Source organism: Manihot esculenta, chromosome 5 (assembly GCF_001659605.2).
Source record: "Manihot esculenta cultivar AM560-2 chromosome 5, M.esculenta_v8, whole genome shotgun sequence".
NCBI lineage: Eukaryota > Viridiplantae > Streptophyta > Magnoliopsida > Malpighiales > Euphorbiaceae > Manihot > Manihot esculenta.
Genome location: NC_035165.2, coordinates 25,087,311 through 25,230,650, shown reverse-complemented (window position 1 = coordinate 25,230,650; position 143,340 = coordinate 25,087,311). Strand labels below are relative to the sequence as shown.

The 143,340-nt window shown below is 35.2% G+C and overlaps 11 protein-coding genes and 1 pseudogene across 14 annotated transcripts; 7 read left to right on the top strand and 5 right to left on the bottom strand.

The window, feature by feature from the left end:
* Nucleotides 1-3,772: 3,772 nt before the first annotated feature.
* LOC110614444 (ATP sulfurylase 2) lies at nucleotides 3,773-7,365 on the bottom strand. Its single transcript, XM_021755977.2, has 5 exons — nucleotides 6,496-7,365; nucleotides 5,628-6,033; nucleotides 5,257-5,517; nucleotides 4,361-4,447; nucleotides 3,773-4,142 (listed from the first exon to the last, which is right to left on the bottom strand). The coding sequence occupies exons 1-5, from the start codon at nucleotides 7,056-7,058 to the stop codon at nucleotides 4,005-4,007; spliced, it is 1,455 nt and encodes a 484-aa protein (XP_021611669.1). The 5' UTR covers nucleotides 7,059-7,365; the 3' UTR covers nucleotides 3,773-4,004.
* Nucleotides 7,366-15,457: 8,092 nt separating this feature from the next.
* Nucleotides 15,458-25,582, top strand: LOC110614829 (5'-3' exoribonuclease 3). Of its 2 annotated transcripts, none has more exons than XM_021756505.2 (23): nucleotides 15,458-15,801; nucleotides 16,091-16,193; nucleotides 16,295-16,371; nucleotides 17,035-17,226; nucleotides 17,426-17,545; nucleotides 17,652-17,714; nucleotides 17,988-18,137; nucleotides 18,219-18,383; nucleotides 19,386-19,463; nucleotides 19,572-19,658; nucleotides 20,369-20,626; nucleotides 20,859-20,960; nucleotides 21,529-21,624; nucleotides 21,713-21,783; nucleotides 22,042-22,170; nucleotides 22,257-22,333; nucleotides 22,416-22,456; nucleotides 22,570-22,644; nucleotides 22,772-22,929; nucleotides 23,386-23,502; nucleotides 23,660-23,735; nucleotides 24,199-24,278; nucleotides 24,439-25,582. In XM_021756505.2, exons 1-23 carry the CDS (start codon nucleotides 15,598-15,600, stop codon nucleotides 25,319-25,321), a joined length of 3,402 nt encoding a protein of 1,133 aa, XP_021612197.1. In that variant the 5' UTR covers nucleotides 15,458-15,597; the 3' UTR covers nucleotides 25,322-25,582. The 2 variants fall into 2 exon arrangements, with proteins under 2 accessions (XP_021612197.1, XP_021612199.1); XM_021756507.2 differs by having other exon boundaries at nucleotides 15,459-15,801; nucleotides 23,398-23,502.
* A 28,048-nt stretch (nucleotides 25,583-53,630) lies between these two features.
* On the top strand, nucleotides 53,631-55,546 carry LOC110615052 (cytokinin riboside 5'-monophosphate phosphoribohydrolase LOG1). The gene is made up of 7 exons (XM_021756756.2): nucleotides 53,631-53,909; nucleotides 54,199-54,296; nucleotides 54,378-54,408; nucleotides 54,492-54,591; nucleotides 54,724-54,794; nucleotides 54,886-55,029; nucleotides 55,176-55,546. Exons 1-7 carry the CDS (start codon nucleotides 53,790-53,792, stop codon nucleotides 55,269-55,271), a joined length of 660 nt encoding a protein of 219 aa, XP_021612448.1. The 5' UTR covers nucleotides 53,631-53,789; the 3' UTR covers nucleotides 55,272-55,546.
* Nucleotides 55,547-58,022: 2,476 nt separating this feature from the next.
* Nucleotides 58,023-63,558, bottom strand: LOC110615980 (endoglucanase 10). The gene is made up of 6 exons (XM_021758257.2): nucleotides 63,036-63,558; nucleotides 62,633-62,916; nucleotides 61,948-62,385; nucleotides 60,835-60,973; nucleotides 58,676-58,842; nucleotides 58,023-58,568 (listed from the first exon to the last, which is right to left on the bottom strand). The coding sequence occupies exons 1-6, from the start codon at nucleotides 63,244-63,246 to the stop codon at nucleotides 58,236-58,238; spliced, it is 1,572 nt and encodes a 523-aa protein (XP_021613949.1). The 5' UTR covers nucleotides 63,247-63,558; the 3' UTR covers nucleotides 58,023-58,235.
* A 2,557-nt stretch (nucleotides 63,559-66,115) lies between these two features.
* On the top strand, nucleotides 66,116-67,091 carry LOC110615406 (annotated as a pseudogene).
* Nucleotides 67,092-68,984: 1,893 nt separating this feature from the next.
* LOC110616237 (probable diphthine methyl ester synthase) lies at nucleotides 68,985-72,152 on the bottom strand. Its single transcript, XM_021758597.2, has 6 exons — nucleotides 71,773-72,152; nucleotides 71,546-71,670; nucleotides 71,178-71,407; nucleotides 71,050-71,089; nucleotides 70,848-70,939; nucleotides 68,985-69,735 (listed from the first exon to the last, which is right to left on the bottom strand). Exons 1-6 carry the CDS (start codon nucleotides 71,920-71,922, stop codon nucleotides 69,515-69,517), a joined length of 858 nt encoding a protein of 285 aa, XP_021614289.1. The 5' UTR covers nucleotides 71,923-72,152; the 3' UTR covers nucleotides 68,985-69,514.
* Nucleotides 72,153-78,868: 6,716 nt separating this feature from the next.
* LOC122723660 (putative HVA22-like protein g) lies at nucleotides 78,869-81,096 on the top strand. Its single transcript, XM_043956579.1, has 7 exons — nucleotides 78,869-78,886; nucleotides 79,212-79,252; nucleotides 79,345-79,443; nucleotides 79,528-79,584; nucleotides 79,672-79,735; nucleotides 79,826-80,035; nucleotides 80,499-81,096. Exons 2-7 carry the CDS (start codon nucleotides 79,221-79,223, stop codon nucleotides 80,832-80,834), a joined length of 798 nt encoding a protein of 265 aa, XP_043812514.1. The 5' UTR covers nucleotides 78,869-78,886; nucleotides 79,212-79,220; the 3' UTR covers nucleotides 80,835-81,096.
* Nucleotides 81,097-82,354: 1,258 nt separating this feature from the next.
* Nucleotides 82,355-84,844, top strand: LOC122723703. The gene is made up of 4 exons (XM_043956806.1): nucleotides 82,355-82,550; nucleotides 82,638-82,768; nucleotides 82,925-83,608; nucleotides 83,699-84,844. Exons 1-4 carry the CDS (start codon nucleotides 82,355-82,357, stop codon nucleotides 84,842-84,844), a joined length of 2,157 nt encoding a protein of 718 aa, XP_043812741.1.
* Nucleotides 84,845-86,879: 2,035 nt separating this feature from the next.
* On the bottom strand, nucleotides 86,880-102,627 carry LOC110608389. Its single transcript, XM_043956805.1, has 3 exons — nucleotides 102,058-102,627; nucleotides 87,381-88,519; nucleotides 86,880-87,219 (listed from the first exon to the last, which is right to left on the bottom strand). Exons 1-3 carry the CDS (start codon nucleotides 102,625-102,627, stop codon nucleotides 86,880-86,882), a joined length of 2,049 nt encoding a protein of 682 aa, XP_043812740.1.
* Nucleotides 102,628-112,220: 9,593 nt separating this feature from the next.
* Nucleotides 112,221-115,599, top strand: LOC110616226 (putative HVA22-like protein g). 2 transcript variants are annotated; one of them, XR_002488171.2, is made up of 8 exons: nucleotides 112,221-112,539; nucleotides 113,583-113,623; nucleotides 113,710-113,808; nucleotides 113,892-113,948; nucleotides 114,035-114,098; nucleotides 114,184-114,384; nucleotides 114,743-115,236; nucleotides 115,346-115,599. XR_002488171.2 is itself a non-coding variant. In XM_021758576.2 (7 exons), exons 2-7 carry the CDS (start codon nucleotides 113,592-113,594, stop codon nucleotides 115,181-115,183), a joined length of 894 nt encoding a protein of 297 aa, XP_021614268.1. In that variant the 5' UTR covers nucleotides 112,221-112,539; nucleotides 113,583-113,591; the 3' UTR covers nucleotides 115,184-115,599. The 2 variants fall into 2 exon arrangements, 1 of the variants encoding a protein (XP_021614268.1); XM_021758576.2 differs by having other exon boundaries at nucleotides 114,743-115,599.
* Nucleotides 115,600-116,807: 1,208 nt separating this feature from the next.
* LOC110614464 (tRNA (adenine(58)-N(1))-methyltransferase non-catalytic subunit trm6) lies at nucleotides 116,808-131,700 on the bottom strand. Of its 2 annotated transcripts, none has more exons than XM_021756001.2 (13): nucleotides 131,369-131,700; nucleotides 131,142-131,269; nucleotides 130,818-130,938; nucleotides 130,489-130,570; nucleotides 130,334-130,404; nucleotides 129,982-130,023; nucleotides 119,163-119,287; nucleotides 118,746-118,839; nucleotides 118,274-118,370; nucleotides 118,020-118,195; nucleotides 117,814-117,919; nucleotides 117,403-117,489; nucleotides 116,808-117,291 (listed from the first exon to the last, which is right to left on the bottom strand). In XM_021756001.2, exons 1-13 carry the CDS (start codon nucleotides 131,491-131,493, stop codon nucleotides 117,235-117,237), a joined length of 1,311 nt encoding a protein of 436 aa, XP_021611693.1. In that variant the 5' UTR covers nucleotides 131,494-131,700; the 3' UTR covers nucleotides 116,808-117,234. The 2 variants fall into 2 exon arrangements, with proteins under 2 accessions (XP_021611693.1, XP_021611692.1); XM_021756000.2 differs by having other exon boundaries at nucleotides 116,808-117,271; nucleotides 131,369-131,698.
* A 4,180-nt stretch (nucleotides 131,701-135,880) lies between these two features.
* Nucleotides 135,881-137,912, top strand: LOC110614530. Its single transcript, XM_021756086.2, has 3 exons — nucleotides 135,881-136,513; nucleotides 136,609-136,709; nucleotides 137,179-137,912. Exons 1-3 carry the CDS (start codon nucleotides 136,047-136,049, stop codon nucleotides 137,814-137,816), a joined length of 1,206 nt encoding a protein of 401 aa, XP_021611778.1. The 5' UTR covers nucleotides 135,881-136,046; the 3' UTR covers nucleotides 137,817-137,912.
* Nucleotides 137,913-143,340: the final 5,428 nt, after the last annotated feature.

Genomic DNA, 143,340 nt, shown 5'->3' with positions numbered 1-143,340 from the left:
ATGTCATAACATTCCAATGTGCCAGGGACGTAGAATGGGTCTTCCTGGACTTCCGTACCGTATCATCATCATATTATATCATACCATACGAGGGCTAATGGATCATTTAATGTTCATCCACATCAACAACATAATATGCAATGCAACATATTCGTGAATTCTAATGCAAATTAACAATCTAATATATCTCATGGCATTCATGATGCGTGAATCATGCTAAAACTTTCATTATTTGCTTTGAAACATAAAGGGTCATTCTACTCACCTCAGGCTAGCTGTGAAAAACACTGAAGCAGCTGTCTCACTGTTGGGGTCCTGGGTTCCTCGGGTCTGAACCTACACAGGTGGACTCAAATGAGGGACCAAACATACATGAACATGACTCTAAAATACTCCCCAAAAACCCCCTAAAACACCTTAAAACAATCATAGAAATCATGCAAAGGAAGGCTGAACAGGGCACTTTCGGCGGCAGGTTCGGCGGCCGAAAGTCCCTCCAGAGCCGAAAGTCATGCACCTTCGGCGGCACTTTCGGCGGCCGAAGGTTCATTCCAGATCCGAAACTCGTGCATGTTCGGCGGCACCTTCGGCGGCCGAAACTCCCTTCCAGAGTCGAAAGTCCAACTTTTGGGGGCAGGGTTCGGCAGCCGAAAGCTTACCTCCACAGGCAGGTTCGGCGGCCGAAAGTCCTTCGGCTGCCGAACCTGAGTTCTTCCAAAGGGCAGAACTCAGCCTCCTCATGCACATTTTGCCTCCCAAACCATTCAAACATGCATTTAGCTATTCTATAACATGCATACACAAGCAAATAAGCATATAGGGGTCTCAAACTAACCTAAACCCCAACACAAACACAAATATCAACTCAAACAACACACATTGTCCATAAACTCAACATTAACCTAAACATACATTTCTACCCCATAACCCCTCAAAACTTGCTTAAAACATACAAAAAGGGTAGGATCTAAGCTTATCTCTTGAAAATCGAGAGGAGAGACGATCCTAACTTGGAGATGGGAGAAATCTAGCTCATTGGGTCTCCAAGCTCCAAAACTCTGTTTTTAACTCAAAACTCTTCAAAATAAGATGAAAGCTTGTCAAAACTTAAAAGATTTAAAGGAAATCATTGAAACTAACCATGGGAGGGCATGGACTCACCGTTGGCCGAAAATAGGGGAAAAAGCTCGCCCATTTTCGGCCATGGGGCCTTTTATAGTGGCTGGCCAGGCCACCTTCGGAAGCCGAAGATGCCTCCAAATCTCATGCATGTTCGGCAGCCGAACCTGGATTTCCCTCTATGGTCTTTTTCATTCAAAACTCAATTTCTTTCTTACTTAAAACCTTAAAATATATTAAAATATTTTATGAAAACATGATTTTACCCTTCTAGAGGTTTCCGACATCCGAGATTCCACCGGACGGTAGGAATTCTGATACCGGAGTCTAGCCGGGTATTATAGAGTTCTCAGGATTCTTATGGTTTTTTGGGCTTCTTTAGCCTTGATTCTACTTTTGAGCATTTTCGCTCTTATGCTTTTCCCGGGCTCCTAGCTCTGACTCTTCTTTTGAGCATTTTTTTGCTCTTATGCGTCTTCTGGGTTCCCAGCCCTAATTCCACTTTCGAGCATTTTTGTTCTCACGCTTCTTCCGAGCTTTTTGTCTTTAAACGTCTTCCAAGTTCTTAGCCTTGATTCTTTTTTCATGATTTCAACTCTCTGATCGGTTTCTAGGCTCTTAGCCCTGATTCTTTTTTCGAGAATTTAGGCTCGTGGTCTTACTGGTTATTTCAAGATTCAGGCCCATGGCCTTACTGTCAATTTCGAGATTCAGGCTCGTAGCCTTACTGGCGATTTCAAGATTCAGGCTCTTAGCCTTACTAGCAATTTTAAGATTATGGCTCATGGTCTTGATTTTTTTTTAAGCATTTTTTTCCTCTTAAATGCCTTCTAGGTTCTTAAACTTGAGTTTTTTATCCGAGCACTTTTGCTCTTATCGTTTTTTGGGCACTTAACCTTGATTCTTTAACCGAGCTCTTTTGTCCTCATCGTTTTCTGGGCTCTTAGCCCTAATTCTTTATTCGAGCACTTTTGCTCTTATCGTTTTTCAGGCTCTTAGCCCTGAGTCTCCATCCGAGCACTTTACTTTAAGCATCATCCGGGCTTTTTACCCTGAACCTTAGTCTGAGCATTTTGCCCTTAAGCATCTTTCAGGCTCTTAGCCTCGAATTTGCTTTTGAGCATTTTTGTTCTCGCACTTCTTCCGAGCTCCTAGCCCTAATTCTACTTCCGAGCATTTTGCTCTTTAAGCATCTTCCGGGCTCGTAGCCTGAGCTTTAGTTAGAGCACTTTTAGCTTTATGTATTCTTCCGGGCTCTTTTAGCCCTGAATCCGCATGTCTTTTAACTATGTAGCCGTGGGTTCGATTCCCAAAGATGTTGCCAATTGATGAACTGAGATCCAGCAGGGGTGGCCAAATGCGACACCTAGACAATGGCTCTATTCAATGAGTTGATTGTTGATCAATGATTGATTTCGTATAGGTCCCTCCATACTTGATCTTGAAGAAGGGGGCTTGCAAAATATGAGAGGATGACGGTCAGGAGTCTACTGGGGACGCCCCGGTGGTGACCCTCCAATACTCAAGTCAGATCTAGAGTTATTTGAGAGATGCGTTAATACGAAGAGAAAATAAAATGATAATAATGGAGCATTACAAAGAAAGAAGGAATTCCAGAGGGCATGTATGAGAGTGAGAGAAGAGAGAGTCCGAGAGAGAGAAATTAACCTCTCGTTTTGGGTTGGTTTTGAGGGTATATATATCTTGATCATTCTAATGACCTCCAACACCAAAGTCCCATCAGATTGGATATGGACACCTTTTAGCAGATGTGTCAGGCAGCTCATAAATGGCTGACAGTCGATTAGCTCATATCATATCCATCGTATACGTCACGTCAGTCAGTTTTACCGTACGCACATTTATGACTCGGCAATGTACCGTGGAGACGACCATCGTGTTGTTGGCCAACACTTTACCATGGTTTCATCATATCATGTCCAACTCATCCGACCTATATAGAGATGGATTTCTTTTGGTCACTGAGGTCGGTCGCGCTCGTATTCAATACCGAGATTTGAAGAGATTTACCTATCTGCTCCAGGTTTTGGCAGAGTCAAGGGTATTAGTAGTCTAATCCTCGTATCTTATAGGTCGAACCTTTTTCTGCCTGGTTGGACTAAATTGAAAAGTTCGCACGACCCTTCCAAATCCCCAAATACACATGTCACGATCTTAACAGACTCTATTTTTTATATGTTATAAATACCTATTAGGTTTGAGTCTTTAATCCTCTCTGTGAGAAAAAAAAATCAACAGTTAAATCTAGCTTTTTAATTTTATTTGAATAATTTAAAAAAAAAAAATAGATACACAACGTTGTCACATGAATCAACTTAAATTGAACAATTTAAAAACAAAATTGAAATTGCCTCATCAAAATCACCATTATCGGGAAGTGATTGATGAACTCATCCAAATTTAATTTGTTTTTCTTTTTCATGTTTTGAAGTTGTGACCAAATTTATGTAATAAAAAGGTTTACAATACAACCATTATATGTCATATGACCACAAAAGCCCAAGAGTCTAAGCTCGGCCTAGATTTCGTCTGTAGTCAAAATCTTACTTTTTACCTCCACAAAAGGGAGTTGGTAAATGAAAATATTTATCCAAAAAAAAAAAAAAAATTCCTACGACAATAAACAACTCCATTTGGTACAAAAACGGCACCGTAAGCTTATAAAAATAATTGTCTAAATGAATAAAAAATAAATTAATATCTTACTTCCATATCAGACAACCTAAGTTAAAATGAAACCCAACTCCCCAGGGTCAAAACAAAACTCTTCCTTTTTGCTATAACCAATTCTAACTGTGTTCCACTCAATCCCTACAGTACAACTCTTTCTTCTGTTTGAGTGAAATTCAGGTAATAAATCATATTTAAGTGGATAAAACTGTTGGCTTTTTTGGTGCCTCTTCTACCTGCAAGCTCTCGTAGTATTTCACAAGCACCTTCCACCCACCAGGACACATAAAACCATCTGGAGGATTTTCCCCAGTTCTTGCGTAGGTCCTCATCTGCAACAAATCAATTATTCAGGTGGTTTTTAGGCCTTAGCCAAAATTATAACCAGGAACTTTGTGGCCCAAACGGCTCCATTGATGGAGATAAAGTTTTGTTTATGCAAGAAATTTCAACAATTCATCAATTCAAGGACATGATGTTGCCTAATGATCCCACATTCAGAACCAACTGTGGAGATTGAGATAACTGAGGAATCAGATTTTGTGCATACCTTAGTTCCAGAGATGAAGAGGAAGTCCTGAGAACGAGATGGGTCAAAAAATGCCATCTTCTTTGCCACAGTGTCATATGCTGCCACCTATACAACACAAAGAAGAAAGATTATTCCATGAACCGAAAGGGAAAACATTGAAAGGAGAACTGTATTAATCCTGTATTTAAAACGTCATAGGTCCATCTATTATGCTACAACCTGATAAAACACAATACAAATTTCCAGAACAAAGATATAATCCCTTATCAATGTGGAGCATGAGTAATAAAATGGCATCACAAGTACTATATCTAGCATGTAAACTCATGCTGTAATGGCATATTCGTCATGCTCTTTTGTGTTTGGGAATCAATTGTTTTCAATTTTTTGTCCTTGAAATATTTGATTCCTTACCCTCTTTTGCCTAGTTCAAACTTCAAAACTCCAAATTATCAATAGTTCTACAGATTTTAATCAAGCTTATCAATGGTGTCCTACATTAGATTTATGAGATTTTATACTTCTTCCAATATTCAAACATGCAAAAAGAAGATAAAAACAAATTCCCACTCTCATTAATCTCAAGACTCAAGAGAGGTCATCGGTGTTCCTATTTCATATAATGACTGGTCATCTAGGAAAAGCTATTCATTACTAAGGAACATATGTGGAAAGCATCAGTTACCCAGTAAATAACCAATGTAACTAAAAAACAAATGTAGATTATCTCTAACTAGATGTTTCTTTGCCTTTTTTGCCTATCCAGAATACGTTGTAGAGCAGCTAATGCACTATAAAACTATAATAAGATTTTATTTTAATTTGCAGCCTTTGTAAAACAATTAAGTATAAAAAAGAGAATTAGGAGAGAAAAAGAGCTTCAACAGTTGAGGCAAGGAACTCGTAATACCCACCCTAAATGGCAAGATATTTAACTTCTCCAACCCAGGAGCCATGCTTAGCACCTTCTTTCCATGATCAGGGTCATATAAATCTCTCTTCTCTGTTGGATGACCCATACCAGCAGGGTCACGACCTACAATGTAAAAATTAGCACCTGCATTTATACGTGCCTTGGCATGCCATTGTACTTCAGTTGGACCAGCATAGTGCATAGGTGATGGGAATATAGAAACAATGGTAGTCTTAGGGTCAAGAACACCATCTTCTAGGACCTGTCCGAAAATGGATACGTAAACACCCATGAAATAGAATCGTATAAAAGAAATTAGAAACAAAAGGGATGATATCATTTTTCATAGGGTGTCAAAACATTTATTCACACCTTGCTATGTTGTTCCATTCGAACATCCAAAGGCACGTCATCAGCCTTTGTGAAACCTCCCAAAGGATGAAGCAGTAGAATTGGATTTTTGTAACCCATTTCTAAAAGTCTCCTTCGTGTGTCATTCATTAACAAGGCATGCCCGTTATGTACAGGATTCCTCAACTGAAATGCAAAAACAGCATCAGCTTGACGGTTATCAAATTCCTTTCGAAGTTGTTGGGCAGATAGCCTATAATGATCAAGCCCATCATTGTATTTGATAGGTTTTAGTACTTCTAAATCTCCACCTATGAGCCAATTTCCAGCAGAAGTAATGCACTCCTCAACATATGGCAATCCTGGGGCAGTTGTACCCCAAGTTCTTGCTATTCTTTCCTCTTTGTTATGCTTGTATATCTCTATACTGTAATAAGATGCAAATTTAGGATTTATCAATTGGCTAAGGAAAGAGAATCATGTACTTTGATAGAATTAAGCCAGCTAACTACATAAGGAAAAGCAACTAACTTTCGTAATTCATCTGGCTAGTCACATGCCTAAACCAATTCAGAGTTCATCATGATTCATTGCTTGGTTACTCATTAGGAGATTAGACCTACTGATTTCAAGAGCAACTTTTGTTTTTTTCAGCTCAAAAACGCAGAATGTGTTATTTGCAAACTGCTGCCAAAACTATAAATATGCATTTGACTTCAAGAGAATTATTTTAATTAACAAATGAAATCCGCTACTGACTGTCCCTTCATGTCCTATTAGACAAATATATATTACAGTAGTTAGTGATTTGTTTATATTATGTTGTTTTTAAATAATACAAATACAGCACAGCTATTAATGTGAGAGATTGAGAGATTAAGAGAGAAACCTTCGAAGAATGCCAATTAAATCTCCATCAGAAGCGACCAAACCAACATTCTTTGACGACCCAATTCTCTCCTTGGTCTCATCATCAATCGCCAAAACAATGGGTAGCGACATGTTAACCACTGTCCCATCCGCCATTCTCAAAGAATTGAAATGCAGACTCTGCAAGTACTCGTTTTCTCTCATGAACCCTGTCAACGGACTCGCCCATCCCTCGCTAATCACGTGCACCCACTCCACATCGATCTTGGTTAGCCTCACCTTAGGCATTGACTCCGCCTCTAAAGCTCTCGCTCCTCTCTCGCTCTCTGGCACTACCAGATCCACCAGAGCACCACCGTCCGGCTCGATAAGCGAGCTTTTGATTGAAGGAATAGAAGATTCAACTGGGTTAGAAGAATCTAGCATTTTGGGTTTATCATACACGAAATGAATCAATGAGTTGGAGTGGTAAATGGGTTTTGGTCGAATTCTGGTGCTGAAACTTGAAATTTTCGTCTTGTTGATATCAGAGAGATTGAGGGTCTTGTAGGGAGCGATGTGTAGTCTGATTGTTAGAGACATGATTGCGGAAATTTCTGGAAGTGGGTTCTGCAGGCAGTGTGATGAGATCCGTTCAATTTGGAGAGGTCTAATTTAGCGTCTAAAATTGGACGAAACATTTTGGTAGGCATTGAAGAAGAGCAGAGACATCCACACGTTTGCTTTTCTCTTCAGAGCTTGTGGTCGGAAGTTGGGTGCTTGTCTGCATATTTGCTGGGGACCAACACTCTTGGAAGGAATGGGCCAAAATAGACCAAAGCGACTGGCCAATCTCTTCACCAGTTTTTGCCCAACCGCCACTGGACTGGATGCTTCGGCTCTGCCATTTTGTGTGAGAAAAATTATCAATTTATATGCTAAAAAATATTTTGAATTGCATTTTTAAAGTAAAACTTTTAGTAGTTTTATTTCTATGTTCATTAAAGGGCTTGTTGGGACATTCAGGGTTTGTAGTGAAATCTGAACTATTGGTGGTAGACAGATTTCCCACTCGTACAATGGATGGTACTGGATTCAAGGTAGACTTTTTGCTATAAATGGATTCCACTTGAATCCAACAAATCTGTGTTTTTAGAGTGTGACATTTTCAGACACTACCTCAAGTGACACGAAAAATAAATAATTTAGAATTTGTGTCAAAATCATATTCATCCATTTATAATACTATAATAATTGTGATGTGTTATTTGTCGACTCTTTAATTTAATTTGATAAATTTTGGACATTTTATTATTCATATTACATATTAATTCATAATTCATTAATTTATTTGACTGACGAATTTAAAATTTTTCATTTTATTATGAAATTGATTTTTAATAATATTTATTATAAAAAAGCTCTTTTTATTATAATTGTGACATGCAAATTTATAAAAAAAATAATAATAGTGTCAGAGTAACATAACAGTTTAATATAATATTTATTATAAAATTTATTATTTTTTTAAATTATATTATCTAATCCATTGGCTATAAAAATAATATTTACTTTTAATTTTTTCTTAATTTAAATAATTTAACATATTATCTATAAAAATAATATTTGATTTATATTTAAGTATTTTGAAATTTAAATTATCTAACTTATTACATATTAAATTTATATTTTTTTAAAATTAAATTATTTTTTAAATTGAAATAGTCCATAAAACTCATTTATTAATAAAATATTACTCATAAATACTTTTATTTATAAAAATTTAAAATTTATTTCTTTATATTTAAATAATTTAACAAATAATTTCAACAAATAATTAAATAAAATAATTACTTTTTAATAATAAAAATAGCATATAAAATTAAATTAAATAATTACTTTTTAATAATAAAAAAGCGTATAAAATTAAATTACGCAATGAATAATTTAAAAAATTATGTATTAGAGTTGAAATTTTAAAAATGAAAAATAATTTTTTTTTGGATTGAAAAAAATAGAGAATGAGAGGTACAAAATAAAATGAATAACTAAAATTAAATGAACTAAATAGTATTAAAGACGATAAGGATTTATTTGATAAAAAAATAAGAATTTAATTTTATAAACTATAAAATATTTTAATCAAGTAATTTTAGAATAAAGACTAAGTAATAAATTTTTTAAATATATATAGATCTAATAGTAATTTTTTCTACTATATGTAAAATTATATAAATATTTCTACATAGTTTAAAAATTTTCAGGGAGTTATATCATATATTTATTATTTGATAGTTAGTTTCCATTTTATTTATGTACTTATATAATAAGTTAAGCTTTTGTGTCAATTCATATTAAATTAATCATGTTGTGACATTTTAACCCTTTAAAAGTTAAATTAATTGTATTATAATGGGTAATAAGCATTCTTGCTCCTCTAGAATCTAGGTTCTGTTTGATTTTTTTTCTTATTTTTATTGATATTTGTGTTGCATGCAGTTGTGTTTTCAAAGATTTTGGTTATTGCTACATGCTTGAGAAAGGAAATCCGTCTTGATGTTAGGAGACTCTCTTTCTCAATTGATCCTCTCTCCCTATTAAGACCTCTGAGATTGCAGTATCGATTTTTTCTTATTGTGGGCAGGATATTCTAAAGACACGAAGATTGATAGTGAGCTCTTTCGACATCCTCCTCCTCTAAAGACACGAAGACTGCTAGTGAGCTCTCTCAGCATCTTCCTCCTCGGTCCAGACGAAGGCTGGACTTTTATGCTTGTTTGGTTGGCTTTTTTGTTCTATGGTATTCAGGAGCTTTCTCTCTTGCTTTCGGTAACTTGGACATCTCTTTTTCCCTCTCTTTTCAATAGCTGTAGAGATCACTTCAAGTAATCCTTGCTTCCAATGGCGATGGCTTCCAGAAGTATAAGCTAGGTTTTTTTTTTGGTTGGACCACATGTAGGCCATGGGCCCATGGGCTCTTAGATTTATTGCTCTTTAGTTTGCTTTGTTGAGCTTTGAAACCTTCTTTAGAAATACCAAAATTTGTTTTGGGGCTTTTAATTAGGCCTGTTTAATGAAGATTTTACATTTGACAAAAAGAAAATTATATAATAGTGGGTTTATTCATATCAAATCATATTAAATTAATCATATTATATCATTTTAATCCATTACAAGTTAAATTAATCAATTGTATTATATCAAGTAATAAGCATCTATATTCACCAAAATATATGATGGGAGAGCATTTCACAAAATTAAGCATCTTGCAAATTAAGCAAAATTCACCCATACAAACAATTTGAAGCCTTTCTTCCTATTTCTCTATGCAAAATCCTAAATTGAAGTCCATTCCAAGACCTCAATCTCTTTTAATAGCCATCTACATTATTGTCATCCATTAACGTTGCGTCATTATCACACCCTCTCTTTTCATCTTCAAGATTGAACCTAAATGTAAGATACTTGAATATCTAAGCTACATCTCTTCTAGAAAAAGATAAGGTCTCTTAACAAAGAAAAAAAGATAATGTTTATATCTCCCCTCTCCAAGCAATGTAGTACAATGGCCATTTGATGTTTTGACATGAATTCTCTACAGATATTTTTTTGTCAAATATAAAATTCATCCATAAGATAAGTTTAGAAGCCGCTATAACGAAAGTCCAAAATAATACCATCCAAAAGTTTTTTTTAAAAAAAAAGAGCAACCTAACACTAAAAACACAAATTAACCTAAACAAAAGGCCACCATATAAAACCCTAACAACTCGAATTCATGACTTGATTGAGACATCTCCATCCCAAGTGCAACAAACACCCAAAGAAGGAAAAAGATGTCAGATATAGGTAAAGGGTTCCACATATGAAGCACTGATGGATGCCTTAAAGCTTAACAATTTCCATCAACCGAAAAGAAAAAAACATGTGGTCGAGATTATAATTATAAAGCAAGCTAAAACGTCAAAGGTAAAAAATAAAGACGGATTGATCTTGAACTAAGGTAGAACAAGAAAGTAGAGTGCCAACAAGTTGTATCATTTAGCGGCATGTATGCATTAAGATTGTTTGAAAGTAAGGAAAGATGCAGAGATAGTCGTCTCACTCTTTTATAGCTTTGAAGGACTGAGAGTAGCAAGTTTATCTCTGTTAATATTACCTCTATTCCTATCGAAACTATAAACTCTAAAAGTGAGCTATAACTGTGCATGTAAGAGATAAAATACAAATATAGAAAAAAAAACCACTGAGTTTAAAGTAAGACTAAGAATGAAACAATATAGGACTAGAACAATACTCTTTTCCATGAAAGAATTGCCAGCTAAATATAAAAGCTTATAAATATCTACCTACTCCAAAGATAGGGAAGGGAACCCATATCCAAAACTAGGAGAGGAGACTGTCCCTTGTCTAGAAGGACATATGAAAGCTCTAGAAGCCTGGAATGAATAAAAAGAAAAAGAATAGTTTTTTCTTTCTCTTTATAGAGAGCATAGAGAAAGATGAATCCAAAGCTTCTTCTACTTTAGGGGTCTAAGTGTTAGGTTTCAATCGGATTGAATGTAATGGAAGGAAAAAAAAAAAGAATTGCCAGCTAAATATAAAAGCTTACAAATATCTACAACCTACTCCAAAGATAAGGAAGGGAACCCATATCCAAAACTAGGAGAGGAGACTGTCCCTTGTCTAGAAGGGCATATGAAAGCTCTAGAAGCCTAGAATGAATAAGAAGAAAAAGAAGAGTTTTTTTCTTTCTCTTTATAGAGAGCATAGAGAAAGATGAATCCAAGGCTTCTTCTACTTTAGGGGTCTAAGTGTTAGGTTTCAATCAGATTGAATGTAATGGAAGAAAAAGAAAAAGAAAACTTTTTACCAACATGGATCATGTTTAATCGAAGAAAGCAATAATAATTAAAGAGAAAATAAATACCTCTTATTTTCTTTGCAGCAAAACACAAGATCGTTTGTCTTGATTGAGTTGTCACAAACCATAAATCATCTAAGTGTCCGATCTCTAATGATATCCACACAGAATAGCAATCGAAAAACCTTAGAATAGTGATAAGGGATTGAGAAGAGGAGAGATTTTGAGTGCTAACTCTCTGTCTTTCCTATGAATTTCGGACGCTATCAAAAAGTTTTTTCACCAGAGTGTGCACAAGTTCTCATAACATGCCTTTTTATACTTAAATCCTAGAATTTCAGTATGATAGTATTTATTTATTTATTTAACTAATTAAAATAATAAATTATAACTATGATCCATAATTTTAATAAACAAGCCATATAAATCTTAGGCAATTTTAATTAAGTCTCTATTTAATTAATTATATCAAAATCTTAATTCTTTCAAATTATAATTTTATCCCAATATTAATTTATATACAATTAAATCATATTTGATTTAACTTCTCATTTTATATTCTCTTGCAATTATTTATGTGTGTGATTCATTAGATTCTAAATATATTGGCAATAAATATAATTAATTAATTTGAAGGTTAAGAATATTGTCTGGTAACATGTCAAGACCATCCAAATATTTAGAATGTCAAAAATAATTTGATTTAATCTTTCAGAGTGTTTGTCATTGTAATTAATATCCTTTCATTTCATATCAAATATTCTGATTTAATATTTGATGCATGGATCGTATGTCTATAATGTTAAATCATATTAGTTCTCATTTATTAGTCATTGACCTATTGGATGAAATTTCAAATCTCATTTGTTAACTTCATTTCACCTTGCGCAAAGATTTCATGATCGATGCTAGCAGAGAATAAATGAGTCATTCCCTAATTTAACCTAAGGTGATGAATAATATCTTAATCACATAAATACATTCATACAATTTCTAATATATCTAATTCGTCTCCATTTGTTACTCATAAATCAAGTAATGTGTAAGATGAATCAAAATATAAAAATCCCTTTTATTGATCTAAAGTCAAAGGATTACTTACACAACCATCACTTGAGTAATCCATATAGATTTCTTAGGCGGGTCAGTTCAGTGCACTTATTCATAAAATAAGCACCTACATATTAGTTCTAGATAGCTCATATATTTCTCATATATCTCAACCTATGAAATCAGTTGCTTACTCTAAAAGAAAAGAACATAATATGTACTAGTATCAACAGCTCTAAATTATCAGAAACATTACTTAAATGCAATTGAAATCTCATAATTATAATCACATTATAATTTTCTTTGTATAATAATATAGTCTCATACACTTTATCTTTACTCATGTTTCAATTAACACTAAAAATAAATAATAAATAATAGCTTTTATGTAAAGTATTTAAATACTTAAAATATATGAAGAATAATATCCAATTACAACTAACAAATTAATGGTAGAACATATTATTAACATCAAGTTACAACGAGAGCATTCAAAAAACTAAAAGTTGAAGAGCATTTGAAATTGATTTTTTGAAATTTACGGATTTTTACTGGTTGATTGAAAAATTATTCAAAATTTATGTCTAAAAATTTTGGATTGAGAATTTGTTTAAAATTTTGTATTTAGATTAGGAATTTATTTTATCTGCATTCACCTTTGGAACTATTGAAATATTGAGGATAGAGGAGGATAATAATATAAAGGAGGAAGAGAAAGAGAGTGAGGATGAAGAAGGATAATTTAATAATTATAAAATTTTATCTTACTTTGAACAATTAATTGGAAAATAAAGGAGAAGGAAAGTAAACTGAGAAAAATAAAACTTGATTGATATCTTCTCTTATTTGGAAATGGAGGAAAAATAAAAAGAGGAAAGAAAATAAACTTTAGGAGGGAAAGTATATTTTATATCAAAATTATAAAATTGCATTTTAAAGTCATTTATTTTATTTTTAATATATAGAATAGAATTATAAATTAACTATAATTTTCTATTTTTCTTTCATTTTTCTATCTTCTCAAATAAAATAAAATAATTTTATTTTTAATTTTTAATTATTTATTTTTCCTTCTATTCAAATAAAAGCAAAGAGAATAGTAAAAATATACTTTTTGTTTTTCTTTTTTCCTCCCTAATTTTTTCTTGGAACATAGTGTAATCTATATGAAGTAAGAGTATATAGTTTTTAAAATTGAAAGTCGATTCCTTCATTTTTTTCGAAATTAAAATCATAACTAAATTTTATTTTGATATAATTTCGATATAATTACATGTATTTTCGATTTTGATTTAGTTTTAATATTGATTCTTTTTCGGTTCTAGTATCGGTTATAATTTTGGTATAATCTTCAATTTTTATAATATAATTTAAATTTAAACAAAATAGTTAAATAGTACTAATATTATTTATGTCAAACTAACGAATCTTAAATTTTAACTTTAAAATAATATCAAATATCCACAATATTATATAATATTTTCATTTAAAATGTATCAACACACTAAATAATCAAATATAATATTTTTATTATAATTTTCAAACTTTAAAAGAAAAAAATTTCAATTCAACTTTCAAAAACTTTATTGAAATATTTTCTTAAAAAATAAATTTAAATTAAATGAGTTTTTATCATTTTCTCTGATATGTTATAGATGTATTTATTTTTTATAATAAAAATATACAATTTTAGATAAAAATACGTAATATCTAAAATTATATAATTTAGCTTAATAGTATTTTTTTAAATAGTCATAATTATTTTAATTGAATTTATTTCTAATTTTATTAAATTATATTTTATTAATATATAATTTAGTTAATAATTATATATATAAAGATAATAATAATAATTACAAATATATATATATGTAATTAATTAGTATAAAATTCTATTAATATATAAATAATGTATTATATAATCTATTTAAATAGAATCGAGTACAATTAACAAATTAAATTAATTGAATTATATTTTTATAAATCTGTAATAATTGATTAATGACTAAAATATATAATAATTATATATATATATACTAATAACAATTATAAATATATATATACACATATATCAATCTATATGTAATTATTTTAGTAATTTTTATTTTATCAGTATAATTTTATTAATATTGTAGTAGTGTATATACATCATCTATTTAAATAGCAGAAATTTTAATTAATTAATTAAATTAGTTAAATTATACTGTTATAAATATTTAATAATTAATTAATAATTAAAATATATAATAATTTTATATTGTTATTATATATACAGATAATAAACCATTATAAGTATATATATAATCATTTTAATAATTTATATTCTAATAATATGATTATATTAATATATATATATTATATATATGTATTCTATTTAAATATAATACATTATAATCAATCAATTAAATTAATTAAATAAAATTATAAAAAATATTTAATAATTAAATAATATTATAATTATATATATAATTTTATTAAAATTGTATAATATATAAAATATATTATATAAATTATAATATTCCTGTAAATTATTTAAAATATATATATAAATTAATTTTTCGATATTGTTTCAGTTCGATTTTAATATAATTTTTAATAAAAAATTAAAATTAAAACTAAATAATTAAATAAATTCATTTTGATATAATTCAATTTCTATACTATTAATTTTTTTTATTTTAATTTAATTTAATATAAATTTTTTAATTCAATTTAGAACTCTAAAAATCATAGCCAGCCTTAATACGGAACAACCATTAGTCTTCATAATAATAAAATTGGCAGATTAAATAGTTTTATTTTCAAAAAATAAAGATTAAATCGTTATTTATAATAATATTGAGGGACTAAAAAGTAAATTCTCTTAAATATTAAATATCTGTCCTTTACCTGTAGCCCCGCCCCCCAAGGATAAAGTCCCAGCTAACCAACTTGAAGATTTTTAACCTCGCGTAAAGACGTAAATACCCATTATTTCTCCCATAAATATCATATTCCTAAACTTGAGCTCTTCAATCAATCAGGGGCATCACTGTCCAAAAAATTGTCCGCTGCCCTAATCCCTAATCCTAGTATAAGCACGCACGAAACCTTATGCTCGGGTTTCTTTTCCGCATGCATTCTCTTTTTAGGGGGTAGGCTTTGCTTGTATGCTTTGAATCCTCTTTTTGATTCGATTTTCGTTTGAGGAAGATAGATCCGCGAGGCTGCGAGCTCGAGTGATTAGCAATGGGAGTTCCGGCGTTCTATCGGTGGTTAGCTGAAAAGTATCCGTTGGTGGTGGTGGATGTAATCGAGGAAGAGCCAGTGGTTATCGATGGAGTTAAGATTCCGGTGGATACGAGTAGACCTAACCCTAACAACATCGAATACGATAATTTGTATCTCGACATGAACGGGATTATTCACCCTTGCTTCCACCCTGAAGACAGAGTACGAACCCTTTTGGATTACTTGAGCTTGTTCCACTCTTTGTATCAACTTAAGTAGGATTTTACGTTTTATTGCAATTCGATGATGGAACTATGAGTTTTGCTTTATTAATTATGCATTTAGCTCGATGATTTTCTGGAACTGAGTGGAGATAATTTTTTTTTTCTCTTTTTAACATATTAGAATATTGCTCTTGCTGGATTTCCAGACTCTATAGATTAAAATCTTTGTGCCTGTGGACAATTTGCTGCTGTTTATAGGCATTAATTGTGCAATTTATCCTCTGCAGCCTTCCCCAACCTCTTTCGACGAGGTATTCCAGTGCATGTTTGACTACATTGATAGATTGTTTGTGATGGTGAGACCTCGAAAGTTGTTATATATGGCAATTGGTAAGCATTATATTTCAGATCATTCTTTGATGGTGAAAAGCATATGTAAATGACATTTCATGCCGTATATGTGGCACTTATTGTCTGAAAATAATTGGTAGATGGCGTTGCTCCTCGGGCTAAAATGAATCAGCAACGATCTAGGCGATTTAGAGCAGCTAAAGATGCAGCGGATGCGGTATGTGTATTTGTGAATTCTGGGTCGGTCCTCCATGTGTAGACACAGGGAGGGTTAATGTGCAATTATTAGTTATGTTTAGTAAAATTTTTGCTCGAGTTTTGTTTTTTTCTAAATGCTCTTATGAATTCCAAACACCGTGATGGCTCTAATCTGTTAAAATTAGAAGTGATAATATTTCAGATATTTATGCATATAGAGGATGACCGAGTCAAATACAAGAGGGGTTTTACTGTTTGCATTTTGTGATTAAATGAGAAATCATCAAGTTTTCTGCTCAAAATATAAACGTTTATGTTAGTATGTTGTTTCTCTTCCAACGCTCTGGTCCTTAATAGCGTGAGTGCTTTGTGGATTATTTAATATTTAGGGAGAGGTCATGTTCTAAGCGTCAATAAAATCTTAGTGATCCTGTAACCTTCAAGTTTATGTTAGTAAACATAGATTTGGCTGCTACATGGAACAGATGTTATTGTTATTTTCATGTATTTTTTCTGATAAAAAAATCACCTAAAGACCTTAAAGGTCACATATCTTCAGGATGTTTTCAATTCTGTGGTTCATTGTTGGTTTCTTCCTATTATTGTAAAGAAAAAAACATATACACATGGCAAGAAAAAAAACGGTGTTATGGTAATGGATTTTTCTCGGTTACTTTTGTAGGCAGCTGAAGAAGAGAGGCTAAGGGAGGAGTTTGAGAGGGAGGGCAGAAAGCTACCCCCTAAAGAGGGCTCACAGGTTTTTGATTCCAATGTTATCACTCCAGGAACTGAATTTATGGCTGTTCTGTCAATTGCACTGCAGTACTACATTCATCTTAGACTAAATTATGATCCTGGCTGGAAAAAAATTAAGGTATACTCATTTTGTAGTCCCTTTCTTTTCCCATAGATGGTAGTTTGGTTTTTCATGCATTCATAATGCTGTGTTTACCATCTGCTGGTGTGCGTGTGTGTGTCTGTAATATATGTATACATGTATAAAACAAAATGTGGCATGTATGGTGATGTCGAGAGAATAACTTTTGAGTTGTTTCTACATCTTTCTTGTGAAGGTTATCCTTTCTGATGCAAATGTTCCTGGTGAAGGGGAACACAAGATTATGTCATATATTCGTCTTCAGAGGAATCTTCCTGGTTATAATCCAAATACTCGCCATTGCCTGTATGGTTTGGTATATCTCTTCTTTCATTTGTACTCTCCTTGTTATTGTTACCATTATTTTGGAATTTACCACCTAAACTGATATGGACTATTCTGTTCACTGGTGATACTCATAGGACGCAGATCTGATTATGTTGGCTTTGGCTACCCATGAAGTTCATTTTTCAATTCTTAGAGAGGTTTGAATCTATATGAGGAACTTCTGTAAACATCATTCCACTTTCAAAATTCATGTCCTTTTTTCCCCCAATTTTTTATTATCATTAAACATTTAAAGCAATGGTGTTATTACTTTATGTGAATGAAATAGTTTAGTTTGGTGTAGACATGTGTATCAACTATCAAGTTGAATGCATGGTATTTATTATTTTGTTAATATTGGCATTGACATCTGCAGAAATTTCACCCTTTTTCTCTTAAACATATATGTTTTCTCAAAATCGTTTGTCCAGATTGTTTTCACTCCTGGCCAACAAGACAAGTGCTTCCTATGTGGTCAAATGGGTCATTTAGCAGCAGATTGTGAAGGAAAGGCAAAGAGGAAGGCAGGGGAATTTGATGAGAAAGGTGATGAGAATGTTGTGGTAAAAAAGCCCTACCAGGTGGGTTTCCATGCTTGTGAATATCTTCCATAGATGTGAGACTATATATTTGACCCCTTTTACACCTTTCTCTTGATGCAGTTTCTCAATATTTGGACTCTTAGAGAGTATCTGGAATATGAAATGAGAATTCCTAATCCTCCGTTTGAGATTGATTTTGAATGCATTGTGGATGATTTTATATTCATGTGCTTCTTCGTTGGCAATGACTTTTTGCCACATATGCCCACATTGGAGATTCGTGAGGTTTGCAAATATTTAGTCTTCTATTTTGAATTTGTGAGATGATGGTTATTATAGAAATTGAATATATTGATGAAGGATTGCCATGAACCATTAGAAAGCTAAATGTTTTTGCACTAAAGAAAGTATATACTAAATAGGTGACTTGGATAACATTTTAATTATCCTTTAATTGGGTATAATAACATTTTAATATTCTTTAATTGGTTATAGTAACACTTTAATATTCTTTAATTGATTATTATAACATTTTAATTGGTTATAATAACATTTTAATTATTCTTTAGTTGGATTTGGTTATATCTTCATCTAAATTTTGATAATTTGTGGTGAGTTTTCAAAATGTTATTCAACAATGAAAGATCAAGGCTTATATCTGGGTCCATAAACAATTTTGCAAATGGTTCTACCTGCAATTTTTTTTTCATATCGAGTATGTGTTTGCATTTTGCATCCTTGCAGTTTTGGATAGTATGTGAACTGTGAAGCAAAGTGTCTAGGTGAAGATATTCTCAGAAAAAAAGTGTGTAGGTGAAGAAAGAGTCCGCCTGGCACTAAAGTTTGGTAGATATATATCTGTAATAAAAGACATAATGATGTCCTTAGACTTTTAATTAACATCATTAAACTATAGCTAGATGAGAGTCCTTGGTAGAGTTGATTATGGTTATGGGCCTCAACATCAAGGGAATTTGGGATGTAAGCTGGAATCAGCTATGCAGAGTAGAAGTTCACTTTGGTGAAATGTTGACATGGTCATATTGTCTTATATCACCTTTTAAGTAATTTTTCATTTATATGATTATATCTGACATTTATTGAACTGCTCTTTTGAAATTATATGAGTTGCTGCTTGTCAGGCAGCTGCCTTTGTGATTTTTCTTTCTTCACTCTGCCTTCCTTCAGTAATTTAGTGCTGTGTAAAATTTGAAAATTTTTCTCTTAAAATGGTAAAAACATGTAGGGTAAAATGCCTTTGTTTTCCATTGTTAATTTGTTTTCCAGGGTGCAATCAACTTGCTTATAGCAGTATACAAGAAGGAACTTAGGACAATGGATGGGTATCTGACAAATGCTAGCAAGGTATACATACTAAGATTTTTAAAAGCACCTTATTGTGGGTTCTATTGCTGAGCTGTTTCTTTTTGGAAAATTATTCTTATGTTTGTTATTTGTTGTTTCTTTTCTCAGCCTAATTTGAGCAGGGTGGAGCATTTTATTCAAGCAGTGGGATCATATGAAGACAAAATATTCATGAAAAGAGCGCGCTTGCACCAGGTTAAATACATGGCTGTCCTTCACATGATGGATGTTTGCTGCTTTATCTATGATTATATAAAGTACAGGAATAATACTATTTATAGGATGTGATTGAATGTTCAGGATAAACCAAGTTTTTCCAATAAAATTGTCTGGTTTAGTTATGTGTATATGTGTGTGTGTGTATATATATAAAAGATTATGTAAATCACAGGAATAATACCATTTATAGGATGTGATTAGTTGTTCAAGATAAACCAAGTTATCCAAGTGAAATTGTTGCAGGAGGGTAATAGAACAGTGGAAGTGCTTTATGCCGTAAAATTTCTACTCCTAGGAAGGAACAGCTGGATGCATATATAATTTTATTGCCAACTTTGACTCTCTGTGGGAGTATGTTCTGCATTTTTGGAGAGTATCATGGTCATCTAGAGGTTAAAGAAGATCAAAAGTTTACCATGCTACAAAATAAAACGAGAATTAATATTGCATAAGCTATGAATAATATATTCAGATTCTGTGATTCTTGCATGTGTGCAAGTGAAAAGAGAGGGAAAAACCTTGGGTGCTTTCATGAGGAGCGTAAAATATTTATCTTAAGTGGAAGGCCAAAATCGTTAAAATGGACACCCTAGTGCTTAACAAATTGTTGGGGTACAACTTGTTGTTGCATTTGCGAGTGGTTCTTACTTTTTATAAAGTAACTTTATTCTGTTCATATACTGCAGAGGCAATCAGAAAGAATCAAGCGGGAAAAGGCACAGGCAAGAAGGGGAGATGATGTTGCACCTCAAGTTCAACCTGAGTCCTTGGTTCCAGTTGCTCGATTTCGTGGTTCTCGTCTTGCTTCTGCTCCTTCACCTTCGCCATTTCAGCAGAGTTTAGGACGCACTGCAGATGTTCAGGCCCGTAAAGTTGCCCGTTTGTCTTCATCAGCCAATGTTGGTGCTGCTATTGTTGAAGCAGAGAATAGTCTGGAAATAGAAGTATGTTTCCTGCTTCTGGAGAGGCACTTTAATGTAATTCTGACTCCTCCAGCCATTCTATAGGACTCATATTCCATGGGCTAGCCTTTGATTTGGTATGAGCCTATCTGGCGAGGAGTTAAGAGTTCAATTATTTACACTCTTTACTATTTTATACATGCAAACTTTGCTTGACTGTTGCATTCTACAATGAAAATTTATTTGGTTGATTCTATTATCCCCTCACTTTCAGATATGTGAAAATGAAAATAAAGAAGAATTAAAAGCTAAGCTTAAGGAGATACTTCGCGAGAAGAATGACATCTTCAACTCAAAAAATCAAGAAGAAGACAAGGTTTGATTTGCTCTCAAGTCCGTTATTAAAGTACTGTGAGAAATGTTCCATTTGTGCCTTCTTTTAGCTCCCCTTTGTTTTCTGTCAATGTTTTGAGCATTACAATAAGCAATAGTCAGGTGAACGGGTCAGCTCTGAACTTTTATATTTGGTCTTTTTGTTTTATTTCTTTCATTCTTTTTTGAGTTTGATTAATTGTGAAAATTCATATAGGTGCATGTTATGGTGGATTGACCTGCAATATTTTTTGGCATTTATGATTGTTTTTTATTTATTTTGGCTGTATGTACTATGTAGTACTGATTATAGTTGATATGAGTTTTCAAATTAATGATTTTTCAGTTCAGTGCCATGTCATTAGTTGTTTGATATATGCATTATAATAAAATTAGATGGGATCAGATAGTGTTGTGTTGGCAAGTTTAATAATTTCATGTCACCTTATATTGTTGCACCTCTTAAAGTGTTCACATGTGCATGTTTGGTCTACCAAATATTTTTCCTCTCTCATCTCTTGGGCTATGGCCAATTATCTAGGATGTTTATATTTGCAATGTTCTATTATTAGATAAAATTGGGAGAACCAGGATGGAAGGAAAGGTATTATGAAGAGAAGTTTTATGCAAAAACTCCTGAGGAAATTGAGAACATACGAAAGGATGTTGTAAGTTAAATGAACTCATTTTATTGTTGATTTTGAATGTCTCTGTTGTCATCAAAGGATCATCTTTATATGCCCATCAATTGAATAGGTTTTGAGGTACACTGAAGGGCTATGTTGGGTCATGCATTATTACTATGAAGGAGTTTGTTCTTGGCAGTGGTGAGTTTAAGATTTTCTTGCTTTTTATAGCAATTAAGAGTTACAACAATTCACTGTTTCTGCACTTATGTTTGTACGAAAATTTTCCACTCTTGACTCACAAGATTACTTAATAGTCTAGCCCTCCAAAACCCATACCGAGAAAAGGTGCCTCTGGCTAGTGGCTAGTATGAAGTCGCAGATTGCAATGTTACATTTCTTAGAAACCCACTCTAATGTGGATCAATAATTCACTAATTCACAAGTTCTCTCTTTCAGGTTTTATCCTTATCATTATGCACCCTTTGCTTCTGACCTCAAAGATCTAGATCAGATGAAGATTGAGTTTGAACTGGGCTCCCCATTCAAACCATTTGATCAGCTTATGGGAGTTTTCCCTGCTGCGAGGTATCATAGCTATTTACTTCCCTTCTATCTATGTTTCCCATCAAAGAAGAAACTAAATCTATATGTGTGTATATATTCTCTTGCAGTGCCCATGCTCTTCCTGTGCATTATAGAAAATTGATGACTGATCCAAATTCTCCTATTATTGATTTTTACCCTACTGGTATGCATTTTTACTAAACAATGATGCTTGTTACGTAGTTTCCCCTATAACCTTTCATAATTCTTGAACTTAAATGTATCAGATTTTGAAGTGGACATGAATGGAAAGCGGTATGCATGGCAGGTGAGCATATTTTTCTAGTTTGAATCACTTGGCCTCACAAACAAGATCTTTTGTCAGAGGTGATTTCTTATTCCAGTGGATTTTGTTGATGTTTTCTGTTTTCTTATTCCAAGGGTATTGCAAAGTTGCCCTTCATTGATGAAGCTCGCCTTCTTGCGGAGGTCAAAAAGATTGAACACACGCTAACGGTATAGTTCGAGAATCTAAGTCAATATGTGATGTGTGCTTTGCTCTTGTGCATGTGCATGCACCAGAGTATGAGTTGGGTGGCTGTGCTTCTTCCAGAGGTGACATTAATGTGGCAATATTTTGTAGGAGGAGGAAGCAAGGAGAAACAGTATGATGTTTGACATGCTTTTTGTGTTATCATCTCATTCTCTTGCTGAGAGTATATATTTACTTGATAATCACTGTAAACAATTTACGGACAAAGAACGAGTTGAAGTCCAAGAACGTATTAATCCTGAGTTGAGGTGTGTATTTGCAACACTTCAATTATGTTTCTGTCTCTGTGAATTTTGAAATGCATGGGATTCTAATGTTCTGCTGGTTCCATTTTAAGAAATTAACTTCATTGAGTTTGGTGTGAAATTGTTGGTACAAATCTTGATTAACTTGACATTATTATATGATTTAATGATTCCTACCAACCTCCATCTGGCTTTGTATGTGTGGTGGTGGTGTCTTTTCTTTTTCTTTTTCTTTTTTTTTAGAACTGCACCTCAGGCTTTATGTATTAATTTTTGATTTCTTGCTAAACTCGGATGTTCGTAGAATTTCTGTCTTTGTTATAATTCAACAATGAACATAGTTGGCTTGACAGTGTCTTAGTCAAAAAGCTGATTCAATAAGTTTTTTCTTCAAATATCTGAGGGGCTTTCATGCTCCCACAGTTCATATGATTTGGACTACTTTCTGATTCAATTTAGGGCTGCGTGCAGTGATGGGATGAATGGCTATATATCCCCTTGTTCTGGAGATACTCAACCTCCTATATTCAGGTCTCCGGTTGCAGGGATGGAGGACATTTTGGACAATGAAGTCATGTAAGCTTCTAAGCATTGGTTTTATTTGTTTGTTTGATTTTATATGTTATTCAATTTAGATTATATATTAAAATCTGTTTGAACTCTTGGACATGATCAAGTGCCTATGTGTTATAATTTCATTAATGTTTAGAATCTTTTTTCTTTTGCTTCTCAGATGTGCTATATACAGGCTTCCTGACCTACATAAACATATAACACGACCACCTGCTGGTGTCATATTCCCTAAGAAGGTATAATTAGTGAAGTCGTTTTGCTTCTCAATGAGTCTGCTTCCCATTACGTTGTTTTTCCATTTGTTTTCTTTGCATATGAAGTGACAGCTTTTATGTAACATGGGTTTCACATAATCTCATCTATTTATCTTCTATCATCTAAAACTTGTGTGTGATTGTATCATGTGCGCCTGCTCATCTATCCAATCTCTTTGTCAAGGAAATCCTTTTGGTTTCTTGAGTAGTGTGATGATTCATTAGATAATGTTGCACTAGTTTATGCACTCGTAGCTTTTTATGCCAAGATGATTAACTCTGATCAGTTTAGGTTAGGATTAGGTTTAAGTAATCCATCCTGACAAGTGATTCTCATCTTTTTTGGTCTTGCTTCGATGCTTTTAATATGGCATTCAATGATCAAATGTTCAGATAGTTTGGGATCTCGCCGATTGAGCTTTGATGGTCGGTGCTTTTCTTGCAGATTGTAAATGCAGGGGATCTGAAACCTGCACCTGTTTTGTGGCATGAAGATTCTGGCAGGAGGCCTTGGGAAAGTGAAAGGTGGGTTTTACATTTTCTTCACTGAAATTGGGATGCCAATGATGATCTACTCTATTTTCATGTTATCTGTTTTGAGTGTGCACTTCTACTGCAAATGTCTGTTGAGAATTAATTGTTCTGTTTTTCATTTGAGAATTGGGTCTGACCTTTTGCTTTTCAGGCATAACCCCCCTGGAACTATCTCTGGCCGCCACCTTGGGGAAGCATCACATCGACTTGTCGTTAATAGTTTACAAGTAAAGGTGGATCGCAATGGTTATGCCCATCATTTGCATGCCCCCCCACCGTCTTATGCTGCGGCTCCTCATGTCCCACCACATTATTCCCATTCAAATGGATTTCATGATCCAGGAAGACATGGCATTGTGCATCCGAGAAGGGATTATTCTCATGCTGGTCAACATAGGTTTTCAAACCCTCACTATAACCGTGGTTATGGTCAGCCCTATGCTTCATCAGGTGGCAACCACCATTATGATGGGTCTAATCCTCAATATGAAAGAGATAACCGATCAGGGGGACCGCATTCAAGGCAGGTACATAACACACCAGAATTTCATCAGAATGGTGGACCACGACACCTGCATGGGTCCATTACACAAACATCACCTGGGGTCACTGCCTATGGTTATCAAGGTGCTTATGATAACTATCAGAGGCATCAATCGCTTGGAGTTGGTGGTCAGCAGTGGGGTGATGGTTTCCCTCCACTGGCTGATCAGAATGTTCCCAGAGGTTATAATCACCACCAACAAAGGGGTAACAGATATTCTGCGTTAGATGCGAGAGGAAGTAGGGTGCCTCCGTCTGGTGCTGTTGGGCCAAGTAGGGTGCCTCCGTCTGGTGCTGGTGGGCCTAGTAGGACGCCACCACACCATTTGCCTCATGGTGGGCAAAGTAGACGGCCAATGCAGCCACCACCTGGTGGAGCTGGTGGGTTTCACCAACCAGCACCACCTAGTAATGGAAATAGGGGGCCTAGGCCTCCACCACTTGGTGGAGCTAATAAGAGGCCATCCCCAGCTGGGTATGGGCACCGATAGAATTATTTCTCATCACGGGAAGCATACCTTCAAAGCTGTAAAATAGTTGGCCTTCATTTGCCATTTGTTTCTTTTTAGGTTTTACTATTTTTTTTTCTTGATGTGTTGTATTCTGATTAGTGGCACTGGCCATTTCTTCATGATAGACAGTGGAGAGATTATTTGTACTTCCTAACATAAGCCTCCTTTACAAATTCTGGAGCTAATTGATTTGTTGGATAAAAATTTTCCTTGTGAGGCAAATTTTCCTCCTTAGACAAATTCTGGCTGCTGAAGTTTGTGTGGCCTGTGGTATCTTTTAACTGCAGGAAAGTACAAACAGATTGCCCCTATCTCCGCCATTAAATTTTATTTTTGTTACCATGCTTGGCTGTTTATTTTTGGACTGTCCTACAACTTTAGTTTTGTAAAAATGAATAAATAAATGAGCAAGTAAACGTCAGATTTTTTTTTGAACGTGGAAAAAGACGCGGTCGTAAGAAAATGCAGTTGGATCTAATCTACCGCACGTGTGCAATCAGAACTTAGATTGGTCGGTTGGTTTGGTGGGATAAACCGAGGGGATCTCTCTTTTAGGGATGAGATGGCTGGCGAGCGGGTTTTTACAGGTACTCGATTCGTTGAAACCGTATTAGGACAGTCTCTCTCTCCCTCTCCCTCCATACGCGGTTTTTCCAATATTATCTCATATTCTACTTTGCAAAATCTGCTATTTAATTTTATCAATTTAATATCTTTGGTAAGCTATATGTTTTATTTTTGTCATTATTTATGAGGGAGATTCAATTCTTTTGAACATTGGCATGCATGAATTTAGCTGTAGGCTCTAAAACAAAAATAGTAACATTAACGATAAGATTATGCTTTTTTTTTTTTTTTTTATATATATAAATTTCCTCCAGCTCCTTTTCTTCTCTCTGCTCCCACTTTTTCTTCTCTTAATATTGAGATTTAATTCTCTTTATTTTTAGGCTCTATTTAAATAAGAATGAAAAAGAGACAAATAACTTATGTACCCTTAAATTAGGAGGTGCTGAGTTGATGAAATGTAAGGGTAAAGAGGAGTAAGCCATACTTTTTCTTACTTTTCAAATCTCACATTTCTCTAAGGAAATTGAAGATAAGTTGTTTTATTACACCTCTTTATCCTTCTTTCACATTTCTCATGCTTTAGTATGGGCTGTTGATTCTTTGTCAGATTCAAATGGAAGGAGTTGTAATCTGCCTCCATTCATCGTTGATATACTTGTTCATGGTGTTTCTAAAACTATTTAATAATAAAATAAATTACATGCATACATACTTATTGGTGAGTTTATATATCAATAGCAACAACAACACAATTTTTTTTATGAAATGTTCACTATATCATTATTTATTAATAAACAGTAATAATTATTTGTTATCAGTTATGAGTTATATTTATTAATTAAACTAAATTATATTTGATACATAAATTCAATTAATTAAAAAAATGTATGGTGTATTGGCTGTTTCAGAAAATGATATATTTCTTGATAAAGAAACAAACATTAATGTCAAGAAAAGTGCAAAGCGAAAGAGTAGAAGATAAAGGCAATGGTCGGTCTACCACAAATCTCAAAAAACATTCTGTGTTTTTTAAAGGCTAAAATAATATGTAAAAAACCTTAATAATTAAAGTGAATAGCAAGAGTATCCTCATGACCTAAAATTAGACTATTTTATTGATGTCTACTTAAGTAGATAAAAGATTAGATTTCCTTTTTTAATCCTATATTTGTTTTTATATAAATACATATGGATTAGAGTATCCCATCTACCCTTCCTTAATAATAACAATAATAATATATTTACATTCTTGAATTTTATTTATTAAAAATAGTCTCATAACACCTTGTATTTTAAAAACATATTAGAATATATCTAAATTATTTAAAAATAAAATTAAAATAACTTTACAATTTTAATCCCTAATTATCATTAATCTTTTGAAATATTTTCAAATCAAATTAAATATAAAGAAAATTATTTGAATATAAATAATATAGAGTGAATTTTAATTTACAACTTATACCTTATGCATGATTATTATTATTAAGTAATTAATTCTAGATATAAATAATAATTTAAAATTAAGTATGGTGGTAAGTGCATATAAAAAAATCTGAAAAATTTCAGATTTTAATAAACAATCTTAAGTTCTCATTTCAAAAAAAATTAAATAATAATTTAAAATTTATTAGTAAATATAATTCATTTATTGTTTACATTATCTTATATTAAAATTGTAAGATTATTTTAATTTTATTCAAGAAAATTTTTTAAAATTTAAAGATTTGAAAGGTCAAAAATATATTTTGACATATTAATAATAATATTAATAATATAATATTTATTATTATTGTTATTATTATGCGGCATAACTTTGGGACATGATGGAAATGGAGGTCATCTATGACGTGTAATGTTATTTAATTGGTCAATCTCGAGTGTTTAGCACTTACATGCTGATCCTACCTTGATTCCTAAGATATCAATGACGGTGGTAATATAATTTTTTTTTTTTATATAAAATGCAAACAATATAAAAAAAAAATTATATTAGCCAATTTACCTATTAAAAAACTATCAAGTGTTTGTGACTGATATTCATCATAATTGATAAAATATATTTTTTTATAGTAATACTTTATTATGTGGCAAAAGCCTTATTAATCAATAGTTCTTTAACCTTTTTTTAGTCTAAATAGTTTTTTCTAACTATTAAAATAGATTACTTAATTTTTTTTAAAAAATAAATATGTCCTATATATATATATATACCCTTTAAATTTTAAATTGAAATAATTAAATTCTTCAATTTTTTAAAATAAATAAAAGCAAGAATACTTACATATGAAAATGTTTATACTGCATCAGTTTATCATCAATTATTTTATGTACTCGGTATATAATATTATGGTGATAATTTTAATATAATATAGTATAAATAGATAATTTACTATTTATTAAATAATTTTAAATTTTTTTTTATGAATTTATTATGTTTCTCATAATTATCATCACTAATTTAATATGATTTAATGAAATAATATATTAGTTATTCTGTTAAGTTATTAATAGACTATATATAAAAGTTAACGGACATCACTTAATGATATTAGTTACAAAATAATACAATAAATTATGAAAAAAAATTTTGAATTAGAATTAAGAATTTATTTGATATATTTTAAGAATTTGAAGGTTTTATTTAATTTTTTTTTAGAATTTTGAAGGCTTATATTTGATTCATCATTAAAATTTTATTATTTTATTTGATTTATTTTAATATTTGAGAGGGTTTTTTTGGATTTTTAAAGAAATTATTTTTCCTTATTATATTGTAATTTTTTTTAAAATTGAAAAATATTTTTATCAAATATGTTAATTATTATTTTATTTTGAGTTAATAGTAAAAAAAGTATGTAATTTTAATTTTGTTATAATTATACCGTTTACTTTTCTTTTTTACCAATTAAAACTTGGTGTGATCTAGCAATTTTATTAGTTTTTTAATAGCAGAAATAATAGTAGAATATAATTGAAATAATTTTAAAATATCAAATTTTAATTAAAAAAAATATAAAGTATAATTGCAACAAAATCAAAAGTATAGATTTTTTTTATCCGTAACTCTTTTATTTTTTATAAAAAAAATTATAAATGTATTTTTTTTTATGCAAAGGAAGGGGATAACCAATAGAAAACCTAGCTAGTTAATGAATAAATCTAGGGGTAGACAGACCCTGACAATCTGAAAGAGAGGTAGAACATCACCAGGAGGATGTGAGAGAAGGTAGAGTCCCCATTTAATATCCATAGCCTTATTTGCCAGCCAATTCGCAATCTGGTTGGCTTCCTGAAAATAGTGCCCTAGAAAGACTTACTAATCACGATCGAACTAGCTTTAAATGAGCTTCCACATATGAGGAGAGAAGTCGAAGAATTGAAAGTGAATCCAGCTCAACTACTAATTTTTAACAACCACTATTCTAGGCGATATGTAAACCATGCAATAAGGCACAAAGTTTAGCTTCCATGGAAGTGTAAATTTCCAAACGTATGAAGAAACCCTATAACCACCTGCCATGATTGTTACGGACTCCACCACCTCCACCATGGATCGGGTTTCTCTTGCACGCTCCATCAGTGTTAAGCTTCCACCATCCAGATTGAGGTGGTTGCCACGATACAGCAACAACAGTATGCTTACCTATCAAACTAGGGTCTAAATAGTTCTTCCAAATCTAGAGTTAGTGTATACTTGTTGTTTGATACTAGCCATGTAAGAATTGTCGTTATGAGTTATCCCTCTGAAAATTCAATCATTTTGCCACTTCCGTAAACACCAAGTCGTAAGTTAAAGTATGGAGGAAGAAGGTCCTTCCAAGAATAAATTCTACCCAAGTGTCACCATGAACCACCCAATCAACATAGGACATGTGAAAAAACTTTAGAGAAGAGGCTCGGTTCCATACAGCAGTCCAAACACATCTAGCAAAGTGACAGTCTTGTAGCACATGCAAAACTGTTTCACAAGCATGGCCACAACACAGACAAGAGCCCTCAGACATGAACCTCCGCTTGAGTCGCTCCTGATTAGTCATAAGGCGCCCATTAATTACTAACTAAGCGAATACCTGAACACACTGAGGTACCTGTAACCTCCATAAAGTACTCCATAAAGCATTCGGTTGAGAGCCCATGTCCTTAAGAGTAAGTTGATAGGAAGATTTTACTGAAAATCCTCCACAATATTTCCATGCAAATCTATTCACAGCCATGGAATTAGAGGATAAGAGAATGGCTTTTAGACCTAGTAACATAGAGTCAGGCAATAATTCTTGTAATAGCTCCCATTTCCACCCCTGACCATTCCAAAAGTGCACTACAAATAGTGGCCTCCGGGATGGCCACAATAACTGTTTCACTCAATGGTCTATCAATAAGCCAAACATCATGCTAAAAGCTTGTAAAATGACCATTGTATACATCCTTATAGATCTCTTTTCACAGAAATGGTAAATTATGGATAGTACCTTGCCAGATTAAAAAGGAACCGGATCGCATCACTAAGTCATTGAGGTTAGCCTGCCCATGATAATATTTAGGTTTCAAGATTTGTACCCATAAGGCATCCTCCTTTGTTAAAAACCTCTAGCCTAGTTTCATTAGGAAGGCAATATTCATCCCTTGGCAAGTGCGAAGACCCAGCCCTCCTCGGATAACTGGGAGTGTTACCCGCTTCCACTTCACTAGATGAACCTTTTTATTCTCTCTTTGATCTCCCCAGAAAAAATTCCTAATATTTTTATCATATGCATTGCAAACTGATTTAGGAAGATACATAGTTGCATTACATGATTGGGAAGGGCCATAAGAACAAATGTTGCCAGAGTAATGTGACCAGCAAAGGATATCATATGAGTCTTCCAATTGGCTAAATGAGCATCCATTCGCGATAATAACTGTGCAAACAGCCTCTTATTCAGTCGACCATAGACCAGTGGAACAACCAACTAAGATCTCAAATCATCCATCATTTGCATCCCAGCTAAATCACAGATGGTAGAGCGCACAACAAAATATACATTATGAGAGAAAAAAATTTTAGATTTGGCAACATTTATTTTCTGACCTGAATACACCCCAAACCTCTGTAAGCAGCACATAATTTCACTGATTTGTTTAATGGAAGCCTCCGCAAATAGCAACAAGTCATCCGTAAAAACATATGCGATTATTGCAGGCACCGTTGAGATAACGAAATGGGATGCTAAACATTCGCATACACCAATTGTTGGATAATATGATTTTTGGATAATATGATTCAATCTTTCCATAGCTAGGACAAACAAATAGGGGAAATGGGATCTATTACACACTAACAGACACTGTGAAATAATTGAAATCCACCTCGACAGAAATCCAGCACATCGAAATGAATCTAAAATGCAATTTCATTGCAACCAATCATACGCCTTTTCAAGATTAATTTTAAGTACCATCCATCTGACTTGCCCTGAATGATTCCACATTGAATGAATAATCTCCTATAAAACTACAACATTATCATTTAACTGTCTTCCAGGAATAAAACTACTTTGCATAGACGATACTAACTTTGGCAAAACCATCTTCATTCTATTCACTAAGACTTTGGTGATGATTTTAAAAGTCACGTTACATAAACTGATAGGGCGGAATTAAGAAATTTGTTCAGGAGCAACTATCTTATGCAACAAGGTTATTAAAATGTCACATATACCCTCAGGAATTTCACCACCACTAAGGAAGGCAAGGAGAGAAGAAGAAACCTGAGGCCCAACTATGTCCCACGCCCTCTAATAAAATACAGCTTGGAAACCATTAGGCCCCGATGCTTTAAATGGTGCCATAAGGAACAGGGCCTTGCGTACTTTATCCGTAGAGAAAGGTGTGTCCAAGAAGTGAAATTCCTCTTCTGATAAAGGTGCGAACAGATTCAGCATAGAAGGGAGAAAGCTAGCACCACCCTCATCCGAGTACAGCTGACGGTAAAAGGATAATGCCATATTCGACAATTTTTTCTGATCGGAATACTAATCCCCATTCTTCAGCCGTAAACCTCCAATGTATCATTTTCCCCCATGAATAACAACACAAGCATGATTGTAACGACCCGAAAATCGGACCGCTAACAGCGCTAGGATTCAGATCGACTTAAGATCGCCGGAACCCGTAGCAAGCCTAACATACATCCTGTACATCTGATAAAATCCCATACATGATCATACTTTTGCATAAAAATTTTAAACTTTTTATACATCAAGCTTGACTTGTGCATGCACCATAACTGTAAACATAAAACCCCATACTAGAGCCCTCATCAAATGCTCTAGTTGGGTCCACATTTTATATATCAAGCTTGGTTCATCAGATAACATCATTAAAAACACTACATAAAGATCATGTACCAAAAGGGATTAACCATACATTAGGGCCAAGCACAATACTAATCCTCATTACATTGCTTTACATTACATTATATGTCCACTACTACTCTATTACATAGACTATACCATAACCTTGCTGACTTTTCCATAGCTACCTGTGCTCCTGCAAACCTGGGGGTTAGGGGAGAGGGGAGAGGGGTGAGCTACAAAAGCCCAGTGAGCAGAACAGTGAAAACAATTTAATAAACATATGCTTTCATGGAATGCATCACAACACAAACAATTCACATCACGGATGGACTGACCCAAAAATCCCTCAACTCTGTGCCCGGCCCTCGGTGGAGCTCCTCAGGATTTCTATTACATAACATAAGCTGTGTGCCAGGGGCGTAGTGTAGGCTACACCTGGTCTTTCCTGTACTCTGTGCCAGGGGCGTAGAATGGCAGCCCTGGTATTTCATTACATACATAATATCTAGGGGGCTAATGGGTCGTCCTATTGTCCATCCACATCAACAACCAATTATGCAATGCGGCATATTCGTGAGGTCTAATGCAACCAACCTATTATATATACATGATGCATGAACATGCTTAAAACATTTGATTTCTCGAAATAAAAGATTAGTTTAGTTATACTCACCTCTGGCTGACTCTGAACTAACTCTAAAGCAGTTATCTCACTACTGATCACCTCGGTTCCTCAGGTCCGATCCTACACAGGTGGACTCAAATGAGGGACCAAACATACTTTATAAGGACTCTAAACATCTCCCCAAAAACCCTCTAAAATATCATCAAACATGCATAGAAAACTAATAAAGGAAGGCTGGACAGAGGACTTTCGGCAGCAGGTTCGGCGGTCAAAGGTCCCTACAGATCCGAAAGTCAGGCACTTTCGGGGGCAGGTTCGGCGGCCGAAACTTCCTCCAGATCCGAAAGTCCAAACCTTCGGGGGCAGGTTCGGCGGCCGAAACTCCCTTCTAGAGCCGAAAGTCCAAACTTTCGGGGGCGAGCTTAGGCGGCCAAAACTGCCTCCTCTAGCAGGTTCGGCGGCCGAACCTGGATCCTCCTGGGCGGCAGAACCCGATTCTGCCATCCCACATTCAGCCATCCAAACTTCCCAACACACATTCATCTATTCTAAAACATGCATAAACACATTTTCAAACATATAGGGGCATAAAACTAGCCTATACCCCAACAAACATCACATTTAACATCACATTTATCATTAAACTCACATAACCCTAACATTTTACATCTACTCTATACATGCATCAAAACCCTTAATCCCTTCTTAAAACTTACTTAAAACATCATAAAAGGCGTGGATCTACACTTACCTCTTAAAGATCGAGGGTAGGCGTGACCCAAACTTGGAGATGGGGAGAAATCGAGCTCCGGGGGTCTCCAAGCTTCAAAACTTTGATCTTAGCTTAAAAATCTTCAAAACAAAGTAAAAACTCATCAAAACTCGAAGGGATTGAAGGAAAACACAAAATTGACCATGGGAGGGCGGAATCTCACCTATGCCCGAAAATAGAGAGAGAAGACTCGCTCATTTTCAGACAAGGGGCTCTTTATAGGTGGCTAGCCAGACCACCTTCGGGGGCCAAAAGAGCTTCCGCAAGCTCCCCATGTTCGGCGGCCGAACCTGAGTTTTTCCTCCATGGCTTTTTCTTTCAAAACTCAATTTTCTTTCTTCATTAAAACTATAAAAACATGTAAAAATATTTTATAAAAACATATTTTACCTTTCTAGAGGGTTCCGACATCCGAGAAATTTCAGATTCCAACGGAGATTTCGCCGGAAGGTGGGAATTCCGATGCCGAGATCTAGCCGGGTATTACAATGATAGTAAACATTATTACATTCACCTTTTAGAATCCACTGTTCTCTAGATTTCTAAAATCATAAAAGTTCCTCCTGCACAAGTACATCATCCAATTCACGTTGAAGCTTTTGCTTCAACCAAATTAACCCAGAGTGTCTAGTAATCCCCCACCTCTTCTAAATACCCTGAAATCGTGCCATTAGTCTCTTTTTTTTCTTATAAATATTACCAAACACATCCCTATTCTAGTCAGTAAGAGATTTGCTTAAATCAGCTAATGAAGCAGCTAACACCCCAGGCTTCCAATTTTCACGCACAAAAGGAAAAAATTGTGAATGTTTAAGCCAAGCTGCTTAAAATTTAAACTCATGGCTCATGACACTAGCTATTATACCATTCAATCAGATCATAAGTGGATAGTGATCTGATGCTACTCATGCTAAATGTACTATATCAACAGTAGGAAAAGCCAAATGCCACTCAACAAAACAAAGAGCACAGTCCAGTCATGCAGCACGCCCACAACCACCAGAAAGACCCCCGCCACCAAGTGAATTTAGACCCATAGAATCCCAAATCAAGGAGGTATAGTAAATTCTACCAATCTTTAAAATTTTGACATCGTTGAGACATATAACTTTCAGAACTTATAGTCTCATCTTCGTCCAAAAAAGTATTAAAATCACCCGCCAACAGCCACGGGTGAGCCACCCATTTTCTCAGTTCAAGCATTCTGGAGAAGAAAAGGTTCCTATATTGTTCACGTGGACTGGTATAAACTGCTATAAACTCCCATGTCGGCGAAGAAGCTCCTGTGACAACACAATGCACAAACTGCAAATTTGTATGAGCAATAGTAAGTGTACCTAATTTTGATTGCCAAAAAACCCAAATACCACCACTTAGACCTATAGCTTCCACCTGGACCCACTCATTAAAATCTAGACCAAGGGAAATACTTTTTGCTTGAGGGCCCGACACCTTTGGTTCTACCAGTGCCAAAATTAAAGGTTTATATTGATGACAATAATCTTTAAGGACACGTAAGCTACGCTTAGCTGCATCACTTTGAATATTCCAGATCAATAGAGACATAAAAAAGGAGAGAGCAGAGATAGATAAATAACCCAACAAAAGAAAATAGGGCCTCATGCAAGCCATGCAGACGTCAAAAAATAGCTAATTAACACATAGGATCCTCTGGATCCAAATTTTCCTTACCAGAGTCATATCCAGAAGAAGAGCCATCCACCATAATCGATAAGGAGACAGGTAAAACTCTATCTGGATCAGGAGGTAGAGGATGACGCATGGTATTCGTGGATGAGTGGGATGCACTTTCTAGGACAATAGTATCATCGACCATAGATCTATTAATAATGCCAAGCTTTGCACGACTTGTAATCACCATATGTTGACCAACTGTTGCAGCCACATTACTCTTTCCTTTAGGTTGTACATGCGACACAGCAAAACCCGAAATAGTAGACAGATGAGCCTTGGAGGAAGAAATCTCTGATACCGAAATATGCCTAGACACCAAAGTCAATTCACCAATCTATGGATTCAACTGATTAATAGCATCATGAGCAAGTGGATCCAAACTAGAAGACCGATCATGAACAATAGTGGACCTAGTTAATTGATCAGGAGCAGGAGAGATAACCACACCTGTCCCAACATCAGAGCATCAGAAGTTGTAGTCCTAGCTTCTCCCTCTGCCTTTAGCAGAATAGAAAATCAAGAGCCAAAAAGAGGGATGTTATTCTTATCTACGGAGGTGTGTTTATCCACATTAATACCACCAGGCTGGATCTTTACCCGTTGTCCAGATTTCCATTGTGGCTTTTTGGCCAACATCCACAGGCCATATCATTCAGTCACCTCAGCTGCTACAGTTTCCAGCAAAGTGGCAGGATAACTATTGCCATTCAATTATTGCTTTTTCGAAAACACACTTTGTTTATCTTTCTCCGTAGGATGCACACCACCCATAGGAGCAACAACAATGTCTCCCACAGAAGAGCAGTTGTCAACCGTATAACCATAACAATCACAGGAGGAACAAACCTAATGAATCCCTTCATATTCAATTCGTCTTATCTGACAATGCAGGCGATATTTTGACAATTGTGGTTGTGATAAGTCAATCTCCACAGACATCCTTGCATTTTTACCCTTGGTAGTTTGTAGAGTAGACTCATCCAACTTTATTAGGGAATCAATTTTTGTAGCTAAACGAAGAAGAAAACTGCGAGCATAATACTCATTAGGGAGCCAGAAAGACGAATCCAAACTAAAGCTCTATCAATGCATGCTATAACTGGATCAAAATTGGGCTGCCATTGTTGCACATGAAGGTAATGATCTACCACCATTCATGGCCCTCCATGTAACACATGGTTGTACTCCTGGATATTATCAAACCTAATCATAAAGAAATCATTAACCAGGTCAATCATAGTCACAAGAAATTTCAAGCCCTAAATCTATTTCAAGCGATGTTTTAAAAAATTGAAATTGATTGATTGTTCCAAAAATTTGATGATAAGCGTGTGGTGCCACAGCTCACGCAAACTAACCTTTTTAGCCTTAGTAACATAAATCGTGGGACATTCAATGTAACAGCCCGGACGTGAACCCCGGCACTGTTACCGTTCACGGCCCAGGGCTATCCCTCGCCTGGCCTCTTGCCACCTCGGGCTTTCCACTGGCGTCGTGAACAGCTCTTAACATCCCTTCACCCTCACGGGTTCCGGGCAGGATTTGTCCCCTTGGGTTCTCGACGTCGCATCCTTCCCCAAGTGGATTTGGCCCAAATTTCCCTTTGGAAATTAGGTCGCCTCCCCCACAACTCGAACCCTTGACCTCCCACCCGAGGTGGCAAGAGGCCAGGCGAGGGATAGCCCTGGGCCGTGAACGGTAACAGTGCCGGGGTTCACGTCCGGGCTGTTACATTCAAGGTCATCTTCCTCACCCAACTCTCCCTCAGACTCATCATTTGAGAGATCGTAACCCTCAACATAGACACCAAGCTCAACCTCATGTTGACATGCATTACTCATAATCGCATCACCCATGACAGTATTTCGAAAGCAAATTTTGCAGCGTTGCTCATCAGAAATACTCACAGGATAGGTAACTCGAGAACTATTTCCAAGTAAACCTTTTTCTTCACCATCGTGTATCTTCACCTTTTTATTGCTCCGAACAAGCTAGTCAGATTCCTCAGCTATTACTGAGGCGGCGGATGAAGAATAAAGCATCATAACCCCTTAATTATAAGTGTGTTTAATTATTGCTTTGTATAGTTTTACATTTTGGTCTTAACCTATACTTGAAAATCATATGTGGCACGGATGTTGACAAGAACATCATTAAATCTTAAGTCAAACAAATTAGGTGTGGATACATCTTTATCATTTATCTTTACAAATAATAACTTTTGATTTTAGGAATTCATTTTAATTCACACAAAATTGAAATAATTCGGGTCCAAATGATTTATAAGTTAAATCATATTATTCGATCTATTTGATTAATCTAATTAAATTATTTTTAATATAAAAATAAATTATAATTAAAAATAATTTATAATTTTAATTAAAACATGTAACCAAAAAGACATAAAACAAATAATCCACAATATTCACTCTCTTAACATTAGTTTAAGTTTGTGAATGTGTCTTTCTTCCACTATTTTCAAATAAAATTATCAATTACGATTTCAAAATTATATACCTTTGGCCCAATTACACTAAAAAATCTCAAAAATAAATGTATAATTAATGTTTTTTATTTTCTTATACAATCCGATATATTTACTATTTCAATTATATTATACACAAAAAGTAGTATTTAATACTTGTTAGCCTCTCACTTCAATTCTAATAAAAAATTTAACTAAATTTAAGAATAACATTATAATATCCAACTAAATTAAGAATAACATTATAATAAAATTTCACTTAATATAAAAAATAATGATATAAACCTATTAAAAAATATTCTTCCACTTTTGTCCTTCCAAAATCTAGAAGAAGAAATTTTTACTTGAACTCAGTCCATTAAATCTAAAACACATATAAGTCAGATGCACTGGATGTAGGTAAGTTTTTCGCATTACATAATATGAATTAACTTATAATATAAAATAATATAACCCTTTCCATTTTACCTCTTTACTATTTTTTTGAAAAGTTATTTTTTATTTCTGAGATATAAAATAATTAACGAATTCATTTCCTTATTTTTAAAATCCAACACTTTAATCTTTAAAATTTAATTTTATTAAAATTAGAGGTTTCTCTATAAAAAATACCGCGACCCATAAAAAAAATAATTCAACTATCTTTTTTTAAAACTCAACATTTTAATCCTAAAATTTAATTGCCGTAAATGTATAGGTTCATTTCTCAAAGAATCGAATCGCAAAATTCTATTTATAAATCAAAATAACAAAATGAAAATTTCAAATTTAATCCAAAAAAATAAAATTTTCAATAAATTCAAATTTTAAATTCAATAAATATAATAAAAATAAAAAAATATAATTTTCTTTTTTGAGATATAATATAATTAACAGATTTGTTGTCTTATTTTTCAAACTAATGTTTTAGAACCTGAAATTTAATTTTATCAAAATTTTTTTTAAAAAAATTTCAAATTCAATCTCCACAAACAAATAAAAATTTCAATAAATTTAAGATTCAAACTCAACAAATATAATAAAAATCAAAATATATAAAATTGTCTTCTTCTTTGAAATGATGGAAAAACAAGTTCTTTGTCCTCTGTCATTGTACTTTGGGGGGTTTTGGGTGCCTTTAGACTAGCTGGCACTATTGGGTAGAGCTGAAGAAATATGGGGTCTGCTCGAAGAGAGAGGAAGACGAGGCTTTGGCTTCCCTTATGGTGTTAGAAAACCCAGAGATTACTGCAACCAAACACGCAGCGGAAAAATTAAAAATCTCTGATTTCCTTACTGGGATCCGTGTGCTTCGTTTAATTCAAAAGGATAAGCTGCTAATCTGTTAGACTCGACGAGAAGATACAATCCTGGACTCAAGGTGCTGCTTTTTCAACGAACACCCGCTATGGTATCCACACGAATGTCTTTTATCCTTCTAGAGTGCTAGCTCTCTCTAATGGATAAGGTATGTGCTTTTTCAATCTGCAGCTCAAAAAACGAATTCTCTAAAAACCGTTCCTCCCCACAATTCATAGCAGGAGTTATATACGTTTTAAGTCTTTCAATTTTCCAACACTTCTTTTCATAAAAGAGTTGTGTGCATAATCTACTATCACAATCTCACAGATACTCTAATACCTTACGTGATAGTTTATTTTGATAAGGAAAATCGAAGAATCTTTTGTCTGTAACAGTTACAGATAGACTACAGATCTTTTAAATATTATTATCTCATAATGATAATTAATATTAATAATAATAACATCTTTATTAGTATTAATTATACTAATGGGCTTTTAGCTCCTGAATTTTTAAATTAATTCAATTCGGTCAATTTTTTTGATTTAAACTAAATACTGATCACCCTAATAATAATAAAAGAAAAAATTTTAAATTAAATTAAAATTAAAATTAAAATAAAATCTACAAAATCTTAGAGCGTAGTTATAAAACCAAACCCTTTAAATGCGAAAAATTGAATCGAATCTGTGTACATGCCTCTCTCAGTGCACCAAGTAATAGCCTGTAATTTTCTTTCCTCTCCAACTCAACCACGTGGGAGCTCAAGCTTGAAAAGGAAAATCAACCCTTTCTTTGATTTATGCTAAAAAATTTTAAAATAATAATAATAAATAATTTATTCAATATAAAAATAATATCCAAAATGTCTCTCAACTATTTATATTTTAACATATATATATATATATATATATATATATATATATATATATATATATATTAAACTATAAAAATTAATTAATATATCTTAAACTAACCATATAAATATATTTATATTCTATAATTAAATTTGATCATTAATTTTAATGAAAATATCACGTTATTATTCTAATCAGTAAAAAAAATTAATATTTTAATATAACTAATAATTATTAAAAAAATATAAATTTTATAATTTCAACAATTATACACTATTTTTTTAATAAATGCTCCAAATCAATATTTCAATTTTATTTGATTTTTAATTTTAATTCGGATGATATATTTTTGAGATTTGACAATTCATTTTTTATTTTTTATTTTTTATATCGATAAGAAAATTTTTTACATAATTATAAATTAAAAGTATTATGATAATATTAAATTTAATAAGTAAAAAATCAGGTGATATTTTTTATATTCATTTTAATTAAATTGAAAGTCAATGATCAATTTAATAAATTTAAAATGGATAAATTCATTCTATAAGATATAAAATATAATTATAAATTAAATTTATTTTGTTATTTTCTATTAATTAGATTAATTGTTAACTTTTAATTTTATTAAAATAGAGATAATAAGTATAATTAACTTTTAGATTGTGAGAATTATGATTTTTATTTACTATTAGTATTATTAGTACAACACTTATAATTGATAATTACGCAAAAAATTACATTTATCAATGTAAAAAAAGATAAAAAAGAATGAGTTATTGACTCTTAAAAATATCCCATTCAAAATTAAAAGTAAATCAAATTAAAATTAAAAGTCAAATAAATAAAAAAAATTGATAGGTTATATTTGTTAAAAAAAATTAAGAGTATAATTATTAAAATTGATAAAGTTTAGAGTTTTTTAAAAATTACATATTTAGATTATATTAAAATATTAATTTTTGGTATTTACTAGGATGATTTCGTAATATTTTCATTAAATTTAACGGTAGAGTATTAATGTAGTTGAGATTTAAACTGATGATGTAATCAGATTGAAACTGTGTCGCGATTAGCTAGGTTCTGCAAGGGAAACAACACGAGGATAAAAAAGTTTTTAAACTTTTAAAGGTCTCTACGCATTCTTTTCTCACTCGAACTTGCATTTGCCTTTTAAGACCTTAAAGAACGGGAGGTGTCTTCTTGCTGAATAGAATATGAATCGACTCAGAGTGGTGATTCACCCATTTAGCTTTTGTATCTTGTTGATGGTCTTGGGTGCTTCCATGTTTTGGATAGTGATGATCTTTTCTGGCTTTGTTTCTATGCCTCTTTTTGATATGATATATTCTAGGAATTTTTCAGCATTTACCCCAAAGGTGTACTTTTTCGAGTTCAGCTTTATTCTTGCCTTGTCCAGGACATCAAAAACTCTCCGGATAACCTCTGGATGTTCTTCTAATGACGATGTACACTTTGATAGTAGCCCCCACCATGTCCTTAAAGATTGTCGACACCAATTTTTGGTATGTAGCTCCAGCGTTTTTGAACCCAAAAGGCATTACCATGTAGCAGAAAACTTCCTCGGCTATTATGAATGCAGACTTTTCTGCGTTCTCGGTATCCATCATGATTTGGTGATACCCCAATATGGCATCGAGAAAAGAGACCACAGCGTAGCCTGAGGTTGAGTCTACCAATTTGTCGATGGATGACAAAGGGTAATAATCTTTTGGACACATTTTATTCAGATCAGTGAAGTCTACGCACACTCTCCACTTTCCATTAGCTTTTTTTTACCAAAACCGCATTGGCCAGCCATGTGGGATACTGTACTTCCTTTATTAATCCTGCGCTCAAAAGTTTATCAATCTCTTCTTTGATCACCTATTACCTTTCTGGTGCGAACTTTTTTTTCTCATGTTGGATTGGTTTGACGTTCTGGTTGAAAGATAGCTTGTGAGTGAGAAGAGTCGGGTCTATACTTAATATATCTTTTGGGAACTAAGCGAAAGTCTACACCTAACTTTTCAACAATTCTACCAGATGAGACCTTGCTTTAACGGTTAACGCTGTGTCGAATCGTACTTTTCGCTCCTTTCCTATCTGGACCTCCTCTATCGGATCTGCCGCTTCTGACTTTATATGAGATTTTAATTTTTTTCAGCAAGTCAATGGGTATAGTTTCTTTCTTAAGACTTTCCATTGGGGTCCGTAACCTTCTTTGACTAACCTTAGATGACCTTGGACTACTGCTATGCCACCTAGAGCTGGAAACTTAAGACATATAACACCCATGTTAATAACGATACTATAGTAGTTTAAGACTGGATGGTTGAGTATCACATTGTATGCAAATATAATATCTACCACCACAAACTCTGCGTATAACTCTCGCTATATCTCTCATCACCCAATACTAGGGGAAGGTTGATAGTGTCTAATGCTGTCACGGTCTTGTCTCCTAATCCTATTAAAGGATAGAAAACTCTAATAAGACTATTTTTATTTAAGTCCAACTTGTTGAAAATATTTAAGATGAAAAAATTAACAGAACTAATTGTATCCATAAACACCCACCTTACCTCATAACAATTCAGCAGGATCCTGACGATCAGGGGATCATTTTGAAAGAAACTTACCGTTTTATCAGCAGGATCGAACCTTATCTCCTGTTTGACTAATGGCTCTTGATGGACAGAGAGGACATCCCCTGTCTCGCACTTATTGTTCTCATTGCCCTTATCAGTCTCTTCAGTAATGACATATACCACTCTAGACATTTGGAGAGATCAGAGAAGAGAAAATTCCTCTTTTTTTCTTTAAAAAGAGAAAGGAATAAAAGACCGGCTTCAATCCAATGAACAAACAGAGTTCAATGGATCTCCCGACAGCGAAATCAAATGATGTAGCTGAGATTTAAACTGATGACGTGGTCGAAATGAAACTGTGCCACTATTGGTCAGGTCCTGCAAGGGAAACAACTTGAGGAGGTAGTGGGTGCCCATGATAGCCACTCTGATACTCAAGTTAGTAACTGAATGAGAGAACGTGTAATGAAATGTTTATAGTTTGAGTGTTCAAGAATAACATACCTTTGTCTTTGTGATTCTTATCATTTTATACTGTACGAGATTAGAATGAATATGGTATTTCTCTTATAATCCGACAGTAATTCAACCGTCAGCTTAATACGGGATATCGCTAGCTATTTAAGTGGAAATTTTACGATTATAGGTATAATGAAGATATGTCATGTCGTATTTGATAATGGTAATTTCGCGCCGAGAATCACCTCGTTGAGAGAGCGATAAGTCTTTTAATGATAATTCGAGTGGTAAAGTATTCAAAACTTTCTTATTTCGAGATGGACCATGTCTTCGATTCACCAAACTATTACCACATGAACCTATCTCGTGATAATAATCTATAGTTGACTTTTGATATAAATAAATTTAGATATAGTTAGTTTAATATCTATTAATTAACTTTTATAATTTATAATATATTTATTAAAATATGAATAATTCATTTTTTTTTTCATTATCCCTTTAATATACGAGGTATATTCTTTCATTTCCAATTTTTCATATGACAAATGAATACATCACAATCAATCAATAGTTGCTGGTCCATTAAATTTTGGTATATCATCCAAAGATACTAATTAAATAATATCATCAAATAACTTATACACATAACTTGTGAATGTAAATACTTGGAATTAATTAATTATTAATTAATTTATTGACATAATAATTTATTTTTTAGCAGTAATTAAAACACTATAAAATTCTGTCAAGCTATTCCACTGCTCTTATCCAATGCAGATAATGGTGGCCATTGGCCTGGTTGGAAATTGCCTGTTCTGATTTAAAATTTAAAGGGTTTTTTAATTTTAGATAAAAAATCTCTCTTTTAATTTTATTGTAATTATAATAAATTTTTAAATTAATTTTAATCAGATTTAAATTAACTCACGTAATACAGAGTATCATTATTTTTATTATATGAGTAATTTAATTAACTTAATTAAATTTTGATTAAAACCTTAAGTCTTAATTACTTAAAATTTTTAATTAAAATTATTATTTAAATAACAGATAATTAAGCATTTCAGTTATATAATTTAAAATTTTATATAATTAAAATTTTAAAATTTTAATTAAAGTTTAATTTTAGATAATCAAATTATTTATTTGGTAAAAATAATCAAATGTAGCATGTCAGGTAGGTTAATTTAAATTTGATTAAAATTAATTTAAAAAATTACTATAATTATAATAAATTTAAAAGTGGAGTTTTTTAATTTAAAATTAAAAATTTTAGTTATAAATGTAAAAAACTGTTTTTATCTAAATATACTAAATTTAAAAGTATGAAATTAGATTGTAGGGTCATTTTCGATTTATATTATAGTTTGGGTTCAAATGTAAGTAAAAAATTTTATAATTTTACCTCCATAAAAGTCAAAAATAAATTTGTTTTCTTACAATTTTACCTCTATAAAAGTCAAAAATAAAATTTTTTTTCTTAACGTATGGTTTTGAGTTTAAATTTTAAATATGTAACACGTTCAAAATTTGAACCGCACATCACCTCCTCTCTTATTGGGACTTGTCAACGAAAATTTGAATTAGTCAGCCAATATGCTCCATATACCAAACTAAAATTAGCCTGTTGATTAACATTTAAAGATTAAGAGAGCTAATTATTATGATTTTAGTTAAAATATAGGTCAAACTTAATGACCAATCCCAATCCAATTCAAATCCACATTTTAACATAATATCAACACAGAACAAGTTAATAATTTTTCTGATCAAGGCTATCCCACTGGAAAAGGGGATTTGAATCTTTTTGACCAGAAAACTTTTATTTATAATAAAATAATTGACAACGGATATTTAATTATATGGTATCTTATACTGTTTGATTTAATTTAGTGTGGTTTAGAAAAGAACACATCTCCAAAAGAGGGTTGATCTTTTGGAAGGTTGAAGAAGAAAAAACCTAACCCTCCTCTACTTAAAGAATTTGTTTTTATTTGAGAATTATTCATTTGGATTCTTTTGGGAAAAGAAAGCGAGAGGAAATGATGAACTAAATGACAAGATTTTTTTTATCTAATTATTAGATTTCTCAAATATCTAACATAATCGATGACTGTCAGACCTTTTATATTTGGAGTAAGATAAGATCCTAACAAGAAAAACAAGCACAAAACCCACTAAACCTTTTTTGAAATGAATCAGTTCAGATTGCGCGTCTTAGTCCAACCAGAAAATCAGACCAGACAGATCTTACACGCAGGCCACTTCCGAAAAAAGTTCAGTCTGGTAATGTGATCAAAGGAAAGAGACCAGACTCAGTTACTTCGCAATCCTGTCTACATCCACACTAGAGGAATTAAATGGCCGCCTAGTATGGAGAGAGATTCTAATACGTTCATACGTATGGACCTGAGTGAGGTGACACTGTAACAGAGAGGCGGTTAAACGTTACTGACAAATAAAAAGAAAAGAGATAAAAGGAACGTTTTTCTCTCCACCTAAACTTACACAACCACTATAAACTCTATTTTCTGAATCTCAAAACATCAATAACAGTGGTTATTTTAAATTTTATATAACTAAATTTATATTAAATTGCAGCACATGTGAAACTTCATTTACTAACAATTATTTTCATAAAAAAATATAAATTAATATTTAAATCTTTATAAATTAACACATACCTTACATACATATCAATGTAAAACTTTATTATTGTACAAACTTTGCTGTTATAATTAATTTGTAAAACACAAAATAGTGATTAGTTAAAATATAAGCAGACTTGGTGAATCAAAATCTTAATTGGATAATTATTTTTTTAATGATCAAAGTTTTAAATATAATTAATTAATTGACATCACCAAGATTTGGGTTGGGGGTGGAATCTTCTACCTATTTTATATATATACACACATACCTCACTCTCCACATTATTGTGGTTTGATTTAATTTTCTTATCTACCCGTCTCTCTTCGCACCGCAAATGCTAACTAAAGAGAGATAGCTATTACTGGATTTAGTATGAATTTAACTATATTTAGTTGAATTTTGGACGGTTGCAAATTAAATATCATAATCCTTCATTTTAAATTTTTTTTTAATTCTTAAGATATAATCTAATTAATAAATTTATCTCTATATTTTTAGAATTCAACACTTTAGAATTAATTTAGTAAAAATTTAAGATTCTTCTCTCAAAAATTTATGTTAAGTAATGATTTATATTTGATCAAAGGAAAAAAAATAAATACAATCTCAAAAATATTCTTATCAATAATAAAATAAAAAAATTACTATTTACTTCTTATAATATGGAGAAACTTGCTAGTTAATCCCTCAATTTTGAAAAATATCTTAAAATATCTCTGATATTTTAAAAAATCTACTAGTTAGTCCCTCTGTTAATTTTGTCGTTAAGCATTTACTATTTAATTCCTATAATTTTAAAAAACTTATTTAGTTGGTTCCTTAAATTATTAAAAAATTTACTAATTAGTCCCTCCGTATTAAGAATATTTTATATTTTTTTATAATATTTAATAATCAAAATTAATAAAAGGACTAATTAGTAAATTTTTTAAAATATTAGAAACATTTTAATGCATTTTACAAGTGGTAAGCAATGATCGTCAGCCACCGGTATCACAAAAGTAACTTTTATTGAATTTTAATTTTTTATTTTTTAATAATTTATTCGGTTAAATTTTTAATTTTAATTATTTCGATTCAATTCGATTTTGATCAGAAAAAAATTAAAAAAAGCAAACTGAACTTATTAGTGATAATAATATATTATTATCAATAATATCGACAGATTAGATTATATTAAAATTAAAATATTTTAATTAAATTTTAAAATATTTAAAATAAAGTGTAAAAAATAAAAAAATTATTAAAAATTTAAATTGATTAAACCAAATCGAATCGAACTGAATTAGACCAATTTGATTTGATTTCTAATCAAAATTAATTCGATTTAATGTTTATAAATACTAAAATTTTACCATGAATTTTTCTGGTCAAATAAGGATAAAATTTTGAATTAATTCAATGCAAAAACTGCTTCCCATTGTAATAAATTACTACAAAAACAAAAGTAATTGTTGTGGTCCTGATGGATGACCATCATAAATTTGAATACAAATAGGATATTTATGGTCCAAGCATATAAATATATTATTTTACATTTTTAAAAACAATTCTAATAATATAACCGTGTAATTAAGAATATTATCTTAGTGTTATCAGAAAAAAAAATATTTATTCTACAAAACTGAAGACACGTAGGTTCCTTATTTTTATTAAAATCTCCTCCTAATTTTTTTATTATATAGTTTTACAAAAAATTTTATTATACATTTAGGTGTATAAAATAATTTGTACATTCAATTAATAAAAAATTAAAATTTTAGATTAATATATAAGTCTCATAATATTTTAAATATATATATATATTTTATTTTAAATTATATGTCATGTTTCCATTATCCGCCGGAATGCATTTTAAAATTTTTTCTATTTTTATTCGATGATTAATTAATTGGATCTTGACCAAATTAATATTTACGGATTCTTTGAAATGGTTTTTTTTAAGGCTCATTTATATAAAAGATGCAATTTTTTTTATTTAGTTATAAGAAAAAAGTGGTGTACATTCCATTTATCCTATGACGATAAAATGTAAAAATAAAAATATTTATTTGAATACAAGTGCAATAAATAAAATAAAAAAATAATATATATAAATTTATGTGGTTGGACATAAATTTATATCCACGAATAAAAGGAGGATAAATTTTACTTAGAAAAGTACAAGAACAAAAGGAAATAATTAATCACTCTTAAATCCAAATGGAATAAGTGTGTTCATAATGTCATAAAAGTCTCTTTTACATTCAGAAGTGTAATTGAATCGAATTGAGTCGAACTGAATTTTATAAAGATCAGTCTCGTTTATTAAAAGTTTTTGAAAGTTTAAACTCGAACTTTAATATTTAGTTCAAGTTCGGCTCGAAAATTAAATACTATAATCAAACTCGATTAGAGCTCGGCGAAAAACTCATTTAGTATAATAATGAGTCTAATTCAAAGTCGAACTCGAAAAGTTCGATTAAAAAACTCGTTAATAAAGTTTGAATTTGAAAATCTCGATTAAGAAACTCATTAAAAAAGTTCAAGATCGAGCTTGAAAAGTGCGATCTCGAGTTTAACCTTGAATTAATAATTAAAAATTATTATCTATATACTTTAATTAGTTATTAATCATTATTAATATAAATAATATTAAAAAAAGATAAAAACGTTAAAAAATTTAATATAACACAATTCATAACAAAAATAATATAAATAAATGCAAATTCAACAACATAATACAAATAAAACGAATAAAGTTGATTATAATTTTCGACAGTTGAAACAAGCTATATAATTTAATAATTTTCATCTTTACTTAACTAGTCAACTTGAATTTCAATTTTAATATTCATATAACCTTCAAAATAATACAAAAAATAATTTTATTAGCAACATAAAACAGTGTCATTATCAAATTAGTATTATAAATTAAAAGTAAAAAAGTAATAATTAATTTATACTTTAAAAATAGTTATAACAATATAATTAAACGTTAAGATCTAACTAAAGTAGCATTACCTCTTGAATATTTTTAGTATTATTTAATAAAAAAATTAATTATATATTATTATTTGAAAATAAAAATAAATAATAATATGTTATTGAACTTAATTTCTTTTTTTCTTTTGATATTATAAAAATTTGCAACCAATCAATTTCACGAGTTAAAATTTAAACAGTTTTTGCTTTCAATAATATTTTATATGAATCGATAATTCTACTTATAGCACAAAAACAGATTATGAAATAACAGTTTTCTCACGGGTGATTGGCGAAATGCACGATACGGTGATGGTGCTGACGTGATTTCAAATGGTCAACAGGTCTTTAGGCGATGTCGATGATGAGCGATGGGCGATGCTACAGCAGGCGTGATTTGGGATTGGGAGGAATCTGAATTGGCAAATACTATTTGCTAAATTATTATTAGGGAGATTTACAATTTAATTTTTTGATATTGCTATTATTAACAAGTCAATCTCTGCATTTTCAGAAACATATTAAAACGTTTTTATCTTTTCTATTCGTCAATAAAATAGTCATTCTGTCTATTTCTGCTGTTAAAAATATAGTAAAAGACCAAATTACTCCTCTTCTCTTCCTCCTCCTCCTCCTCCTCCTCCTTCATTGGTTCTTCCTCTTCTTCTTCTTCTTCTTTGTTTCTACTTCGATTTTTCTTTTTATTTTTCTTTTTTAAAGAGGATGAGGTGATTTTTCTTTTTCTTCATCATCATCTTCTTCTTCTTCTTCTCCTTCTTCTTTTTCTTCTTCTTCATTTTTTCTTCTTTTTTTTCTTCTTCTTTTTTTTTCTTTTTCTTCTTCTTCATCATCATCATCATCTTCTTCTTTTTCTTCTTCTTTTTTTCTTATTTTTTGAGGAGGAGGAAGAGGAGGAGGAGGAGGAGGATAAGGAAAAGGAGGAATAGGAGGAGGAGGAGGATGGACTATTTTGTTGACGGAAAGAAACGATAAGGACGTTTTAATAGATGTAAAAAAAACATAGGGATTATTTCGTTGACGGAAAGAAACAATAAGGACGTTTTAATAAATATGAAAAAAGATAAGGACGTTTTAATAAATTTTTGAAAATATAGGGAGCGACTATTTGGTTGAGGAAAAAAATGATGAGGAGAGACTATTTTGTTGACGGAAATAAACGATAAAGACGTTTTAATAGATATGAGAAAAGATAGGGACTATTTCATTGATAAAGACGTTTTAATAGATATGAGAAAAGATAGGGACTATTTCATTGATAAAAAGAAACGCTAAGAATGTTTTAATAGATATGAGAAAAGATAAGAATATTTTAATAGATTTCTGAAAATATAGGACTGACTTGTTAATAATAGCAATATTCAAGGACTAAATAAAAAGTTTTATTTGAGGGCAAAATTGAATTTTAAAAATTTACTATCTCATACTTTATATATTTTTAATGGAAAAAATGACAGAAAAACTATTTTGTTAATGGAAAGAAAAGTTAAGGACGTTTTAATAGGTTTCTGAAAATACAGGGACTGACTTATTAATAATGGTAATACTCAAATACTAAATTATAAATCTCTTTTATTATTAATAACATTAAAACTACGATAATTTTCATTGTAATTTTAATAGAAGACGTATTCTTTTATAATTAAATAATTTTATTAATAGGTTATAAAAGTTTTTTTTATATAATTTGCCGATTTCAATGAAAATTATATTATTTTAATTAAAATTATGAAATTAAATAATTATACAAATATATTAACAATGATTAATTAAATATTTACAGCAGTATTTAATTTAAAAATTTTTTTATAATTATACTTTAACTTTAAAAATATTTAGTTTCACAATTCAATTTATCATATAATACTATTTAAATAATAATATTAAGGATTACTTATTCCAATTGTTTTTATTAATAATAATAATAATATTAAGGATTACTTATTCCAATTGTTTTTATTAATTATTTATGATTTCTAAGAATATAATTTTCAATTATTTATAGTATTTTATATTTTATAATTTTATAATTATCTTTATTTTAATTGTCTAATAATATTAATTTTTTAGAATAATTTATTAGATGTTTACACAAATATTAGTTTAATTTTGTATTTTATATTACTTATTTATATTTTAATATTTCTTATTATGAATATATATACCATCAAAAATTAAACTATAATTATAAAACTCTTTATAAATATAATACTCAATTAATCATTGGCAATATACTTTTATAATTATTATTATCTTTTATATTGTGTGCTTAGTTATCAATAATTATATAAAAAAAATTTATAATTATATTTTAATTTTAAAAAATATCTAATTTTTGCAACTCAATTTATCATATAATATTACTTAAATAATGATATTAAAAAATATTTATTATAATAGTTTATATTAATTATTTGTGATTTTCAATAGTGTGATTTTCAATTATTTATATTACTTTAAATTTAATAATTTTATAGTTAAATTTATTTTTTTAATAATATATGAATTTGTTCATAAGTTTACGTAATTAGCTTGTTAATAAAATAAAGAGTATGTTTATAAATTTACATAATAATTATATTCATAAGCTACTCAATGAACTAGTTCACAAGTTTGTTTAAACGAATTTGCTCACGAGCTTATTTAATGAGTCCGCTTGCGAGTCTACTCAATGAGCCAGCTTGTGAGCCTACTCAATGAGTTAGTTCGCGAGCTTGTTTACGAATATGAGAATGAGTCAACTCGCGAGTTTTAATAAATCGAATACTATTGAGTTCAAACTCAACTCATTTAAGTGATGAGTCTCACAATTGAGTTCGAACTTAGCTTGTTTGAAAAACAAATCAAGTTCAGTCAAACTTTTATCGAGTCGAATCTCGAGCAGCTCACAAATACTTTGGTTCGTTTATACCTCTATTTATGTATCACTCTTTATAGTAACTCCATCACAAAAAATCTATTTATAATAATACATGGAGGAAATAGAGAAAAAACTTGTTCATGAAGAACTCTAATGTGATTAGCTACTCAAAACTTGTTAAATAAGTTAATTAAGTTTTATGGTTAAATTGTATTTAATGAAACTTCAAATTTGTCAACTAAATTCTATTTAATAAAGTTTAATGAAGAAATTTTATACGAAAGGTACTTTAGAAGGTGTACCATAAAAAATTCTAAGTGAACACAATATATACAATCAATAACATTTGAAGTAGACCCATATGACAAAACGTAATTTTATTTTATGGGTCCATGACTCTGCACCACAATGTTCAACATGATGAAGTAGGTGGTTAAAGGAATTTTTGTGGGTGCATGGAATGAAAGTAAATCTACAAGGATGATTCATAATTAAATCAAACCGAACAGTCTAAAAATCAAATTGAGTGACTTTACATAATTTTGATCCAATTGAGATGGCCACGGAGGAATGAATCATGATTAATAGGGCTAAACTATATCATGAACCGATTCAAATTAAGTTACATTAAATGAAAATTGATATTTTTTATTTGAGATGCGATGATTTTTATTATTTTTTTAAATTTTTAATTGGTAAAAAAATGAATTTAATCAAAATCAAACTGAAATTTAAAAAGAAACTAAAATTAGTTTTCATCCCTAAATTTGAAATCTGAACTGCCTGTTTAGGTCCATATCAACCCAAAACCAACGGCTGGCCACCATTAAATGAGAGGGTCTGCAATTTAAAAGTAAGGATCACTAATACTTTAGAATTAAAATCAATAGTGTCAATATACAGTTGAGCTATCAAAATTTCTAGAGGTAAAGGTGGGATTAGGATTGGCCTAAAAAGCTTTTAGGCCTCTCGATGTGTAGGGCTATGGACCCTTTTGAGTCCTTCACCCAAATTTGCCTATCTAGCTGCAACCAACATTTAAAGGAAAAAAATATAAATAAACATAAATTAATATTAATTTTTTAAATCGTCAATAAACATAAATTTTACAGTCGAATTAAGTAATTTTTATATTATTTTTTTTATACTGTAATTATAGGACTATGTATGACTATAGATCTATATATTTGTCCTAATAGAATATTATAAAAAAAAAAGGTCCAATTGCTTGAAAATGATCCAAGTTTAGTGAGCCATCTTCGTAAAGAATCTTCCAGGCATGCTCCATTCATTAATTTCTGAGTTCATCTGGCAACTAGCTTATTTAGCCAATACAGAAACTTATCATGCTTTGGTGGAAGGGCAATGTGCCCACGACTCCCTCCCTCTTCCTCATTTCATCTATTAATTGCTCAGATAATTATTATTATTATAAAGCTGCCACTTGATTCTTTTTGTTTTCTCTCTCACTGCCTGGATTGGGGAAGTGATTTCCAGAGCAAACCAAGTGGGATTTTTCATTTTTATTTCTTATTATTTTCTTTTGATGGGAATTTACAAATAAGGAAGAAAAGAAATATAAATGTAGCTTATGAAAAGCCAAGTGAGTTTAAAGAAAGCCCCAGTAGTCTACATCTGGAGTAGCCTTTGGACAATCGCAACCACCGTTTACAGCTGTTATGTAATAACATCTTCATCATCGTCTCCTCGTAGGTCCAACTCTTATGTACTATAAGATGTTTTGTCTTAATAGAGGATGTGCATGCTTGTTGAGAATTTCTAATTGAATTTAAAAAAAAAAAAAACTTATTTTATTTATTTTTAAGACAATGATAATTTATTACATTTCTTATTCAACTCATAATTCATAAATATAATTTAGAACTATGATATAAAATAGTTTGTTTTTCTGGTTAATCTTTAATCTCAGGAGTGTGAATTCTAAACTTTTGATTTTTTTTATTAAGGGAAAAAGATTTGTAACATGTCATAAGAGTTAAAATTGGAATTCTGTAAAGGGAATCAAGAAATATGAAAAATAGAATGTGAACTTGAGATTGACGATTGGAGAAGAAGAGTGGTACGTGGCAGCGATTTGATATAAAAAAGGGACCTATCACTCTCCATTTGTCATTCCCACACTTTTGGCCTCCTTTTCAAGCGATAAGAGTATACACCACTTCCCTCAAACACAACAATCACTTTCTCCTTCTCTTTCTCTATTTCTCCCTGATCCCATTTTCAACCATTAACACTTTCTTTTCAATCTTTCCTCTTATGGAAAATCATCAGCCTTCCTACAATTCCAGATTCCGACGTGTCTGTGTCTTCTGCGGTAGCAGCCCTGGAAAGAATCCTAGCTACCAGCTTGCTGCTATCCAACTTGGTCAGCAACTGGTACGTATCTTTCTTCTTCTTCTTCTCCTCCGCAAAGGTTATGATTTTGCCTCTTTGTTCTTTCGTTAGAAGGGCTGATTGATCATTGGTATTCTTCAAGTTTGATCTTTTGTGTTAAAATTCAAAAGGGTATGGCAGAGCAGAAAACAGAGATCCTGCAATCCTCTGTTCTGCAGCATCCTCTTTTTTTTCTTTGCATTCAATTATCTGGAACTGGGGTAGTTTTATTTGTTAATTAAACAAGTTTGACACGTCTCTTCGTAGAAAATAATAATAAAAATAATTGCAGGTGGAGAGGAACATTGACTTGGTTTATGGAGGAGGAAGCATTGGTCTGATGGGTCTGGTCTCTCAAGCTGTTTACGATGGTGGTCGCCACGTGTTAGGGTAAATCTCTCTTTCTCTCTCTCTCTATCTCTCTTTCTCACATATAATAATCTGAATCTTCTCTTCTTTCTTCTGCTGCAGAGTGATTCCAAAGACTCTCATGCCAAGAGAGGTAACCAAAATTGAACTTTTTTCACAGCCAGAAAGTTTCCCAATATGGAGAAAAGTACTGAATAATCTGCAATATTATGTCAGATAACAGGGGAAACAGTAGGCGAAGTAAGAGCAGTATCAGGCATGCATCAGCGCAAAGCAGAAATGGCTCGTCAAGCTGATGCATTTATAGCCTTACCAGGTAAATGAATCATCTGATATAAATTCCATCTTATAAAATATTTATATCGAGATTTGTGCATAAACCCATTAAAAATTTAGTATTATTAAATTTGGGAATCTCAAAATAACTGTAGATGGAATCATATGACAGGTGGTTATGGAACCTTGGAAGAACTGTTGGAGGTCATAACATGGGCTCAGCTTGGAATCCATGATAAACCGGTAGGGTTTGTAAATGTTCATGAAGAAGAAGAAGAAGAAGATGAAAGAAAAAGTAGTCGATGGAAGTTTAATTTTTTGGGTTGATTTTCAGGTTGGGCTATTGAACGTTGATGGCTACTACAACTCACTGTTATCATTCATTGACAAAGCTGTTGATGAAGGTTTCATTGCTCCAGCTGCCCGTCACATTATTGTTTCTGCCCAATCTGCCCATGAACTCATGTGCAAGCTCGAGGTATCAGCTTAATGCTTCCTCCATTTCTTTTTCTCCTCCTCTTTCATCTTCTCAGCACCTCCATTTTATTTAGAAATCGAGTCCATTAATCTAATCATTTATTAGTTTATATCTGAGCAGAGTGTAATGAAATCTGAATTGAACAGGAATATGAAGCTAGGCACAATGGGGTGGCCTCTAAGCTAAGTTGGGAGATGGAGCAACAATTAGGCTACAAATTAAAGTCAGACATTGCTAGTTGAGATTCTCGTTTTTATATGTTAAATTAAGGATTAGTTAGTTGATTTTCTAAAATTTAATATACACAAAGCTAAATATATAGATGAGATAATAAAAAAAAAAGAAAAAAAAAAAGAGGGAATTATGCCACAGTTCTTTTAATCAGCTGTGGATCATGCTTTTATTTTATTTTTCTTTTGGCAGAATAATTATTAGAATTTTTTTTTTATGTAATTTTGTTAATTAGTGTCTGTCTGTCTTGGATAAACAATATTAATTGTATAATTATGTATTTTAATTTGCTATTACATATCAAATTGATTGCGTTTGTTATAAATTTTCTTTAAAAGAAGAATGGTGATAAAACTAAATAACTAATTATATAAGATTCCGAATTTGAGTTTCAATTGAAATCAAAGGTTTATTTATTTTTTTAAATTTTTTTCAAGAAAATATATTTTACGTTTTTTAATATTTGAAGTAAAATAATCTTTAAATAAAATAAATTTCTCTTTTAAAAAAATAATAAATATTATATTGTAAGAATAGGTAAAATCATAAATATTAAATAGTTTTATTTAATTTAATATCCTGAAATCCAAATAATAAGATTTGTATGTGAATGTAAATTTAAATGGAGAGAAAAATTTTTTTTTTCTTTTGATTCTTTTCTTTTTATCCGCTAGTGTCACATGTCTCTATTACTCAGATCCGTATATACGGACGTGTCATACTTCTTTCCAGATTAAGCAGCTATTTAATTTTTTTTAGCGTGCATGAAGGCAGAGTTGCGAAATAACTGAATTTGCTATCTTTCCACACATCATATAACCATATTGTATTACTTCTCACTGAAATTAGACTCAGTCAATTCGATCTGTCCCGTGTATTTAGATCAAGGTTTAGAATATTGAATTAGGGTTTCATAAGTTTTGGATCTGCATTATTGTTTTTAAATTCGATCTCGCTGAGTGTAGATAAGACAACTATCATCACAATTTAAATATAATTAGATAAATTAAATAAGTAAAGAAATTGATTTTATAAAATAAAGACCAATCAGGAGTTGTGAGGGTAAGAAGGAGACGAGGGACGATGGTGGTTGGCGGAAATAATTGAGGGTACAAGGAACACTTGTCCTTGATCGTACCAGAAAGGGCCAAGTGCCCTTGAGACAATGGAAGAGACTTGTGTGCAAATGGGACACAAATTATAAACTTATGGTGTCCTTGGTGGGGGGTGCATCATCATGGATGTTGGTCTTTTTTTGTAAAATTAAGTACTTATTTACTCTAAATTGTCATTCATTCAAAATCTAAATCAATTAAACTTTGGACTTCAAACCATTCATTCATTTCACTTTGGTCTAAAGTTTATAATACTGTTTTTAGATACAAATACTTAAAGTTAAGAATTAAATTTTTACATAATTGAATTCTCTTTCTAATTTTTAGAGATAAGATTTTCCTTTTTTTTCTTTGATTTTTTTTAAAGGTGTTGTCCTCTTTGCATCTGTCGTTCATCAATCATCAATCGTCTCTGTCTTTTACTCTCCTCATTGGTCACCATATATTGTCGAGCTTTGTGTTTGTTATCGTCCTACTTTTACTGTGGAAACGAAAGACAATGATCTGTCATCTTGTCAAGTGCCTGGTTTCCTCCTCCCAGACGACGAGCTTCGAGACACAGCGGCGGCGAGTTGTTCTCTTTCTATAGGTTAGGATTCTGTTATGCATGGCCGTGGTGATTGGAATTTTTTTAAAGCCCCAACCTATTATATGGTGATTGGAATTTTTCCATAGTTATTGGGCTTTTAACCTTGTTTATCAATGAAACCTTTTTATGTTCTACCAAAAAACATTTAATATAGATTAGTAATCAATTGTAAATTATAAATTGCAATATTTTTATATAATAAGAGCTTTTTAAAGTGAATTTAAAATAAAATATTTTATAAGTAATTTCAAATTCACATCTAAATAAAATTCATTTTATGAAAAAAAAATCCTTTTATATTTATAAACTTAATACATATTTATCACTCTAATTAATTAAAATAAATATATATTTTTATCAAGTTCAAATCTCATATTTCAAACTCCTTCATAAAAACAAGAGGTAAGATTTTTTTTTTTTTACGTCTTAAATGACTAGATTATTTATTTCTTTACTTACATTCCATCTAATTTTTAATTTTTTATAACCAAATCTTTTTTTCCTTACATTTTTTTTAAAAAAAATGTAAATGAGGTTGTTTGAAGGTGATACAAAGTAAAAGCAGTATGAGATAAATTTTGGAAAAATTAATTTTTCTTTTCTTCAAAATTTCAATAAGAAATTGTAATAGTTTGATACCAAATTCCTTGCTTATTTCCACTCGTCCACAATTGTAAAGGCCAATACCCTCCGGACATTTTAAGAATTTTTGGTAATTATGTCTATAGATAATTGTTTTTGGTTTAAATATTAAAATATATAAATCTCTGTTTAGTAATAATAATTTTATAAAAATTTAATTCAATTAATTTTTTTTCTAATAATTCATTATTTAAAAACTTTATTTTTAAAAATTAAAAAAATTCATATTAAAAAAATTAAAATCTCAAAAGATTTTGAAAAAAATTCATTCAAATTCTTTTTTTATAAAATAAACCATATTAAATGAATGGAAAAGTTTGCGGTTGCCAAATTTGCTTCCAAATAGTTTATGTTGATCTTGGTTCAATTACAGAGTAAGTGATGCCGAGCTGTAAGTCCAATTCTCAAGCAATTACTTGAAGAACAAGAACAAGCATTCGTATTTAGAGTTATTCCTCCAAGTACAAAAAAAGAGAAGAAAATTGCTCCTTGCACAAGAACCCTAGCTCAGGTTTCACAAATATAAAACAAACTATTTTAGAACACCATATATAGGGAAACAAATAACCTAACAAGTAAAGCTACATATAATACAAACAAAGTGGGACTAGATATGTACCCAGGTTGATTTAAGTGAAGGATTGAACTACTGAAGAGGTGGTGACGAGACCAGAGAGAAGCCCAACGATTACTGCACTGTTATATGTGCTTGGTTCCCCTTGCATTGTGTTGTTCCGAGAATCATCATATGTTTCATTTCGGAAAGGCCCACCCACAAGCCCTCCAACGGCTATGTTGGGATTGGGCTCTTCTGAATCAAGCCATTTCCAGCCATCCTTGCAGCCAGTTGTTGCATCAACTGGGATTGAAGCTCCCCTATGGTGCACGTATTGTGGAAACTTGTCACCATATCCAACAAGAAAGCTCATTTTCAGAGCATTGTTGCCCAAGACATAATCAGCCTGGATGAAGATACAGAATATTATCAGGTCTGAAAGGAGTGCCTTCTAGACAAATTAATTTAGCATTCTTTAAACTACAGAATATGTGTGAATACTAGCTGCTGTACCTGGGACCTGGCAAATTTCCGAAGATCTGATGGTTTGTATGATTTTCCATTGCATGATAGCTTTGCAGTCCTTGAAGTAAGCATGTAGTCACTATAAAGAGTAGCTAAAAATGCAGAAGCAACAGGATGTTGCAGACCATTCCAATCACTGACCAATACAAGGCCACCTGCATCAAACAAGCTATACATTTTAAATACAAGAGACCTGACAATTGCAATTGAGAAGAAAACCGAGTAATTCTACCATACAAAGATTCTATCAGAAACTGGCTAAAATATTCCGATATCTCAGCATGAAACTTTTAGTCTGCTAAAATGTGAAGCATATCATGGTAATCTTACTCTGTAAAGATTTCCGCTTAGCCTTCCAAAGCTTTTTAACCATCTTTACTGGAAATAAAAGCAGTAGCCCGCTTAAGGGTGGATATATGACTAATAGTCAATTTCCTTATAAAGCAGCAAGACATTAGTTACTAGTAGGGCTGTGTATGATTTTGGGTCCCGAACTGAACCGAAGAACCGTACTCGAACTGTACTAGAATTGAGAAAGAATCGAAACAAACTTATTTTACTATTTGGTTCTAATTCTAGTTTTTTGTCAAGAATCATATCGAAGAACTGAATTTATATATATATATAATGATTTTAGTAATATTATGATTCTATTATATAGTTACAATAATATGTTTTTATATTTTATATAGTTCAAATATAATTTTATAAATTATATTATTAAAAATATATACTTCTATTTAAAAAATTCAAATCTTAATTTTATAAATTTTTAAACAACATATAGTAGAAAACTATAAATATGTCAGAATATAGATACGCTAGTTATTTTTGAATTATTTGAAATTTAACTTAATAAAAGTTTAGTTTATGTGAGTGTATATATCTCTTTGATTATTTTTATATTTAATATTATCTAACTATTTTATAAATTAAATTATTCATATAATTTATATGTAACTCTCTCTTTTAATTATTAAATAGTTATTAACAATATTATAAAATAATTATATGTTCTAATTAGTTATTAAAAATTTCTAACAATATGATTTAAATAATTGAATTTGTTAAGTATTGTTTATTCTACCTAAATAGATTATATCCGTGTGTGTGTTTGTGTGTGTATGTATTTATTATTTCAGCCATAAATGTATTAGTTATTTTATGATTTTTAATTATATGAGTGAATCATATTAATAATATAATATATCTTTATATATTAATTACACAAATACATTTTAATTAAAATTATGTAATTAATAACTAAATATAAAATACCATAACACTCTTATCAAGAACGTACACAATATATATTCATATTAATGTTAATATTGTTTAAATGCTATGTATTATTATTTTTATTATTATTTCGATGTTAATTATGTACTATTTAAAAATAAATGTAAGAATATTATATTTTTATTTGCAAAAATCAATATTTTAACTAAAATTGAAATTAAAATTAAAGTTAAAAAGAATCAAAATCAGAAACGGAACTGAACTGAAATTGTTTAGAACTGTATCGGAACAATATTGAAATTTGGTTCCAAGTAAGATTCCCAAAAATCGAAGAACCGGAGGCTTTGTTCCGGTTCTTTTTCTTAGCAAGAACCATATTAGAACTGGAACCGAACAACCCTAGTTACTAGATTGATCAAGACAAAAGCACCCATCACTCATTTTTGTCAATAATTTTCACAATACAAGCAGCACTCCATTTATCTATTTCCTTGTATAAACTATAATGGACCGAAAATAACAAAATATCATAAGTTTCCTCAGCAAAACGACGAAATATAGAAAGGGAAGAGAAGCAAAGCCGCCATTCCCTGAAGAGATGTGTGGAATAGTTTGATAAGGGTCACTTGGACCTAACTGACTGTTTAGTATACAAGGAGCTGTATCTTTATAAACACTTGATGCATCAAGGTCAGTCTGCACCGGTTGGATGTAAATCATAATAAAAGCATTGTATGTACAAATCATAAGTCATAACAGACCATGGGAACTTGATCAAAACATGGACTTGGAAAATATAGCATCTAACTGGTTATCCTACTTGTATAGGGTATAGCACCTAGTCATATCTAACTGGTGTATCCTACTCATATAGCACCTAGTCATATATTATTAAGGAAGAATATTACCGACAGTTCTACTAGTTGTGGCAGTTGGAGAATTCGGTATAAGGCCACACATCACAGCTTCAGCTGTTGTCCTGTACATTTGAAGACCTGAGTTTGAAGAATCTTGCTCACCAAAGAAGGTTAATCTGGACAGTAGAACCTGCACCGAAATAAATTGTTTTTAATGTAATAAGCAGAATTGGACTTTTCAAAGAAAAATGGTAAAATGAAGATCCAAACAGACTCCAAAAAGGAAGAGGATCTTGACCTAAAAAACTCTGTTTAAAATAATATTTTCTGAAAGAAGACGCTAAAAATTTTCAATGTATGCCTGCCCGGATGTTATGCACTGGGACTATAGATTCAACCACAAAATGTTAACTTACTAAGGGCATGCACTTCTGTCATGCTCTATAACTTATATGGAACAAGAGAATGAACAACCAGACAGAAAGTCTGGTTTAATCATACCGCATATCACTTTATTTTTCGATTCAGTCCAAAAATATGAAGGTAAATTTTTGGGCATAAATTTCAACATTTATGTAGCTAATTTGATGGTCCTTTTCTCAGCCTAATCAATTATGGTTTAACTGCATCTGCGAGTGAAATTTCCAATATTCATGTATGCCAAATTCATTTTTCTCAGTATTGTTTGATGAGAAGTTAATTAGCACCATATAATGCTGAAAGCAAAATTCTCTTCATCATTTAGTATAAAAGGTTCTAAAAGTATTTGAAACAGAAAAAATAAACAGTGTTAAAAAACCTACAGACCCAACATGCATTGACATTTGTGCATTTAGGTTCACTGGTAGTAACAAAGAGCACACATTGACATAAACAACTTCCATTCCCTGATTTTAGAGTTCACCAGAACATGCCATAACTACAAGAACAGAACACATAAGGAAGCTAACATTAACATAAGCTAAACCCAGATGCATAGAATGCAGGATCCATAGCAAACAGACATCATATGACTAATATCCATCTAAATTTTGGCATGCTTACAAGAAAACACACTAAACCGTTCAGTGAATGGTTGCCCTATAATGAAGTAAACAAGTCTAGAAATTTTAGATATTGTTGCAGGAGAAAAGAAAGAATACGGGTTTTTATAGATCTATATACCTGGGTTCCTGCTAGTTTATTGTCCCAGCAAAACCAGGTTGGACTTCCCCAGTTTGCAAAGGATTTTCCATTTTGCCCAGTCACATATTGAAGATATGATTTATCCCCTGTAGCATGGTAGAGCCAGCTAGCTGCCCACAGGAGCTCATCACCATATCCTGTTGAATTGTAATAGTTCTGAACGTCAGGGATGCTCTCGCTGTAGGAGCCTCTATGTTTATCAGCAAAACTAAATAATTCTTCAGCATGCTTAAGCAGCGTGCTTGAATATGTGGGGTCACTTTTCTTGAACACCAGTGATGCTGAAGCCATAGCTGCTGCAGTTTCAGCTGCAACCTCTGTTCCTGGAAAAGATGTATTCACCTGAATGAGAGGCCTCTTCTCAGTCATGACCTCAGGCCTGTCCCAACAACCATGGTCTGTCTTAGGGTCACCAACCTGTCCCAAAGAACAAACCCATATTTTGAGCTGGATTTATAATAACAAGTAGATTCTCCAGTTCTTGATGTACCAAGTGGAAAGATAGATTCCCAACTCATTTCCAATTATAGGATTCATGACATATCTAGAAACAACTTGAACAACTCTACTACGTTCCTTCAATCTTTTCTAACATGAGGACGAACCATGAAAATAACATAAATTTTTTTTGCGAAGTCAAATACTTCCAAGGTTATAAAAATACCTGAATATAGAGCACATTTTCCGCAGCATGAGCATTGATGAGGTAGTCAGTGATCCACTTGAGCGAATCTTGAGCGGGTTCCAACTGATTAACAGCATCCATCTGATCCCCATACTCAAGGATGGCCCAGGATAACACTGTGGCAGTAAAAGCCATTGGGAAACCAAACTTCATATGATCTCCTGCATCATACATTCCTTTCGAAAGGTCCAATTTCGCTTCACTCCCATCTTTAAGAGCCGAATTCCCTCTCCAAGATATCTTGTTATCCTCCAACTTACCAGCTGCATTAATGGAGTAGCATTTCAACAAACACTTGAGGAACTAAACTAGCAACAAAAAGGGGGAAAAAAAAGACTACGCAATTAAAAAAGAAAATGACGAATTAATGTATAGTACGTACACTTTTGCACATCGAAGAATTGCATAGCAACTTTAAGAGCATCAGCGTACTTCTTATCGACGGCGCCAGGAGGCCCTGGAACAGGAGAAGCGTCATCGGATTTACCAGTTTTCTTTTTAACAGTGTAAACGACGGCAACCACAACCAATGCCAATACTACAGCCACAATAAACCATCCACAGAACCCCCTGGACTTCGATTTCTCTCCCATTTTAGGCAATGCGAGCTTCGTATCAACAGCTGATCACTCAACACCTACAGAGAACAATCTTCAAGGTCCAGATCTACCATATACAGAAAGAGAAAGTAATTCTAGGATTCAGGAGACTGTACGAGTGCTCTCATAAAGAAGAAATCTATGGAGTTTGAGTGGATTTTACAAAATGTAGCAAAGCAAATGCTCGTTTAAGCTGGATCTGAGCTCATCGGATCGGAAGTGTGTCCGATTTTGTTGGTAATAAGGTGGTTACTTTGGTCACCGACAAGTGGAATAATATCATCTCCTTTCCCGGTATTTTAAGTTTTCGCAGTTTTTTGCTTGGCCTGAAATGACAGATATGTCCCTGGATTTAAGAATGTAGAGCCGAGATCTGCGCAGTGACCAGCCGTCAAAATAAACGGAGAGAAGACTGTTGTCTTCCGTTATTTACTTGAGTGGGACCAGTCGTATCTGATATGGAACGTTCAGCTGCATCACCGACAATTGGTAAAATGATAAGGACCGCTCATCTCATCTCCGAAGAATTTGTGACCTTCGTTTGGTGGTGATTTGGGATTTTAAGCAAACTCTGTAAGCAGTGAGTGGCTAGTGGGTACTGCTTAATGGTGAAATTGATGGTCCAGTTATGATGTCCGTTTCCACAATAGGCCCATAGAAATAAGGACCACCTTTAATTGAATTTGGTAAGTGGACCTCGGATAGTTATGCTCTTTTATGCATGCAGGTCCAGGCCAGCCAAATCGTTTTTTTTTTTTAAATAAAAAAAAAAAACTACCCATTTAATTATTTCACAATTCTACCTGCACATATTTTATTATTTAAATTCTATTTTTTAAAATATTATACCAAATAGGCTCGTTCTTACTCACCGACCTACTTTTACTAATCCTCTTTGCTATCAATTTTTATGTATATTCATTTCCTTCAAACTTTCTCTCAATTCAATTCAAAATATTTACAATATGAAAATTTAAAAGTGCAATAAATACATTTTAGGTGTAATAGCGAGTCCATTACACTTTCAAATGTGAGAATTTAAGTTTGATTTTTAAAAATAATATTATTGAAAGGGCAATTACGAATTCCGAAAGATTAATTTTTAATGCAAAAAAATATCTAGAAGGGCATTATGAAAAGCTCTTAGGTGAAGTTCTTCTTTCTTTCCTTTTTCTCCTTCAATGGTATCTGCTATTCCAAATCAAAAACCCATTTTTGTTTTTATTTCACATATATACGTCCATGTTTCTCAACCACACTATCTTTTTTTGGGTGGAAGTTCCCTCTTTTGGAAAGTAAAGGACAAGTCCTCATATATCTTCTTAAATTATGTCCACATCTTTAAAAATGCAGATCATCTTCTTATTAAATTCAGCCCACACCTAACTAAGTTGGGCGGGTTATTATCGTGAAATTATAAAAAATGGATTGATAAAATTGTTCTACAGGAAATTAAATTTAATTTAATTTATAAAATGACTAAACTCTTACAAAATAAAAAATTATACGATATAATTATTATTTTATATACGAGAAATATATAAAATGACAAACGCAAATGGAGAAGGTTTGGCTTGAAAATCTTGTCAACTATATCCACAAAACATATCTATGGACCAATTGCATCAATTAACAATTGCATTAAAAAATTTCAAAGACACCCTCTAAAAGAAATAATCAAACCAAAACACTGTAATCTCCCAGCCAATCAGAGGGGAAGAGGAAACCAAATTTCTTTACTAGAAAATGCCTTTTTTTTATTTAACTCGGAGAGGTAGAGAAATACACGTGGAGGGCATGAACTAGAATATTCTCTCTAACAATTTGTCCATCTTCAGACCCTTTCCCTTTCCGAGTAGCTTTCTTAGTTTTTTTTTATTTCTTTTTCTAAAAAACTATTTGAAACGTAAATTTAAATTGTAAAAATAGGAGATAGAAATCATTTTGTGCATTTTTATTAAAAAGAAACGCTAAGAAATTTGAGTAGTTGATAATTCCGAAGTTTGGCACCCACACTAATGCATTATTATTATTATTATTAATGTAAATTATATTTCATTTTTAAATTTAAAATAATTTACTAATAAATTTTTATATTTTTAAAATTAAATTTTTCTATAATCATTATATTTTTAAAATTATATACTTAAATTTCTCTTTAATCAATCTATACTCATTCATTATAATTTAAATATTTTAATCTTTCTTTTTTATTTAAAAAAATATTTAAAATTTTCATTAATTTTTATCGACTTTTTTTTATAATATTTCATTTAATTAATTTTTAATATTTTTTATTCTTTAATTTTCATTCATTAAAATATTTTAATACTTATAATTTTTAAACTTTTAAATTTTTAAAAACTACTTACAATTTCAACTATTATTTATTTCTCTTCTCCTCCTATACGTTATCACTATTATTATTGGGATAGTTATAGTTCATAGTCTAAAGAAAAGTAAACACAAACTTAGCTGTGAAATTACATTCAGAAAGCTCCATAATATAAATGATTATGGTAAGATTGAAGATATCATAAGCATGTCATTTTTGTTGGGATAAATTATAATTATCATATGCTGTTGATTTCCTTATTCCTATGATACTAGAGGTTCTGAGGCATAAACCCAGTAACATTTGAAACTGTATCAAATACTATTACATTATTTGCCCAATACACTTTGCTGTCATTTTCATATTAATTTGGAGTCTAGAAATTGTTGTTTATAAAAAATACGATACCATGAGATACTACTTTAACATAAAATTGAACCACACGAAGTGAAAAACCGATGAAACCACAAAATATTTTTTTATTTCCAATATATATATATATATATATAACTCAGCACTCTGTTGTAGATGGATAGTGAAACTGGTAATCAACAGAAGCATGAACGATTAAGAACAAGATGGACACACATTCAAATTGGAAATAGACCAAATAATGTTTTTGACAAGAAAACTTGGAATCACATACGTGATGAGTTCAATATGCAGACAGATCTAAATTTCAATAAGAATCAATTGAGAAAACACCTAGATGTACTGCGGACACGCTTCCATAATTTGAAGTCAGCTTTTGTTCAAAATGATTTTGCTATGGATGATTCTTGCTGCATTGGATTTGACCTGTGGGAAGACATCGGGGTTTGTTCTTCTTTTTCCCTTTTTTTTTCACTCTTTTCTACTGAAGCTTACATTTTATTCTTTATTGACCTTATTACTATGTATTCTGATAGTCTGCACTTACAGGCACAAGCTAGGCATGAGACGGTTAAAGTCAAGGACTGTCCCATATATGAGCAATTATGCACAATATTTACAGACACATCAGCTGATGGAAAATATCACAATCAAGTCATTTTGAAGGATTGGAAATGATGGTGCAGGCTTAAGTTCAAATCCTGTTGGGGAGTCCTCTCATCCTGAAAATCCATCTTCATCAAGGCCAGTGCAAGGAAATTCCTTGCCAGCAGATAAGATGATTAAGAATATATCAAACAAAAAGAGAAAATGGCCTTCTGGGACACAGCCTTCTGATCAGAATAAGAAAGATCAAGAAATAATTGAAGCTATGGCAGAGGCCTTGTTTGATATGGTGGCTGCTTCAAGGTGGAGAAAGGCTGCTCTAAAGCAAAATAATGAAAGATTTACCATAACTAGTTGCATTAGAGCACTGGATGAAATGGGAGACATTGATCAACAGCTGTACTTTGCAGCTTTGGACCTGTTTGAGGAGCCTAGCTTGAGAGAGACATTTATATCTTTGGAAGGTGATCAGATTCGGTTGTCTTGGATGCAGGGGAAGTATGGTAAATCCACCATTTTCTTATAGGTCAAGGGAGACCTTTTGCCCTTTTTTAATCCCCAGAGGTGTAAACATCATCTTTAGTTGGGCTTTTTACCTTTTCATGTTGAAAAAAAAAAAAAAATCTAAAATCTGGGTCTAGAAAAAAAAAATTTTCCAAGGTAAAAGCCGACTCTACCGACTTTAAATGTGCTATAAAACTTATCGTAGAATGCATTAAGAAATAATAATTTAAAAAAAAGCACTTTTACAAGTGCAGTGCGGTAATGTACTGGCACAATTTAAAATGCGGAATTCCAAATTTTAAAATTTAATTTTTATTTAATTAATTATTATATTATATTTTATTAATTTAATTTATTTAATTATATATTAAATTTATATGAATATAATTATAAAAATTATATTAATATTATTATAAATATTAATTATTTGAAATTATTTATAATATAATATTATATTTATTTTATTAATTATATATTAAATTTAAATAAATATAATTATAAAAATTATATTAATATTAATATTAATTATTTTAAATTATTTATAATATAATATTATATTTATTTTATTAATTATATATTAAATTTATATAAATAGTTATAAAATTATATTACTATTATTATAAATATTAATTATTTTAATTTATTTATAATATTACTTTTTTTTAACGGGTTTATAATATAACATTATATTTTTTATATTTATTATTCTGTATTTTAAAATTTAATTTTTATTTAATTAATTATATTATATTTTATTAATTTAATTATATATTAAATTTATATAAATATAATTATAAAAGATATATTAATATTAATTATTTTAAATTATTTATAAAATAATATAATATTTATTTTATTAATTATATATTAAATTTATATAAATATAGTTACAAAATTATATTAATATTATTATAAATATTAATTATTTTATTTATAAATTATTTTAATTTATTTATAATATAACATTATATCATTAATATTTATTATTTTATTTTATTGTTTTTATTACAATTAATTTATAAATATTTAATTTTTGAAACAATAACAGCTTTTAAATTTTTTTTTTTTAAATTTTAAAATAGTAAAAAGTCCAAATTTTTTTTAGGTATTGTTAGTTATATAATTTTTTAAAAATTTTATAATAATAAAAATAATAAAATAAAATGATAAATATGAAAATATAATGTTATATTATAAATAAAATAATATAATTAATATTTATAATAATATTAATATAATTTTTATAATTATATTCATATAAATTTAATATATAATTAAATAAATTAAATTAATATAATATAATATAATAATTAATTAAATAAAAATTAAATTTTAAAATGCGGAGTTCCAATTTTAAATTATGAAAAATGCGGTAATGTAATTTTTTTTTAAATTATTCTTTCTTACCGCATATCGCGGTAGAGTCCGCTTTCACCCTGATTTAGAAAAAAAGTTTTTCTAGATCCGGATTTTAAAAATTTTTGTTTTTTTCAACATGAAAAAGTAAAATGCCCTCTTTAGTTACCATGATCTTATCTTTAGCAAACAAGGCCTTTTAAATCAGGGTGTTTAATAATCCAGCAGGTTCGCAATACCACAAACTGGGTCTATACGAGCATGCAAATTGTGATTACGCATAGGCAATCAAAGTTTATAGTTGAAGTGATTTAAAACCTCATAACATTCATGATGCAGAGGTAAATTTGGACATTTCCTCGTAATTTTATGAACAAATTAAGTTGGGGTTCCCTTGATGTCAAATATGAACTATCTAAAAGCAATTAAATCAAGCACCCTTTTCTCTTTCTTATTAATTTATATTTTTTAATGTCCCAGTGAATCATGATCATCTCTCTCCGAAGCTTTTGAACCCCCAAGTCTTAACAAATCAGTATGGGAAGGAATTTCGATCGGAGACAGGCCAACAGTATCTCAAAGATTTCTTAATTAAAGTCTAAGCCACCTTTGAAAGAGTAAAGATAATGAATGTATTACAAACCCAACAAGATCTGATCCCTCATCCCAAGTGTCGCTACTCACTACCAGAAAAAACAGAGATAAGCCATACAAATAAATCTTTCAAGGTACAGTAGCTTCGATTGACAAGCATACCGACGTACAGACTCTCTCCAGCTATAAATTTTGAGGATAAATATATTTTTTTTTCTAAGTGCACATAGGATATTGAGTGAACGTTGCATTACGCCTGGAGTGGAGGAGTTGGCTTGGCTCCTCATGCAAGCGAAAAATGGATCTCCTCTTCCTGCACCAACTTTTCAACAGTAGTGGCCAAGTAGAAAATGCAAATGAGGTACTTAATCCTCTCTCCACCAACAAGTTGTAAATGCACCATGCACATTAAACACTAAGCTGAATTCCCGGGAAAATTTTCTTCTTCAACAAGACAAAAAATCAGACATAAAACATATTTCTCTTAGAGAAACATTATACACTTCCATCATCTTTTTGGTGTGGACTCCCTCCTTCGAGTTTGTAAACATCCAGCATTTCTTCTTCTAGGGGATGGGTCTTCCCCACAATTACAAGACAATGCAAGGGTGCTCCAAAATCAACTGCCAGCAGTTGCTTCATTGTTCCAGTAACTATCATTTGATCCTCACTTCCCAACCGAGCAAAGCCAACACATCTAGTATCTTCATTGTATGCTGCAAGGGAAGAATTGCAAACATGCCGTGGTTAGAAACTTATTTGCACGTCTTCATTTGGGGAAACAAATTGCTTTTAATTAAGAAGCTTAAAAGCCAAAATGTAGCACCTAAAGAAGGTTCAAAAGTTTAGCATCATCACAAAGTCTATCAGGGATAAGGAAAGTAGGCAGCCCTCTACGTGCATTTGATGCCTGGCAGAGTACAGGGACCTAAGATCTAAATGAAGAGCCTACCCATGTAAAACACTCTAATTGCATACTTCCCACCAGAAAGTAACTAATTTAGCAGAGCACGACATCCATAAACAAAGAATTATGAGATTCTATTATTCTTGATCCTCTATTATTTGAACAAAGGAATGTAATTCAAAAATGGATAGCTTTTATCATGCCAAAGTTGGTAGATACACAGATACGGAAAGCTCATTTCTATTTAAAGATTTGAGTCAATAGCCAAAAACACGCAAGAAAGAGTTGCTCAAAGGTTAAAAAGCATAAGTTGAGGCTAGGAAGATAGTATAATAGCCTAATAGGTTATAGAGAACAATATAATAGCTAACATCGAACATACTTTTTGTTGGAGGATAGCAAGTGCAGTCATTATATATCAGGTCACGATCAATCCCACAAACCCTCTTCCGTAAGATTACCTTTCATTTTATAGTGGTTGATTATACAGCTGCAACCAACTCAATTGATACGACAATTTAGTGGACACTATAAAAGTAGAAGTGGTAAACATCAATCTATTTTAGTAAGATGGTTTTTCCCCTTTTCCCCTTTATCTGCAAGGCATGGGGTTGTTTCTAACGGTCACAGCTAATTGAATTTAATTGTTCCATAAACTGATGCCTCATATATAGACAAAACTGCCACAGCTTCTGCAACACTAAAAAATAGAAATAAGAACAGAAATAGGATCAGCAAGCTTAGGGGAAAGGAAAAAAGAAAGAAGGTCACAATTGTCAAATAAAGAGCTAAAGATTTAGCTTATTTAAAACAAAACACGTGGAGGTTACAGATTGTTGTTCCATGCAAAAATAGAAAGAATGCACAAAATACGTTGCAACATGAATGTGTAAAGATAGCAAAACACTTGTTGAGTCTCACCAGATTCCCCACGTCTTTCCTCAATCTCCAAGAGTTGCTCAATTGCAGTGTTTATAGTCATGTATCTAGGGGGTTCATACTTCTTCCTTCCTCTAAAAACAATTTGAAAGTGATGAGTTCATCAATAGTTATCTGTAATGGAGAAAAAATTTATCTCCAAGGTAAAACTTAAAGGCTTTGATCAATAACCTTTAACACACACCTGGACAAGGATTCCCAAGAAGGTTCCTTTACTCTTATATCTGTAATGGAGAAAAGCAGATATTTGATCACTAAGATATCACACAAAATAGGCAACAGCAAAGTAAATTCGTTAAATAACAGGCTCACCCAATAAACAAAGTGTATGCAATCCTAGTTCACGATTTCTTTTGATCTTTTCATAAAAGCTATCAGGTCTCCATGTATCAGTAAAAAAAGGGATGGAAACAGTCTCTCCATAGCGATATAACTGTAATCCACAAATCCCTACAGCATTCATCACAGAAGCATTGTGTACCACTTTGAAATCAATACCCAATTCCTTTGCTCGAACAACAAGATCTGTATGTGTTGTAGCTCTGCATTCCAAATCAAATTATCCAGAGAAGAACAACTTCAAAATCAGAGCACGTACAAATATTAAAAACTGCAGTCAAATTATGCAATCAAAACGGAACAGCAAACAAAAATATAGTAAAATTCAAGAGATTACATACCCAAAAGGATCTCCAACAACAAGGAAAGCCACATCAGATGTACGAGCTGATGACAATATATCGTCAGCCTTCTCTTCTACCATCTCTCTATCAGCAAAGGTAATTGGTTTCCCATATAAATTTTCCTTAAAAATCAAATTCAAAATCCACAAAGTAAATTTAGATATCAAAGGCATGAAACAATTATTAGATTATAAAAATAGAAACAGAGAGGTTCAAACAAGTACCAGAGTGGAAAGTCCATCAGTGGAGAGACCAAAAGAGAGGAGAGAAGTGTAAGCTTCCATGTACACCTTCTCACATTTCTTCACAGCTTCTAGGCCTCTTAATGTGATGTCCTTCTCATCTCCCAATCCTAGACCTATTATGTACAGCATCTCTTGCCTATCTGCTAAACCCTAGATACTCTGCAACAACGCCGAGAGCACAATATCTTCACTTCTCAGTTAAACTTGCCGCCGAATTCTTCCAAGCGTAAAATAGCTGAAACGCAATCGCTCAAACTGTTGTTTTGTTTCTTTCCCTCGGTAGCCGGTAGTTGACAACTACGTCACCGTTTCTGTATTTCTTCAAATCAAAAACCCTAATTTGCATATAAAGGCGACCTTCTTATTGGGCTTGTGAACGGATAATGCCATTGTTGAAAAATGGGCTATAATGGGCTGAAAGACTTGGACCGACCTCCAATGCTTTGCTCGCCTATCACCAAACCATCAAGGCAAGTCATAAGACGCAGGAAGAAAGCAAGGCCTTTCAGGGAAGTAGCCAAGTACAGTACATTGCAAGAATTAGAGGAAGCCTAGGAGACCTACACGAGGAAGTTTACATAATTACGTGAATCTTTCTCACTAACAGTTGTGTGGTCAGATGATCCACGTGAAATAGTATGGTGTCTTTGGTCCACATGATTACAGTAAAAGAGCTCAAACAAAATTCAAAATATGGTTTCGCAACCATTATCCATAACTAACAAGATGGGTTCTGGCAAGAGCTATCTGGATACAATTTTAATTATTTTTAAGCAATTACCTGAAAAATTCATAACCGTCAAATTTAGATTCAGATGAGAATTAAGAATCGAATTATAAAATTCGTGCGTCTCATTTTACTTACTCACACATATTATTAAGAAATACAATTTTTTTATTAATTTTTAATTATATTTATTTTAAATATATTAAATTTTATTAAATATTAAAAGGTTTTTAAAAAAAATTTAAAAATAAAATAAAATAAAATAAAATTATAATAATCAATTTATATATTATTATAATTTAAAAAAAATATTACTATAATTTAGAAAAATATCAATGATTTTGGGACAATTAAAATAAATAAATGAATAAAAATTATAAAATAAATAGAATATATATTTTAAAAAAATATATATTATAATTACATATTTTGATAAATATAAAATTATCATTTATCTAATTAGAAATATTTTTCAAATAACATATATGTATTATATTATAAATTATGAACTTTTAAAATTATATACAATCGGCCGCTCCTAATGCAGTGTTTACTGACTGATTTTAAATTAAATTGAATACCAGAGCAGGAAATTTAATTAATAATTATTGAAAGGATGAAAGGTTTTTTATATATAAATTCATGAGAATTCATCAATAATATAATTACTTAAATAAAATAACTAAAAAAATAGAAAAAAATAGCTCGTAAAAGAAAAATAACTAAAAAGATGTTATATATGCCTTTTATAGTAAAAATAAATAAAATTTTAAAATTTGAAAATATTAGATTTAATAAATTCTTTATAAATAATGAATGGAATGAAAATTTACTTATTTATATAAATTCACCAAATTTAGATTAAATTACAATTTATATACTTTATATATCCGAATCGCTAGAATGTAAAATTAAATAAAAAAAATTATAAATTTTAAATTAAGAATCATAATATTCGAATCAATAATATTAAAATTTAATTACATTTAAAATTTAATATTAAAATATTAAAAAATAAATTCAAATGGTAAGATTCTAAGAGTGGAAAAATTTATTACCAACACTGCGTTTAAAAAGACCCTCATGCTTGACAGACCAGCGGATATCGTCTTCAATTCTCATGCTTAAGCTTTTTAATTCCATCGGATTAAACAATAACTAACGAACAGAAAAAAAAAAAAAAAAAAAAAAAAAAAAAAAAAAAGCTTGATTTGATAATCATTTTCAACCAGATTTTTCATTAGTCATAGAAAATGACAAGCTAGCAGCTGGGCACATAGTTTTGATTTCACGCATGTAATAATGCCTACTATATCAACCGTTACTCCATCTTGAAAACTTATCCATAAATCAAATTGCACCGTTGAATTTTTTAATTTTTATTTTTTTAACAAAATCTCATAACTTTATGCAAAATTACTTAATTAACATCATTAATTTCGTAACTTGCTTAGAGCATTTCTTTTATTAAAAAACTTAACATTTTTGTATATAGTGAAATTAAGGTTGTGTTGTAAAATTTTTATTTTTTTAAAATTAAATACAGTTTTTTATTTTTATTATTTACTTTTTAAAAAATATTTGTATAAAAATTAAGTTTATAAATATATTTTTATATAAATAGTTGATAAATATATTTTTTTAAATATGATATTTAATAATAAAATAAAAATAAAATTTTTTTATAAATTGTAGCGCACAAAATGAATAATATATTATTTTTATAAAGTATATGAAATTATAATTTAAAAAACTATTAAAAACTTAAAAATTCAATCATTTCATTAATTTTAATCTAATTATTGAGAAAATTTTAACGTATCTTTAATTTTTGACTAATTAATTTATATTTTAATAAAATTAAGAGATTAATTGATAAATTTTTTATATTATAAAAATTAAATAGTAAAAACATTTAATATTTAAAATTAACAAATGATTAATTTATAAATTTTTTTAATATATTAGGAATATTTTAATATATTTTTTAAAATTAAAAAATTAATCAATAAATTTTCTTATATTATAAAAATTAAATAATAAATTATTTATTTATTTATATAGAGTATTTTAAAAACTAAAATTTATCATTATTTTACATAAATAAACATTAAACTTGTACATCATACAATAGTCATTAATGTCATGATTAAATAAAAAAGAAATATTTTTCTAAATTAAGTAGATTGAAATTGAAAAATATTTTATTAAAATACTTGTTAAGTGAATTAGGTTTAATAAATTAAACATTAAGAAAACATAAAATTACACCAATATCTTATAAATAGAAAAGGTTAAAAATTAGAATAAAAATTTAATTTTCTAATAAATAAAATTTTATTAATATTTTCTTATGATAATTATGAAATTTTATTTATAAACTATAAATTATAAAATTTTAGGTTGATTATATATATATATATTATTTTCACTTAAATGGAGTTAAAATTTTATTAGCTCTATCTTTTATTTTTAATCAATTTTTATGTAAATTAATTTAAAACGGAAAAAAGGTTTTTTAATATTTTTTTTAAATTAATTTCATCTCACATACTAAAAACATTAATTTTAATTTTTTTCAGTTTTATAAGTCGAAAATAGCTTTTTTATTTTAAAATTAATTTTTATACAAATCAATTTAAAAAGAAAAGAACTTTGGATTTTTTAAATTAAGGTCACATCACATCACATATCAAATCATTATTTTAATTTTTCAGTTCTATAACGCAAATATATTTTTTACTTTAAATGTTTTATAACAAAATAAACACTTAATTAAAATAATGCAAATGCAAAAGATTAAAAATAATACAAAAATATAATACATAATTTAGCTAATCTTTTATTATCCTCTCGATTATAAATAAAGTTAAAATAAAAATCATAAAAAATATAATTTAAAATATATTGAGTTTCATTATTAATGTTTTATAATATTATCATCTGTTTATAAAAAAATATAAATATATAATTGATTTACTTTATTTTTATATAAATTGAATTTTTTATAAAGGTCACATATCTTAAATTTTCGTACTCTTTTAATTACTTTAATAAATTTCATACTCCTGTAATTATTTTTATAAAATTTTAATTTGAATTAAATTCTAATATAAGTAGGACTTCTAATTGTTTTGTAAATTCGTATCCATAGAGATTCATGACAATTTCAACAAATAATGGGTTACAAATCAATGAGTAGTTTGATTGATGGAAAATTATTACATGAATTTCGGTGAACAATTTAATTTATATATTTACCCAATTGAAACTTAGAATGTAGAGAAAAAGAGAGAATGACAGCGGGAGAAAGAAGGGGCACGATCGGTGAAGAATTTGATTCATTTACTTTAGTTTTCTACTTAGGATTCGTCTCGCTTTGTGGCCGTGGGTTTGAAGTTTTTTCTTTTGGATTTTTTAGTTTAGGTTCTCCTGCCTTTGAGCAGGGGAGGTTTCTTCTTATTTCTTCATTTTTTTATTTTTTTATTTTTATTTTAATTTTAAATCATTAATTTTTTTATTTTCTATCATCAAAAAAGACTTATTTTATAGTTTTTATTTCTATTGTTTGATTATTTTTTTTGTTTTAAATTTCAGTGTTAGAGTCGGTGAGAGAGCTTTTACTAAACGTGTTCAGAGGAATTCAGCTTTCGTTCTTAGTGAGAATGATCTACTCTTGTATGATGTCGATAACTCAGGGCCGCACTATTACGTTCGTTAGCTTTTACTTTCGTCGATCTTTTTTTACTAAACTCTACGATGTCTCTTCTTTCGGTTTGCCGATTGTACTTTCACCTTTAATCACTTTTCTCTTTGCATATTTATTTATGTGCTTATTTTATATGTCTTTACTCTTCATCTTCAATCTCGAATTTATGTTTTGCTCGTCGTCAGTACCTATAATGAATGGCGATACTGTGTGAGGAGCGGTAGTAACAATGTGATTCTCTTTAATTTTTAGTATTTGATTTTTCCTATTTAATTATGATGTTTTGTTTGTTTGACACTATCAATTTGATTGATTTTTGTTATTCTGATTCGATTTTTCTTGATTTGGTTGGATTTACTTTCATCTTGATTTGTTTTATATCTTATTGAGTTTCGTATCTTGGGACTTTGACGTTTTTATGTAGCCTTTCTCTATATTTATGCTCATTTAAATCTTAATAATGCAAGTTTACTGTATGGTAAAAGAAAAATTAAATATTAGAATAATATATTAATTATGATAATATATTAATATAATCATACTGTATTTTTGTCTACCTCCACCTTTATAAGTGGTATTGAATTTTGAGTATTATTCTTTATTTATTGAGAGATTTATTTTTGTTTGAAATTTAAAGTTTCACGAAAATTAAATTTAATTCATTTATTTTCAAACATTAATTTTATTGTTTGAACTCAATTTTGGTTTTTATTATTGTCTGATTTGCTTCTAGTTTTAATTCGAATTTCAATTTACAGTTTTAAATCAATTTCAATTTTCTATTTAAAATTTAATTTTTAATTTTAGTTAAACCTGATTTTAATTTTAATTTTAACTTTAACTTTAATTTTTTTTTAAAAAAATGATTTAACTCGATTCCACTTCCCACCCTAAAATCCCTATTATATACTTTATTACATTATCCTTTGCATAAATATATATTAAAAGAAAAAGGATAAGTGAGAAAAAGAAGGTTATGCTGTTTAGCATTTTCCACGTGTGACTCAAAAGCAAAATAATACAAATTATTAAAATAATTAAAATAAATTAATTGTGTCTAACTTTGAAAAAAAAAAAATAGTCATGTCTAATTATAGGTGGCATTATTTAATGGGACACAGAGCTAGTAAGTTCTAAAATGATAATTAATATTGTAGAAATTTCATTTGACGGTTTAGAAAAAAATTATATTTGAAAAAAAAATTTCCTATAAAATATTTTCTAAATAATATTTTATTTTTTAATTTTAATTTAAATATAAAATATATTAATAAATTTATATAAAAGTACTAATATAATTTTCAAAATATAAAAAATACTTTAGAAGAAATTTCTTTCCTTAAATAATTTAGGGTGTGTTTACTTCTTGAAAATATTTTTATATTGTATATTTTTTAAGAAAATTATAACTTTTAATTTTATAAAATAAGAAAAAATATGAGAAATATCATGTTAATAATAAAAAATCGTTTTCAAATTTAAAATAATAAAAATACTAATAATTTTCATAATTAAAAAGTAAATTATTTAACTTATTTTAAAAGTTAATTAGTTTTATTTTTACATTTTTTATATGTACTCATAATTTATTTTCTAATAATATAACTAATTTTAAATAATTTTAAAATAATTATTTAATTTTAACTATAAAAAATTATAATTTTTTTATGAAAGAGTTATTGTTTTCTGTTTTGAAAATAACAAGAAAACAAATTTTTTATTATAAAGAAAAATTATGGAAAATATTTTAAAATTGTTTTATAAACCATAGTTAAATATTGGAAAACTGGCTAGTTTTTCAATTTTTTTTAAAATTTAACATGTGAATACAAAACTCTGTTTTCCAATTTCGTTGAAATTTTTTTATAAAATTGCTCTAGTTTTCTATAAGTGAACAAGCCCTTAATATTTGTTTTTATCATAAAAATTAATTTTTATTAATTAATTTTTTTGATTGTTTTAAATATCAGTAAATATAAAAAATAATTTTTTGAAAATATCTAAATTTCCTCTTAAAATAATAAATTATTTTTTTTAAATAATTTAATTTTTTTATAAAATAAACATTTTTTATTAACTAATTTTTTATATATATTTTAAATACTAAAAAATATAAAAATATTTTTCTAAAAATATTTTCATGAATTACATTCTTCTTATTTATGTTATTTATGATAAATTATTAAATAATTAAAATATATTAGTGGTGCCTTATTAGAGGTGGCACCATCTAAATGAAACAAAATAAATTCAAATTAAAAATAAAATTTAATTAATTTTATTGAAATAAAATAATTCCATTATAAAATCAAAAACCAATCAAATTTAAACTGAGATAAAATTATATTTAGTCGCTGATTGATTAATTTTAAGTTAAAATTAAAATTTATTTTTCTTTTTTTAAATAAAGTTTTAAAATATTTTTATTAGAAATCTGATCATAATCAAATCAATCTTATACCATGTTTATTTCGATTCCATTTTTTATAATTTTTGAAATTTAATTGAATTTCATGTTTTATATAATTGATTAATTATTAGAATTCTATATAATAATCACCATCAGGTGCTAATGCGTCTCATTTTTCTGTATTTATCTTTTCTATACTGAAATTGATTGGAACCTTGCGTAGTGTTCAAAATTTTTCCGCTATTAGGTAGTTCATGGCATTCTTATTCTTCTACTTGACAGTAATTAGTTCTGTTTTTGTTATTTTAGACCTAATTGTTAAGGTTTTGATGTGGTAGTTTGTTTATTTAGTTTAATTTGTGTTTGATTAAATGCGACAATGATCAAGTGTGGTTTTAGATTCTTGTAGCAGTTTGCTAGATTATTGGCCTTTTTGTTCCTTTAATGTCATTTGTGTTTGATTAAATGCGTCAGTGCTCGAGTGTGGTTTGCTAGATTATTCAGCCTGGTTTCAGCTGGGGTGAGTTTTTAAAAGATTTGGTGGTTATTAACATCAACTTTTTCTTTTTTAGGTATACAAAATGATTGGATCATTTTTTACAAGAGGACTTGTGTATGTTAACAATGACCCAGTTCTATCTTTCATTTGAATTTAAAGATTTTTTTTTTTTGGGTCTAAATTAAAGTTATGCTGATTATTGGCAGGATGGTTTTTGGCTATGCTTATCCTGCTTATGAATGCTACAAGACGATTGAAAAGAATAAGCCACAAATTGAGCATCTTCGATTTTGGTGCCAATACTGGTGAATTTTATGTCATTTGTTCCTGTTGAAATGTGCTGTAAGTTTTGGTGCTAGAATCGTTTTTTAAAATTATTTGGGTTGCAGGATTTTGGTGGCCGTGTTGACGGTTTGCGAGAGAATTGCAGATGTTTTTATTTCATGGTAAGGAATCTTAGTTAGGAATGCAGATGAAATATTTGTGAGAGGTTCTATATGAACATTCTGTTTTCTTATATTGCTTTCTTGAAGGCTTCCATTTTACAATGAAGCTAAGCTGGCTTTTTTCATCTACTTGTGGTACCCTAAGACTCAGGTATATATTTTACTGGGGAGCTAATAAAGCTGAATGTTATGTAGTTGGGTGATCTTCGTTGTGATTAATCCTGTTCTTTCATTTTTCCAGGGAACTACGTATGTGTATGATTCCTACTTTAGACCGTGTATTGCAAAGTATGAGAATGACATTGATCGCCTGTTGTTGGAACTAAGAACTAGACCTGGAGATATGGCAATTTTATACTGGCGATGGGCTGCAAGTTATGGTCAGACAAGAGTTTTGGAGATTTTCCAGCATGTTTCTTCACACTCAACTCCCAGTTCTCGTTCTGCTCAGGTAGTATAACAAAAATACTACTATTATTTTGTTATTATTTATTAAAAAAGCACCTAAGCTAAGCAAAATGGACCTGCCTTGCATTTTCATCGTCACACTCTCTTAAGCTGAAAATTTGATTCTTCACTTTTACATATCATATTCTGGTCGGAGATTCAATCGCTTCCCCTCCCCTTCATCTGTAGGATGTAGTTGTTAGACGAGTTATATCTTTTACCATTTGCATCATAAAATTGAATTTTTACATTTATTGGTTTGATTACTTCTCTTTGAAGTTTGACATTAAGCCCTGTATCACTTGATGAATTTTTTCCTTGCATGGTTTATCATACTACTGGTAACAAATGTGGAATTGAATTCAAATACTAATAATCCTTTAGAATCTGTAATGGTGGCTGTGAAGGTGCAATTCACATGATGCTACCATATTTGTTTTTAATTCCTGCGACTATTGAAATTACAGCTGCAGCGCCGAGATGCAAGGACCCACCAACCAGTTGCTGCTCCAAATCGTCAACCTTCTAAAATTAGCCGTCAATCAGCTGCAACACAACCAGAGAGTGAAGGACCTCTATCCCCCACTTCTAGCTCATCTTCGAGCCAATCCCAAATGGAGGTAGCAGAAGATGTGGCTCCTTCACAAGTACGAGAAGCAACTCCTCTTGCAACGAATGACGATACAAACTCTCCCACAAACGAGGCTGACGTGGATGAAGCCATCCTGGTTACTCCTGCCAAGTTGAGGAAAAGTTTAAAAGACCAGTTTGAAACCTCTTCCACTTTTAGCTTACAGAACTAGACGTTAATCGGGGCGTGGGGGAGAATATCCGATCATTGTTGTTGACGTTCATGTAAATTTGTCGTCTTCCTGTTTTCTCATTTCATATGTTGCTTTATTTTTCAAAACTGAATTGGCAGATGAAGTTGATAAATGATAAAAGTGAAGATATTGAAATATAAAGCTCGAAGGGTGCTTTTGGTGTTGGGAGCTACTTGGTGTTTGAATATATCAAATTTGTAATGCGGCTAGAAGATGAATTCAACTGTTATCTTCTACTTGCATTGTGTATTAGCAATAAATACTGAAAAAGGTTTCACAAAAATATTATTAATTATTTTACAAAAGTTATTTATAAGAAAAAAATTAATAATATGAGATCCAGAAAATAAAGGTTTACAAAGGGTTTGTAAGTTTAGTCCGAGAGGAGAATGTTGCTCCTCTTTTATCCTTTTCTTTTGTCTGCTAGTGACGCATAATGGCCTTACCCCTATTGGGCCACCTGTCTCTGTCACACAGATATAGACGTACGAAAGCGTCAGACGTCTGCGCCACGCTAAACGGCCATTTAATCCCTCTCGGACGCGCGTGTGAACAGATCACGCTGGACGGATGGATTGGTTATCCCTCTCCTACTTGGCCTCAGGACTGGACTAGATGTGGAAGGGTTGAGGCCCATGGGAGGCCCGATTTCGAGGCCGGATGGTCTAGGCCGGCTCACTGAATAGGCTTCTCGACCTTTGGTCTGGGACTGTCATCGTGGGCCTGGCCTCATATGGGGGAGATGAAGCCTAGTGGTCATCAATTGCCCCTTTACTTTCTCATCAGTTATTACATGAATGATGAGGGAGTAAATTTCGAGATTCATTATGACCGCGCCGCCCAAGGACAGTTTTTCTTAAAATACCTCCTCTTCGCATTACTGTTTCAAATTTCGAATTCTCTCAGTCTTCTCAAAACTTTCACTCTTCTCTGCTCTCTGCGCGCATTGCTAGCTCCGTCCTTCTGCCCTCTTCGTTTTCAAGGTACGCTCTTCATTCCTCCATGGATAGCCCCAAGCTCTCTAATGTCATTAACCTAGAGTCTGTCATCATCTCTTCCACTCTAAAAAATTTCTTTTCCTGGGAGTATTTAGATACCCCTCTTTTCCATATCCGAGCTCCCTATCGGAATGAGAGGATCGTTCTTCCCGATCCTCCCCCTTCTGGTTTGATCGATCCTCAAAAGGACCGTAGCTTGGTCTTTTTCGTCAAGCAGCGAGAATATGATCTAACCTTCCCTTTTTCTCCCTTTTTCATTGAGGTCTTCCGGTATTTCGGGATAACCTCTCGGATGTTAGCTCCTAATTCCATTTTGTTTATGTGCTCCTTCGAGTCTGTCTGCCTGAGCTAGGGGTTCACACCCACAGCGCGTCTGTTTATCACTTTCTTCCGGTTAGTTAGGCGAGTCAGAGCTTTTATTATTTCGCCCCTCGTGGGAGGTTGTCTATTTTCTCGGGTCACAAGGACTCGATAAAAGGCTGGGTAGAGGGATTCGCGATGATGGAGTTAAAGAAGGACTCCGGGTTATCCTGGGAGGTGGAGCTCTCCTGGGAGGATGTTCCTCTGGGCTGCAACGATCTGCCCCAGTTGAGCCTTTCCGAACAGGTCGGCTTTCTTCGACCGACTTTTGTTGATCGGAAGTATGACGTCAAAAAGTGTATGTTTGTGTCCAGTCTTCAGGACTGCCGGGAAGCGGGTATTTTGCTTCCTTTAGCTGTTTTGTTTTTCTTTGTGATTTCCTTGAGTGTCTTTCTAATTCGTTTTGGTTTTGGGTTTTTTGCAGCTTCTGAAACTCCCATGGACCATATCAAACCGCCGAAGAACTTTACCCTATCTCGGGAGAGCATGAATGTTGCTCTGGATGCCTTCCGAGCTGGGCGATCAGTGGTTGATGCTACCCAGGAGGTTGCCCAGGTCATTTCTTCTAGGACGGCCGGCCGATCTGCTGCCCCAGCTCTGCTTCCTTCTCGGGCTTTTAGACCGAGCTCACGGGGTGTTAGGACCTCTAAGCCTTCCAGCCGTAGCAAGTCTAGCTCACACTCTCAATATTCCCAGGTCCCCAGGTCCTAGCGGGCTGCTGTTGTAAGGACGGAAGTTGCCTCAAGGGATACTGGCAAGCCAGCTGAGGGCTCCGAGCTCGTGAGGGCAGATGCTGCCTCGTCTTTAGGGGATGCCCCTGAGGAGAGGTTTAAGGCCTCTTCAGCTGATAGGAGGGCCCTCGAGGGTGAGATCGAGGTCATCTCGGCCAGTGAAGGTGTCCGAGGAGCTGCTGTAGAGGTCGCCTCTGTTGTCGAGGACATCCCTAGAGAGGAGGGCGAGTCCAGGCCGGTTGATGTCATTCCTCCCCAAGGGAAGACCTCAGACGCCCCTGAGGGTGCTACTAAAAGTGTCGCGGGCAAGCGTTCTCTTCCCTCTAATGTTCCTGCCCCAGCTCCTGCTCCCAAGAGGTCTCGGGCCTCCAGACGTCCAGCCCCAGCTCTCCCTCCCCTCGAGAAGGAGAAGACTCCCGTGGTGCCCCTACTCTCTGCCCCCGATAATGAGATTCTTAACGCTGAGGACATCACCCATCAATCTTCTGCGAGCGTGGTCGCGGAGGTACTTCGAGAGCAGATGTTTGGTGGGGATACTGAGGCTTCAGACCCTCGTCTCCTGGCTCTTATCGGGCTCTTGGCGAGCTTTACCAGGGAGCAGGTGGCGTTCCACTCTCGTACTCGAGAGCAGCTCGGTGATACTGTCAGGGAGATGCTCCTGATGGTAATTTATGCTTGTCCCTTTTCTGTTTTTAATTTATTCCTATCTTTCTTCATCTTCTGACTGACTTCACTGATTTCTCCCTTTTGCCAGGCGATGGGCGTTTTCATGGAGATTGACGCCCGAGATCGTTCTCTCAGGGACTCCGTGGACCGCCGGATTGAAGAGGCTCACCTCGAGGAGAATCTGGTGGTCACGAGTGACGCTCGGGGTCATCTGGCCGCAGCCCAGGAGCATCTGAAGACTCTTCGGGAGGAACTGTCTTACACCCTGGACGCTTTGAAGAGGGCTGATGAGAGGGCAGCTGCAGCGGAGGTTCGCCGGGACGAGGCGTTAGGGCAGCTGTCCTCCTTGGAAGAAGCCCGTCGGGAGAGAGATGAGGTCGTGAGCCAGAAGAATGAGGTCTGGCGTCAACATGAGGCACTGAAGACAGATTACGAGGGAGCTCGGACTCGTTATGATGTCGTGCTGGCTCAGAGGGACGAAGCCCTAGCTCGGAGAGTTGTGCTCGAGCAGGAGCTGAGCAAGCGTGCTAATAATGTCACAGACCTGACTCTGGCAGTAGAGGCATCCAAACTTCAAAACCAATATCTTTGCCAGAAGGTCGAAGCTCTGAAAAAGAGGTGCTCAGCCCTGCTCGAGGATGCCAAGCGTGCTGAAGACAAAGTCCAGTTGGCGTGTGAGGAGCGCCTGCAGGAGTATAGGGAGTCTGCCGAGTTGAAGGCAAAGATAGAGGAGGCCTGTAAGGCAAGGCTTGCGAAGTTTAAGGCCTCTGATGAGCTAAAAAATGAGATCTGGCACAGGGATTTCCGTATGTTTGCCTTTGGGTATAATCGAGGCCTAAGAGAAGCCAGGGCGGCTCCCTCCACCCCATTAGGTCAACTCCGAGCCCCAGAAGTGGATTCAGACGGCGAGGAGGTGATCTATGGGGAGGATGATAACCCTCTTCCTAAAGGGACTTCTCGCGCTGCCACTGAACCTTTGGAAGAGGATGCCAAGCTAGGGGAGGAAGACGAGCAAGAAGGCAGCCAGTCCATAGAAGATGATGCTAGGCCTCAGGGGGAAGATGCTGGGCCCCAAGGAGGGGAGGTAGTGCCCTTCGTGGGCACCGGGGAATTAGAGCAGGAGGGCGTTGGGCTCCCCAAAGATAGTAGTGTAGGCAATAGCGTAGGCAATAGCGTAGGCAATAATGTAAGTCCTTTACGGATAATTTTCCCTCCCATAGTTATAGATGATTAGATTAGGTTGTAATCTTTTTTCTTTTTATTTAATGAAATCTTATTTTTATTTGTGTTCATACTTGAACTGTCTCTTCTCTTGTTTATTTTTCTGGTTTTACCCAGTTGCTTAATTTGTTAAAGGCCTGATTTGCTTAATCTGTTAATAAAAACTCTTAAACCAGATGTTTATTTTGTAATTTTCCAAAGAAATCGGCCACACTGAACTGACCAGCCTGGTTACCAATTTTCTCGCCTTTGGGTTAATCCGGGTTAAAACTCTAACAATTAGTTGAACTTCTAACTTATGAATTTTTCTAATCTTTCATCGATTTATCAATGGTGCAAGCTCATACGCATAGCTTTCACATAACCAAAGTAGGTTAAGTAATGTACCTTTTTAGAATGATCCTGTCTCCCTGGATTTGTTTTCCATTCTGTGTTGAGTGGAATTGAGGTTGTGGCATTGCTCATCCATTCGCGCCTTTGATTTGCCCCTTGGTTTAGAGGAAACTTGTAACTTTTATTTTGCTGTTGGGCTTCCTGAGCGTGGCTCACTTTTCGTTTGATTTCTCCGAGCTCGGATTTGTGTATCCTAGCTTGGGATTCAGCCTTTATCATCTTAGGCCAAATTTGAGCACTTTTGGCCTCATTGTTGCTTCATCATCTCAGCCGGTTTTGTGGTGCCAGGGGCGCTTGGGGAGCCCGGTCACCTACCTTGCTGAGGTCTTGAACGAGATTCAGGCTCTATGGCCTTACTGTCGCTTCATCATCTCAGCCAGTTTTATGGTGCCGGGGGCGCTTGGGGAGCCCGGTCACCTACCTCGCTGAGGTCTTGAACGAGATTCAGGCTCTATGACCTTACTGTCGCTTCATCATCTCAGCCGGTTTTATGGTGCTGGGGGCACTTGGGGAGCCCGATCACCTACCTCGCTGAGGTCTTGAACGAGATTTAGGCTCTATGGCCTTACTGTCGCTTCATCATCTCAACTGGTTTTATGGTGCCGGGGGCGCTTGGGGAGCCCAGTCACCTACCTCGCTGAGGTCTTGAACGAGATTCAGGCTTTATGGCCTTACTGTCGCTTCATCATCTCAGCCGGTTTTATGGTGTCGGGGGCGCTTGGGGAGCCCGGTCACCTACCTCGCTGAGGTCTTGAACGAGATTCAGGCTCTATGGCCTTACTGTCGCTTTATCATCTCAGCCGGTTTTATGGTGCCGGGGGCGCTTGAGGAGCCCGATCACCTACCTCGCTGAGGTCTTGAACGAGATTCAGGCTCTACGGCCTTACTATCGCTTCATCATCTCAGCCGGTTTTGTGGTGCCGAGGGCGCTTGGGGAGCCTGGTCACCTACCTCGCTGAGGTCTTGAACGAGATTCAGACTCTATAGCCTTACTGTCGCTTCATCATCTCAGCCGGTTTTATGGTGCCGGGGGCGCTTGGGGAGCCCGGTCACCTACCTCGCTGAGGTCTTGAATGAGATTCAAGCTCTATGGCCTTACTGTCGCTTCATCATCTCAGCCGGTTTTGTGGTGCCGGGGGCGCTTGGGGAGCCCGGTCACCTACCTCACTGAGGTCTTCTAGCATCTATTCTTTCTTTTTCGAAGAAACTAAGACGCATAATAATAGGAATAACATTGCTTATTAAGAACGATGTTATTCATTTCATTCATATTTTCAAAGTACAAGAGTTTTCATCATGTTACAAACATTTTAAGGGAAGTACCTCTTCATATGCTAGATATTCCAAGCGTGGGGTTTCGGATTTCCCTGCAGGTCTTCAATTCGATATACGCCCGGTTTGACGACTTTGGTTATCCTGAAGGGGCCTTCCCAAGTTGGTGCTAGCTTTCCAACTGCATCCTTTTTTCCAATGGCTTCCAGGTTTCTTAGTGCCAGGTCTCCCACCTTTAGGCTCCTTTCTCTGACTCGCTGGTTGTAGTAATGAGCTGCCCTCTATTGATATGCAGCCGTGCGGACTTGAGCTTCTTCTCTAACTTCTTCCAAGGCGTCTAAGTTACTTCTCAACTTATCGTCGTTGGTGCTCTTGCTATTGAATTAGACTCGATGAGTAGGGACTTGCAGCTCAATTGGGACTACAGCTTCGGTGCCAAACGCGAGTGCACAAGGTGTCGCTTTGGTGGATGCCCTAGGGGTGGTTCGGAGTGCCCACAGGATACTATTGAGTTCATCTGCCCAATTTGCCTTTGCTCCATCCAGTCGCTTCTTCAGTCCCTGGAGGATAGCTTTGTTAGTGACCTCTGTTTGGCCGTTGGTTTGAGGGTGGGCCACCGAGGAGAATTTATGCCATATGCCCATGTTTTCTGTGAATTCCTTAAAGGTCTTGCAGTCAAACTGTCTACCATTATCCGATATGAACACTCTTGGTATCTCAAACCTGCATATAATGTTGCCCCAGACAAAATCTATAATCTTTCTAGCCGTAATTGTGGGGATTGCCTCTACCTCTAGCCATTTTGAGAAGTACTCCACAGCCACTACTATAAACTTCTTCTGTCCCGAGGTCTTGGGAAAAGGTCCCAGAATATCCATGCCCACTGTGAGAACGGCCATGGGCTGGATATACTGGACTGAGGGGTGGCTGGAACATTGATGGCATTGGCAAACCTCTGGTATACATCGCATCTTCGGACAAAATCCTCCGCCTCTTTTTTAACAGTGGGCCAGTAGTATCCTTGTCTGAATATTTTGTTTGCTAGTGTCCCAGCTCCTTCATGAGCTCTGCACACTCCTTGGTGTACTTCTTCCATCACCCTTATAGCTTCCTCCGGACTTACACACCGGAGCCACGGACTGGACTTCCCTCTTCGGTATAAAGTTCTCCTCATTGCCTGGTAGTTGGCAGCCCGAGCTGCAATTTTCTTGGCTTCAACTTTATCTTCGGGAAGTTTTCCTCTTTCCAAATAGTCGAGGTATGGGGTCATCCAATTCCGCCCTTCTTCTACTTCCATTATAGCGTTCCCTTTGTCAAAGGCAGGAGCGCTGACATGTTGTATATATACCTCATCCGGGAGATGTTCTACCTCCTCTTTAGACAATCGACTGAGCAGGTCTGCCTCTTCATTTTCTTCCCAAGGTATTCTCTGGTATCTTATCGCGATCTCCCGACCTCGTAACTCAGCTTCTATTGCCTTGACCTTCGCCAAGTAGCTCTGCATGGTTAGGTCTTTTGCCTGATATGCCCCCGTTACCTGACCGATTACCAACTGGGAATCGCTATTTACCTCGAGATCAATTGCCCCTACTTCCGCTGCGATCATCATCCTGTTCATTAGGGCTTCATATTCTGCTACATTGTTAGTGGCGCTGAACTCCAGGCGTAGAGCATAGCAGACTTTGAACCCTTCAGGGCCCTTCAGCATTATCCCCGCACCGCTGCCCCCAGCTCCGGATGCTCCGTCTACATACAGCTTCCAGTTGAATTCCCGAGAGGGCTGCCTCTCTCTCTCACCCTCTATATTTTCTGAGGATGTCTTACCCAATTCTGCTTGTTTTTCGTTGAAAGAGCACTCTGTTATGAAGTCCGCAAGAGCTTGAGATTTTATAGTGGTGCGAGGTTGGTATTCTAAACAGTAAGGACTAATCTCGATGGACCATGCGAGTATTCGACCTGAAGTTTCTGGTCTATGTAGGATTTTCTTCAACGGCTGGTCTGTCATCACTACTCCTTGATGGCTCTCCAGATTGTTATAAGTTATAGAAAGTAAATATGTTAAGATAGGAAGTAAATATTGATAGATGGGTCAGTTGCTTAATTTTAGGGATTGTATAATCATAGACTTGATTTTCCTTCCTATTTAGATACCCTCTCTCATGTATAAATAGATTGTAATCTCTATTATGAAATACAACAAACATTATCATTCTACATGGTATCAGAGCCTTTCTCGTAGAGATTTAATTTTTCTCTCCCGTCAAAGTTTTTTTAAGAAAAAAAAAAAAAATTTTTTTGGAGACTTAGGGCTCTGTTTATTTGGGTTACCCATAACGGGTAATATTTGGATCTCACCATCGCTGGAGCCGCCACATCGTTCCCTTGTCAGATCTGAGGTTTATTTGCCGTTCGGGTTTTGGGGGAGGTGTTTTTATCGGTACTGTTCATCGGAACTGTTCACGGGTACTGTTCATCGGTACTGTTCACGGGTACTGTTCATGTAACAGCCCGGAAACCGAACTGCCACCGGCACTAGGATCCAGATCGACTTAAGGTCGCCGGGACCCGTAGTAAGCCTGCTATCCTGTCTGTCGACCTGTACAATCCCATACATGATCATACATTTGCTGTAAAAACATAAAACTTTTCTTCATTCCAAGGCTTAACCTGTGCATGCACTCTCTCTGTGCTCTACCAATCCCTACTAGAGCTCCTCATGGCTCTAGGCGGATCAATCTCATAATGTTAAGCCTGGTTTTGCTCATAAACATACAACAATAAAGAAACATACATAAACTGATCATGTGGCTCCAAGGGATTACAAGTCTTATAAATCAAGCACCATTCTATACACTATACATATACATTATCTCTATACATTTACATGTCCATACTAGCTATTACACCACTCTGTACTCTTCCTGTACCCTGCTGAGTTCTCTCTGACCTCTGAACCTGCACAACTGAAGTTAGGGGAGAGGGATGAGCTACGATAGCCCAGTGAGTAGAATAGTCAAATAACAGGTGATAAAACATGCTCTCATGGAATGCAACACATAATCACATAACCTCGGCCGGACGGATCAAAACTCCCTCTATCTCATCTGGGGTACCTAAGTACCATGTGCCTGGTCCCCATAGGGCTGTTCCAGGTCTTTCTGTGTGTGCCTGGTCCCCGTAGGGCTGTTCCAGGTCTTTCCTCTGAGGGCTAATGAATCCTCACGAAGTCCGTGCCGTCTCACATAAGCAATGTACAAGGAGCAGTGCCAAGTACAAGGATAAATGCAATGCATCATCTTCGTGTACACTAATGCACTCACCCTATAGCATATTCATGATGCATGAAGCATGAGAAAATATTCAGTTCTCATATTAAAACATTAAGTTAAATTCCACTCACCTGTAGTTCTCTCTGAACTGACTCTGCAGGTTCTGACTCTGGACTCACTGCTGATGTCCCTGATTCCTCTGGTCCGTACCTACACAGGTGGACTCAAATGAGGGACTAAACTCACTCAAGAACATCTCTAAGAAACTCCCCAAAACCCCTCTAAACAATCCTCAAACCATCACATAAAACATGCAAAAGAAAGCTGGACAGGGCACTTTCGGCGACAGGTTCGGCGGCCGAAACCCCACTCCAGAGACGAAACTCATGCATGTTCGGCGGCACCTTCGGCGGCCGAAGGTCTCGTCCAGAGACGAAACTCACACACTTTCGGCGGCCGAACGCCCTCTTTCGGCGGCCGAAAGTCCCTTTCTAAACCGAAAGCCTAGCTTTCGGGGGCAACCTTTGGCAGCCGAACTGCCTCCACAAAGGGTTCGGCGGCCGAACCTTCCTTCGGCGGCCGAACCTGGTTTTGCCCGAAGGGCAGAACCCTGCTCTGTTTCATACAAACTTTGCCCAAAAACCTACAAACATGCACATCAACTACTCCCAACTAGCATATACACATATATATGCACAAAGGGGTCTAAAACTACTCTAAAACCCCAAACAAACATAACACACAACACTTAATCATGCTGGAACACCACAAATCACCAAAAACCTCACCTAAACCTAAACATGCATACTACCCATACAAACTTCAGAAAACCTTTCAAAATCATCAAAGAAGCTCAGGATCTTCACTTACCTCTTAACAAACTTGAGGATGAAGGATCCCAACGTGGAGATATGAAGAAAAGCTCTTCCAACGCTCCAAGCTTCAAAACTTGGTTCTTTTGCTCAAAACCTTCATAAATCACCAAAACTCTTAAAACTCTTGAAAGATTTGATGAAAATCATGGAAAACATGAAAGTCAACGTAGGAGAGGCTGAAACTCACCTCTGGCTGCAAGTGGAGGAGAAATAACCTCCTTCCACCGACCCTTGGCCCTTTTATAGGTGGCTGGCCAGACCACCTTCGGCAGCCGAACGTGAAGCCGCAACCATGCAATGTTCGGCGGCCGAAAGTGACCTTCGGCGGCCGAACCTTTGCATTTCTCCCTTGTTGCTTTTCTTTCAAAACTCAAGTCTTTTAACCCTTCAAAACATGAAAACCAGTGAAAATACCTTAAAAAACATATATATTACCCTTCTCGAGGGTTCCGACACCCGAGATTCCACCGGACTCTAGGAATTCCGATGCCGGACTCGAGCCGGGTATTACATTCTCCCCCCCTTAAGAACATTCGTCCCCGAATGTCCCTAACACAACAGAAACACATAGAAAAGGGGAAAAACTAACCTTAAAACAGATATGGGTATTGCTAGAGCATGGACTCCCGAGTCTCCCAAGTGCACTCTTCTAGGTTGTGGTGGTTCCACAAAACTTTCACCATTGGTATCTCCTTGTTTCTCAGCTTTCTGATCTGGGTGTCAAGGATCCGCACTGGCTGCTCTACATAGGTGAGATCACTTAAGATTTCCACCTCAGGTTCACTAAGAACCTTCTCTGGATCTGACACAAATTTTCTCAACATAGAAACATGGAATACCGGGTGAATTCGTTCCATAGAAGCCGGTAAATCTAGCTTATACGAAACAGGCCCGATCTTCTGTAAGATCTCAAAGGGACCAATGTACCGTGGGGCCAGTTTACCCTTCTTTCCAAACCTAACCACTCCCTTCATCGGAGACACCTTAAGCAATACCATATCCCCCTCCTGGAACTCTATCTGCTTCCTACGGATGTCTGCATAACTTTTCTGTCTGCTTACAGCTGTTCTGATCCTCTCTCTGATGATAAGCACTAACTTGCTGGTTATCTCAACTAACTCTGGCCCTGCAAGAGTTTTCTCTCCTACCTCTTCCCAGCAAACAGGTGTTCGACACTTCCTCCCATACAAAGCTTCATAAGGAGCCATCCCTATGCTAGCATGATGGCTGTTGTTGTAGGCAAACTCCACCAGAGGTAGATGCTGCCTCCAAGAACCGCCAAAGTCTAACACACACATTCTCAGCATATCTTCAATGGTCTGGATGGTCCTCTCTGACTGACCGTCTGTCTGTGGATGGAAAGCAGTGCTGAAATCCAACCTTGTGCCCATTTCATTTTGCAGACTCCGCCAAAACCTGGAGGTGAACTGAGGTCCTCGATCTGATACTATCGACACTGGAACTCCATGCAACCTTACTATCTCGTCTACATACACCTGCGCCAACTTGTCCACAGAGTAGTTACTCCTGACTGGAATGAAGTGAGCAGATTTAGTGAGTCTATCCACAATCACCCATATGGAGTCTAGTCTGTTAGACGTCGCCGGTAACCCCACTACAAAATCCATAGCTATGTTTTCCCATTTCCATTCTGGAATCGGCAGTGGGTTAAGCATTCCAGCCGGCTTCTGGTGCTCTAGCTTCACCCTTTGACATGTCTCGCAGGCTGACACGAACTGTGCCACTTCTCTCTTCATTGCTGGCCACCAATACACCCTTCTCAGATCTTGATACATCTTGGTGGCTCCCGGGTGAATGCTATACCTCGCATTATGAGCTTCCCTCATAATGTCTTCCTTTAAACTGCTATCATCTGGTACACATAACCTCTTACCGTGCCGAAGAATCCCCTCACCGTCAAATCTAAACTCTGCACTGTTGCCCGACTGAACAGTCCTGGCAATCTTCACTAACTCGGGGTCTTCGTGCTGTTTCAGAGCCACTTGCTCTAGAAACACTGGTGTCACTTTCATCTGTGCGAGCAAAACACCGGTACCAGATAACTGTAACTGTAACCCGTCTTCCACGAGCTTATAGAAATCCTTCACCACCGGTCTTCTCTCTACTGCAATGTGGGATAAACTGCCAAGTGACTTTCGGCTTAAGGCATCAGCTACAACATTCGCCTTGCCTGGATGATACTGGATCTTGCAATCATAATCACTGAGCAATTCTACCCACCGTCTCTGCCTCAAGTTTAACTCTCTCTGACTTAAGATGTGCTGCAGGCTCTTATGATCCGTATAGATCTCACATTTTACCCCATAGAGGTAATGCCTCCACATCTTAAGTGCAAAGATAACAGCTGCCATCTCCAGATCGTGTGTCGGGTAATTCAGCTCGTGCTTCTTCAGCTGTCTAGAAGCATAAGCTATCACTTTGTCATTCTGCATCAACACACAACCTAATCCCACTCGGGATGCATCACAGAACACTGTGAAATCTTCATCACTAATCGGCAGAGCTAACACCGGTGCTGAAGTTAATCGTCTCTTCAACTCTGCAAAACTCTCTTCACATTCCTCTGACCACACAAACTTTTGATTCTTTCTGGTCAGTCTGGTCATAGGAGCAGCTATCTTCGAGAAGTTCTGAACGAACCTCCGATAGTAGCCTGCCAAACCCAGAAAACTCTTGATCTCTGTCACTGTAGTGGGTGTAGGCCAGTTGGCTACTGCCTCTACCTTTTTGGGATCAACTGCTATACCTTCCTCTGATACAACATGGCCCAAAAAGGAAATGCTCCTTAGCCAGAACTCGCACTTGGAGAACTTGGCATACAAGCCATGCTCTCTCAAGGTTTGCAGCACTATCCTCAGATGCTGGGCATGGTCCTCTGCATTCCTGGAGTACACCAAGATATCATCAATAAAGACGATCACAAAACGATCCAAGTACTCCCGGAAAACCCTGTTCATGAGATCCATGAATGCTGCAGGGGCGTTAGTCAACCCGAACGGCATCACAAGGAACTCATAATGCCCATATCTGGTTCGGAAAGCAGTCTTAGAGACATCTCCTTCCCTGATCTTCAACTGGTGGTATCCGGATCTCAGATCTATTTTAGAAAAACAACCTGCTCCTGCCAGCTGGTCGAAGAGATCATCGATCCTGGGTAACGGATACTTGTTTTTGATAGTGACTTTGTTCAACTGTCTGTAGTCGACACAAAGTCTAAGAGGTCCATCCTTCTTTCTAACAAATAATACTGGAGCACCCCAGGGTGAGGTACTCGGGCGGATGAAACCCTTAGCTACCAAATCCTGTAACTGCTCTTTCAACTCTCGCAACTCTGCTGGTGCCATCCTGTAGGGAGGAATAGAGATCGGTCTAGCATTGGGCATCAACTCAATCTCGAACTCTATTTCCCTATCTGGTGGCAGTCCTGGAAGCTCTTCAGGAAACAAATCTAGGAAGTCTCTGACAACTGGTACTGAGGATGGTTCCCTAACCTGACTGTCTAGCTCTCTCACATAAGCTAGGAACCCCTGACACCCCTTCCTTAACATTCTACGAGCCTGGAGGGCTGATATCAAACCCCTAGGTGTCCCTCTCTTGTCTCCTCTGAAGACACACTCTGACCCATCCTGGTCTCTGACACTGACTACCTTGTCTCTACAGTTCAGGGTAGCATCATACGTAGATAACCAGTCCATCCCTAGAATGACATCAAAATCTGTCAACTCTAGAACCACCAGGTCAGCTGGAAGGTATCTACCCTCTATGCACACTGGACTGAACCGACAGACTGACTCTGCCAAAGATGGATCACATTTGGGTCCACTGACCCATAGAGGACACTCTAACTCAGACACTATCAAACCCAACCTCTCTGCAGCTCTAGAAGAAATGAACGAGTGAGAAGCACCGGGGTCCATTAAAGCATACACCTCTGAACACCCAATGATGAGATTACCTGACACCACCGTGTTCGACGTGTCTGCCTCCTGCTGAGTCAGGGTGAAAATCCGTGCTGGGGCTGACGGACCCTGCACCTCGGGAACCCATCCCTGATGAAGAGGCTACCCCTCTTCCTCTTCCTCTGCCACTGCTTGGTGGTACGGCTGAAGCTACTGGCTGTACTACACTGCCCGTACTCATCTGCTGGGATGGTGCAACCAAAGTCGCCTGAGGACATTCCCGTGCATAATGTCCCTCCTGCCCACATCTATAGCAGGCTGTGGATCCCAACTGACAAGCTCCTCTATGCTGTTTGCCACACCTCTTGCACACTGGAAAATCTGCGCCAGAACTGGAGCCACTACTCATTCCCAGACCCGACTTAAGCCTGTTCCAGAACTTGCCTCTCTTTCCTCTGAATTTCTCCCATCTCTTCTTACTTGCACTTACTGTACTCTGTGAGGAGGAACCTGGTATAACACCAGAAGACTGTGCCTTGACTACACCTTGACTTATAGCACTGGCCTCCATCTTTCTAGCAGCATCCACAATAGAGTGGAAACTTTCCTTCTCCGCATGAAGAATCAAAGAGAAATACCTGGGATGAAGCCTTGTGGCATATCTCTTTGCCTTCTTCTGATCTGTATCATATGCCTGACCGACATATGGCAACAATTCCAGGAACTTATCTGTATAGTCATCAACGCTCATCTCCTCCGTCTGTCGCAACTGCTCAAACTCCACAACCTTTAGTTCCCTGGAACTGTCAGGAAAAGCCCATCCAGCAAATTCGTTGGCGAACTCTTCCCATGTCATACTCTCAAGTTTCGGGTCCACATAGTTCTTGAACCATTCTCTAGCTTTCTTACACTTTAAAGTGAACCCTGCCATCTCAATGGCTCTACCATCATCAGCTCCCAACTCACTTGTTATCATTCTGACTGCACTGAAATACTCAAAGGGATCATCTCCTGTATTGAATTTCGGAGCATCCAACTTTAAGTACTCGGTCATCTTCACCTTACTTCCCCCTGAAGAACTGGGTTGCTGTGCTTCCACAACAGGGGCTACTGGTTCAGGAGGTGGTGGTGGAGGAACTGTTTCCCTCACTTCAGGCTGTACTGGACTTGGATGAACAGGTGGGGGTGGATACATGTGATATGGTGGATAAAAGGAAGGATAGGGCATATATGGCATGTAGGGTGGATATGGGGCAAAACTGGAGTAATCCGACGTGCCTCCCATCGGATACTCTGGGCCCTGTGGAAAGGGTGGATAGCCAAACCCCGAGGCCTGAACGCCTCCCTGGGACTCCCCCATACCTTCTTCTGACCTTCCTACACCCATGCTTGCATCTCTACTCTGATCCTCTTCCCTCACACCTCTTTCTTCTACTGACCTTCCCCCTCTGCTTACTCCTCTCCTGCTCTCGTCAGAAGACCTTCTAGGGTCTCGTGAGGTTCCTTCCCTGCTTGACCTGTGCGATCTTGCCCTTGGCAAGGCAGGTGGACGAGCAGCTGTACCCTCACTTACGGGTGGGACTCCAGTCAATCTCGCGGATCGACGAGTTCCTCGCATCTTTCCTCTCTGGAAAACAACATCACATAACACATCAGCAACACATAAAACATGCACATGCATAACTCATAGCATTGCACATCAGCATATAGCGACAGGACTGACATCCTATCCTTGTGGACATGTTTTTCCTATGGTGCTTGACCGGCTAAACCTCTCTATGAGCCCAACTCTCTCTCTATAGGTCCGACCATGTGAACCTAGGGCTCTGATACCAATCTGTAACAGCCCGGAAACCGAACTGCCACCGGCACTAGGATCCAGATCGACTTAAGGTCGCCGGGACCCGTAGTAAGCCTGCTATCCTGTCTGTATACCTGTGAAATCCCATACATGATCATACATTTGCTGTAAAAACATAAAACTTTTCTTCATTCCAAGGCTTAACCTGTGCATGCACTCTCTCTGTGCTCTACTAATCCCTACTAGAGCTCCTCATGGCTCTAGGCGGATCAAACTCCTAATGTTAAGCCTGGTTTTGCTCATAAACATACAACAATAAAGAAACATACATAAGCTGATCATGTGGCTCCACAAAGGGATTACAAGTCTTATAAGTCAAGCACTATTCTATACATTGTACATACACTGTACATAAACACTATCTCTATACATTTACATGTCCACACTAGCTATTACACCACTCTGTACTCTCCCTGTACCCTGCTGAGTTCTCTCTGACCTCTGAACCTGCACAACTGGAATTAGGGGAGAGGGATGAGCTACGATAGCCCAGTGAGTAGAATAGGCAAATAACAGGTGATAAAACATGCTCTCATGGAATGCAACACAGAATCACATCACCTCGGCCGGACGGATCAAAACTCCCTCTATCTCATCTGGGGTACCTAAGTACCATGTGCCTGGTCCCCGTAGGGCTGTTCCAGGTCTTTATATATGTGCCTGGTCCCCGTAGGGCTGTTCCAGGTCTTTCCTCTGAGGGCTAATGCATCCTCACGAAGTCCGTGCCGTCTCACATAAGCAATGTACAAGGAGCAATGCCAAGTACAAGGATAAATGCAATGCATCATCTTTGTGTACACTAATGCACTCACCCTAGAGCATATTCATGATGCATGAAGCATGATAAAATATCAGTTCTCAGATTAAAACATTAAGTTAAATTCCACTCACCTGGTTATCTCTGAACTGACTCTGCAGGTTCTGACACTGGACTCACTGCTGACCTCCCTGATTCCTCTGGTCCGTACCTACACAGGTGGACTCAAATGAGGGACTAAACTCACTCAAGAACATCTCTACAAAACTCCCCAAAACCCCTCTAAACAATCCTCAAACCATCACATAAAACATGCAAAAGAAAGCTGGACAGGGCACTTTCGGCGGCAGGTTCGGCGGCCGAAACCCCACTCCAGAGACGAAACTCATGCATGTTCGGCGGCACTTTCGGCGGCCGAAGGTCTCGTCCAGAGACGAAACTCACACATTTTCGGCGGCCGAACTTCTTCTTTCGGCGACCGAAAGTCTCTGTCTAAACCGAAAGCCTAGCTTTCGGGGGCAACCTTTGGCAGCCGAAACTGCCTCCACAAGGGGTTCGGCGGCCGAACCTTCCTTCGGCGGCCGAACCTGGTTTTGCCCGAAGGACAGAACCCTGCTCTGTTTCATGCAACTTTGCCCAAAAACCTACAACCATGCATAGCAACTACTCCCAACTAGCATATACACATATATATGCACAAAGGGGTCTAAAACTATCCTAAAACCCCAAACAAACATAGTACATAACACTTAAACATGTTGAACACCACAAATCACCAAAAACCTCACCTAAACCTAAACATGCATACTACCCATACAAACTTTATAAAACCTTTCAAAACCATCAAAGAAACTCAGGATCTTCACTTACCTCTTACACAACTTGAGGATGAAGGATCCTAACGTGGAGATATGAAGAAAAGCTCTTCCAAAGCTCCAAGCTTCAAAACTTGCTTCTTTTGCTCAAAACCTTCATAAGTCACCAAAACTCTTAAAACTCTTGAAAGATTTGATGAAAATCATGGAAAACATGAAAGTCAACGTAGGAGAGGCTGAAACTCACCTCTGGCTGCAAGTGGAGGAGAAATAACCTCCTTCCACCGACCCTTGGCCCTTTTATAGGTGGCTGGCCAGACCACCTTCGGCAGCCGAACGTGAAGCCGCAACCATGCAATGTTCGGCGGCCGAAAGTGACCTTCGGCGGCCGAACCTTTGCATTTCTCCCTTGTTGCTTTTCTTTCAAACCTCAATGCTTTTAACAATTCAAAACATGAAAACACTTGGAAAACATATGTCTTACCCTTCTCGAGGGTTCCGACACCCGAGATTCCACCGGACTACAGGAATGCCGATGCCGGACTCGAGCCGGGTATTACAAGGTAACTCTACTACATGTCTTGTGTCTTCATCCTCAAAATGGGTTATTGATTCTGGTGCTCTCGATCATATGTCAGGTAATTCTACCCTTTTGTCCAATCTTGAGTCTCGTACATCGCCTTCTTATGTTACTCTTGCTGATGGCACTAAATCTTCTGTCATTGGTTCTGGTCATGTCAACTTAACCCCTTCTCTTTCTGTATCCTCTGTGTTATGTCTCCCTAAGTTCGCATTTAATTTGCTTTCCGTTAGTAAACTCACTCGTGCATTGAATTGTTGTGTCTCATTCTTTCCTGATCACTGTTTTTCAGGATCTTTCGACGAAGCAGATTATTGGTAGAGGGAGTGAGTCAGAGGGTCTTTACGTCTTGGATCAGCAACTACCTCGATCTCCTCGATCTCTGGTATGCTCCACGCGTTTAACACCTTTTGATATTCATTGTCGTTTGGGGCATCCTTCTCTCTCAGTTTTAAAGAAGTTATATCCACAGTTTCATTCTTTGTCTACTCTAGATTGTGAGTCTTGTCAATTTGCCAAACATCATCGTTTACCTACACTGCCTCGAGTCAATAAACGGGCTTCGTCTCCCTTTGAGTTAGTACATTCAGATGTTTGGGGTCCTTGTCCTGTTGTGTCTAAGTCTGGCTTTAAGTATTTTGTTACTTTTGTTGATGATTTCTCTCGTACTACTTGGTTATTTTTAATGAAGAGTCGTTCAGAATTATTTTCTGTTTTTTGTGCATTTTATGCTGAAATCCAAACCCAATTCAATACTTCCATCCGTATATTGCAAAGTGATAATGCTAAAGAGTATCTCTCTGGGGAATTTCAATCTTATTTGTTACAAAAAGGGATTCTTCATCAGTCATCTTGTGTTGCCACTCCTTCACAAAATGGAGTTGCTGAAAGAAAAAATCGACATCTTCTTGAAGTAGCCAGAGCTCTCTTATTCCAAATGAAGGTACCTAAATGTTTTTGGGCTGATGCTGTATCCACTGCTTGTTTTTTGATCAATCGCATGCCTTCCTCCATCCTTCATGGTGATATCCCTTATAACATTTTGTTTCCCACTAAATCTTTGTTTCCTATTGAGCCACGTATGTTTGGTTGTACATGTTTTGTTCGTGATGTTCGTCCCCAGGTTACTAAATTGGATCCTAAATCACTCAAATGTGTCTTCCTTGGCTACTCTCGACGTCAGAAAGGGTATCGTTGTTTTTCTCCTGATCTGAATCGGTATCTTGTGTCTGCGGATGTAACATTCTTTGAGTCCACTCCATTTTTTCCGCCATCATCTGTTTATAACACCGAGGGGGAGGAAGATGACCTCTTGTTATACACTGTTCGCTCTTTGTCTCCTCAGACTACTCCTACACCTTTCGCTCATGTGCCAGGTCGCCCTCCCATCTTTCATGTGTATTCCAGACGCTTAGAGGACTCTGACTCCGTTCTGCTACCTGCTTCTTCGTCGACAGATCCTGCTCCCACTGATCCTTCACCGTCTGATTTGGATTTGCCCATTGCTCTTCGCAAAGGTAAACGTACTTGCACTTATCCTATTTCATCTTGTGTCTCTTATGATCAATTATCCTCCTCTTCTCGTTGTTTTATCACTGCTTTAGATTCTATTTCAATTTCCAAAACTGTTATTGAGGCTTTGTCCCATCCTGGTTGGCGTGCTGCAATGGAAGAGGAAATGATGGCTCTTGACACTAATGGTACTTGGGAGTTGATGTCCTTGCCCCCAGGAAAGCGGGCTATTGGGTGCAAATGGGTGTTTGCAGTAAAAGTAAACCCTGATGGATCTATTGCTCGCCTCAAGGCTCGTTTAGTGGCCAAAGGTTATGCACAAACTTATGGAGTTGACTATTCTGATACATTCTCTCCAGTTGCCAAGCTCGCATCTGTCCGATTGTTTATTTCCTTGGCGGCTACTCATGATTGGCCCTTGCATCAACTGGATATTAAAAATGCTTTTCTTCATGGTGATCTTCAGGAGGAGGTTTATATTGAGCAACCACCTGGTTTTGTTGCTCAGGGGGAGTCAGGTAAGGTTTGTAGACTTCGAAAATCCCTTTATGGCTTGAAACAGAGTCCTCGAGCATGGTTTGGCAGGTTTAGTGAGGTGGTCCAACAATTTGGAATGAAAATGAGTAAGTGTGATCACTCAGTGTTTTATAGAAATTCTGATAGTGGAGTAATTCTGCTTGTAGTATATGTGGATGATATCGTTATTACAGGAAGTGACATTGCTGGCATCACATCCCTAAAAGAATTTCTTAAAACACAGTTTCATACAAAGGATTTGGGTTCCTTGAAATATTTCTTGGGAATTGAAGTTATGCGGTGTAAGAAAGGCATCTTTTTATCTCAAAGAAAATATGTTCTTGATTTGTTGGCAGAAACAGGAAAATTGGGTGCTAAGCCTTGTAGTACCCCAATGACCCCTAACCTTCAACTTACCACAGAAGACAGTGAGCCATTTGCAGATCCTGGAAGGTACAGAAGATTAGTTGGTAAGCTGAATTATTTGACTGTGACTCGTCCTGATATTGCATATTCAGTGAGTGTGGTAAGTCAGTTTATGTCCTCTCCTACTGTTGCCCAGTGGGATGCTCTGGGACAGATTCTTTGTTACCTTAAAGGGGCCCCAGGGCGAGGCCTATTCTATGGTAACCATGGGCACTCAAATATTGAATGCTTTTCTGATGCTGATTGGGCAGGCTCGAAAGTTGATAGGAGGTCAACTACTGGGTATTGTGTTTTTGTGGGAGGTAACTTGGTCTCATGGAAAAGTAAGAAGCAAAATGTGGTCTCCCGTTCTAGTGCTGAATCTGAATATCGAGCCATGGCACAAGCCGTTTGTGAAATCTTGTAGGTACGTCAACTGTTGGAAGAAGTTGGGTTTTCAAATTCGGTGCCTGCTAAGTTGTGGTGTGATAATCAAGCAGCTATCCACATTGCCTCCAATCCAGTATTTCACGAGAGGACCAAACACATCGAGATTGATTGTCATTTTGTTCGTGAAAAGGTTCAACAAAAGATAATATCAACAGAATATATCCGAACTGGAGAACAATTAGGAGATATTTTCACTAAAACTCTAAATGGGACTCGAGTCGATTATATATGTAACAAGTTGGGCATGATTAACATTTATGATCCAACTTGAGGGGGAGTGTTATAAGTTATAGAAAGTAAATATGTTAAGATAGGAAGTAAATATTGATAGATGGGTCAGTTGCTTAATTTTAGGGATTGTATAATCATAGACTTGATTTTCCTTCCTATTTAGATACCCTCTCTCATGCATAAATAGATTGTAATCTCTATTATGAAATACAACAAACATTATCATTCTACACAGATAAACCCTGAATTTTCTGACTGCTAATAATAGGGCGTACGCTATTTTTTCGATGTTCAGATATCTTGTTTCAGCATCTTTGAGCACCCTGCTGACATAAAAAACAGGCTTCTGCTCTCCTTCTTCCACTCTTACCAGTACGTCGCTAACAGCTTGCTCTGAGGCTGCCAAGTAGATCAAGAGCTCTTCCCCTTCCAACGAACTACTAAGCACATGTGACGAGCTAAGATAGCACTTGAGCTCTTTGAAGGCTTCTTGACAATCTTTAGTCCATTCGAAGTTCGGAACTTTCCTTAGCTTCTTGAAGAATGGCAAGCATCTTTCGGCCGACCTCGACATGAAATGGTTGAGCGCCACCACCCTTCCAGTAATTCTTTGGACGTCCCTTACACAGGTCAGCTCAGGCATTTTCAATATGGCTTCCACCTTTTCTGGGTTGGGCTCAATTCCTTTTCCGCTCACCATGTATCCCAAAAACTTTCCTCCCCTAATGAAGAAAGCGCATTTTGCCGGATTCAACCTCATCCTGTATCGCTCTAGCACCTCAAACACCTCTCTTAGATCCATCAAGTGTTGCTGGAAAGTTGAGCTTTTGACAACCATGTCATCCACGTACACCTCGATATTCCTACCGATCTGCTCTTTGAAAATTTTATTCATTAGTCTCTGGTATGTTGCACCGGCATTCTTTAGCCCAAAAGGCATAGCCCTGTAACAATAGGTTCAATCTTCTGTTATGAACGAGGTCTTCTCTTCATCCGACATGTCCATTGGAATTTGGTGATAACCTGACATTGCATCCAGAGACGACATATAATCAAAACCGGCCGTAGAATCGACCATTTTATTAATATCAGAGAAGGGATAACAATCTTTTGGGGCATGCCTGGTTAAGGTCAGTAAAATCTATACACATCCTATATTTGCCATTGGCTTTTTAGAATAATACAGGATTTGCCAGCCATTGTGGATACATTACTTCCCTGATAAACCCTGTTTCCTCCAGCTTTTGTACCTCCTCCCTTGTGGCTTGTTGTTTTTCTCTTCCCACCACTCTCTTCTTTTGTTTTATTGGCCTGGCTTCTGGGAGGACGTTCAACTTATGAGTCATCACCTCAGGGTCTATCCCAGGCATGTCAGACGGCTTCTAGGCGAAGCTTGATGCGTGACCTCGAATCAGGGCCATTACTTCGGTTTTCTGCTCTTCAGTCAGGCCGGCATTAAGACTGAAAACCTTATCTGTCTCTGCTTCTGATAAGGAAAAAGTTTCCAGTTCTCCAACTGGTTCCGTTCTGGCCTCTTTCTTCTCATCCTGGACTTCTAGGACCTCTGGGTCGAACTTCTCTCCTGCTGACCCCGGATCTGATACTGTAGCCAGGTATACTACTCTCGCCTCTTCCTGACACCCTCTGACTATTCCCACTCTCGCTTCAGTCAGAAATTTCATAGCCAAGTACCTTATACTGGTTACAACCTCAAAGTCGTATAGCACTGGCCTCCCTAGTATTGCATTGTAGTTCAGGGGAAGCTTCACCACCAGGAATACCGCGTAGTAAGTACGAGCTAACGGTGCCTCTTCGAGGGTCAGCACCAATTTCATCTTTCCTTCCACCAGCACTGGGACTCCTCCGATCCCCTTCACCGGGGCCTGATCCCGAACCAGCTGTTCTTCGGGGATTCTCATTTGCTGGAAGACTCTATACGGAAGTAAGTTCACCTTGCTTCCATTGTCGACAAGGACTTTTCTGAGCCGATAGTTGTGAATGACGGCCTCGATAACGAGAGCGTCATCGTGAGACGTCTGAATGCCCTGGGCGTCCTCTGGAGAGAAAGAAATGACCGCTGGAGAATGTTCGGCTACTTGCATGACCTCGACGCTGCTACCCTCACCGTCTCGACCTCTCTTTTTTCCTTTTCTGCTCATCCAACCTCCCGTTCCCCCAACAATCATGTTGATAGTTCCACTGGAGCCATCATTCACCGGTCCTGCTCCTGCCCTCCGGGGTCTTTCTGTTGTAGGGTTCTACTGAGACCTTTCTCCCTCCGGTTTCTTCACAAAGTTTCGCAAGTGCCCCCTCCTAATCAACCTTTCGATCTCACTGATCAGCTGGTAGCAGTTTTTGGTGTCGTGGCCATGTGTACGATGGTATTGGCAGTATTTGTCAGGATCTCGCTGGCTTGCCTCAGCCCTCATTGGTTTCGGCCACTGGAGGAACTCTTTGTTTTGTACCGCATTGAGCACTTCAGCTCGGGAGGCGTTGAGAGGGGTCAGGGTCTCTGGAACCCGCGGGGAAAATGGTCTTTGTTTTGGAACCCGAGGGGGAAATGGTCTTTGGTCCCTTCGGTCCCAGGGCTGTCTGTAGGTCTCAGGCCTTTTGCTTTGCTTTTTCTCCGGCCTTTCCGACCTCCTTTCTTCGGGGGCTCTCCTCCTGTCTGCCGCTTCCTTGGCGAATCTGCTTGTCACTAAGGCATCATCCTGCCTTATGTACTTTTCCGCCAGCGAGGTGGGGGGCTTTCTACTTAACGAGCCAAAGAACTCTGAGGAGGTCGTCCCTTTCTGCATGGCTTCTACTGCTCTGCTTTCGTCCAGCTCGGGAATCTGCAGGGCCTCCGTATTGAAATGGGCTACGTATTCTCTCAGCGATTCATTCCTTCCCTGCCTGACTGTCTCCAAATAGCTGGTTTTCCTGTCAGCTGGCACTCCGGCTATGAACCGGCTAATGAAGACGTTGGCTAAATCTCCAAAGCTCCTGATGCTTCCGGCTTCCAGGCTATTGAACCACGCCCGTGCTGGCCCCATGAGCGTCGTAGGAAATACCTTGCACATCAAGGCATCCGATAGGGTTTGCAGCTCCATGAAGGTCTTGTAGTTAAGGACATGCTCCCTTGGGTTTCCAGCTCCGTTGTATGCTGCCATAGGTGGCATCATGAATTTTTTGGGGATGGTCTCTTGCTGCACCCATTTTGAGAAAGGCGAAGATGTAGGCAAGAGGGTTTGACTATGATCTTTTGCTCCCAACTCGACCAGGAGCTGTTCTCTCATCTTTTGCAGTTTTTAATCTACATCCTCTTCTTCTTGCCTAGGTCTTTTCCCCATGCGACATTCCTCTTTCCACTCATCATCCTCCGTTCTCCTGGTAGTCCTAGCAGAGTAACTGTCTGCCTCGTCATTTTCTATCAACTCCCTTACCCTTCTTCCATGGACTCTGGCTTCCGGCTCTTCTTCTTCACCGGCTCTTCTGCCTCTTTCTCCGGTTTCTTTGCTGTTTGCTTGAGGATGGTTGAAGGTAGGCTGGGGTTCGTTTGTTCGGGGCTCTTCTACCACAGGCAACATGTTCGCTGGGGTATTGAGGCCCCTCTGCTGCATTATCTGTCCTAGCCAATGAGCGGTGTTTTGCAGTTGAAGGACCATGGCTTGGAGGTCCTGGTTGGACAAGTAGCTCCAAGCACATTCCCTGCCGAGTTCGGCGAGGGATTAAAAGGGGTTGCTTGTTGGCTGTTGGGGGTTGCGGGGCTAGAGAAAGAGAACTGTTGCCCCTCCTGGGCAGAACTCAGGTCGTTGGGGGTATTAGGAATGTTGTTTTCGTTATGGTTGGCCATTGTGGATCTCAGTGAGTATCTTTGAGAATGGAAACTCCGGCGATGAAAAGATCTTCTTCGTTTCCCACATACGGCGCCAAGTGATAATCTAAGATCTAGAAAATAGGGGTTTACAAAGGGTTTATAAGCTTAGTCCGAGAGGAGAGTGTTCCTCCCCTTTTATCCTTTTCTTTTGTCCGCTAGTGACGCATAACGGTCTTGCCCCCTATTGGGCCATCTGTCTCTATCACACAGATATGGACGTACGAAAGCGTCAGACGTCTGCGCCACGCTAAACGGCCATTTAATCCCTCCCGGACGCGCGTGTGAACAGATCACGCTGGACGGATGGACTGGTTATCCCTCTCCTACTTGGCCTCAAGACTGGACTAGATGTGGAAGGGTTGAGGCCCATGGGAGGCCCGATTTCGAGGCCGGATGGTCCAGGCCGGCTCACTGAATAGGCTTCTCGACCTTTGGTCTGGGACTGTCATCGTGGGGCTGGTCTCATATGGGGGAGATGAAGCCCAGCAGTCATCAAAAATAAATATGGCTATTAAATTCTACATGCTTGATTGTCAAGGATAATAACAAAAAAAAAAAAAAAGTCGAATTAATTAATTTTTAATTCATTTTAATTTATAAATTTGTTCAATATATCTGTTTCTGTTTATCTCTTTATCGAGGGTTTCTTTTTATAGTTGCTTCTCTCTGACTTTTTATGTCATCTGCCTCTCTTTAAGCCAAGGACTCAAATTTGTGACGTTTGAAGGTTTTTGATACATGTGGTTCTGGGTTTTGGTCTGGCCTAGTGCCCCAATTAGCTTAGATCTGTGTTTCATGGGAGTCGTTTCAGGTGGCACGAGACATTCCTCGACTCTTTCTTTGCAACTAGGGTTTCTATTGTATTCCACCTTGGGCCTTATTTAAGTACTTGTTTAATGGGTCCCTAATGTTGTTCTCTTAAAGCTTGTATCCCAATTGTAAAGGCCCTTGAGCCCGAAATTCTTTACCCTTTCGATTACAGATGGTAAACCTATTGCACTGACTAAAACTTAAATGTTCTGTTTGTTTATACTAATATAATAAGTTTATAAATAATTTATAAATATAAAAAAATAAATTAGTCTCTTAATTTTTTATTTTAAGTTATTACATGTTTAATACACTTTGATATAAGTGCTGACGAGAGAAAGATAAAAATTAATATATTTAGTTAAAAATAATTTATAAATATATTTATTATGAAAATTACTAAACAAGCGTATGAATTATTTTTTATTAAACGATTGTACAAGTAGGAGGATAAACAAAAATCGGCTCGATAAAAGCTTGATTAGGTTTGACTTGTTTTCTAAATAAGTCGAGTTTGAGCTCACTTTTTAAACTTATTTAATAAATGAGTTGAACTTGAATTTAGCAGTATTCAGCTCGTTTAATCTCGCGAGCTCAGCTCGTTTTCAAATTTATGAACAAACTCACAAGTTGACTTGTGAACAGCCTCGTGAACATACTCGTTCGTCAATACCAATTCCATATCAAAATTTGAAGAGATGGGAATTGTGATTTCTTTATAAAAAAACAATCCTTTTATATTATTTTTTATTAATTTTAAATTTCAGGTATTTTAATTAAATAAAAAAATTTAATTTAAAAATATTTGAATGATCTTATAATTTAAATTTTATTTCTAAGTTAAATAAATTTAAATTATATTAAGCATGTTTATGATATAATCGAGTTCAAATTCAAATATAAATAAGATTTTTTTAGTAGAGTTTAAGTTGATTCGTTAATGTGATAAATGAACTTATTACGAATCGAGTTCGAGTTTAATATTTATATTATGAATCGAGTTCGAATTTATAAATGAAAATCGAGTCGAGTTCGAACTCAAATTCGAGTATTTAAATTTATTTTCTAATCGAGTTTGAACTTATCAAAACTCGGTTCAAGTCGAGTTCGAACTTAAATTCAAGTATTTAAATTTATTTTTTAATTGAATTTGAATTTATCAAAACTCGATTCGAGTCGATTCGATTATAATCCTAAATACAATTTTGTAATTTTAAATTTTTAATAAAGATCATACTATAATAATTTAATCAACAATTCACCCAAATTCAATTCTCCAGCGGCTCAAAAGGTAGTTTAATTATTGATACTTGATGGAGACGTCTCTCATGCTCAAGGTCTTTATTATGTCACATTTTGTTGACTCTTTTCTTAAACCATTCTATTTTAAGTATTTATTTGAGTTAAATTAAGATTATAGGATGACTACTTACTTGATAGTAGTTAAGTTGGGTAAATTATATATCATTTCTCTCTAAAAATGTACTTGACATTATTTAGGTTGAATAATAATTCAGACAAAGTGAAATGACATTTCATCCTTTTGTGTTTGTTTATGATGATTATTGTTTTTAATGCTACATATATTTATTCTCTTGCAAATTTTGGTATTATAGACACATCTATCAATTATCATGTTGTTAATCCATTGATGACAGAGTTGAACTCAAGATATCACTATGACCAAACACATTACAAACTTTTTGGGGTGGGAAAAGGAGGTGTTTGAGAGGTTAAAGGGTGAAGCAATGAATGCAACACACAAGCAAAAATATATATATAAAATATGTGTGATTAGGGGTAATTTTTATTTATATTCGATTCACCGTAAATTTCAAAAATAAATAAATAAATTTTATTTAATTTTTATATTAAGATTTATTTATATAACTAGAAGCACATGCGTGAAAGAGGACAGAGTCGAACTGGGTCTCATAGCATGGGGCCTTATCCTATAGTATGGATGTGGTGTAAAGGACGAGGGTACTCCAATCCAAGACTTTGGAAGCCTCCACCCACCTGCCTACCCTTTTCCCCTCTTGGTTTCTCTCTCTTCTATCATCTTTAAGCTTTTCGGCTGCCTCTTTCTTTTTTAGTTCTATAGTGCTCTTCCACTTTTCCTTTTGGTCAATTGCGTTTGAAAAAAAAAAAAGGAATGATTTGGTTGCCATAGACACAGAAACTCCATTGGCCTCAAGCACACACCCATTGTGCAACGTCATGGAGAAGGAATGTTGCAAGTATCTCACTTGTGTTCATGTGACCAAATTAATTAAAGATATTTTAGGCACAAAACGTTGAATTAGTTTCCAGCCTATCTAATTTTAGTTAGTTCGTTATTATTTCAAATTAAAATTGAAATTTTTTAAAAAAATTATAACTAATTAAATTTAATCATATCAAATTATAATAAAATCTAATCGAAATTAAGATCAGATGTAATTTTTTATTTGGTTCTGAAAACCAAAAGGAGCGGCTACATTATTTTAAAGGCGTATATGAATATTATTGTACCTCCAATTAATTAAATTACCCAAACAATGCCCAATTCAGTGAAGACTCCTTCAAGCTTTCATTAATTGTCCACATGACTTAGTTGGATGGCAGTCAGCAAATTTTTTATATATGTATAAGAGATCTGTTTGGATATTGGATTTATGTACAAAAGGTTTGGACTTAATAAATTATGAGATTATACATATAGTCATTAAACAATTAAAAGTATTGGTAAAGTGAGATTCAGTGGAGTGGGTATTCAGATGCACACACCTAGTAGAGACTCGATTCGATAAGTTAATTATCAATCTGTAATTGATTTCGTTAGATCATTTCATATTTGATTTTAAAAAAAGAACCTACAAGATAGAAGAAGACGGTCAGAGGTCCACTAAAATGCTTCGATAAAGATTTTCTGACGCTCAAATTAGATAAAAAATTATCTAAGATTCATTAATATAAAGAGAGAATAAATAATAATAAAACATTTTAAAGGGATTTTTAGAGAGTATCTGTGAGTATATTAAAGAGAGTGTGGTTAATTGCTGATGAGTTAGTTTTTAAGAGAGAGAGAACCCCCTAAATGTGATTGGTTCATGAATATTTATACCTAATTTTCTGTCTTACATCTCATAAAATTGGATGGTGGCATGTTGTGGCAAATATATCAAGCAGTTGGTAGTTGACTAATTAATGTAGAACTAGTGTGTAAGGCTGCTGGACAACCTTTTCACACGCTGATTGAATACCTCGGAGAGGGTAAAGAGGTCGATCATCACGTTGGAGGTCGTCGCCTTATTCTGATTTCATTAGGTTATACTCGACTTATCTAACCTATACAAAAATAGATTTCTTCCAGTTACTGAGATCGATTATTTATATATTCAATTGTCTCGTTGTAGTATGAGTATTTAAAATGATCGATTAGGACATTCCAAACATTGATAAAATAAGAGTTTGGAGTTTTAATTTTTTATATTTTATTAGTCGAGTTTTTTCATTATCTAGTCAAATTGGATGGCTTGACTCGTAGAACCTTGTAGAACCTTTTCATATTTATCATATTTATTGTGCACTGGTGATGATCTAACAATTATTTTTTTTATTATTATCAAATATTTTAAAGTTATAAAACATTATGAAAAGAACAACCATTTATTCCTACGAATTTAAAAAATAAATAATATAATAGTATAATGATTTTATTAAGTTAATTTTTTAATTTATGAATGAACAATATTATTTAAAAAATAAAGAATTTAAAAAGCAAAACTAAAATCCTTTAAGGGTAGCTATTGGACTTAGGGGCATGACCATCTGGTTCCAATATAATTCTGTTTCTGATTTCAAATGATAAGTTGGAGAATTATTTGAAAATTTTCAAGAGTGTAAAAGGCTCCTATTTCAATTCAATTTTGGTTTTTGGTTATGATTGGTTTGATCTGATTCTGATTTTAATACGAATTGATTATATTTAAGTTTTGATTCCATTTTATAGTTTTAAATCAATTTCAATTTTCTATTGTAGATTACAGTTTTTAGTTTTAGTTAAACATATTTTAATTTTAATTCTAATTCTACTTATTTTAAATGTAATTTAATATAGACTGAATAATATTTGAAATTAAAAATAGAGATATAGATGATTGTATTTGTTGGCTTTCAACAAATTGAAGCACTAAAATATTACTTTAAACTTTTTTTTTATTTTGATTTAACTCAATTCGAGTGCCCATCCCAAAATCATTGAATAAACAGCTCAACAATACAAATTTGATTTTTTAAGAGTTAATTACCTTCGTGCCCATGTACTATATTATAATTAATTAAAATAGGGCAGATCAAGGGTGTTGGCGGATACCTCGTTGGGAGATGGATCCAAGGATTGATTTGACAATAGGACAGGTCAAGCCAATAAGTTCAGTAAAAAGGAAATCACTCTGGTTTTCTCATTTTGGGTTTTTCCCCAAATCTTAAAACTTTTCACCATGTTACATTGTCACAGACTTACAGTCAGGTATTCTTGTTGCAGCCAAGAATTTTCAAACCACTAAACAGCAAATCAATCTGCTGATGTGCAAAAAGCCAGTATGCGGGGAGAAGATAATGCTGCTTCAACCCCAAAATTATGCACATAACTTGGCTTGACAAGCTTGCTATAGCTCTTATATTTCAAGGCTGTCCAATAAATGAAAAATCAAATATGAATTTGAGAAATGAGATGCTATTGAAGATAGAAGCTAGTGGGCACTGTTGTTTTTGTCGTTATTACTGATGTTGCGGCTATTGTTTATTATAATTTTATTTCGTTTGTATGAATGATATTTTTTAATTGACGAAAATAATATAATAACTGCTTAATATATTTATAAAATTATATAAATATTTTAATTAATTAAAATATAATTTAGAGGTAGGAGAGTAATTTTGTTTTTAAAATCCCTATTCATATCCAATATAATAATTTGAGGCGATGTAGCATATAGATGAAAAGATTATATAGTATAATTACATTCTCCTTTGCATAAGATAAAAAAGGACAAGAGTGAAAAAGAAGATTATGCATGTTTCAGCTAAAGTTGATGCATCAGCTCTAGTTAAAACAGCAAGATTCTCTTCTACGTCATGCTCTTTAGCATTATCCATGTGTCACTCAAAGTGAGAGTAAAGCAAAAGTAAAGAATACAAATTATTATAAGAATTAATAATAAATTAGTACTGTCTAATAATTTATTTTATTATTTAAAATAATAAAATTTAATACTTTAACTTAAAACTGTTTTTTTTAAACGAGTATGAAAAATCAGGAGAGAAATAAAATTTAAAATTTTTTAAATTTATTTAGAAGTATTTATTATCAAATTAAATTTTGAATGTTAAAATTGTTTTAGTTAAAAATTTATATAATTTTATCAAATTTATTTTATTGAAGTAAAATCATTTAAAAAGAAAAATTATAATTTTATATAAAAATCACAAATTTTTTTAGTGCTCCTTTATATGTAATAATTAGCCCTAATTTTAAACTATTGGGGAGTCTAACGTTATTCTTTTATTCCCCTGGGCCTCCCTGTAATTTTACACACCTTTCTATTCTTTTGCTCCTTATCCACAACGCTTTGATATACTTCATTCACTATTCAGCCACCGTTTTCCCCACGCAGTGATAAAATTACCCTTCAGTGATACTTCGTAGCTTACTTCCCAATGCTATTTGACACAAATCACACACTTGTCGAGACCCACAACATTCAGGAACACGTGAACCGTTCGTTATAAATCCAACGGCTATTAATCCATGATGAGCACAATATCCTCGTACGTCTGGCACACAAAAGCAGAGCTCTCTTTAAATTACGTCATGCTCTTTAGCACAAATCGGAACCGGAAGGGCGAGAAAACCAGGAAAAGGAGAAATTTGAAAAACGACACAAAAGACCGCTGCTGAGTGCTATTATCACTTCACTCTCTCTTGTTTCGGGTCTCTGTACCGAAGACGACATCTTAACGGTTCGCCGTGCCATTTCGGCGACGCTGATTTGTCCCTGCGCCGGAGATCTTAGCGAGTCGTCGACGGTTTCTTGATCTCTAGACTTCCAGTGCTAACTCTCATTTGTTCATACTAATTCTTTTTTCCTCTTTTCTCCATATCAGTTCGGGGGAAATAGTAATAATAATCATCAAGAGGTACTAATGGGGCCTTCATTTTGTTCCTTTTATCTTTTCAATTGTGAAATTGATATGATTGTTGCTTAGTGTTCATCCTTTTCTCGGCTATTAGGTAGTTAATGGCATTCTTCTATTTGAGAGTAATTAGTTGTATTTTGTTATTTTAGACCTAATTGTTAAGGTTTTGATGTGGTAGTTTGCGCATTTGGTGTCATTTGTGTTTGATTAAATGCGATAGTGCTCGAGTGTTGTTTTAGATTCTTGTATTTTTGCTAGATTATGCGCTTTTTGTTTGTTTGTTCCGGCTTTGAGTTATTTTTGGGAATCGTTTTGCCCTAGTTTTGGAATCAGGAACGTTTTAACGGTTTGAATTGTCGTTATATGAAATGGCCTGATAATATTTTGAGGATGAGCTTTTTACTTTACTTTTATGATATTGTAATTTTAGGATGATGAAGCTAAATCTATAAGATTTTACTTCTGATCTTTCTCTTTCTCTCTAGTTGGTATCCCCAAATCAAAAGTCGAACTTGTACTGTATTGACCCTTGGATTGGTTGTTGAGAGAAATGGATGACAAAATAATTGATTCTCAAACTGGTTTATATGATCTTTTGGCTTTGAAAATCTGAAAACACATGATTAAATGATATGAACTGATTTTTATTGTTTTTGTTAAACAAAAGAGAGGCTGACTTCACTTGAGTAAGATTAGTAACCATATGGTAAGTTGGATGAGGCCTTTCTAACTTTTTCCCACCCTTAAGACCAAACAAAGATATAATTTTTGTCCATTCTCAGCAGCTTGAGATTTCAGAATCCATAGAGATATAAGAGTTAAAATGATATCTAACATTTTGTGTGATATTGTATAAGTCTATCCTAAAAACTCTTGGTGATATTGGTGTAAGGTATAAAATCATCTTAGTTGTTATTTTTCTGCCTTTTACAATTTGCTAATCTACTATGCATGGGTCTAAGAGTGCTATTATCCTTGTTTCAGCTGGGATGAGTTTTTAAAGACTTGGTGGTTATTAACATCATTTTTTTTTTCTTTTGTAGGTATACAAAATGATTGGATCATTTCTTACAAGAGGACTTGTGTAAGTTAACAATGACCCATTTCTATCTCTCAATTGAATTTAAAGGATTTTTTTGTCCAAATTAAGTTATATTGATATATTGGCAGGATGGTTTTTGGCTATGCCTATCCTGCTTATGAATGCTATAAGACTGTTGAAAAGAATAAGCCAGAAATTGAGCATCTTCGATTTTGGTGCCAATACTGGTGAGTTGCATGTCATTTGTTCCTATTGAAATGTGCAATAACTTTTGGTGCTAGACTCATTTTTTAACTTATTTGGGTTGCAGGATTTTGGTGGCTGTGTTGACAGTTTGCGAGAGAATTGGAGATGCTTTTATTTCATGGTATGGAATCTTAATTTGAAATGCGGATGAAATGTTTGTGAGAGAATCTATGTTAACATTCTGTTTTCCTTATTGCTTTCTTGAAGGGTTCCAATGTACAGTGAGGCTAAGCTGGCATTTTTCATTTACTTGTGGTACCCTAAGACTAAGGTATGTATTTTATTTGGGCGCTAATAAAGCTGGATGTTATGTAGATGATCATCGTTATAATTGACCCTGTTCTTTCACTTTTTAGGGAACGACCTATGTTTATGATTCCTTCTTTAGACCATATGTCGCAAAGCATGAGAATGAAATTGATCGCAACTTGTTGGAACTAAGAACTAGAGCTGGAGATATGGCAATTATATACTGGCAAAGGGCTGCAAGCTATGGTCAGACAAGAGTTTTTGAGATTTTGCAGTATATTGCTTCACAGTCAACTCCCAGGTCTCAGGTAGTATGATAATGATAGCACCATTATTATTTTGTTATTATCTTCCTCCAGAAATCAGTAGAAAAGCACCTAAGCTGCAGAAAGTGGACCTCAAATTTTCATCACCACACTGTCACTTAAGCTGAAAATTTGATGACTTTCTTCACTTTTTCATATCACATTGTGATTGGAGATTCAATTGGTTCCCCTTAACCTTGGGATGTAGTTGTTTCCTTGCATGGTTTATTCTACTGGTATAATAATCCTTTGGAATCTGTAATGGTGGCTCTGAAGGTGCTATTCACATGATATTACCGTGTTGAAGTTATACCTGATGCTACCGTGATGGCTTTTAATTTTTGTGACTATTGAATTACAGCCACAACGTCAAGGTGCCAGGGCGCACCCACCTGCTGTTGCTCCAAATCTTCAACCTTCTGGGAACCGTCCGCCAGCTGCAGCAGAACCAGAGACTGAAGAACCTCCATCCCCCACTTCTAGCACATCTTCGAGTCAACACCCAATGGAAACAGCAGAAGATGTGGCTCCTTCACAAGTACAAGAAGCAACTCCTCCTGCAGCAGCTTCAAATGCCCAAAATGCTCCTCCTTTGGCTTCCAATGCTCAAAAAGCGAATGCTACCACATCTGGAACTTCCAGCCAGTCTTCAGCAACCAAGGCAGAAGCAATGCAAGTTGAAGCAGCGCCTTCATCAACAAATGAAAATGCAAACCCTCCCGTGAAAGAGACTAACATGGATGAAGCCATTCGTGTAACTCGTGCCAGATTGAGGAAAAGCCGTTCTGGACCAAAAAGTTAAGACTGGTTTCAGACCTCTCCCAATTTTAGCTTACAGAACTAGAAGTTAATCAGGTGGATGGTGATGGGTATCTGAGCATTGTTGTTAACATTGATGTAAATTTGTTGTCTTCCGGTTTTCTCATTTCATTTGTTGCTTTATTTTTTGAAAATGAATTGGCAGATGAAGGGTCTTGAATTGACAGGAGACTATTGATGCAACTTTAGAAATGATAAAAGTGAAGATATTGAAACATGAAGTTGGAAGGGTGCTTTTGGTTCTGGGGGCCACTTGGTGTTGCATATATCAAAATTTGTAATGTGGCTGGAAGATGAACTCAACTGTTATCTTCTACCAATTCAGTTTGTATAGTTTATGCATAGTTTGAACTACTTGCATTGTGAGTTTTCAAGAAATACGAAATAGGTTTCACAAGATATTATTAATTATTTTACAAAAATTATTGATGAGAAAAAAATGGGGTTATTAAATTGACATACTTGATTGTCAAGGTTAAGGGTAAAAAATATTGAAATTTTAGTCGAGTTAATTAACTGGCATTAATTTTCAGTTCATTTTAGTTCAAAAACTCTGGAGTCGTGCGTCTCTATTTATCTCTATGTCCAAGGGTGTCTCTCTTTAGTCCTCCCTCTCTTCGAGTCATGCTGATGCTTGGGCCGGTTATCACTTTCCTCTCTTTTTAAAGGACTCAAATTCACCAACCCTTAAAAGATCTTAATTATGTGAAGAAAATGAAAAGTTAAAAGAAGAGTGTTTTAAAAAAAGAAAAGTTAAATTTCCTTTTCTATTATTTGTAGATAATTCTCATCTAATAGAAATTGCCATGCAAGTAATTGTAATATGCATAATATATAATTTTCTCCATTACTCCATTTCTATCCAAATTTTGTTAGTGAAGATAATTTGGGAAATCAAATTCCTCATTTCCTCTCTACTCTTCTGTCATCTATTAATTATTCGAACAAGGGAAAGAATAGAAATTCAGCTTTTTATTTTTTATTTTTCTCTCATCTCTCTCAATCACATGAAATCTCATCTAAAATAACAAAGCCATAATCGAAACAGAGAAGAGTATGACCATGAAGAGTTCATGCTTAATTAAAAAAGATTTTATCATTAGATTAAATGTTTATATTCAGATTGTGTATTCATTATATATATTTTAATTAATTACGTTGGGATCCCTGAAGAAGCCACTACATGCATTGCCCGTGATGAACCGATCCATCAAGTTAAAATTCTTCACAATCATGATATTGGTATTAGTTAGAATAACATGCCTGGAGGCAAGCTCGTGCTCATATACTCGCACGTATTCTCATTCTAATGCTTTCAGCTTCGGCCATAAATTGCAACCCAAGTATCGAACAAATCTAATCTCATCATCTCTCACAATCATACCTTTCAATTGTTGGTTCTAAAACTCTAGGTTTATTCAGTAAATTCTTTGGTTATCTTTCAACGCCCTTTAAAAATTTATTAAAAGAACATGGGCTATGCTAACACACAGTAGAGAGAAGAAAGAACAGGACAAACTGTCCATAATATTTAGGATATATCCTGTCATGCAACCCATCATCAGCTTTCTGTACCATACATTGCTTTTATGTTTGTATTGCCATAATGCAATAGAATTCGATTAAATTTTCTATTAAATCTCCATAGAAATTAACTCTGCTACATTACATTATGGTATGCCAAACATAACCGGCATCCATTCCCCGCAAGATGAAAACAACGTTGGCAATTACTATAGTCCGAGCAATCCGAAAACTGTCACACCAAATCAAGTAAAATAGCTAATTGCAACCCTGCCATGGAAAAAATTAATTCGCAGCGTTGCAAGTTCCCAAATTATGGAATGGCATAAATATGCAAACAATATAAAATGTTAACGAAAATCTAGTATACATTTTGGTGGGCAGCTGCTTTGCTTCCTGAAGAAGAGACCACTTCCATGAATGAGGATTTGTTATCCTTTTATTCTTTTGAAAGTACGGATTAGCTGCTACATATCCTTGTCCCACTTAGTATGTAACCTCCAAATGCACTCATTTGCATGAATGGATGAGTTCTCGAAGGAAGAACCTATATTGTGAAGGAAGAACCTATATTGTTTAGGGAGACGTGTGAAAGAGAGAGAGAGCAGGAATCCGATTATACGGCTAAAAGTACTAAATCATTAATGCATGCGATGCTTGCCAATAAAAGATCAATACCTGATATTCACGTAGCCAAGGTTCTGAAATTTGCAAACCAATTGCCATTTTCCCAAGCTGTAGATTATGCATGCAAGTTGCAAGAGGCTGCATTAAAAAAGTCTTTTAAGTGAATCCTCCCTCCAGTGCACAAAGGATTAAAAACTAACAGTAAGTAGAAGGGAAATAATTTTTTTTTTGTTTTTTCAAAAAAAAAAGAGCCATGGCAACATCCAACTTCTTCCAATTTAAAACAAAGTAAAAAATAAGTTTATCAAATATGAGAAGCTGCAAAATTGTATCATAAATGGGTCATCATATTTGCTTAGATATGAATATACAGCAACTGCATGAGAAAGAGGTTGGAGGAGCTCTAGTATAACAGCCACCTAAAAACGGGTAGTAAGTGTAAGCATGTCCGAAGAAAGTGACCTGAAGATACTGGTGGTAGATAGCAAATGGAGCTGAATACGATAAAAGTGGCAGGAGGTCTTTGACTAAGCTCCAAGGATCTAGATCTGGAGCTGCAATTATTAGGCTGCACACAGTTTGAAATTAGAGTTGCTAACTTTGTATGTAAACTGAGGAAAGCAGAAACTCAACAAATGATCATAAGCCAATTATTAATTTTCAGCTACCTTGAAAAACCATTTTCTCTCCACAATTTCAAGGCTTCTTGTGGCGCACCTTCGCCAGCTTTAGGGGCTTTGTTCATTTTGCTTGTGGGAGAAACATTTGTGTCACGATCTAGATCCGCAACATCATTCTCAGATGACTTGGATACTTCCTCCATGTTAATTGATGAAGTTGGACCCTACAGGCATAAGCATATCAAAACATTTAGGGGCTGCAAGAGAATATTATACTAGCAATAAAGAAAATACCAACGTACATTTGACTCCACAGCAGGAGCATCTTCATGCAGACCAATTTGCTTAGAAGTTTCACTTTGAGCTAAACAGAGGTCATTCAGAGGTGCCCGCACAATCCTGAACCACAAAAATATTGATCGTCTAAAATGAAAAATACTTTCATTTACCTTGAGTAGGAAAATGATGATGCAACACACAAGCACAATGTTACAAATAAAACAGATATGAAAACCATATGTCGAATAAAAAAAATTAAAAAAAAAAAAAGAAAAAAGACGCACTCTGAGCCTGCATTTAATACAGAAGTTGTCTAAGAAAGCATGCACTAAACCCATGCATAATAAATCCCCAGCCGGCGACCACAGTCCAGGGCTTGAACTTCATATCAAATGTATAAAAAGGGGACGCTAATCCTTTCTCTCTTGAGGTACAGATAAAAAGTGTTTCAAGGTTCATCATTTCAGGATATGATAATAGCAAAGCAAGATGTACCTTTTGCAAGTATCATTGTTGAAGTTGAACATTCTTACTATATCCATCGGATGTGGTGTACCTCCAAGATATGTATTGCACACATAACCTGTACCTGTTTAATAAAAATAAAATATACACATACCAGATTACATCCATCAAGAACACCAATTAAGCAAAGAGTACAACTAACAAGAAAGCTTGACCAATCACCTCAATTATGACTATGTTGAATGTTTAAAATACATCAAAGGATAAGTAGAAAATTAAGATGAAAGATGAGAAAATTACACAACTGTCTTTTTTATGAACCATGACCAAGATTTGGTTTCACTTTTTTGCAATTGTCACTAAAATACTTTTCTTAATTTCCTAACCAAATAGCTTTCCGAAGCTACAGAATTAAAGGGGAATTTGGCAATGAGTGATAGAACAAACCTCCTAAACGCTCAGCTACAGCACCAGTAAGAAGGCCACCTACCATATCCACTACCAGGACATCAGAGTGGGCAGTAGCATTAGCCATTGAAAGCAGAAGAGACAATGCATCTACTCGCAGGAACCTGTAACAACATTGGATAAATAATACATAAATTCAAAGCAGACAAAAGGGAAAACATCAATAAAATAATTTAGCACCTTCACATGCATGACAACTGGCAACCTATAGTATAACCTATGATCAGTATGAAAGTACATCATTTAACATTCTTGAAAAATAGATTTGAATGTAAAAATTGTAAAGTAATGAACATATCCATAAATTCTCCATTTTGTGATGGTTAATTGTGTAATACCCGGCTAGACTCTGGTATCGAAATTCCTACCGTCCGGTGGAATCTCGGATGCCGGAGACCTCTAGAAGGGTAGAATCATGTTTTATAAAAATGTTTTAATGTGTTTTATGATTTTAAGTATGAAATTAAATGAGTTTTTGCATGAAAAGTCCTTGGAGGAAAATCCAGGTTCGGCCGCCGAAAGTCAAGTTCGGCCGCCGAACATGCATGCGTTTTGGAGGCACGTTAGGCCCCCGAAAGCATGAGTGAGGGAAGTCCAGGTTCGGCCGCCGAACCTCATGTTCGGCCGCCGAACATGGCATGCATGCGGAGGCACATTCGGCCCCCGAACGTGGTCTGGCCAGCCACTATAAAAGGGTCCCTTAGCCGAAAACGGGCGAGCTTTTCCCCATTTTCGGCCAAGGTGAGCTTTCCGCCGTCCCTCACCCATTTTTGATGTTCTTCCTCTAAATCTTTCAAGATTTTCACTTGTTTTCCCTTGGTTTTGAAGATTTAAGCTTTTGAAACAAGTTTTGGAGCTTTGGGAACTCAGGAGCTCATTTTCGTGGATCTCCAAGTTTAGGTCGTCTCCCTCTCGATCTTCAAGAGGTAAGAGCCGATCTTAAGCTCCTTATGTGTTTTAAATAAGTTTTATGCAAGATCTATGAGTAGAAATGCATGTTAGGGTATATGTTGAGTTTATGGGTCTATACTGATGTTTTGAACAATGTGGCTTGTTTGAGTATGTTTGAAGTGTTGTAGTTGGGGCATTTGATGTTTTGAGGCCCCTAGGAACTTGTATGCATGATTTGGTTGAGATCTATGCTTGATTTGAGGTTTTGGGAGGCAAGAGGCTCATGTGAACCAAGTTTCTGCCCTTCTGGCAGAAACCAGGTTCGGCCGCCGAAGGGAGTTTCGGCCGCCGAACCCCCTTGTGGAGGCAGCATTCGGCTGCCGAAGCTTGCCCCCGAAAGAAGACTTTCGTCTCTGTCGGGCAGTTTCGGCCGCCGAAGGTGCCGCCGAACCTGCCTGACTTTCGGCTCTGGAGGGACTTTCGGCCGCCGAATCTGCCGCCGAAAGTGCCCTGTCCAGGCCTCCTTTGCACGTTTTCCTATGGTTGCTTCATGATGTTTTAGGGGATTTTTGGGGAGTAGTTTAGAGTTATGTTCTAGCATGTTTGGTCCCTCATTTGAGTCCACCTGTGTAGGTTCGGACCCGAGGAACCGAGGACCCCAGCAGTGAGTTCAGCTGCTTCGGTGTTGTCAGAGTCAGCCAGAGGTGAGTGGAACTAAAACTTAATCTTTTAAATTAAATGCTTTATCATGTTTCATGCATCATGATTATGCAATAGGATGATTGCATTAGTTTTCACGAATATGCCGCATTGCATAAATTGTTGTCGTTGAGGGTGAATGTCGGATGACTCAGTTAGTCCATGACAAGAAGACCAGGCCCCATGCTACAGGCCTGGCACAGAGTAAGAAAGACCAGGCCCCAGTCTACAGGCCTGGCACAGAGTAAGGAAAGACCAGGATCCCATCCTATGGTCTAGCACGGTTATGGGACTTGAAGACCAGGAGCCAGAGGAGGCCCTGGGAAAATGGTAAGTAATGTATGTCTGACAGGAAAGACCAGGACCCCATTCTACAGGCCTGGCACAGAGTTAACTTGGACTAATTGGTGAAGAGTTCACCCAACCCTCATGTGAATTGTTTGTGTTATGATGCATTTCATAGAGCATAGTGTTAATGTGTTTTAATAGTTCAGCTCACTGGGCTTTTAGCTCACCCCTCTCCCTTTACCCCCAGGCTTGCAGGTACAGTATAGTGCGGGAGTCCGGATAGAGTAAAGAAGTCATGCTTATGTAATAGCTAGCAATGGACATGATCAAATTGTAATGTAAAAGTACAGTACAGTTATGTAATGAGGCTTATGGATGTTAGTGTGTGCTTGACCATAGATTGTGCTATCCCTTTAATACATGATCCTAGAGATTTTGTTGATGTTTATGTAAACCAACTCAACAGATGTATGTTACCCATTGAGGGCACAGATGAGATCCCACAGAGGGATCAAAGTTATGTTAATGTTTATGCGCAGGTTGAGTTTGGTTGGTGTTCATGGAAAGAAAAGTTTTAATTTTTATGTATGTTGTTGATCATGTATGGGATTATACAGGTTTACAGGTTTTATGTCAGGCTTGCTACGGGTCCCGGCGGCCTTAAGCCGATCTGGATCCTAGCGCCGGTAGCGGTCCGATTTTCGGGTCGTTACAGAATGGTATCAGAGCCCTAGGTTCATATGGTCGGACCTAGAGTGTCGGGCTCATAGAGGTTATAGAAGGTCAAGCACAATAGGAAAAGATCATGTCCACCAGGATAGGATGTGGAGTCCTGTCTTGCATGATGATGTGAAATGTCATGACTTTATGCATGTGCATTAATGATATGCTATGATATGTGATGTATGTGATGCGGGTTCATGTGTGCCCACATGAACCATATGATGCTAATGTTGCTTGTGATGTGCACTGTTTTTCAGAAAACAGGATGAGAGGAACTCGTCGATCAACAAGATTGACTGGAGTACCACCTGAGGATGAGGGCATGAGCGCCCGTCCTCCAGCATTGCCTAGGGCAATGTCTAGCAGGTCCAACAGGGACAGAGTAGCAAGAGACCCTAGAAGGTCTCTGGATCTGGGTAGGAGCAGATCAGTCAGAGGGACAATTCAGGGAGGAGCGTCAGAGGATATGGGGGATGATATGGACGTAGAACAGAGGAGGGATGGCAGTTTGGGAGTCAATATGTCAGAAGAAGGAATGGGAGAGTCCCAAGGAGGCACTCAGGCCTCGGGATTTGTACAGCCACCTCACTACCCACATTTCTCACAACATCCCGGGTATTCGATGGAAGGTACATCTGATTACCCTAGTTTCACCCCTTATCCCACACAGATGCCATACCCACCATACTACCCACCGTACTCTCAGTACCCAATGTATCCACCTCCACCCTATTATCCAAATCCAGAAAACCCTACCTCAGAAAATGTTGCACCACCTCCACCACCTGCAGAACCAGCAGCCCCAGTTGTTCAGCCACCTAGACCTAGCTCAGCCAGTGGGAGCAAGGTCAAGATGACAGACTATATGAAGCTGGGTGCTCCCCAGTTTGAGACCGGTGATGATCCGTTCGTGTACTTGGAGCGGGTCAAGGCAATTACAGATGAGATTGGGGCTAATGACAGTAGAGCCATTCAAATGGCCGGGTTCACGCTCAAGTGCAAGAAGGCACGGGAGTGGTTCAAAAATTATGTGAACCCGAGAGTGGACAGCATGACTTGGGAAGAGTTTGCAAACGAGTTTGCAGGATGGGCTTTCCCTGATAGTTCAAGGGAATTGAAGATGATAGAGTTCGAGCAGTTGAGGCAAACTAATGACATGAGTGTAGACGAATATACTGACAAGTTTATGGAGTTGCTGCCATTTGCTGGGCATGACCTTAATACAGACCAGAAGAAGTCGAGGAGGTATATCATGAAGCTCCATTCCAGGTATTCCTCCTTGATACAGTCAGCAGATAGAGAGAGTTTTCATGCCATAGTAGACATGGCTAGGAGAATGGAGGCTAGTGCCATCATTCAGGGGACAGTTAAGCAGACAGTGGCACAAGCTTCTGGTTCTAAAACTCCGGGTGGGGGAAGGTTAGATCCCTCTACCTTGAGTGCAGCAGCTTCAGGCAGTAAGAGATGGAGTAAGCCCAAGGGTAAAAAGAACAAGTTCTGGAATAAAGTCAAGTCTAGTCTGGGATTTGGGAGTGGCTCAAGCTCTGGTGCGGATATTCCAAATTGTGCAAGGTGTGGTAGACCACACAAGGGAGTATGTCGGTTTGGGACGAACGCCTGTTTCAGATGTGGTCAGGAGGGGCATATAGCTCGAGACTGTCCAAGAGCGGCCCCGATGGCTCAATCCCAGCAGACAGCTTCAGGCAGTGTAGCGCAGCCAGCAGCTCCAGCCATGACTCAGGCCAGTGGCAGAGGCAGAGGGAGAGGAGCAGCCTCTTCTTCAGCGGGTTTCAGAGGTGAAGGTCCATCAGCCCCAGCACGGATCTTCACAATGACACAGCAGGAGGCAGACGCATCCAACACCGTGGTGGCAGGTAATCTCGTCATTGGATGTTCGGATGTTTATGCATTGATGGACCCTAGTGCATCTCATTCTTTTATTGCTCCGAGGGCCGTAGAGAGGTTGGGATTGATGATCTCTGAGTTAGAGTGTCCTCTCTGGGTCAGTGGACCCAAGTGTGATCCATCAGTGGCAGAGTCAGTCTGTCAGTGTAGTCCAGTTTTTGTTGAGGGGAGATGCATGTCCGCCGACCTAGTGGTTCTAGATTTGACAGACTTTGACGTCATTCTAGGGATGGACTGGTTATCTACCCATGGTGCTACCTTGGACTGCAGGGACAAGGTAGTCAGGTTCAGAGGTCAGGATGGATCAGAGGTTGTCTTCAGAGGAGACAGGAGGGGTACACCTAGAGGTATGATCTCAGCTCTTCAGGCTCGTAGGTTGCTTAGGAGGGGATGTCAGGGGTATTTGGCTCATGTGAGAGAGCTTAGCAGTCAGGTTAGAGAGCCCGCCTCGGTGCCAGTGGTTAGAGAGTTCTTAGATGTGTTCCCAGACGAACTGCCAGGTTTACCACCTGCTAAAGAGATAGAGTTCGAGATAGAACTGATGCCTGGAACCCGACCGATCTCTATCCCTCCCTACAGGATGGCGCCAGCAGAATTGAAAGAGTTGAAGGAGCAGTTGCAGGAGTTGGTAGACAAGGGCTTCATCCGACCGAGTACCTCACCCTGGGGTGCTCCAGTTTTGTTTGTGAGAAAGAATGATGGATCCCTTAGGCTTTGTATCGACTACAGACAGTTGAACAAAGTCACTACCAAGAACAAGTACCCATTGCCAAGGATCGACGATCTATTCGACCAGCTAGCAGGAGCGGGTTGTTTCTCCAAAATAGATCTGAGATCGGGGTACCATCAGTTGAGGATCAGGGAAGAGGACGTACCAAAGACAGCTTTCAGGACCAGATATGGGCATTTTGAGTTCCTTGTGATGCCGTTCGGGCTAACCAACGCCCCTGCAGCATTCATGGATCTCATGAACAGAGTGTTTAGCCAGTACCTGGATCACTTCGTTATTGTCTTCATAGATGATATCTTGGTGTATTCCAGGAATGCAGAGGAGCATGCCCATCATCTGAGGTTGGTTCTACAGACCTTGAGGGAACATGGCTTGTATGCCAAGTTCTCTAAATGTGAGTTCTGGCTGAGGAGCATTTCGTTCTTGGGGCATGTAGTGTCAGAGAATGGGATTGAGGTAGACCCCAAGAAGACAGAGACTGTGGCTAACTGGCCTAGACCCACTTCAGTGACAGAGATCAGGAGTTTCTTGGGTTTGGCAGGTTACTACAGGAGGTTCGTTCAGGACTTCTCGAAAATTGCAGCTCCTCTGACCAGACTAACCAGGAAGAATCAGAAGTTTCTGTGGACCGACCAGTGCGAAGAGAGTTTTGAAGAGCTTAAGAAGAGGTTGACTTCAGCACCAGTTTTAGCTCTGCCATCTAGTGGTGAGGACTTTACAGTCTTTTGTGATGCGTCCCGTGTGGGACTGGGTTGTGTGCTTATGCAGAATGAGAGGGTGATTGCTTATGCTTCTAGGCAGCTAAAGAAGCATGAGTTGAATTACCCCACACATGACCTTGAGATGGCAGCAGTAATCTTTGCACTCAAGATGTGGAGGCATTACCTCTATGGGGTAAAATGTGAGATCTTCACAGATCATAAAAGCTTGCAGTACATCTTGAGTCAGAGGGATTTGAACTTGAGACAGAGGAGATGGGTAGAACTGCTGAGTGACTATGATTGCAAGATTCAGTATCATCCGGGTAAGGCGAATGTCGTGGCAGACGCCCTAAGCCGGAAGTCACTAGGCAGTCTATCCCACATCACGGCAGAGAGGAGACCAGTGGTGAAGGAGTTCTACAAGCTCATTGAGGAAGGTCTACAGTTGGAGTTGTCTGGTACAGGTGCCTTAGTTGCTCAGATGAAAGTGACACCCGTGTTTCTGGAGCAGGTGGCTCAGAAACAGCACGAGGACCCAGAGTTAGTGAAGATTGCCAGGACGGTTCAGTCAGGCAAGGACAGTGAGTTCAGATTCGACAATAGGGGGATCCTCCGCTATGGGAGTCGTTTATGTGTACCAGATGACATTGGGCTAAAAGGAGACATTATGAGAGAGGCTCATAATGCAAGATACAGCATTCACCCCGGAGCCACCAAGATGTATCAAGATCTGAAGAAAGTTTATTGGTGGCCAGCTATGAAGAGAGAAGTGGCACAGTTTGTGTCAGCCTGCGAAGTATGTCAGAGGGTGAAGCTAGAACATCAGAAGCCGGCTGGAATGCTTAACCCGCTACCTATTCCAGAGTGGAAATGGGAGAATATAGCTATGGACTTCGTAGTGGGGTTACCGGCGACGTCCAACAGATTGGACTCCATATGGGTGATTGTGGACAGACTCACCAAATCTGCTCACTTCATCCCTGTCAGGAGTGGTTATTCTGTGGACAAGTTGGCGCAGGTGTATGTAGATGAGATAGTCAGACTGCATGGGGTTCCTGTTTCTATAGTGTCAGATAGAGGGCCCCAGTTCACCTCCAGGTTTTGGCGGAGTCTGCAGAATGCCATGGGTACTAGATTGGATTTTAGCACTGCCTTCCATCCACAGACAGACGGACAGTCAGAGAGGACCATCCAAACCATAGAAGATATGCTAAGAATGTGTGTGCTGGACTTTGGCGGTTCTTGGAGGCAGCATCTACCTTTGGTGGAGTTTGCCTACAATAACAGCCATCATGCTAGCATCGGGATGGCTCCATATGAAGCTTTATATGGAAGGAAGTGCAGGTCACCTGTTTGCTGGGAGGAGGTAGGAGAGAGGTCCTTAGCAGGACCCGAGCTAGTAGAGATCACCAGCAGGATGGTGCCCATGATCAGAGAAAGAATCAAGACAGCTGCAAGCAGACAGAAGAGTTATGCAGACATCCGCAGACGACAAGTGGAGTTTCAGGAGGGGGATCTGGTATTGCTTAAGGTGTCTCCAATGAAAGGAGTGGTTCGGTTCGGGAAGAAGGGTAAATTGGCTCCGCGATACATCGGACCCTTCGAAGTCCTGCAAAGGATTGGGAATGTATCGTACAAGCTGGATTTACCTGCTTCAATGGAGAGAATCCATCCGGTTTTCCATGTTTCTATGTTGAGGAAATTCGTGTCAGATCCGGGCAAGGTTCTTAGTGAGCCTGATGTGGAGATCCAAGATGATCTCACCTATGTTGAGCAGCCAGTACGGATCTTAGACACCCAGATCAGAAAGCTGAGAAACAAGGAAATCCCGATGGTGAAAGTCCTTTGGAACCACCACAATATTGAGGAGTGTACCTGGGAGACACGGGAGTCCATGCTCCGGCAATATCCTCATCTCTTTTAAGGTTAGTCTCTATGTGTTTTATGTGTAGATTGTGTTGTTTGCTATGTATGTACTAGTTGAGGAACATTCGGGGACGAATGTTCTTAAGGGGGGGAGAATGTAATACCCGGCTAGACTCCGGTATCGAAATTCCTACCGTCCGGTGGAATCTCGGATGCCGGAGACCTCTAGAAGGGTAGAATCATGTTTTATAAAAATGTTTTAATGTGTTTTATGATTTTAAGTATGAAATTAAATGAGTTTTTGCATGAAAAGTCCTTGGAGGAAAATCCAGGTTCGGCCGCCGAAAGTCAAGTTCGGCCGCCGAACATGCATGCGTTTTGGAGGCACGTTAGGCCCCCGAAAGCATGAGTGAGGGAAGTCCAGGTTCGGCCGCCGAACCTCATGTTCGGCCGCCGAACATGGCATGCATGCGGAGGCACATTCGGCCCCCGAACGTGGTCTGGCTAGCCACTATAAAAGGGTCCCTTAGCCGAAAACGGGCGAGCTTTTCCCCATTTTCGGCCAAGGTGAGCTTTCCGCCGTCCCTCACCCATTTTTGATGTTCTTCCTCTAAATCTTTCAAGATTTTCACTTGTTTTCCCTTGGTTTTGAAGATTTAAGCTTTTGAAACAAGTTTTGGAGCTTTGGGAACTCAGGAGCTCATTTTCGTGGATCTCCAAGTTTAGGTCGTCTCCCTCTCGATCTTCAAGAGGTAAGAGCCGATCTTAAGCTCCTTATGTGTTTTAAATAAGTTTTATGCAAGATCTATGAGTAGAAATGCATGTTAGGGTATATGTTGAGTTTATGGGTCTATACTGATGTTTTGAACAATGTGGCTTGTTTGAGTATGTTTGAAGTGTTGTAGTTGGGGTATTTGATGTTTTGAGGCCCCTAGGAACTTGTATGCATGATTTGGTTGAGATCTATGCTTGATTTGAGGTTTTGGGAGGCAAGAGGCTCATGTGAACCAAGTTTCTGCCCTTCTGGCAGAAACCAGGTTCGGCCGCCGAAGGGAGTTTCGGCCGCCGAACCCCCTTGTGGAGGCAGCATTCGGCTGCCGAAGCTTGCCCCCGAAAGAAGACTTTCGTCTCTGTCGGGCAGTTTCGGCCGCCGAAGGTGCCGCCGAACCTGCCTGACTTTCGGCTCTGGAGGGACTTTCGGCCGCCGAACCTGCCTGACTTTCGGCTCTGGAGGGACTTTCGGCCGCCGAACCTGCCGCCGAAAGTGCCCTGTCCAGGCCTCCTTTGCACGTTTTCCTATGGTTGCTTCATGATGTTTTAGGGGATTTTTGGGTAGTAGTTTAGAGTTATGTTCTAGCATGTTTGGTCCCTCATTTGAGTCCACCTGTGTAGGTTCGGACCCGAGGAACCGAGGACCCCAGCAGTGAGTTCAGCTGCTTCGGTGTTGTCAGAGTCAGCCAGAGGTGAGTGGAACTAAAACTTAATCTTTTAAATTAAATGCTTTATCATGTTTCATGCATCATGATTATGCAATAGGATGATTGCATTAGTTTTCACGAATATGCCGCATTGCATAAATTGTTGTCGTTGAGGGTGAATGTCGGATGACCCAGTTAGTCCATGACAAGAAGACCAGGCCCCATGCTACAGGCCTGGCACAGAGTAAGAAAGACCAGGCCCCAGTCTACAGGCCTGGCACAGAGTAAGGAAAGACCAGGATCCCATCCTATGGTCTAGCACGGTTATGGGACTTGAAGACCAGGAGCCAGAGGAGGCCCTGGGAAAATGGTAAGTAATGTATGTCTGACAGGAAAGACCAGGACCCCATTCTACAGGCCTGGCCCAGAGTTAACTTGGACTAATTGGTGACGAGTTCACCCAACCCTCATGTGAATTGTTTGTGTTATGATGCATTTCATAGAGCATAGTGTTAATGTGTTTTAATAGTTCAGCTCACTGGGCTTTTAGCTCACCCCTCTCCCTTTACCCCCAGGCTTGCAGGTACAGTATAGTGCGGGAGTCCGGATAGAGTAAAGAAGTCATGCTTATGTAATAGCTAGCAATGGACATGATTAAATTGTAATGTAAAAGTACAGTACAGTTATGTAATGAGGCTTATGGATGTTAGTGTGTGCTTGACCATAGATTGTGCTATCCCTTTAATACATGATCCTAGAGATTTTGTTGATGTTTATGTAAACCAACTCAACAGATGTATGTTACCCATTGAGGGCACAGATGAGATCCCACAGAGGGATCAAAGTTATGTTAATGTTTATGCGCAGGTTGAGTTTGGTTGGTGTTCATGGAAAGAAAAGTTTTAATTTTTATGTATGTTGTTGATCATGTATGGGATTATACAGGTTTACAGGTTTTATGTCAGGCTTGCTACGGGTCCCGGCGGCCTTAAGCCGATCTGGATCCTAGCGCCGGTAGCGGTCCGATTTTCGGGTCGTTACAAATTGAGATCTACAGGCACCAGTTTCTCTTTCAATCCATGGTTTTACATGATCATTATCTGGGCTTCTAGATAACTACAAAGCAAGTAGTGTGAAATTGATTATACCAGCAAAAGAAACAATACTTAACATGACAATTTATTGTGAGAATGTATATATATTTATGTGGGTTTTTGATGTCCAATGAACCGAACAATTTTCCCCCTTTTCTAAAGATGGTGAAGGTACAAACTTCCAAAGACAAATGAAAACCAAACACAGATAACATTAGGGGAAACAGGGAGATATATTCTTTCCTGTTGGCATGCAGTAGTAATACAAACAGTAAAACAAGCTCGGTAGACAAATTTTTACAGTTGGGTCCATTAAATCCTACAGGAGGAGATAACATAAAAAGACAAGTCTTTTCTCAATAGAACACCAGCATGGCTTTCATGATATGGAAATTTGCACTTCAACAAACAACGGCTCAAGTTTTATGGACCACAGTGAAATATGAAACCAAAATAGATCAAGAGGAGAATATATAAGCTTACCCAATTCTAGCAGGATACTTCTTGAAGTATGCCTCGCATATGCTGAAGTTTAAAAAAAAAAAAAAGACAAATTATGTCAATGTATAAAAACCAAGCAAAAACATTTGTAGTATCCACAAGGATGAAATGTGACTTCCATGAAATGACTAAGCTTCTATAGTCAGTACTCATCAAATTTTAGTGTACGTAGCTTAATGCTGAATTTTTATATATTCTGAAGTTTTTTTTTTATTTTGAAAATAAGGGGAAAAATCAGCAAATCTTATCATTAAATACAACAAGGGAAACCCACATTTCTAGGTCCTTCCTAGATGTTTGAAGAAACAGCACTGAAGATAAAGTAGAAGGATACCTTCGAGTGAAGGGTCGCCTTAGAAGTACTCTCGGTGCATACTTCTTTTGTTTCTTAAGCCTATATTTCTCCTGCAAACAAAAACCGGACATTAGCCTATATTCAAATTCAAAATTTTTTTGGCACTACAAAATTCAGATTATCAACACACTTACTTGTGAGAACAAAGTTTTCTTTTCAAATGTAGCACTGTTGGCAATAAGAGCTTCAACTATCTCATCACCTTTTGCACCCTGTCTGTGTCAAAAAAGATTGCAAATTAACATAGAAACATCTTAAAGAGTCAAAACTCCACCTTATTAAGAGAGCAATTTAATAACTAATATAGTCAAATATCTTATATAGGAATTAGGAAGGAATTAGTAGGCTAAATGCATTAAATTTTTGTTCTTGTTTAGCTAGATCTTAAGAATAGAAAAAGGCTTCAACAACATGCAATTCACTTGCTAAAAAGACTCCAGACATTCGATTGTGGAATCCTCACCTCCGCATTGCATCTATATCTTCGCCAGTTAGGCTTTGGGCTTTATTATTGTCAATTATGGCTCGATTGTCCCTGGATTCATTAATTATTTCACAATCACCTCTTTCTTCAGCATTATTTCCTAGTGGGGGAAGTATAAAATAAATCAGCATATAAACGAAATAAAGCTAAAAATAAAGGTCTTAATTGGCCAATGATATTCACTAAAAGCACCCAGATAAACCAGCTTTGATTAATAAAAAACAAAAGGAACACATAAGAGAAAGACAGTGAGAATGCCAAACAGAAAAAAAAATGAAATTTAATATAAGCTGAGGAACAAACCTTCTGTGGAGGGAACAAAACGAGATAAACAAGGTCCTTCCTTTCCGTTTTCAGTTTGAAACAAAGAACCGAAGGGGCAACCGATTAAAGGCCGCAAAGAGAAATTCTTGTTGCCAATTTTCAAAGTGCTACAAATTATGAAGAATTCAGTAAGCATTTATCTTTGATCAAATCACCGACAAAAAATAAGGAAAAGTAAATGAACATCGAACGGAATGAGGACTCACGAGCCTGATGTGAGACGAGCAAAAACAAGACGGTCGCCGTCGTTGATGTCGAGCAAGACGCTGCAACCTTCCCATGTCACTCTAGAGTTTTGCGTGAAATCAGATTGAAGATTGTTTTGAGACATAATTGACGATTATGAGGATCGAGAAAATATAAAACAAAAAACTACAACAGAAATCAAAATAGGGAGACACTCAAATGCCGGAAAACTAGGGTTTTTGCAGCAGAGAACTGAAGTAACTGATACTTGAGCAAAGCCTAAAACCCCACGATCAGAGGGTTTAACCGTTGGAACAACGACGACGTTGGATTCGAAGCTCTTTCAGCGTGCTGCTGGACATGGCCCAGGTCCAGGTTTGGGCCGGACTGGTATTAAAATCATATCAAATCAATTTCAATCGGCTTAATTTGATATTAAGAAATAAAAAATTAAACGGTTCACTAAAAAATTTAAAAATTTGATCATCCAATTTAATCAAATTAGAATGAATGATACAAAATTGAATTAGAATGAAATTACCCTTTCCATCCAATTTGAATCCAGTCCTTAAATTGAACCACTTTACTTTTTGTTATTAATTTTTTTAAGTTATAAATAAATTGATTCGACTGTATTTCAAATTTAATTTATTAAAATCTTTTTAAACTCAAATTTAAATTAAATTTTATTTATTTTAAATTTAAGTTAAATATTAATAAATTTAAACTTTATTTGTTTAATAAATAATATGAAACAAGTTAATTTTTTATTAGTTTTAATCTCAAACTGTGTAATTTATTTATGATTATAATAAATTTTAATTTAAAGTTAATAAAATTAATAATTTATTTTTTCTTTTCAAAATTTATTTTATCCTCTCATTTTCAATTTTATTTTATTTATTCTTCAACTTTGAAATGGTAAAATAATTTAATTTTAGTATGTGATATTCACGCTCTACTACACTATAAGATTAAATCATTCAATAATTAAAAATTAAAGTGGTGATATATACATTTTCTCACTTTATAAATATTAAATTATTTAAAATTTAAAAATTAAAAATTAAAAGAATAAATAGAGTAAAAATAAAAGTGAAGGGGTAAGATGGGTTTTCATGCAAAGGAGAGGAGGTAAATTATGTATTTAATCAAAATAAATTTAAAACTACATGATTTTAATTAAATAAATATATACAAATCTATAAAAGTAAAGTTTTAAATTTTAACAAACTATATTTATAAGTTTTAAGAGTGTATTTAAACCGAGTAGAGCTGAGTTTTGGAAGGTTCAGGATTAACTTATGAAAATTTATACAAACTCGAACTTGAACTCAGTTCTCTTATAATATTAATCTCAATTTGCTTAATGAGTCTATTTTTATGAGCCTATTAATGAATTTATTTCTGAACCTATTCATGAACTTAGAAATAAATCTAGTTTTGGAGTTTTAACGAGCCGAATACACAGAGTTTAAAATCTGCTTGCTTATAAAATGAGTTTAAAAATTAAGTTTGAATTTGAATCATTTAAAATATAAGTCAAAGTTTAATCAAATTTTTATTGATTCGAATATCGAATAACGCATAAATAATTTAATTCATTTACATTTTTTTTTCTCCATAAAATAATTAATTGCATTGATAATAAATGTCTCGGAGGCTTAAAAATTTCTAAACGGAAAGTCCATATAACTTTAAAATGAAACTAAGATTCGAAAAGATATCTAACGCTCTAGATTTTAACATATTACTAATAAATTTTAAAACCTATTAATATTTTGTTGATAATTTATTCACCAATGACTTTTTTTATAATGGCATAATAAAAACTATTAAAATTTACAAGGAAATTCAAAGCCTGCATACATAATATGAGATGGCCTGTACCTTTCATATTGAACTCCGACAAGCCTACCCATTACTTGTTTTTGATAGAAGAGAAGAAGTTTGGAATTGGTTTCTACGACGGGCAAAGCACAACAGAATGACCACAGAAAACATAGTAGTCACTCAATGTTACAACCAACACAATGATAAAAAAAAATCATTGGAATAGACGGAATTAGATTGGAAAAAAACTTATTACAAGCACTTTACTTTATCTCATTCGAAAAAAAATAAAACTAGTGAAGGGGTAAAACCATCACACATCCTATTTGTTTTGGAGGTGGGAAAATCCAAGCCGGGGATGGTGATTAAAAAAAATAATAAAGCTATTAAAGCAGAGGATCACATGCTAATCCAACAAACAGCAGGAGAAGTAAAATATAATTAATGAATGAGATATGCAGAGCAATGCGGTCTCCTGAGACGAGGACGACAAGGAAGCATCGCTTTATGTATTTTTAGGTTAAACCAGTGGCTTGGCCTAATCTATGTCTGACTTCTAACCACTCTGCTAAAGATGCCTTCTCTTTCTTTGCTGTTTTCTATTTATTATTGGGATTCATGTACGAATTAATGAACAACCATATGCAGATATCAACAACGCACTGGTGGACCAAGTACCCAAAATCTCTCTCTCTCTCTCTCACTTAGCAGATCATCCAGCTTCTAAAGGGAAACAGAATCTATCCTAATATCATGGCACCAAAAATACTATATTATGTGGGTTCATAAATTGGAAGATTTTGAGCTTTCCTTGATAATTTGGATGAACTTGTGATTCTTACTGAATGCAAATGGGTAGATGTAGAGCTTAGGATTCTCAAACCAATATCAAATTAAGGCATAGAAAAGGAGAGCACGTTGCTCATTTTGTCCGGCGAGAAAAGATAGCGAGAAACATTATGGAAATAAGCAAATTGGCAAGAGAAGAGCTATTCTTTCTGCTTGTTTTATATGATGTCTCCTTGGCTCTTGCGTTTTTCCTTTTGCTTCCTTTTGGAATCTGGGCCCTAATAGGTATTATTGCATATGCAAAATAACTTAAATGTCCACACCTTTACACATTATGCCTTCACTTGATTGCATATATGTATGCTAATCCAAAATAACTTAAATATCGTGTTAGTTTTAATCAAATTAATTTCAATTACCTCTATTTTAAAAATAATTTTTATTTATAAAAAATGAATTTAAATAATTTTATCCTATCCGAATAATTATTTTCTAACATAACAATTTTAGAGGGCATAAAGATATAGGATGTGCTCTATCCTATTGTTATTTTTATATTTTTCATTTTTTTAAAATATAATTTTTTTATTTCAATTTTTAATTGAGAATAAAACTTTATTTTCGTTCTCTTTCATTCTTATCTATTTTTATCTAATCAAATAAAAATCACGTCATGTTTTCTTATCTCCACCGCCAAAAGCACTAAAAAACTTCTTCTTACATGAATCCATGGCTTCCAATCCACAACGCCATCATTGCCCGAATAATATCAATGGACAATATAAATACCTAAATTTAAAATAAATCATAATTTCACAATGTATATTGAATTGAAATTATTAAATTTAAAATTAATTGAAAATCCCTTGTTTTGAATATATATTTTGTGAATAAAAAAAATAAGAAAAGAGACGAGAGCAAAACAAAAGAGAAAGAATAATTCCGATTATGGGATAACAGGAACATGCCTTCTTTGTTAGTTTGTTAAAACAAACAAACGACATGTCAATTTTGTCATTCACTATTCCGCAGTGGGTTACAGCACTGAAATGAAATGTTCATAATTTTAGACCACATGGCGAGCCTATGGTTCACTTGACTCACTCCCAAAATGGTCAAACCAAATCAAGTAGTGATTAGTTATGTAAAGTTAACACTCGAGAAAGCAAACACACGAGTTAATCCAAAAGTAGATAGCTAGATAAATTGAATAATAAAAGACCACGGACCCACCTCAGCGATAATTTAAATACAATTATTATATCCACCACGATTGTATGATTGATTATAATTAATAATTAATATATAATATATAATTACTATATATATATATAACAACAGTTTTTGCTTTAAAAAAACAACAATTTTTTTCTACTTACATAATAATATATGACTGAAAACACAATAAAATTTATAAAACTAAAATTAATTTTAGAGGACTAATTATATAGCTACACTGTTAAAAAGTAGTGATGAAATCATATTAGTTAATGCTGTAAATAAAATTTTTAAGTTTATAACACAAATAATTAATAAAAAATGTTAAATTAAATCATTGAAAAACTTTAAAAATCATATAAGTTTTCATGGGTAACAAAAAAATAATTTTAAATACGTTTAGCTACTTTATTTATTAAAAAACCACTATTAGTATAAACTATTATAAAAATTGCAGCTGAAAAAATTAACTTTTTCAAGTTGTATTAGTGTTGTAATTTAAAGTTTCGTAAAGATAAAATAATTAAATAAATTGGTGTGTATAGCTGTATAATAATTATATATTAATTATTAATTGTTACATATAACAACAGTTTGAAAAAATCATTTTTACACAGCACCTTTCAAATCCAAAAATTTATCAAATAATTATTATATATATAACGGTTTTATTATAATAATTTTTACTTTTGATCTTGTCTTTGCCTCCTTATTACCCATCTTGGATCCCTCACCTGTTGCACAAAACTCTGGTACTTTAAAGCTCTCTCTCTCTCTGTGTGTAAGGCAAAGGGAGAGCTTTATCTTCTCATACTATTTCTTTTTCTTGCTTCTGATATTGATTCTTGGTGTACTTTCATGGCTCTTCTCACTTTCTTACAAGAGCAAACAAAGAATGGAAAACAAATTTCGAAACGCAAGCGCAAGCAGCAAAAGCAAAAGGAGAAGCAACCTTCATCATGGGACCAAATCAAGAACCTACTCACCTGCAAGCAGATCGAAGTATCGGGTGTACACGATCCATCCAAGAAAACTAATGGATACTCAAAGATGGGTTCTTCTTGCAGCTCTATATGCAGTTTCAGAGACGTTGTTCATGGCAACACAAGAGTTGTTCACAGAGCTGATAACTCACCAGAAAGTAGCACAGTGGGTCAAGAAACCGGACTGCTGAGTCGAAAAGCTGCTAATGGGTCATCAACTAGGTCGCTGGGGAGTTCAGGGAGATCCAATGGTGGCGCAACCTACACCTCATCTTCAAGAGCCATACAATTCAGGAAGCTTTCTGGTTGTTACGAATGTCACATGATCGTTGACCCAAGCAGGTATTTCTATAATTTTACTGCGCATTAATGATAAAGAAACACAGATAGAAAATTAGAAAACAGAAGACTGAGTTCGTTAGAGCTGAAAATTTCAGGTACCCATCAGCAAGGACTACAATTTGCGCCTGCTCCCAGTGTGGAGAGCTCTTCCCCAAGCCTGAAAGCTTAGAGCTTCATCAAATAGTTCGCCATGCTGGTAAATCTATAGTTTCTTTCAATATAAATTTAATTGATAATTATACATTTGAAATTCACACCCAAAACTGCAGTTTTTGTGAAAAATAAAATAAAATAAACTTTATTTCCCCTTAGTTTAGCTCAGGGAAAAAAAAAACTTTATTTTGGTAAATTTTGCTGTAGAACAGACTACAGAGCATCAACCAGCTTCGCCTTCGCCATTTTAGATATATCATTTCTGCCAATCACATAGCAGATCGCTTTTACCGCTAGGTTAGGGACCATTAAGTACCGGACCCGATAACAGCTGTCCTTCGATGACCAAAATTTAATGGCCTCACGTGGCATTTTGCTATAGAACCAACACTGTCACGGCCTGTAACTTTAAAACTGATACGGTGACGACCCCACCGACAAGTATAGAAGTAAATAAGTATTTCCATAAGAGAACCACCCTTTTTTAATTTGTTTTTTTTCTAATGGTGCAGTATTAGAGCTGGGCCCTGAGGATTCCGGTAGAAACATTGTTGAGATCATCTTCAAATCAAGCTGGCTCAAGAAAGATAACTCCATTTGTAAGATTGAACGGATATTAAAAGTTCAAAACACACAGAGAACGATTCAACGGTTCGAGGACTCTAGAGATGCAATCAAGACGCGTGCGCTTAATAGTACTAAAAAAAATCCCAGGTGCGCTGCTGATGGTAACGAGCTGCTGCGATTCCACTGTACGAGTCTAACATGCTCGTTAGGTGCTCGCGGGACGTCGAACTTGTGCGGATCGATCCCTGGCTGTGGTGTGTGCACCATCATCAGACACGGCTTCCAAGGCAAGGAGTGCAAAGGGATACGAACCACGGCAAGTAGCGGTAGGGCCCACGACTCCTTCGTTTGTTGTACGGATGGAAGGAGGGCCATGCTGGTGTGTCGCGTGATTGCGGGGAGGGTGAAGCGATTGGCGGATGATGCACCGCCGCCAGAGGAAGATGTCGCGTCAGCTGGTGGCTCGTACGATTCTGTGGCCGGATACCCCGGGATTTATTCCAATCTCGAGGAGTTGTTTGTTTTCAATCCAAAGGCTATTCTTCCTTGTTTTGTTGTTATTTACAGTGCTCTCGAGTCTTGATTATTTGTATCAGTCCCCATCCATACTCATCTTCCCTCGCACTGTGTATAATAAGCTTTAATTTTGGTCTTACAATGGAATTTAGCTCAAATCTAAGTTTTATTTTCTTAAATAAATAATTGAAAAAGGGAACACTCTTAACTTAAAAAGTGATATTTAATTAGCGAGAAATGCTATGAAAAATCACTTATAAAAATGATTGTTTAAACTTTTTCATTTTATTGATTGAATATAATAAACTTTGTATTAAATATATTGAAAAATGTTAAACGATAATTTAAAAAAGTAATTATTGTTAATATTTTTAAAATTGGTAAATGTACTTCAAATAAATATCTTTTTAACAGAAGATTGAAAAAAATAGAGATGCAAACTTGAATTAAAAAGGGTTTCGTTTTTGTTCATTGGAATAGCAAATAGACAATAATTTTGGAAGGTCAATTATGTGATTAATGATGGATGTGAGCATTCACTTAACAAAGTTTTTCCCTATCAATTTCATTTGATTGAGTCCAAAGAGAGAGAGCCAAAATTATGAAGGGCCACGTGAGATTGTCTTGAAACAATTGGTAAAAATAAAAAGGGTGTGGGAAAAAAAAGGCATGGTGGGGTTAATTTTTGACTTTGACCAATCAACAAAACTTAATAAATCCCCATCATACACAGTGAAGAGATTATAATTGCGTAAACATGCTTGAGCACAGCCACACATTTATTGCTTCTCATTGCTTGGAGAGTTTGGATTCTGCAGAAAATGAGCATAATAATATTATTCATTGATTATATATATAATAATAATATTATGTGTAATATAATTATATACTAATTAATTATACATGTATTTTTTATATAATTATATTATTTCACATATATTAAAAAAATATAATTGATATAATTGAAGGAATAACTTTTATATTATTTTTTTAATATACTTTTCATCTATGTTATTAAAAATAATATTATTACTTCTGTTTAATAATATCTCTCATTTAAATTTTTTATTCAAATTAATAAGAATAATTAATAATTTTAATTTTAAAAATATTTATAATATTTTATTTAAAATACTCTTTGATGGTTATAATTTTTTATATATTAGTATTAAATGACTTAAAAATTAATAAAGTTATATATAAAAAATAAAAATTAATATTATTTTAAAATTTTTAAAATTATAAATAATATAAAATAAAAAAATTATTTGAAATAATAATTATTATTGGATGGAGATAGTAATAAATTTATTCGATATACATTAAATAAAGGAATATTAAAAAGCCAATAACTAAATTAATATGTAAAGGGAAAGTGGCAATAATTTTAAACGAATGAAAAAAAAAAGTCAGTATTTACGGAACAAATTGATTAATAAATATTTGACACAATAACCATTTAGTTTGACTTTATACAAAAATAAATTAATAATAATTATATTTAATGATATTACATGGTTTAGATTAATGACCTGATCGAAATAAAATTATATTGTGATTGGTTAGACTTATAAAGAAGTGAAGGTTTGAGTACCCACGACGACAGCCATTCCGATGCTCAAGTCAGTATACTGAGAAAGAGAGAGAGCGCACATAATCAACTGTTTAGAGTTTTTGTATTAAAAATTAGCGTACATTTACGTTTTTTTTTTTTTTATACTGTAAGATGGTGGAAATAATTATAGTATTTTTCAATAAACCCACGGTGATGTGGCCGCCTATTTGATAATGGATATGGCATACTTATGCGAGGGAAATCCCACAATTACAGTATAATAAGAATATGCTGGATTGCCCATACTTAACGGTAACTTGGTACTAAGACTCACCCTATGGAGAAAAGGGCAAGTCTTTGATGAACAGGAGTTTAGGATACCCGGGTCTTCCTTTTCTCGAGCTGGACCGTATTTTCCACTTATCATATCCTTACCATGTGTCCCATTCTCATGGTGACAGCTCATAGCTTGCTTTGAGCGATTGTTATATAGTATCAGAGATCCTCCCGCTGGTCTTCGATTGTTTAGATTCATAGTCATGATGGTTGCCTTATTTTCAAGCCATATTTAAAGTTTTGTTGGTTATGCTATTGTATAAGAACACTCCTTTTTTTTTTTTTTCTTGTTTATGACTGTTGATATGAATGGAGGTATTCTCTTTTCTTTTCTTGAGAATAATCAGATCTGTGTGGGGGATATCGTCATAGTCTTCAAAGGGCAGCTGAAGGCGGATGCCCTGTAGACTGTAACCAGTCTAGCTATAACGACGTTTTAGCGTCACGATCCCAAGGAGAGGGGTTGGATTGTGTAAGGTTGATTCCGAGGGCCAAACTAAAAAAGCAATTGGAGAAATAATTCTTCATACGGCTTTTCAGATAATATCTCTTCAAAGGATGAGGCCGAAGACAACCCTACTAATCGGGCCTCTACTAATAGATTTTAGAATATTTTGATGTAAATAGAGACTGGCTGAAGTCTTCCTTATCCCCTTGTGATTTTTTGTAACAAAAATATATATTTAGTATGTCTACTCTTAGGCGTTTATTTGTTCCCTTGTGGCTATTAACGATTTATGCAATTGGCTATGAGGTTACCTTTCAACTAAACTATGAATCGGGTGACCATCATTTTTTATCCAAAGAAGAGAGCTAAAGCACATTTACTTCGTAGGCTTAGCGCCCATTTTAATAGACATAAATAATTTAGAGAACTTTTATAAAACTTGATTAATACCTGGGCCTGTGGCCTAGCGGACTCTCGCCTTGAGAAAATTTTACTATAAGGGACTTTCACCTAGTCGCTCGTCCTGATACTTGGTTATAAGACTCGCCTTATCGGCATTAATCTTTGACTGTCACATTCGTCTTTTGGTATCCTTGCCTCATGGTTGTCTGGTGTGGGTGACTTGATTGGTGGGACCAACACCCTGATTGTAGTCTGGCGGAACCTGTCTTGTAACCTAGCCTGATGAAACTCGCCTTGTGGCCTTGCCAGATGGTTTGGTGGAACCCATCTTGTGACTTAGCCTGGTGGAACCTGCCTTGTAGCCTTATTTAGTGGGATCAATGCTTGGATAGTCTGGCGGAACCTGTATTGTGGCCTTGTTTAGTGGGACTAACGTCCGAATGGTCTGATGGAACTTGCCTTGTGACTTGACATAGAGAAATTTGCCTTGTGATCTTGTTTAGTGGAACCAATGCCCGGTTGGTCTGGTGGAACCTACCTTGTGACCTAACTCGGTGAAACCCGTCTTGTGGCCTTTTCTTATCTTTTTTAGGAATGCAATCCAATCGTTCCTTGTCCCTGAAGAACACAATATGTGAGAAAAATACCTCTTTAACTTATTATTGATAAAATTTTCTTAGATTATAGATATTCCAGGAATGGGGGAATGACTCGACCATCTAACTTGGCTAGCTTATATGACCCTGAGTTAATAATCTTCGAGATCCTAAATGGTCCTTTCTAGTTCTCGCCCAACTTACCAGACCCCGCACTGCCACCCAATATATCTATTCTTTTAAGGACTAGATCTTTCATATTAAAAGCATGTGGCCTTACCTTACTATTGAACATTATGGAGATCTTAATTTTGTAAACTGCCTTTCTGATTGCGGTATTTTCTCGCAGAAATTATGCTTGGTCCAAATTGAATTGCATTTATTTGAGATTCTCTGAAAACTCAGGGCGTTCTGATGATTGCTTTAGTCCCGTATACAAGAGAAAAGGGTGTTTCTTCTATAGTTGTTCTGGAGGTGGTCTTGTATGCCCATAATATGTGGGGTAACTCCTCGAGTCAGTTTTCCTTGACTTGATCGAGCCTTTTCTTTAACTCCTGTAAGATGGTCATGTTCGTCACCTCAGTCATACCATTGGTCTGGGGATGATAGGGTGAGCTAAACCTTAAATCAATTTTTCCATTTCTTGCAAAAGTCCTTAAACTTGGAGCTTACAAACTAAGTTCCGTTATCGATGATCACTATCTTTGGTATTCTGAATTAAGTGAATATGTTTTTACTGACGAAGGAAATTACTTGTTTGGTGGTGATGGACTGTACTGTCTCAGTCTCGGCCCACTTGCTGAAGTGATCTACTGCCACAATTATGAAGTTTCTTGATCCGAATGCCTTAAGGAATGGGTCAAGGATGTCTATCCCCCACTAAAAGAAAGGCCAGGGACTTCTAATGGCTACTTGCATTTCTCCCGGGGTCCTCAAGATGTTTGCATGTACTTGACATCTTCGACACCTCTGGACAAGTTGTTTCGCATCTTGCATTATTATCGACCAGTAGTACGCTTGTCTAGATGCTTTACAAGTGATTGGTGGGACTCCTTCATGGCTCCCGCAATCTTCTTCATATATATCCTAGAGGATTTCCTAGTCTTGCTCCTCTATATCACACCGCAGCCATTGATATGTCGAGCACCACCAGTACAACCAACCATCGATTAGTGTGTATTTAGAAGACTTCCTTATTACTTGTTTGACTAATAACTTATCGACTGGAAGATCGTCTTGAGTCAAAAACTTACATACTGGCATCATCCATTATTTTCCCTCCTTAATGGGAAAAGACTCTTCCACTTCTATTGCCGGTGTATGGAATTTCTTGAACTGAAATGGTTGGGTCAAGTGTTGTTCACTCGCCGTTGCCATCTTGGCTAAAATATCCACATCTTCATTGTTGCCTCTGGCCACCTGGTAAAGTTTGCAGCTGCCTTACCTATCTCTGATTTTTTCCTTCAGGGACCAAATCTTTTCCCCGTACTTGACAAGATTTGGTTCTCGGACTTTGAATTATCCCTGACACTGATTAACAACTAATTGTGAGTCACTAAAAATAATGCATTTTTATATACCTAATTTCTTGATGATTTTTAGAGCCATTATTACAGTCTCGTATTTGGCTACATTGTTGGTGGCATTGAAAGCAAGTTTTACCGCATACTAAAACTTTATATCGATTTGAGATTGCAATAGGATCCCTATTCTAGAATCTCTGGCTCCACAAGCTCCATCTGCTTAAACTTTTCACTCCTCTATGGTTGATTCGGGGAGTTGCAAAGGTTCTAACCATAGAGTTATTTGGCAACAAAATCAGCTAGTACCTGGCTGTCATTGCCTTCCTTTTGATGTCATAGGCCGACAATATTACTGTCCAGTTGGATAACCACCCTGACAGCTCCGACCTATGTAGAACTTTTTGTAGAATATAATTTGTTCTGACTTTTATAGTGTGCGACTCAACGTATAGTCGTAGCTTTATAGCTGACATTAGAATTGCAAACGCCAACTTTTCGAGAGGAGGATAATTCAGCTCTGCCCTCTTTAAAACTTGGCTAGCATAATCTACTGGACTTTGTTTCCCATTGTTTTCACGAACAAGTACCGAACAGACTGTTTTCTATGTAACAGACAAATATATAAATAAAACTTCACATTCGATAGACGAGCTTAGTAACGGAGGAGATGATAAAAAGGTTTTGAGACTTTTGAATGCCTCTGCACATTTTTCCCCCCACTCAAACTTATC

Coding starts and splice junctions, on each gene's coding strand:
- LOC110614444 (XM_021755977.2), bottom strand. CDS start 7,058: ATGTCTCTAACAATCAGACTACACATCGCTCCCTACAAGACCCTCAAT. Junction 6,034..6,495: donor TTAATTGGCATTCTTCGAAG/GTTTCTCTCTTA, acceptor ATCTTATTACAG/TATAGAGATATACAAGCATA. Junction 4,448..5,256: donor TAAATATCTTGCCATTTAGG/GTGGGTATTACG, acceptor TGTGTTGTATAG/GTGGCAGCATATGACACTGT.
- LOC110614829 (XM_021756505.2), top strand. CDS start 15,598: ATGGGAGTTCCGGCGTTCTATCGGTGGTTAGCTGAAAAGTATCCGTTG. Junction 21,625..21,712: donor AGAACATACGAAAGGATGTT/GTAAGTTAAATG, acceptor TCAATTGAATAG/GTTTTGAGGTACACTGAAGG. Junction 23,503..23,659: donor ATTTTGGACAATGAAGTCAT/GTAAGCTTCTAA, acceptor TTTGCTTCTCAG/ATGTGCTATATACAGGCTTC.
- LOC110615052 (XM_021756756.2), top strand. CDS start 53,790: ATGGAAAATCATCAGCCTTCCTACAATTCCAGATTCCGACGTGTCTGT. Junction 53,910..54,198: donor TCCAACTTGGTCAGCAACTG/GTACGTATCTTT, acceptor AAATAATTGCAG/GTGGAGAGGAACATTGACTT. Junction 54,409..54,491: donor AGACTCTCATGCCAAGAGAG/GTAACCAAAATT, acceptor ATATTATGTCAG/ATAACAGGGGAAACAGTAGG.
- LOC110615980 (XM_021758257.2), bottom strand. CDS start 63,246: ATGGGAGAGAAATCGAAGTCCAGGGGGTTCTGTGGATGGTTTATTGTG. Junction 62,917..63,035: donor ATTCTTCGATGTGCAAAAGT/GTACGTACTATA, acceptor CCATTAATGCAG/CTGGTAAGTTGGAGGATAAC. Junction 58,569..58,675: donor GGAAATTTGCCAGGTCCCAG/GTACAGCAGCTA, acceptor ATCTTCATCCAG/GCTGATTATGTCTTGGGCAA.
- LOC110616237 (XM_021758597.2), bottom strand. CDS start 71,922: ATGCTGTACATAATAGGTCTAGGATTGGGAGATGAGAAGGACATCACA. Junction 71,090..71,177: donor GCATACACTTTGTTTATTGG/GTGAGCCTGTTA, acceptor TCTCCATTACAG/ATATAAGAGTAAAGGAACCT. Junction 70,940..71,049: donor TCTTGGGAATCCTTGTCCAG/GTGTGTGTTAAA, acceptor AATTGTTTTTAG/AGGAAGGAAGAAGTATGAAC.
- LOC122723660 (XM_043956579.1), top strand. CDS start 79,221: ATGATTGGATCATTTTTTACAAGAGGACTTGT. Junction 79,253..79,344: donor TTTTTTACAAGAGGACTTGT/GTATGTTAACAA, acceptor GATTATTGGCAG/GATGGTTTTTGGCTATGCTT. Junction 79,444..79,527: donor CGATTTTGGTGCCAATACTG/GTGAATTTTATG, acceptor TTTGGGTTGCAG/GATTTTGGTGGCCGTGTTGA.
- LOC122723703 (XM_043956806.1), top strand. CDS start 82,355: ATGGAGTTAAAGAAGGACTCCGGGTTATCCTGGGAGGTGGAGCTCTCC. Junction 82,769..82,924: donor CTACCCAGGAGGTTGCCCAG/GTCATTTCTTCT, acceptor CCCAGGTCCTAG/CGGGCTGCTGTTGTAAGGAC. Junction 83,609..83,698: donor TCAGGGAGATGCTCCTGATG/GTAATTTATGCT, acceptor CCCTTTTGCCAG/GCGATGGGCGTTTTCATGGA.
- LOC110608389 (XM_043956805.1), bottom strand. CDS start 102,627: ATGCCTTTTGGGCTAAAGAATGCCGGTGCAACATACCAGAGACTAATG. Junction 88,520..102,057: donor AAGCTGTTAGCGACGTACTG/GTAAGAGTGGAA, acceptor AACAATCTGGAG/AGCCATCAAGGAGTAGTGAT. Junction 87,220..87,380: donor AGCCCATGGCCGTTCTCACA/GTGGGCATGGAT, acceptor CATTATATGCAG/GTTTGAGATACCAAGAGTGT.
- LOC110616226 (XM_021758576.2), top strand. CDS start 113,592: ATGATTGGATCATTTCTTACAAGAGGACTTGT. Junction 113,809..113,891: donor CGATTTTGGTGCCAATACTG/GTGAGTTGCATG, acceptor TTTGGGTTGCAG/GATTTTGGTGGCTGTGTTGA. Junction 114,099..114,183: donor TGTGGTACCCTAAGACTAAG/GTATGTATTTTA, acceptor TTCACTTTTTAG/GGAACGACCTATGTTTATGA.
- LOC110614464 (XM_021756000.2), bottom strand. CDS start 131,493: ATGTCTCAAAACAATCTTCAATCTGATTTCACGCAAAACTCTAGAGTG. Junction 130,939..131,141: donor TTTTGTTCCCTCCACAGAAG/GTTTGTTCCTCA, acceptor TTCCCCCACTAG/GAAATAATGCTGAAGAAAGA. Junction 130,024..130,333: donor AGGCGACCCTTCACTCGAAG/GTATCCTTCTAC, acceptor TTTAAACTTCAG/CATATGCGAGGCATACTTCA.
- LOC110614530 (XM_021756086.2), top strand. CDS start 136,047: ATGGCTCTTCTCACTTTCTTACAAGAGCAAACAAAGAATGGAAAACAA. Junction 136,514..136,608: donor ATGATCGTTGACCCAAGCAG/GTATTTCTATAA, acceptor TGAAAATTTCAG/GTACCCATCAGCAAGGACTA. Junction 136,710..137,178: donor TCAAATAGTTCGCCATGCTG/GTAAATCTATAG, acceptor CTAATGGTGCAG/TATTAGAGCTGGGCCCTGAG.